Source organism: Danio rerio, chromosome 18, assembly GCF_052040795.2.
Source record: "Danio rerio strain M-AB ecotype USA chromosome 18, GRCz13ab, whole genome shotgun sequence".
Lineage (NCBI taxonomy): Eukaryota > Metazoa > Chordata > Actinopteri > Cypriniformes > Danionidae > Danio > Danio rerio.
The window spans coordinates 42,590,810-42,715,048 of NC_141038.1; the positions used below are offsets into that span (position 1 = coordinate 42,590,810).

At 37.8% G+C, this 124,239-nt stretch overlaps 3 protein-coding genes across 5 annotated transcripts in view; 1 reads left to right on the plus strand and 2 right to left on the minus strand.

The window, feature by feature from the left end:
• The window catches only part of scg3 (secretogranin III), a 39,575-nt gene extending 28,089 nt beyond the window's left edge, over nucleotides 1-11,486 (minus strand). The window contains exons 1-4 of one of the 2 annotated variants that reach the window (XR_015514224.1): nucleotides 11,142-11,486; nucleotides 9,336-9,382; nucleotides 9,146-9,176; nucleotides 8,838-9,062 (exon numbers count right to left, since the gene is read on the minus strand). Coding sequence is in view for 1 of the 2 variants with exons in the window: in NM_200757.1 (NP_957051.1) it covers nucleotides 8,838-9,062; nucleotides 9,146-9,176; nucleotides 9,336-9,382; nucleotides 11,142-11,229 (391 nt within the window). In the remaining variant the exon portion in view is untranslated. The remainder of the gene's footprint in view (nucleotides 1-8,837; nucleotides 9,063-9,145; nucleotides 9,177-9,335; nucleotides 9,383-11,141) is intronic. The other variant, NM_200757.1, reaches the window with a different exon arrangement.
• A 13,828-nt stretch (nucleotides 11,487-25,314) lies between these two features.
• On the plus strand, nucleotides 25,315-42,637 carry acadl (acyl-CoA dehydrogenase long chain). The gene is given in 11 exon segments (NM_201181.2): nucleotides 25,315-25,481; nucleotides 26,125-26,301; nucleotides 28,023-28,160; nucleotides 28,975-29,139; nucleotides 29,886-29,952; nucleotides 31,932-32,096; nucleotides 32,811-32,912; nucleotides 33,688-33,801; nucleotides 36,389-36,516; nucleotides 39,763-39,849; nucleotides 42,218-42,637. Coding segments are annotated over 11 exon segments (1,329 nt in total). The 5' UTR covers nucleotides 25,315-25,389; the 3' UTR covers nucleotides 42,312-42,637.
• A 17,764-nt stretch (nucleotides 42,638-60,401) lies between these two features.
• tnfaip8l3 (tumor necrosis factor, alpha-induced protein 8-like 3) lies at nucleotides 60,402-121,690 on the minus strand. 2 transcript variants are annotated; one of them, NM_200351.2, is given in 2 exon segments: nucleotides 60,402-62,046; nucleotides 121,424-121,690. In NM_200351.2, coding segments are annotated over 2 exon segments (609 nt in total). In that variant the 5' UTR covers nucleotides 121,470-121,690; the 3' UTR covers nucleotides 60,402-61,483.
• Nucleotides 121,691-124,239: the final 2,549 nt, after the last annotated feature.

A 124,239-nucleotide genomic window follows, 5' to 3' on the forward strand; every position in this document is an offset into this window, starting at 1 on the left:
TCTGCTTGACTAGTGTATTCAGCAATGAACTTCACTGTTATGAATGTGATTGTTTTTCTTACATTTTATTGCAAGTTATGATTCAAATAAAATCCACATTAGGTAATATTATTCAAAGTAATATTTTCTATTTATTTATAAATATTTTGAAATGAATTAGGAAATTACTTATTGCAACTTCAGTGTAAAATAGTTTGGTATATTTAGCTCAGTGAAATTAGGTTTTTGGCCCATCATACGAAAAAATTTGGCCACCACTGGTCAAGATGATTTGAAGTACCCTGATGAACGTGTTATTAGTTTTACTGGTTGGTATCAAAGAATAACATGCTTTAAAATGCCATGATTGACCAATCAGAATCAAGTATTCCAGAGAGCTATCTAATAACTAGCAATAAAGGTTACTTTTGGTTATTCATTCATTCATTTGTTTTCTTTTCGGCTTAGTCCCTTTATTAATCAGGGATTGCCACAGCAGATTGAGCCGTCAACTTATCTAGCATATGTTTTATGCAGCTGATGCCCTTCCAGCTGCAACCCAACATTGGGAAACTCTTGCACTACAGCGAATTTAGTTTATTTAATTCACCTATACCGCATGTCTTTGGACTGTGGGGGAAACCAGAGCACCCAGATACAAACGCAGGGAGAACATGCAAACTCCACACAGAAATACCAACTGACCCAGCTGGGCCTCGAACCAGCGACCTTTATGCTGTGAGGCGATTGTGCTACCATCTGTGACGCCCTACTTTTGGTTAATTTTAACAAATGTTAACAAATATGACCCTTTGTAATGTGTTATCAAAGCAGTGCCCCAAATGAAAGAAAATTTACCAATGAACACTTTATTTTATAAATCCACTCAGCATCACTAATACCACAGTCTCTCTTCTTTCATTTTGTAAAGTGAGATTGTTAATTTTAGATGACAAATAGATAATATCCATTAATACTGTTTCTGGCAATAGAGTGCATTAGTGCCTGAACAATGGTTCTGTCAGTGTTTTTCCATTCGTTTTTCCCACAGGGATGTTAAAGTCTTAGTAAAAAGCCACACACAAAGCAAACCATGTAGTGAATCACTTTAGAAACTTTTATTTTGAAGTTAATCAGCCAAAAAGGCTATATTAAAATACTGTATTAACACCTGTGTGCCTTTGGGGATGTTTTACTCTGGGATGATTTTGAGTATTAATTTGTCCACAACTTTCAGCAAATGGAATGGTGGTTGATAGGCCGATGGGAGGTGTAGCGATCAGCTAGTGAAGAGGGAGCTGGTGCTGTTGGTTTTAGGCGGCAGGCCAGAGTCACGGAGGCTGGCCAGTTTGACCGTCTGGCAACCGGGAAATGTCCCCGTGCACCCTATGGCCAGTCCGCTTCTAATTGTAACCACAAGGGAGTCGAGTGACAACGGAGTGATCCTTATGCAGGTTTTGTTAAGAAACGTAGTCAGATAGGCAATGATCATAAACAGTTACTAACGGGTACAAACAAGGCAATCTAGAGGCGATGTCGGGTAACAGGCAGGTGGTCAGTTCAGGCAGCAGACAAAGCAGACAAACAACAAAAGTAAATGACAAAACAAAGGTAAATGACAAAACAAAGCAAGGGTCGGAACATTATACAAGGAAACGCTTTGTAATGTTACAGCGTTTTAACCAAACAAAACTCAGCAATGAGCAGCTTCAGCTCAAAGGAGACTTGGAGCAGGTGTGTGCATGTGTGTGGTGCATGACAGGGCTTTACAGTCCAACAGTATATGGACACGGGTTTGTGGTCCGTGTGAATGTAAATTCTCCAGCGATCTATGAGGGTTGATCATGGTGGTCATGACAGCTATGTTGGTGGCTTTTTCCCCATTGATACCCATTATAATGGTATTTTTGGATTGCAAAGTCATGACACCTTATTATCATGCATTCTTGATTGTTGCTTGTTTTACTTCATAGACATCCATATAAAAGCCAGAAACGCTTGTGCACAGGCCTGTCTAAAGGGCTAATGATGCCAACTGATGATCAACAGTAAAAATGACACATTTTACCTCTTCCCAACAGGGAAAACCAACAACAATCAAGAATGATGTGTGATCATATGGTGTCATGGCTTTGCAATCAAAAATTTGCATTAAAATGGAAGTCAACGGGGCAAAAACAGCCACAAACAGAACAAAAGGGCAGCACATTTGAACAGCACACAAGGGTTAAATGTTTCTAAATTCTAATAAAAAACGAAGAACATTAACTGAAATGATTAAGCTCAAAGCTTTTAAAAAGCCAGACAAAGCATGAGCAGAATGTGTGAAAAAGAGAACTGAACATTTGAGCTGGGATTTGCCAGAAACTCTTGTTTGTCTGTTGTAATTCCAGTTAAAAGTGAAATAACACAAAAACACCTCCCACCATGCTATCTGCTATTATCTACCACAGAGATCCACTTACACTGCCTTGATCGCTTCCAGTAACTCACCATCTGCCTGAAATGTGAGACTGATCAAACATCTGATGCTTATTCTGTCACAAAAAAAGTCAGTGGTCTTACATGGTTTAGGCATATTTATAAAATGACAGTAATAAGGCTAAAAATAAGACCCAAAGGAGGCATACTATGTGTTAATTGTTAATGGGATACTTCACCTGAAAATGAACATTTACTCTCACTCAAGTGGTTTTAAACTTTTATAAATTTCTTTCTTCTGTTTGAACACAAACCAAAACCTTATCAAGAATGTTGGAAAAAAACTGCCATTTACATCCATGTAGGAACAAAAATACTATGCAAGTCAATGGCACTTTTTTTTTTAAACATTCTTCAATATATTTCCATTTGTGCACAACAGAAGAAAGAAACTCAAAAAGGTCTGGAATGAGTAAATGATGAAAGAATTTACGTTTTTGAGTGAATTATCCCTTTACATTTTTGAAATTGAGCTGTGAAAGCAGCTTGTGCTTAAGATTTCTGACATCAGATGAATAAATTTACACATGCCATGTTGACATGTTGCATGTCAGCAACATTCATTCAGCATTCAGAAATATGGTCCAGTGTCAGTGAGGTGTTGTGGAGGATTTGCTATTCTTAACACCAGAAGAGCTAACCAATAATATTTGATAAGGTTTATCAGAGTTAGTAACAAGCAGCTGAAGTTTGTTTCGACGTAAAATATAAAGTAAAAGTATGTATTTTTTTGTTTTTTGCTTTCTTTCATATTTGCAGATGCACTAGAAGGATTTCTATGTTTGTTTGGGCAGCTGAAGTTTACTTTCAGAGTAAAATCTTCTGCTTTGTAGAACATAAAACTCTACAAATCCTTTGGAACAATCCCAATGTAAAAAAAATTAAGCAGCTTAAAGAGATAGCTACCAAAAAATGTTCATTCTTGTCATTCTTTACTTACCCCTGATTTATTTATTTATTTTTTTGTTCTGTTGAACACAAAATAAGAAGTTTATTAACATTTATTAAATGTTGGAAACTGGTAAGCATTGATATCCATAGTAAAAAAATATATATATACTATGAAAGTCAATGGTTCCTAGTTTCCAACATTCTTTAAAATATCTTCTTTTGCGTTACAAAAAACTCAAACTGGTTTGGAACAAGTCGAAAATGAGTAAACAAAGAATATTCATTTCTGGCTGAACTAACCTGTTTCCTTTATACTTAAAATACCTGAAATTCTTTTAAGCAAAAGCATATTTTGCAATGTGTAGCACCTACAACTGAACAGATACATTAAAAGTATCCCAATTTGAAATTTGAAAATTAATTCTAAGGTAAAATTTGGTAAAGGGGCGACATAGTGGCTCAGTGGTTAGCACTGTTGGCTCACAGCAAAAAGGTTGCTGGTTTAAATCCTGGCTTAGCCAGTTGGCATTTCTGTGGGGAGTTTGCATGTTCTCCCAGTGTTCGCGTGGGTTTTCTCCAGGTGCTCTGGTTTCCCCCAAAGTTCAAAGACATACACTATCAGTGAATTGGATGAACTAAATTGGCTGTAGTGTACGCTTCCGTCGCACCAACCCGTTCGCAAAAAAATACAAACAGCCCCGTTTACACTAATACCTCTTAAGAAGGTCAACTACCAGTAGCACCTCTTGGTGGCTTGCCGCATAACGCCACACAGCGCCATGCATTTCAGAATTCTAAACATGGGTTTCTATCAGGGTACACACACCAGGGCAGCAAGTCGGCGGCTGTCCGCAGCACCCAGCCACGACTAAGGACACTGTTCATATTTCTGCCACTCCACAGAGCGCCATCTGAATAGTTATTAATACCATGCGAATGTGCGTGTCTGGTGTGCGATACTTTCAACTGTCATGTGCGCACCGTGTCGCGGCGCTGAGTGGCGCATCCGGTGTGTGACCCCCTTTATTTTTAAAATGACATTTCAGAACAAAAAGGTTCCACGTCCACACTGTCGTCTTATCTACCACTTCTGAAAAGCCCTCCTTCCACTCTATACCGCTGAAAACACACATCACGTGACCACACACACACACACACACACACACAGTCATGGGCTGCAGCATACAGTACACGTGTGTCTGAGCTCCTGCAGTCAGCGGGCCTGCTGAGCACAAAACCCCAGAGAGCAGTACACATCGGAGTTTATCAAGGATGTACCACTGGATTGCGTCTCACTATAGTTGTTAAACATGATATTTAACGACTCTTCTGTCTTTTAAATCTATCAGGTAACATGTCACAGCATCAGTACACTGCTTCAATCTTTCGGTTCCATGCTTGTACTTAGTAATTTTAATGAAAACCTTAGATACTGTTGGTTGGTTGCTGTTGGTTGTGCACCTTTTAAACTAACCAAGTTTGTCGACGCCATTATAACGACACAGATCACTCTACCTATTCATACCAGAGTCCTGCGGAAAAAGTGATTGACAGGTGATGATTTGTCTGTAACTTTATTTATTTATGATTTGATAATGGGTAAAACAAAGACCATGTAGGTCAGGTAGTTGAAACGGTAGGCTACAAATAATTAGTTCATTATAAATAATAAATTATTTATAAGCCGCCTACGACAAAGATACCATCGTCCATCGCAATGTTTCACATTAGACATCGCACGGTGCCAAATTGATCGACATCGCCCAACCTTAATTTGAATAAAGTCTATATTTATATGTCATAAAAATATTAACTGTAAAATACCAATATTTATTCATTCATTCATTATCTTGTCGGCTTAGGCCCTTTATCGCCACAGCGGAATGAACCATCAACTTATCGAGCACGTTTTTAAGCAGCGGATGCCCTTCCAGCCGCAACTCATCTCTGGGAAACATCCACACACACATTCACAAACACACACTCATACACTACGGACAATTAAGCCGACCAATTCACCAGTAGCGCATGTGTTTGGACTGTAAGTGAAACCGGAGCACCCGGAGGAAACCCACGTGAACGCATGGAGAATATGCAAACTCCACACAGAAATGCATACCCATATTTAATTGTCATAAAAATAAATCATTGATGTTTTTGCTCCACTAAACTTAGAGTGTTCTCAGGGAGAGATGAAATGTTAAAAGTGATTATAGCATGACCTCTCTGAGCTATTATTAGATTTAGAAGGATTTTTTAATGTGGGTGAATGTTTAGTCTGTCTGTCATGTTGTAGGAGACTGTGAGGGTTTAATGCTATAAAACATCCAGTGCAGCAGCTCGTGGAGGGATAATCCTCCGCCTCTCTCTCTCTCTCTCTACAAAATACCTCCTGATTGACCTATGCTGTCTGCCACCTGTTCCTGTATTTAGGATCACATACAGTCACTGAGGGGGATTACCACTTTCCAAGTGGATGAAAACATGGCCTTTGATAGGTCAAATTAAAATCTTAAAACTAAAACTCTTCGTGGATATTTTTTCTGGTTATAAGTTGCTTATTATGCCATTTAGAATACAACATCTCCTCAGAGCAAACAATTAAATGTAGAATTATTCAGTTTTTCTTACAATGGAGTGCCCTGGAGGGATGTGTTTGACCATTGTGCTGATGTGTTGTGTCTTTTGCTGTTTCTCAAAAATGAGACAATGTTATAAATGTTCAAGTTCAAGATAAGAGTGGTTCAATCGCATCTCTTGCCCTTGGATTTTCCCCTTCCACTTACATTGTCTCTTGTTCTGTTAAAATCTGCATACTGTCTAGATATTAAGCAACATATTAGGTAGTATGCAAATATAAACAGACATACAGTTGAAGGCCAAATTAAGAATTACTTTAAAATATTTCCAAAGTGATGTTAATGGAGAGAATATATACAAAACATAGCTGGGTTCATTTTTAAAATGAAATTTTGTAGCACAAATGTAACCCTTTTTTTGGATTGGTCCATGTTTTGTCCAATTTTGGATTTAAATAGCATAGCATTTTTTAGAGTGAACTTATTATAGTGATTTCACATTCATAAATGTTATATATGTTACAAATGTTAAATAACTAAGGATATATGAATTAGGGTTGGGTTGATAGACGATGGCATCGTACATAGCCGATGGCAGATAGACATCATGATGCTGAGCTGAAATCGCGACCCCTCAACTAATACCCCGCCCTCATCGCAGCAACCAGTAAAATACACACAGCCACGTTTACACAAATACATCTTAGTTTTAAAATGGCATTTTAGAATGAAAACGATCTACACTGGCATTTCATCTAGCATTTCAGATTTCTAGCCTTCCACACTATACCACTGAAAACGATATGAAAATCACATGACCACACACAAGCACACACACACGCACAGTCATGCAACAGGCCTGCTGAGCACAAAACCCCAAAGAGCAGTGCATGTTGGACAGTTTATCAAGGACATACAGTTTAAATGCAAAACTATCAATTATTTTAAAATATTTCCAAAGTGCTGTTAATGGAGAGAAAAATGTATTTCACACATTTTCAATAACTGATTTCTAATAACTTATTACTTTTTTCTTTACCATTTTTATTGGTACCATGTCTCTTTTTTCTATACCTACTGTCATAGATATTATTTCACTAGTTATTTTGCAACATTCTAATATTCAGCTTAAATACTAATATTCTAAGCTTTTCACTCATCATAGCACACGTGCTGCTGATGATGTGACAATAAAAGTCATTTGATTGATTTGATTAAAGTGCAATTTAAAGAATCAGCTAGGTTTGTTTAAGTTAACTAGGCAAGCATTAATTATGCAAATCATTGGACAACAGTGGTTTGCTCTGTAGCTAAATAATAGTAAAAATATTAAGGGGCTAATAATAATAATATTAATTATTCCAGCCAAACTTTAAGAAACATGACTTTCTCCGAAATAATAAAATATAGGAAATACTAAAGGTATGAACCTACAAAGGTCTCACGGTTTGGTTCGGTTACGATTATCATGCCATCGATTCGGTTCAAATTGATGTCTTGGTGCTTCACGGTGCATTGACGATACTTTCCATATATACACAGTTTTATATATTTTTTTCACTGCACAGCAAATTTTGTATTAAAATGTATCAATATATTTATATTTATATATTAATACAAACAGTCAGATATATAAACTGTACCTTTAAACAACACAAACATTTAGAGCAAATCAACAAATATAAATATCCCGCTCGCTTTCTGAGCCTTGTCTAGCAAGTTCTTTCGTACACCCCTTTGATTGGTCACGCGCTCAACAGAAAGGGCTGCTATTGGCTCTTAGGCGCTGGCGCTCTTCACAGATGAGTGACACTGACAAACGGCAGCAGTGATCACAGCTGATCCATGATAGATACGGTGGAGAAAACTCTGCAGACATGCGCTCGTGTGTGTATCCAGAAGTATCGCTGTAAAAGCCGAAAGGAGAGGAAAAATCACGCCAGCATGTCAAATGGGCCACCGTGACAGTGAGAGAGAGAGAAATGGAGTTTACATTCATTCTCTCAATCGCAGAGAAATAGGGGCTTCTGCTGTAAGTGTCAGTAAAAAGACTGTCTAGCAAACACACACGCAGTGAAATTGTGCACAGTTTCTGCGTTTTTAAGTAGTTGGAGCTTTGTAAATACTCGCGTTCGCCTCCCTCGCCATAGTAAGCTACCACAACATAGAGCATATGAGATAAATGACATCAGTACATAATAACTGGTTAGAATTATTACTGAACCAATACCGGTGTCCGCGTCTGCAATGCGGTGCACCGAAGAAACAATTAATTTTGACACTTCTAGGAAATACTGTGGAAAACTCTATTTATTAACAATATTTGAGAAAACGACTAAAATTTCACAGGAGAGCTAATAATTTTTGCTTGTATATATTGAGTATATAGTTGTTTTTATATAGTTTAATGTTATTTATTTTAGTTAAATATATTTAGTTTTTTTTAACTTATTTGACGTACTATATTATTGTTTGGAAATAAAATGCAGATTCTAAAAATAATGACTAATTAACATCTGGTACATTCAGTACACTGGAAAGACCAAGCACATTTCATTGTGGGCCAGTTTTACACTCGGTGCACACGGTGCTCTTTGGCAGAGTAAGAAGGTCATCCGATGAATTCATGCATATTTAAATATGTGTGCGGAGAACATACAGAGAGAAGTATGTGATTCCAAATAACTGTTTTAAATATGGTAATTGTAGTTCTTACACTCATAACATGATGTTTGCTGTTTATTTAAACTACTTATTTAAATTGAGCTAAAAAAAACACAATTTTGAGGACAACTTAATTGTATTTTCTTCAATCCACTTCAAATTTATAAAAAACTAATGTAAACCTCATTCATGTTGTCGCAACAAAAATCAATTGTGTGGAACCCAGCATTTTTTACAGTGTACCTTGATATTTGTAGTCCATCCCATTCTTCGTGGAGTCATAGTCATCAGCCAGTCTTCTGTTCTTGGTAGAGTCGGCGTCATCAGCTCCTAAACGCTCATTTGCAGAATCTGAAATGGGAGTTTCGTTGTTCGACTCTTTGGATTTCTCTGCCAGAGCTTTGAGGAAAGTGATGTCATCGTCCTCTGAGTTTGTTTCCTCCTCAGCTGGCGGTGTTGGCTTAGATTCTGCAAGGATGAACGGTAAACTGAGCTACTGAGCTTCTATTGATCACTGTGAAGCACTTTGTCTGCGAAAGATTGTTTCTCACCTGTCTTCCTGATACTGTCAGCTTCTGCAATCTGTTAAAAGACATTAAATATGCATATTTAAATGCTTTGTTTGAACCTTATGCATAAAATGTCAGCTGTATTCTTATTTCCAAGAAAATGCTGGGTTTTTCTGATGCTAAACTGAGATTTCTGTGTTTTATGACAAAGTTAAGATTAGCAAAATCACACCTGCTGTTCTAAAGGCTTCTCTTCAGTCAGCTCACGGTTGTACTTGTCTAGATAAGGAGAAAAATTAGACACGCATTAAATAAAAGCAAAGATTACTGAACATACTTCGGTCAATGCTGAGTCAATGCAAATGATATTCAAATTTCAAAAAGAAAGAAAGAAAGAAAGAAAGAAAGAAAGAAAGAAAGAAAGAAAGAAAGAAAGAAAGAAAGAAAGAAAGAAAGTGGATGACGTGGGGTAAGTTATCATTACAGAATTTCCATTTTTAGGTGAACTACCCCTTTTATACGGTATACTGCACCACTGAATAATAAAAACACTGCAGTATCACTACAGTATCAGGCTCAGATTACAATTGATTGGTTATTACTTTGTAACTACAATGTAAAGATACTGTAATAATGTTTTTGTTGTTGTTGTATTGTTTAAAAAACAAAATGTTTACCTTTATTTTACATTGCTCTTGTTACAGAGTAGCTGTACATTATGCTTTGGATTAGAGCTTACAGACACTGCATGCAACTATTTTTAATTTACCTTAATGATTTCAATACGTTTAACATGTAAAGACTTAAAAATATATTATATAAATATAATTTTTTGCAAAAAAATAAAAATAAATAAAAATCTGTCAACTCATTTTCTATTAAATGAGTGTTTTGATTTTGACGGAATGGAGATGATTGATACATTATTAACTTTTGCTGTGTTATTATTATGCGTTTTCTTTCACACTGTGAAAACACAATCGATATGTAATGGGACAACATGAAGGAATTAACTTGTATTTTTTATTTAAGTGGATTTAACTTAAAACAATTAAGTTGTCTCCCAAAATCTCAAGAATTGTGTTGTTTCAGTGTATTTTCTATAAGTAGTTTGAACAAACAGCAAATGTCTATGGCTGTTGAGATATTCGATTTATTCTATTGCAGTCCAAACTGTCCGAGAAAAAGCTGCCACCAAATAATCAGATTACAGAGCAAATGTTCAAATGTTTACAGACACTGTATGCAACTATGTTTAATTTACTTGAACTATTTTAGTCAGTTTAACATGTAAAGATTTAAAAAATTAAGTTTTACCCCCTGAAGCAACAATTCTGCCAACTGATTTTCTATGTTAAATGGATATTTTATTTTTAAAGGAATTAAGGTAATGCATACTATATTAATCTTTGATGTGCTATTATTGTGCATTTTCATCATTTCTGTATGGTTGTTGAGATCTTTGATATATTCAGTTGCAATCCAAACTGTCTGATGAAAAGCTGCCACAGAATAATCAGATTACAGGACAAAAGATTAAAGACATTTGAAAACACACAGTCTAAAGCTTCCTATGCAATAAAATTGTAAAAACAACAACAAAACAAACCATTCAATTTACCCCCCTTTATCTCTCAAGTGAAAAATTTAAGTTTTTTTTTTTTAATTTCTTTTTGTCAACAAATAATACAAAAGGTGCTGTAATTACATAAAACAGAAAGTAACACACAGAATAAACTTCAAATTGAACGATTTCTTTGCTATATTTGTTAATCGGTCACGTGTACACTTTTTACGTATCAAAAAAATGATGTTTTATATTAAAATAACAAATTATTAAACCTATATCTATATATATTTATCATACATTAGAATAAAATTATAGTTCTATTATGATTTAGGCTATATAATTCAAGCAGAACACCCGTCAAATTTAAATATGGCATATTTTAAAATATACATTACATGCTTAATATGTTACAACATATATTAGACCGATATTTTGAACCAAAGGCTCTTTAGTTTTTCAGTAACTCACCGTCGGGTCCGGCAGGTGTGGGAAACGCGCTGATATCCTGACAAACTAAAGCAAGGACCACCACAAACCCTAAGCGTTTTGACGCCATCCTCCAGCTTATGTCGGAAACGTGTAGTTTTGCGATGTTTTTATCCCTCTGTTGTCCTCCGTAAACACGAACGCGCTGCTGGTTTGGTTTCGTGAGCGCGCTGCTGTTGGCTGGATGCCGCGCTCGAAGGCTTTAGATGCGCGGGAGCTGTTGAGTCCCTGCAGTGCTGAAACCAGGTCGCTGGCTATAATTAACAGAGGATAAGCTGATGGAGCTCCTCGTGTATAACGGGGCCCTGACTCCAGTAGCTCATGGATGGAGGAGGTGGAGATGGAGGGCGTCACGGTCACATCCGCCCATGTGCGTCAGTTCGAAGCACCTGCGTCACGCGCATCTCGCATTCATTCATCCTGCGGGGCGGTAAACGACCGACCGATGAGCGCCATGGGGAGCAGATAAGTGACCAGACAACACTCTGAAAACTGCAGATTTATGACAGCGCAGATTGAAATGCAAATTACAGACATGACCTGCTTTGTGAAGCCTAATCCACTATTAGAACCGTGCTGTGCTTGTGTTTGCAGATAATTCTAGGCTACATAACCTATATAGATGAATACTTGTTAACATATATAATATGTTATATAATATATATAATAACATAATAGATTATATAAACTTTTTACTTCACTGAATATTTTTAAGTATTTTCTATTGCATTTGCTGCAATAATTCTATAGAAAACATGTTGCCCAGGAAATAAAGGTAGCTACAGTTTATTGGACACAGTGACCTTTTTATGACAGGAAATGGTCTAAAATGTCACCTTGGCAACCTACCATAAATAGCTTTTCACCCATATAAGCTTTTTAACAACAAGAAACAATTTTGAAATAGTCATAAAACAGTTGAAAGTGCTCATATTAAGTTTATTGTATGTATATATATACCATATATATATCAATGCAATCTCACGGCAATTCGTAACTTTTTGCTTTAGTGGCTAATTCGTATGAATTATGTATCTAATTTGTACAATTTAGTACAATTTGCTTATCACCCAATGAAGGTTGGGGTTAGGGGTGGGGTTGGGTGCCACGCCTCTTTTTTAAAATCGTACATTTTCGCACGACTAAACTCGTACAAATTCGTACTAATTAGCCACTAAACTGACAAAACATAAAATACTTATGTTTCATCGTTAAATCAGGCTGATACACACACACACACACACACACACACACATACACATGTTTGTTTTTGTGAAAAGTGGGGACATTACATAGGTTTCCATTCATTTTATGCAGCCCAAACCGTATATTGTATTGCCCTCACCCCACCCCACCCCTAAACCCTACCATCACAGGAGACTGTGTGCAGCTTTACTCCCTGATTAAACTCATCCTGTAGGATTTATAAGCATTTTGAGAAATGAGGACGTCACCAGTGTCCTCATATTTCACCTCCTTTTTGTAATACCTGTGTCATACCCATGTCATTATACAGATTTGTGTCCTGATATGTCACAAAAACACGTACACACACACACACACACACACACACACACACTGTAAAATAATGTCTGACAATGTCTGACTGTTTTTATGGTACTTAATTTCTTTATTGGTAGCCTAATTGATGTGTTAATCAGGTTTCAACTCCATTTTTTTTAGCTAATGATGTGGAGACGTCTGATAATCAAGTTAAGCAGGAACCGCGAAAAACGCCCATATTGAGCAGGACTTTGAGCAGCTTTCTAGTGTGCACCATCATAGGGGTAAAATGTGCTTCTGGCTTTTATGTGTAATATGTCTTAACGTTATAGCCTTTGTCTTTCGTGCATTATGTTAAAACTTCACATGAATCTGTGTGCTGAGAACGTATGCATTATTTGTGCTTTAAAATATCTGTTATCGTTACATTCTTACAAGTAGGCCTACGTGCAGTGACCAATGTGTTGACTGCATCTAATTAGCAGTTAAATTAGCCCAGGTGCTAATGTTGCATTATTAACGAAATAAAAGTGTTGACAGTGCATATGTTTTGCACTAAAATTGGTCATTGGTAAAGTTGCAATGTTTTTGCAGTGTGTTATGAGCTGTCAAACAGCACATGTAGAGCAGATTGCTGCATGTTGCAAAACATTAGCATCTTGTGAGTTATTGATAATGTGAACAACGATGATGTTGACTCGACTTTGATAACATAAAAGTCGACTTTCAAAATTCTAACCCTAACCCCTAATATACATATATATAATATCCTCACACACACACTTTCTATTCTGTCATTGGATATCAGTTAGTAAAAATGGCATTTTTCTTTTTTTTGTGTGTGTGTTTGCAATTGAGAGGCTGTGAGTTGCACATATCACAATGACTTGTTAATCCAGACTTTCTCAATCTTGTTAGTGGAGGCACACCAACACTGGAGGAACACATTTTCAAAAGCATCCCAATCAAACACACATGATTGAACTATTTACTCAAAATGGGTCTGATAAAGAATATATCCTGAATGTGTCAGTGGCTTCCAGGAATCGCTGTGTAACTCAGTGTTCAGCAGCAGCTCCTGATTCCCTCTGCAGGACACACATGCCTTGTGTCAGTGACATGTGACCTCCAACAGCTTCATCAAATAAACACTTATCACCCTTTCACGTGTCACGCTGACTGAGAGCAATGGATATGATAGATAGGATCTATAGAACACTCAAAATTATCCTATTATCCTCTTTTTTTTAAAAACAATACTATTGACTGATATTTTGAGAATTTGTAAACTTTTGAAGTTATCAGTAGTTCATGAAATAAAACACAAATTAGCATTTTACTAGTTTAACAAGTCTCTATTAAATACACGGTCAGGGATTGTTGGTTGCAACACAGGCTCATTCTGAAAACGTAGTCCCACCGATGTTTCAAGACCGCAAATTATGTAGCCGGAGGTACATACGTATAGCTACATTTCATTTTTTTAAAGGAATGCTACGGGGTGGTATGACTGCGTTCCTTTTTGCTCTTACCGGCTGACCGCTTACCTCTGTGTGGAGTGCTTTCCCGCTGCAACCAGTTTGTCCAGTTAGCTTGTCATGTATGTCAGCGGCCTTCAGACACAGAGAAGAGTTGACCATGACGACAGAGTTTGGGAAAGAGCGGTTCAGGAAATCAGGTAAGAGAAAATCATAATAAAAAAAATAAAGTGAACAAGTTCAGAGCGGGGTGAGAATGTGGTAAAATCTGAACACATGGTAAAAATCAGACGAGGGCTTTTGTTTACTTTCCCGACAGCTTTTGTAAACTGTCGGTTGGGTTTAGGGAAGTAAGCGAGTAGGCGAGTAAATCGATAAAATTTGTTGGGTTAACACCCAATTCACACGGGGCTTCAGCATCGACGCTTGACAGAGGGCGTGTCTGAAGTTGGGGCTGACGTGATCGAAATAGCCGCGTCAGCAAATGAAATTAGTCAGCAATAGGCCACAGTCTGAGCTGGTGTATTTGCATACAGCAATCTTATTGGCTGACGCTTCCTTCGTCGCTTGAAAAGTTGAGAAAGTCCCAACATTCCCGGCGCCGACGGATATACAATGCAGTTTGGCAACGCCTGACTACACCCATTCAAAGTTAATGGGAAGCGTTGATGCTGACGCCCCGTTTGAATGGGGCGTTAAGGAAGGACAAGGGTGGGTCAGTCGATTGGTTTGCCGGCCAGTCATTCATCTACTCATTCAGTCAGTCAGACAGACGGTTGGTCGACAGAGGCCTCTGGTGGGTTTACGCAAGAACAGCGGACGCGAAAGAAATTTGAGATACGAAAAAGCGCACACAGCGCCCACTCGTGGATTCGCGAAAACGAAAACTGCAAAAATACATACATCCTGGGATGTATTTCACAGTCTCCAGATACATCCATGGGACTACGTTTTCAGAAAAAGACTGGGTTGGATTAATTTGTGCTGGAACAATAACTTTGAAATCTGATTCATTGTGCCGGATTTATTACCCTGATCTCTTCTTGGAACTCGCTATTAACAAATTAAGCACTGGTTGCGATATATAATTTAGCAGCTAGAGGGCGCACATTCACAACAAACAAACGTGTATTTTGATGATGCCGTGACTCAGTGTGGAATCATGGGATTTGTAATGAAGAAATCATGTTCAAGGATGGGTTAAAGCAGTGGTTCTCAAAAGTTTTTCATCAAGTATCACCTCAAAAAAAAAAAAAATTAATAAATAAAAAATGTCTCTTCAAGTACCACCATAATGACCAGGCTGATTAATTCCTATTACTAAGAATATTCATTATTGTCAGCCACTTCAAACATTATAAATAGTTTGAACATTAACACTGTACTGTGCTTATAGGTAAAAAATAAAAATAAATAAACAAAAAGTCAACGTTAAAAATTGTGCTTTTAAAATAAAATGGTAGGCTACTGTTTTTGAAGCAAAAAGAAAACTGCTATACGTAAATGTAAAGTGTTAACAAATAGTAACTTACTCATCAAAACCAGGAAACATTCCTTGGACCTCCTAGATAAAGGCTATATGTCATCACATACAAACCATTTTTGAAATATTTTGAAATATAAGTTGCATGTACACATGACATATTTGTATATCTTTGAAATCTAAACATTAACTTGTATTTTAAAAGAAGATCTGCTTACTGCGCATCAAAAGTGAGTGATTTCATCATACGTGATTTATCAATTTATATGCGTGGAATTTCTGTGATTTGAGATCTCATCTTAAGTGGACCATGGAGTTTGCGTCAACCGCACACAGCTATATTCTACCTTTAAGCCTCAAGCATGGTAAAGTTGCTTGAGTCTATGTTCTGTGTCCTGTAGCATTTCAATCACTTCCAGATGAATTAGTCTAAATCTAACGTAACAAATTATAGTTACTTGCAACTAATACAATCGACTCAATTTGTTAAAAGATATTTAAATGATTCATTTAATTAATTCTACATTCAAAATTAAAAGTAATTAATTAAATTTTAATTACTTTATTTAGGAGTGTTAGATATTAAGTACGTTTGACAATGTAAACAAGGTAATTGTGCTCGAATTTAAGATTAGTAAAATGTTGTTGGATTTTTACTTGGCAAGTAAATCTAAAGAGTCATTTTTCTCAGTGTGGTTGACAGTGGATATTTTGTGTGTGGTCTTTGTTTATTCACATGAGGGATTCTCTTTTCACCTGCCATAATCGCATCAGGATCTTACTTTCACACACAACAGCAGATCTTCACAGTTCTCAGAGCAGCTGCATATTTCTTAAAGATGCTTCTAGTCTTCATTTACACTTTTTTTTAACATTATCATTCTTGGTGTGTATTTGTGTGTTGATATATTGTATGTGTATGTTTGGAGCAGACGGTTCAGTGTCTGTAAAAGTGGGACAGAGGTCAGTGGCTCTTCTGAACACAACAGGCTCTTTGTTCAGATTGTTCATTAGCGCTGCTCCACATGTTCTTCTGCACTGCATCAGTCTCTCAGTCTGTTACACTCACATCACTTCCCACAGATCAGGCTTTTCTAATGCAAGCTTTTCTGAGCTCTATCAACATTTTACTCAAACACATAATTAAAAATACATCATATATTCAATTATATTCATCTTTATTTCTATGGCGTTTTTGTGTCAATGTGTCAAAGCACTTTCGGTCCAGTTTTCAGTAGTAGTATATAAAATATAACATTTCATTTTTTTTTTTTTGTCTTAGTCCCTTTGTCAATCTGGGTTCGCCACAGTGGAATGAACCGCCAAAAAAAAATACATATTATCAATATATAATGTTGCACCATAGGACATATTTGGCTATAATTCAGTAAACAATATATAAAAAAACAATAAAAGTATGGATGAAGTTAGTAACCCCTATTTGTCAACTACCCTGATATCTGGATTCATTTTTTAAAGTGATCGTTATGCAACAATGTATTATTTAAAACATTTAAATAAAATAAATATAAACGTGTGTTTATTAATTGTGTCCAGTAGAGGTCGCTGATGTCCTTTCTCTGTAGGATAATGGAGGTTGTTTGGTTCATTCTATTTCAGTCTACATTAAGTAAGCCTATAAGTAAGCCTATAGCTTTGAGGTAGGGGGTTTGCTTGTTATGGAACAATTAGTCTCGGCTGCTTTAACTACACCATTATACTCTCTCCAAAAGGCATCTTTCTCCTTCGAAAGCAATTCAAAGGCATCGAAAGTGGCAAATAAGGCACAATAAACTGTGAGTCCGATTACAAATAATTAATAAATCATTTTAAATGTAATTGAAAGATGTCTCAAAAAGACCTTTGGTGAAATATTGTAACAATTAAATTTCATTTCTATTTTATTGTGTAATTTAGTCATTACTTACTAATTTACGGTCACTTTTTAAAAAATTATTATGTCATGTCAAATTTTTTTACACTTGTACTTAGTTGTTCCATATTGGTTCATCAAAAGTATATGTTACTTTCTAAAATTTTTAAAAGGAACATTTTTGTACTTTTTAGGTACTAATATGTACCCTTGATGTATTAATATATATCAAAAATTTGTACCTTTTGAAAAGGCACCACCACAGTAAAAGCTCGCGTACCTTTATTTCTGAGAGTGTATGAAAGACATTGCACCTTTCTGTATACCATATTGTGATGAAATTTCAACTCATTTGGTTTATTGAGCAACAAGAAAAGAGTGTGGCCTTGACAACAGAGTGGTTTATATTAAAGAAGCAGCAGATTATAATCCAACAATTCTATATAAATTGTTCTTTTTGCACTTTAAAGTTAATTAATGAATGCCTCTAAAGGGGCATCTACCACATATGCTGACAGATGCTGCTCCCCATATGGCTATATAAACATATACAGTGGGGGAAATAAGTATTAAACACGTCATGTTTTTTCCAGGGAATAATATTTCTAAATTGAGCCAGATTTCATTAAAAACTCAAACAACAACAACAACAAAAGAAAAATCGAAAAACTTATTAATGTGTAATAACAATAGAATGACACAAGGAGAAAGTACTACTGAAATGTATTTAATACTTAATATAAAAGGCTTTTTTTGGTGGTGGCAGCTGAGAGACACCTTTTATATGGAGAATAAAGTGCTCACGTGTGATTTTTTTTTTTTTTCAAAAATGACTTCAACATACTAAAAATCTGGATGGTTCTGTGGGTCTCATCAAATCTGATATTTAATTTGTATTTTCTATTGGATTCAAGTTAGGTGATTGGCTGGGTTATTCTCTAGCTTGATTTTCTTTCTATGAATCAACTTGAGAGTTTTCTTTGCTGTGTTTTGGGTCATTGTCTTGAAATGTTCACCCTAGTTTTATCTTCCTCATTCTGCTAATGTAGATGTTGGACTGAGGCAGCTGATATTAATTTACAATGAGAAAGGGCAGAGGATTGCTAAATAACTATTGAGAGATTTCAGCTGCTGTCTGGGCTTTCCATATCTTTCTACAGCTCCCTTACTTCATGTATTCAAAACTTTTCCCCTGTGTCATTTCATTTTATTACATATAACTTAATTGGTAAAGGACTTAGTTTTGGTTTCTTTGCATGTAGGGTATGATTTTTTTATTTTTTTTTGGTTGTTACCAACAACATCTGGTGAAAATTTCAAGTCAACAGCAACTTTAGAAATATGTTTTCTGAGAAAAATGGTGACATGTTCAATATGTATTTCTCCCACTATAGAGGTTTTCCCCCACTGTTTCTGAGGTTAATATAAATTAAGAAAAACAAGAAGGCAACTTCATCCACAACACCTCTTCAACTGCTTGTTAATGCAAATATACAGTGCTCAGCATAATTGAGTACACCCCATTTTGTAAATGAATATATATTTATCTATTTCTTTGTGAATATGGGTAATATATATTGGTGCATTTGAACAAAACAGATTTATTAAACAGATTTATTTATTAAAGTATTATTTTAGTCACCAAACATATTTAGAAAAGGAAAGATAATACATTTAAATTCATGCAAAATATTGCAAAATAAATTACAAACTACAACATTTCAACAGAATTTTATATATATTTTTTTGTTTCTCTTGATTTTTGCTATTTTTGAAAATGTAATTTTATATTTTTATTTAATTTATTTAACATAAATTTGGGCTACTAATTTTTAAACCGTTATTGTAAGTTATTTTGTTAGATAAGCTCCAGATTTGGCTTCAGTGCTGACTAAACTAATGTATATGCATAAATATAATTGTCGCTTTGATCTTGAGAGTCCCTTGCCACAATGATGTAGGGTATAAAACACACAGGATCCCTGTCCTTAAACAGCAATGTAGAAACAAAAAATCTATACATATAAAACAAATATTTATATAATTGTAACTGATATTACAAAGTAGAACAAAACACCACAATATTTTCGATTTACTTTCTCACAAAAAAAGCACTTTTTTTTTTTCATCTACAACTTTCTTTGTCCCTTGAAAATATCTTTTGAGGGATTTATTTTTACATGCACAAACAACGGCAATCTAAACAACAGAAAATCAAGCTATAGAATGGCCCAGCCAATCACCTGATTTGAATCCAATAAAAAATACAAATTAAAGATCAGATTTAATTAGATGAGATCCACAGAACCATCAAGATTTTTACACTCGGCTGCAGTCAATGTTGAAAAAAATCACACCTGAGACAATCTGGTAATTTTATACACAACACCTCTTCAACTGCTTGTCAATGCAAATATACAGTGCTTAGCATAATTGACTACACCCCATTTTGTAAGTGAATACATTTATTCATTGCTCAGTGAATATGGGTAATATTTGTTGGTGCAGTTGAACAAAACAGATTTATTAAACAGATATATTTATTAAAATAATATTTTAGTCACAGAACATCTTTAGAAATAGAAAGATAATACATATAATTCATGCAAAATATTGCAAAGTAACTTACAAACTACAACATTTCAACAGAATTGTATATATATTTTTGTTTCTCTTGATGTTTGCTATTTTTGAAAATGTTATTTAATATTTTTCTCTAACAAAAATTTGGACTATTCATTTTTAAATGATTATCAGAAGTTATTTTGTTAGATAAGCTCCAGATTGGCTTCAGTACTGACTTAACTAATGTATATACATAAATATAATATTGTAAGGCATCCTATAGACAATATTCATTTAAATGAGAGATTTGTGTGGGGGTGTTCTCATACAGTATATGTTGAGCACTGTAACAGCCAATCACGTCCCAGCAACTCAATAAATTTTGACATGCAGACTTGGTCAAGACAATCTGCTGAAATCCAAAACTGAGATATAAGAAAGAAAGCAGATCTAAGTGACTTTACATTTTGCATGGCTGTTGGTGCCTATGGTGATTTGCACAAACTACCATTAGGGAGTACAGAGAATGGTCTGAAAAGAGAAAATTTCCAATTATTTGGGTAAAAATGTCTTGCTGATGCCAGAAGACCAGTCTGGTTTGAGCTTATAGAAATGCCATAGTATCTCAAACATTGTTAATTAAAAACGAGGTCTGCAGAAGAGCATCTCTGAGCATACAACACTTTGAACCTTGAAGCAGATGAGCTACAGCAGAAGAAGAGCACATCAGTGACACTTATGAGAACAACAAACTGGCTACAATTCACTTTGATTCACCAAAACTGGACCATCAACTGGACATGACTGAATGTCTTATCCGAAGAGTCTCCATTTCTGCTGTGAAATATAAATCCCAAGTAAAAATTACTTCAAGAACACGTCAAAATTATAATTGATTTAATTGTCAAAACATTACATAAGGACAAGTCTAAAAACAATTCAAAATTGATTACAGGACAGGGTACATTTCTACAGCATTTTGATGCCAATATTTGACGTCAATTAGATGTCTTTTGATATCAAGGTAGTTTACATCCATTGAATCCAGTGTAATGCGTAACTGAAGCCTTTAAGATGTATAAACTTTCCTCATATTATAATATGTCTTGTCTTCTTAAACTTGGTTGTCGAAAGAGCATGAATGTGTGGATGTCAAATGGATGACAAGTTTTCATATCAAATCGATTTGCAATTGGAATCCATCTGGCCTTGCATCATAGACCAGACTGTTAGTGGTGGTAGGATGTACTTGGGGGACTTTTGGTTTGTATTATATTTGTGTTTACCATTTCTATAATCCCATTTGATAACAGTGTATATCTTGCGATGGCTTCTTCCAGCAGGACGATGTCAATGTCATATCATGTCATGTCACTATGCTCAGATCATCTCTACTCAAATGGCTTCCAGTCACCAGGTCTCAATCCAAAAGACCCCCTTTGGGATGTGGTGGAGTGGGAGATTTGCATAATGGATGTGCAGCTGACAAATCCACAGCAACTGTATTATGGTGTCAAATCTCAAAATGGAGATTTTTTCTACATTGTTAAATCTATAACACATAGAACTAAAGCAGTACTGAAAGGCATAGTTCACTTAACAATGAACATTTACTCATTTACTTGCACTGAAGTGGTTCCAAACCTTTATGAGTTTCTTTATTCCATTAAACAGAAAGAAGATAATTTTGAAGAAAGCTGAATGGTGATCACATAGTCTGTTTGTGTGTCAGGACAGCCCCTGAGGAAGTGTCTTAATCAAACACCCTCTCCTCATCTCTCACATTCACTGCATTGCATTTACACACATCTCCCTTATGATGGCGACAGGGCTGCAGGGATATGTGACAGTTTACGACATACATAGACAAAGCTTAAGGCTAGCCCTAGACTTGTATGTGTGAGCTGTCTTAATGAAAATAACTTGGAGTGGCATATAGTCAAGGCTGAAATGATTCATACCCCTGACAAATTCTGACTGATATCTTTTGTTCAAATGTAAATAAAAGCAGATTTTTTTTTCCCCCACCATGATGCCTCTTGTACATTGTCTTATTATCTTTTGGGAGCCTGTGCCAACTTACTGCTTAAATAAAAGTAACTCTAAAGAGCTCCTATTATGCATTATAAAAGACCATATTTTGGTTTTGGGTGTTTCCAACAACAGCCTGATATGCATGCAAGGTTAAAAAACCCTTTCACTGTCTTATTATATGTGTATTTTCTTATCTAATTAACCCAGTGACTACAGTAAGATTTGTTCAGAGATTCATTTGTTCCCAAACCGATCCTTTGTGTAAGGCTAATTATATTCTACTTTTAAATCTAACCCCAAGTAATAACAATAGCTATGTTTCCATCCAAAAATGTGAATGAACTTTATGCGCAAAACTGGATAATTGCATAAAAGATGTGCGAATATGCAATGAGTCAAATCAAACAAAATCGTCCCTTCCTGATTAATTGGCGCCAACTATCAACTGTAAAAACTGAATTTGCTGTGGTAGGAGAAGCTGCGTCAATCTTTTCTTCATTTAATAAATCACTTGCGCCTCAGAAAGCAATCCTTACATGCAGTGAACCTGCGATGGTGTTTGAAGGTGTCAGACGCAGAGCACAGACGCTCTTGATTCTGGAGGTCATTAATAACATAATAACACTAATACTAAAACGGTAAGGCGTTTTATAATGACCAAAACAACATTACAGATGTTTTACAGTGTGTTCAGCCTGCTGGTTTGTCCATTCACACACATTTTTACCATCACATGATCTCTATTAACAAAATCACATGACCTTTTATAATGCGCTTGCTGGAGTTTGTTTAAAAGTGTTTCCATCACAGTTTATGCGCATCTTTTCCTATCAAATAAAAAGTTTATCCTACTACATATGTTTTTTATGCACATTTCCAAATTTATGCGCATCATGGCTTTACATCACCGTTTTTTTATGCGCATATGCAAAATGCACTTAAAAATAGATGGATGGAAACATAGCTAATGACACACATTCAGTATTAATCCACACAGTTGCAAGAGTTTAACTATTTTGAAAATTGACCGCGCCACGCGTTTGTAGGAATAGCTGATGGTGGCCATTGCAGAGACTAACGGAAGCGGATCGCAAGTTTAGAAATGCATTTAAATTGGTAAAGGAAGAAGCAAGCTTCACGTTTTTAACATGGTTTTGGACGCAATATGTGAATAGCCCCATACAGGTTTAACCTGAGATATACAGTACAAGCACTGATCTATTATAGATACGTGATTACAAACAGTGTGGAGCGATTACAACTTATAACACACAATTAAATGGATATTTTGCAAACTATAGAAAGTGAGGGAACAATTTTAATTACACTTACGTTGTGATTCAGAGAAATAAGCAATTGGTCCATATGAACTGTAACGGTTACTGACAAAATGCCTTTCAAAGTTTGACAGTCACATACAGTCTCTGCTGCTCCTTGCTTTATTAGCAAACGGTTGACGAATCCCACGCTGCAGCGTAGGTTATCGTAACAGAAAAATAACAGGAACAAACACAGCACTAGGCTGGCTACTGTATACTATGGTGTTGTTGTGAAAATGAATTTTAATCCTTTATTCCCCGCAGCCGAATCTCTATCTGTCAGTCATTGTCATCTTCATGCCATGATCATGATCCTGCGGGCTCCGCTAGTGTCTGAAGTGAAAGGCGCATTCCTGTTTTACCACATCCGGCAGTACATTTGGTGATGTACCGTATTGACATTGATGCGTTCAAGCAAAAGATCCGAACCCAACTCGATTTATTCTTTTGACTTGGAGTCGACTATTTCATTAAAAGTTCAATACGGCAAACTTTCAGATTTAAACCTCAGCTGGATGTTTTAATTCACTGAAAGCTGTGCTACACACTGCATGCAAGCTCATTTTCAAAAAAAAAAAAAAAAAAACTATAGGGGCTCTTTAAATCACAATTTGTAAGAGGTAGCCTACTTATGATATTGGATTTGACTATATTTTATAGAATGTCAGTATCATTGATTTGTTTCAAGACACACATTAGCCATGTGTTTTTGAGTAAGTCATTTTTATAAAAGCTGCTTGCACCCCAATATAACTAAGGCCTAGCCTTGAAGCTAAAGCCTGTTTGTAAAATGAGGCCATAATGCCAATCAGTAAAAATAATTTACTATCATAATGGGAATAGCTTCCAAGCCAACACACATTGTCATAAAACATTAATATTAGGTTAGATTTAGGCCACCAGCATCTAAGGACAATGTTATTTTGATGTCCAATAAAAATGTGAAAAGACATTGACATTTGGTTGAGTTTATGTTGTCTTGGAAAGTGACTAAAATCCAACGTTGAGCCAACATCTTAAACCAATGTCTTACTTACGTAAAATGCTGACATTTATTCATCAGGTAAGACAACCAAAATCCAACGTCTGGTAACGTTCACAATGTCAAGCTGTAACATCATTGGACATTGATATTTTGTTGTTTTCAGGTTATGTTGGAAAGAAATCAAAATGCAATGTCTGTCCAATGTTGGACATTGATGTTGGCCTGACGTTGGGTTCTGACGTCAGCCTGATTCAACTTCACACAATGTTAGGTCATTGGTTGGAGTACAATGTCAATCTGACATCATGTTGAAGTCCTGTGCCGAGTGAGGTCTGGCTGCAGACCTGGTGCAATGCAATCTGGGCTGCATCCAATGCTTTTTAATGGGCTCACCTAACCCCACCCCTAACCCTACCCGTCACAGTGACGTCACTAGCTTCATTTGAGTGCATTGTGTCTGACATTGCATCGCTGAATGATGCAGTCTCAGCTTGCATCATAAAGGTTGCATTCAGATACTGTTGCCTGTGCCTGCTGGGTTTCCAAGTGAAATGGCTAATTAATTAAACTGGAAAAAAATGTATGTGGTTTTAAAGCAGCAGGATTTTTTTTTACAATACATAATGCAAGGATGATACAAAAAATTATAAATCAAGTTACACTGCAGAACTGTTTGAATGTCAGAATGCTGGAATTTGTTTTAAATGATGTTTCAGTGACATTAACCAACAAACAACTGAGGCCCGTTTACTTAATAGAATTTTATTTACTGTGTGTGTGTGTGTGTGTCTGCTTTTATTATAACTTCGTAAAAATATTGTCAAATCATTAGAGCGGCAACGTCAGAATACCAAGACTCTTATTTTGACATGTCTTGAAGTATTAAAGGCGGAAGTTGTTTTCTGTTTTTAGGGTAAAGTTCACGGGCGATATTCGACCTGTCAAATATTGAGCTTTAGAGTTTGAGTCTATCACGTCCACATCAGCAGCATGTTCGCATTAAAGACATTAAGGAGTTTTTCTCCTGCGGCAAAAAATGTTTATTTGCGGAGTAAACAGGCTATTGCAGTGGCTGTGTCGAGGTGAGAGCCATTTATAGTTTTCTTTGATTTTGCAGTTTCTTAAAAAGGAATCTTTGTTTTAACCTAAATTTTACTATATATTATCTTCACGCAGAATTAGAATACATTAATTAAATAAAAGTAAACAATAACAAAGAAAACAAACATCTTAAAAAAGGTATTGCTCAGTGTAAAAAAAAGCCCAGCTGACGTTATTAGAACTTAATGTAAATATAGAGATTAATATAATTAATTTAGTAATAATTATATTTTATTTTAAGAAATGTAGTTAAGAATAAGTTTGATCAAAGATTTATGTATTTGTAACAGAAAATCAAAAATATCACCTGCCACTTTCATTAGGTATGATGAATTTATGTAATCATAATGACACTAGACAGCTGGTCATCATAGGGTCATCTTAAATGACTTTAGTTAAACTTTTGTTATTGACTCACTGTAAAATGATTTGCTTCAAAAACAGATTTATTCAGGAGCAAAAATGCACAACTTTTATGCTTCATCAGGAACTATTTTTGTTGGGATAACAAAATGCAGACAATGCTTTGTGTAAAATGGAAATCAGTATGATTTTTTAAAATTTATTTATTTATTTATTTATTTTTAAGCCAAGGCTATTTTAAGATATTGATTTGATTCCCAGAATGCAGCATGCGGAGCTCCAGCATGGAGAAACAGCAGCACCATTTCGACCTGAAACATCCATGGCCAAAACTCTGATGGACATCGGTACCAGGCGGATCTTCTCAGAGGAACACGACCTGTTCAGGCAAAACGTGCGGAGGTTCTTTCAAGAGGAAGTTGTTCCTTATCACGCTCAGTAAGTCAGCAGTTAGAAGAAAATGCACACTTCACACAGAAATGCCAACTGACCCAGCCGAGGCTCGATTGAGGCTCGAACCAGCGACCTTCTTGCTGTGAGGCGACAGTGCTACCCGCTGTGCCACCGCACCGCCCTACAGAAGTTATGTTAATGTTAATTAAATCCCTTAACTTCATGTTAATTCTCCCTTATCCCAATTAATTTTATTAGCTCCATTACATTAATCAGTTATGACTTTTGATTTATAGCAGTAATTAAACATTACCTAGGAAAATAGCATCACATAACAAGTAGTTTCTTCTCTTCAGCTCAGTTTAATTGACTAACCTTAACAACTAGAGTCTGATTGTAAAGTGTTAACAAATCATATCCCTTTAAAGGATCAATGTAGACCTAATTAACATAAACCAGTAACATGTGAAGAAGCCTATTGGCATACAACCACAACAGATATACTTTTAAAAATAAAGATTCTTTAATGGTGTCAGACAGTGGTTCCATGAAGAACATTTATTCTAAAGGTTCTTTATAGTGCAAACAGGTTATTTATTATTATTATTATTATTATTATTATTATTATTATTATTATTATTGTTATTTTTATGAAGAACACATTATTTAAAGCAATTAGAAACTTTTATTTTTGAAAGTGCACAAATTTGAGCAAAAGTCAAACCTTTTGAAAGCATCACTGTTTTTCTAAAAGCAACAGATATATGTTGGTTTCCACTTTATGCCAAATGTCAAATTCCTTGTCTTTCACCTACAATAAACTGAAAAACAAGCAGCCGTTGAGCTATACTGTGATTGCTGAAATTAATATTAATTAATTAGGTTACAGGCTCATTCCAAAATGGAATTAATTTGTTTCCTCAAAATTCCACACACAATACCCCATAATGACAATGTGAAAAAGATTCTTTGAAATTGTTGCAAATGTATTTAAAATAAAAAAGCTGAAAATCAAATGTACATAAGTATTCACAGCCTTTGCTCAATACTTTGTTGATAATTACTTTGGCAGCAATTACAGCCTCAAGTCTTTTTGAATATAATGCCACAAGCTTGGCACTCCTGTCTTTGGGAATTTTTGCCCATTCCTCTTTACAGTACCTCTCAAGCTCTATCAGGTTGGAAGGGAAGCGACGGTGTACAGCCATTTTCAGATCTTTCCTGAGATGTACAATAGGATTTAGGTCTGGGCTCTGGTTGGGCCACTATATTTTGGCTGTATTTTGTATTTCATCATCTTTGGATCAAATTACAAAAAGGTTAATGCTTGTGTAAGATGTTTCTGATGCAGCATCTAAGTGTGGGACAGTAAATTTGAAACTTCTGGCTGCCATTATCAGTCTAACACATGTTTTTTCCCCCTCATTTTGGAAGTTGTGAAAGCACTATCATGAAGTTTTCTTTTATTTGAGCAAATTGGAAAGCAAAAAAGAGGTATTTAAGGTTTACAGATCTTTAAGTTTGACAAACTATGATGACTTCCACTGCTGAGAATCCCAAAATGTGAAAGGGTCTCAGAACATTTTAAAACACTTTTAAGAAGATTATTTAATAATAAATTGTTTATTCAGTGTATATTGAAGAAATGTATGTTCATCATTAAAATAAAAAGTATTATTGAATATCTGCATGTCGAGATGTGACAAGATACAGAATAAAAATATGAAGGTAAATGGTTTTAAATGAATGAATCTGTGTGTGTGTAGGTGGGAGAAGGCCGGTGAGGTCAGCAGAGAGGTTTGGGAGAAGGCTGGAGAACATGGTTTACTGGGAGTTTACACACCTGAGGAACATGGAGGAATCGGAGGAGATCTGCTGTCTGCTGCTATAGTGTGGGAGGAGCAGTGAGTAGCCCCGCCCCTTTACTGTGTGTTACAATAGTTCCTTCCTTAACTGTCTGCTGCAATAGTGTGGGAGGAGCAGTGAGTAGCCCCTCCCCTTACTGTGTGTACAGTAGTTCCTTAACTGTCTGCTACCATAGTGTGGGAGGAGCAGTGAGTAGCCAGCTGGCATTTTCGTGTGGAGTTTGCATGTTCTCCCCATGTTCACATGAGTTTTCTCTGGTTGCTCTGGTTTCCCCCACAGTCCAAAGACATGCGGTACAGGTGAATTGAATAAACTTAATTGGCCGTAGTGTATGTGTGTGGATGTGTGTATGGATGTGTCCCAGTAATGGGTTGCAGCATTTGTACTATGGAAATTGAAAACATTATTTTTGAAATGAACATTTTCTGAAGATAAAACTGAATCTCACAAATTTGTAACTTTATTACTGACTTATTCATATGAATCTGTATGATCTCATTCGTACATTTTAGTAAGATTTGCTAATCCTCTAATGATGGTTGGGTTTAGGCGTGGGGTTTGGTGCCATGCCTCCTTTTAAAAATTGTACATTTTCAAATGGGCAGTTTTTGGGTAGTTATTAAAAATTAAAATAAAGTACTTTGATACTTGGTTTAAGTTTCTACTTCCTTGAACTCTAATTTGAAGTGCGATTTGGTCTTTATTGTTTAATTTAAAATTCACTAAGTGAACTGGAAATTAAAATCCACTTAAATTCTTAATGTTGCACATATCTGTTGGCACAGTTTTTTCCCACCTTTGCTTTGTCCTTTTTTGTGTTGTGATGTATTGTGTGTTCTGTTTGTGTTGTAGAATGTACAGTAACTGCAGTGGTCCTGGCTTCTCTCTCCACTCTGAGATTGTAATGCCTTATATCAGTCACTATGGCTCTAAAGCTCAGATTGAGCGCTATATTCCACAGATGGCTGCTGGGAAATGCATCGGGGCCATCGCTATGACAGAACCTGGCGCTGGCAGGTAAACTGCATTATAGGCATTACATTAAAGGGGATCTATTGTGCAAAAATAACTTTTTTATGAGGGGTTTAAACAGCTGTGTGGCAGCAGTGGGTGAATATATCCAGCCTCTTATTGTAAAAATGAATGTGATACACTTGATAAAAACTGTCTGCAGAAATGATTTGATTGACATTCTACCTGTTGTACGTGTCATCAGAGGGAGAAAGCCCTGCCTATAAATCACAATCTCTCCCTCATTTGCAAAAACAGCTCTAAGTGAGAAGCAGCCGTCCGTCGTTAAAGTTTTAGAATGCCCAAATGAACACCATTGTCTCCACAGACTGCCTTCTCCTGAGACACTTCTTTTTAGATTTTCACATAGATAGCATTTGTCCTGTTTTGAATCTGCCACTATGCTGACACAAAGGCGCTTGTTGTAAAGAGCATTTCATTGAGTTAAAAAAATGGCACCACTATTTGGATCAAAGCCTAAAAGGGGCAGTTACAAAGAGCTAAAAAAATATTTGTGTGGTATTTTTAGCTGAAACTTCACTTACAAACACTGTAGACATCAGCGACTTATTTGACATCTTGTAAAAAGGCGCATAATTGGTCCCCCTTAAAGAATAAATGACACTTTAGGCCCTTGGATGGTTTTAAACAAATAAACCTCACCGTTGATCATATTTTAATGCTCAAAGTGTCATATTTGGATCTATTTTTTGTCACCGCTTCACTTCAATTAGTCTGTTTTGTGTCTGAAGTGACCTTCAAGGAGTGAAGACGTTTGCGAAGAAGGATGGAACTGACTGGATTCTTAATGGAAGCAAGGTATTAATACTGGCATGCAATGCAAAATGTATTGTTATTTAGTCATATCATCAGTTTTTATGTATTTACTGTGGTCTCATTTTAATGCAAGTGTACCGCAAAATACGAAAATACAAGAAATGAAAACAGCAGAAATAGTTTGAAAATATACTTTAAAATGTAAAGTTTTATAATAAATTAAGAATAATCTACAGTGAAATGATGAGAATAAAAAAAAAAAACAAACAAAAAAAACAATATTGATGACAAATAAAACTCGCATAAACTAGAATCATAAAACGGTGCATGCACATTGAAGGTAATAGTAATGTAAAAGTGTTGATTGTTTATTCTTTGTTGATTTGTATTGTAATTTGCACATTTTAATTTATTATTTATTGATAAAAACAAAACTTATTTAAAGGTCCAATGTATTGACACACACATACACACACACACACACACACACATGCATATATATGCATACATACAGTTGAAGTCAGAATTATTAGCCCCCCTGAATTATTCGCCCATAATTTCCCCCAATTTCTCTTTAATGGTGAGCAGATTTTTTTACACTATCTAAACATAATAGTTTTAATAACTCATCTCTAATAACTGATTTATTTTATCTTTGCCATGATGACAGTAATTAATATTTGACTAGATATTTTTCAAGACACTATACAGTTTAAAGTGACATTTAAAGGCTTAATTAAGTTAATTAGGGTAACTAGGCAGGTTAGAGTAATTAGGCAAGTTATTGTATAATGATGGCTTGTTCTGTAGACTATCGGGAAAAAAAATAGCTTAAAGGTGCTAATAATTTTGACTAAAACTACTTTTATTCTAGCCGAAATAAAACAAATAAGACTTTCTCCAGAAGAAAAAACATTTTCAGACTTGCTATGAAAATATCCTTGCTCTGGTAAACATCATTTAGGAAATATAAAAAAAATTCAAAGAGTGGGCTAATAATTCTGACTTCAACTGTATATATTAATTCAATAATAATATGTGCTGCAGCATTGTGTTGGCGTCTTTCTTCATGTCCAATGCGATAAATATTATATTCCTTTATGCTTCTGATTTTGACCAATTTTTTTCTGAATTGTTCAATAATAACAAGTGCCAGTAAATGGCTTTAGGCAGTGATGATGAAGTAGAAACTAATCTCTTGATGTCTGTCAGTTTTACTCTGGTGTATTCATCTCTATCATCACATTAAAACAGGAATAAGCACAAAAATGAGTTTTTGGATGGTCTACTGCTTTTAGGCTAGAGGGTTTAGACCATTTACCACTTTTACCAGGGTGTCAGTGGGGTCTTAAAAAATCTTAACTTACAAAAACTAAATTCTAGGGCTTAAAAAGTCTTAAATTCACTAAAATGGGTTGTAGGTCTTTTAAACAGGTGTTGTTATTTTTTTTTATGTTCATCTAAAGCTACCTAATTGGACTTATGTGCACCCAATCACCAACAGTCTATCTCAATAAAGCTTGTAACAAAGGTTTAATTTAATAGTTTTGTTTACTTGTATGGTTTAATTATCTTTCTTGCATTCAAACTTGGTTAAAAGTTCTTAATGTATTTTTAGCTACCTGATGAAGACACTGACCTGGACAGACAATGGATTGTATTGTGCATACATTTTTTTTTTTTTAAAGAAAAGTTACGTTGGAAAAAAAGTCTACATAGCAATTAGTTGCTTGTTGAGACACATTATTTAAAATATGTGGATAATATTTTTAATGAATAACCAAGTTATTTTTTTTAATGGAGCAAGTAAAAATCTTTTCCACTGGCCTTTTCCACCGGACCATTATAAAAAACCCTTAGCATCTAGCCAAGTATTATCTAAAATTTAGTTCATAATGGACTTAAAAAGTCCTAAATTTGATTGGTGTAACCTTTTCTCCAAGTTTATTGGTTGTTTTGAGATGTCTGAAATTTAAAATTGGGTTTTGTTAAACAGAGGCTTTTTAATTTTTTTTTTTCAGGTGTTCATCACTAATGGCTGGATGAGTGATGTTGTGATTGTAGTTGCCGTCACTGATCGCGAAGCGAAGACAGCCGCTCATGGAATCAGTCTGTTTCTGGTTGACCGTGGCACTAAGGGCTACCAAAAAGGCCGCAAGCTGGAGAAACTTGGACTCAAAGCTCAGGTGTCCCTTAAAGCTTTTTATTTATAACATCTGTTTAAAAGGATAGTCACTCGAAAATGAAAATTCTGTTATCATTTAGAGTACTCATCCTTCACTTGCTTTAAACCTGTTTGGATTTCTTTTTGTAGTCAAACACACAGGAAGATACAGTATACTGAGGTCTGATTAAAAAATAAATAAATAAATAAAAAAACAACATTGCCTCCTACAAATGGCTGGTTTTTCCCTTAATATTCTTCAGAAAATCTTGTTTTGTGTTCAACAAATGAGGGAAATAAAAACGTTAAAGGGATAGTTCGTCATTTACTCACCTTCACTTCAGTTTTTGACCTTTCTTTCATTGAACACAAAAAATATATATTTTGAAGAAAGCTAGAAACCTGTAACCATTGACTTCTATAGTATTTGCTTTTCCTACTATGGAAGTAAATGGTTACATGTTTTTAGCTTCCTTCAAAATATCTTCTTTTGTCTTTAATTACAAAAAAGAAAAAAAAAAAAAGAAAAACTGTTGAGGTAATGTAGAGTAAATGTTCATATTTGCTTCAACTATCCTTGTGAGTAATGGTGTAAATTTATATGGTGAGAATTGTAATTTTTGGGTGAACTGTCTCTTTAAATGTACAGTATACAGCCAATGTAAGAGTTAACTTTTTTTTGGTAGACATGCGTGGTTTAATATAGATTAATAAAGAGGTCTTTGTTTCCGTGCAGGACACAGCTGAGCTGTTTTTTGAGGACGTGCGTTTGCCTGCTGAAGCTTTGTTGGGTCAGGTCAATAAAGGATTTTACTATCTGATGAACGAGCTGCCTCAGGTAAAGATTGAGAACTCAGATCTACTGCTGTTTTTTATTGCTTTTAGTATTCTTAGTAAGTCTACAAAAGACGTGACTGAAAACATGATATTTCTTCTGAAAAGTTCAGATTTTTTTTTCAGTTGAAGTCAAAATGATTTTTTTTTCTTTTTCAATTATTTCCCAAATGATGTTCAACAGAGCAAGGAATTGTCACAGTATTTCCTATAATATTTTTTTCTTCTAGAGAAAGTAGTATTTGTTTTATTTTGGCTAGAATAAAAGCAGCTTTTATTTTATTAATAATAAAAAAAAACATTTTTAGCTCAATATTAGTAGCCCCCTTAAGCATTTTTTTTGTTTAATTGGCAACAGAACAGACAGTATACAATGACTTGCCTAGTTAACCTAGTTAAGTCTTTAAATTGAACTTTTAAGTCCAATACTAGCATCTTAAAAAAAATATCCGGTAAAATATTACTTACCTTCATCATGGCAAAGATAAAATAAATAGGTTTTAGAAATGAGTTATTAAAACTACTATGCTGAAAATGAATACATCTTCTTTCTGTTAAACAGAAATTGGGTGAAAAAACTGTGGGGTTAATAATGAAGGAGGCTAGTAATTATAAAGCTAATAGTTCAGACTTTAACTGTATATATGGCTCATAAAGTAGTGTTTCTAGAAATGTACAGAAACTAGTATTATTCTTATTATTAGAGTTGATTTACCCAATTTCTAAAAATGTTAAGCACACAACAAGTTCCCTAAATTTCTTTCTCTGTCATTCTGCAGGAGCGCCTTCTCATAGCAGTCATGGGTCTTGCCAGCTGTGAATTCATGTTTGAAGAGTCAAGGAACTATGTGATGCAGCGGAAGGCGTTTGGAAGGACTATTGCTGACCTTCAGGTGAGGATAAAAAATGTATTTGTTTTATGACAAATGATAAGTCTCCATTTTCTTTCCTAATCTGCTATTGGTTGGGTTTAGGGAAGTGGGCGGGCGCTGGTCAATCTGTGCTTTTTTAAACACTGTCAGTTAGGTTTGGGGAGAGGGTGGGTAAGTTGATCAGTTGGTTGGTTGCCAGTCAGTCAGTCAGTCGACAACAGCCTCTGGTGGATTACGGAAGAAGAGCAGGTGTGAATAGCACTTGCAAGAAAAATTTGACACCTCAAAAAGCATACACAGCGGCCTCGGGTGGATTCTCTAAAATAAAAGCTGCAAAAAAACGTAGCTCCTGGGACGTATTTGGCGCTCTCCATAAATTTATATAGGGGTACATTATCAGAATGAGCCTATCTAATATTTTACTAGATATTTCTCAATATACTAGTGTTCAGCTTAAAGCACAATTTAAGGGCTTAACTAGTTAGGTTTAATCAGGTTTAATTAGGCGAGTCATTGCATAACGATGGTTTGTTCGAAAAAAAAATATTGATTAAGGGGGCTTATAATATTGACCACAAAACGTTTTTTGAAAAATTAAAAACTGTTTTTATTATAGCCAAAATAAAAACAAGACTAAAATAAGAATAAGACTTTCTCCAGAAGACAAAATGTTGTAGGATATCCAGTAAAAATTTCTCTGCTCTGTTAAACCTCAATTGGGAAAGATTTGAAAAAGAAAAAAAAAATCATACGAGGGCTTATAATTTTGACTTCAATTGTATTTTTCTCTCAATTGTGTTGTTTCAATAAGTTACATACTTTTATAATAGCCTCATTGACTCATTTACAAAATGACCTGCAATTAAATACCGCATGGAAGCTATTGCATTTAGACTGAAATGAGCAGGAAGTAAACTCCAGCTAAAATTTATTGAGGTCTGCTGACAATCAGCTAAAGCAAAACACCCGGTGAACTTGGATACATTTTACTGTTATCAATCATTCTGTCCGACTTTCATTTTATTACCTCATTATGATCGGGCAGAGCAGGTTTCTGAACCCTATAAATAGTCACTGTTGACATATTTTAGAGGCCTGTTGCACAAAGCCAGTTTAACTTAAGATTCATAAGAAGATGGGTTGATTTTGATCAGGTTTCATCACCATTGTGACTTGGTTAGTTAGAACTTTATTTGTTCCCTAGTGGCAATTCATGGAGCATACAAGTAGCCTATAGTGAAATTTACAAATACACATACAAATACATACATATATTTACACACATACAGTTGAAGTAAGAATTGTTAGCCCTCCTGAATTATTAGCCCCCTTGTTTATTTTTTTTCCCATTTTCTGTTAAACTGAGGGCAGATTTTTTTTGAAGCACACTACTAAACATAATAGTTTTAATAACTCATTTCTAGTAACTGATTTATTTTATCTTTGCCATGATGACAGTAAATAATATTTGACTAGATATTTTAAGATACTTCTATACAGCTTAAAGTGACATTTAAAGGCTTAACTGGGTTAATTAGGTTAACTAGGCAGGTTAGGGTAATTAGGCAAGTTATTGTATAACGATGGTTTGTTCTGTAGACTATCTGGAAAAAAAAAAAATGGACAGATTTTTTATTTATTCAATTTCTTGTTGGCTTAGTCCCTTTATTAATCCGGGGTCGCCACAGCGGAATGAACCGCCAACTTATCCAGCAAGTTTTTACGCCGAGGATGCCCTTCCGTCCGCAACCTCTGGGAAACATCCACACACACTCATTCACACACACTCATACACTACAGACAATTTAGCCTACCCAATTCACCTGTACCGTATGTCTTTGGACTGTGGGGGAAACTGGAGCACCCGGAGGAAACCCACGCGATGACAGGGAGAACATGCAAACTCCACACAGACAACTGAGTTGAGGTTCGAACCAGCGACCTTCTTGCTGTGAGGCGACAGCACTACCTACTGTGCCACTGCCTCGTGCCTGAGTGCACTAGTTTGGTTTTGTCAACTCAAAACCTATCCTGTAATCCTGAGTTTGTTCAGCCTGCATCATTGTACAGGCCCCTGATCTTCACCAGTTTGAATTTCTTTGGATTTATCGACCGAAAATATACTCATTTTGTGCAACAGGTCATATATTTTGTGCAACAACATACTCATTTTGAGCAACACGGTCTAAATAAGCAACTTGGTATCAGTAAATGTTTTATTTAGCTTCAAATTAGCTATTTAAAATGAGTTTTAAAAGTTATTACCTGTTTTATCTCAAAGCATATTTGATATTACATGGTATGATCTGCTAAAAACCCCTTGCAGTTGTATTGAGTTTCTGTTCCAGATCCTCACAATTAGTTTCCTCATTTGTTTAGTCTGCTTTTAACCTCTCACGAGGTCAAGGCCACACACTCACTTTGTAACTGTATCCATCCATCCTGTCCGCACTTTGAGACAACTGCTCTGAGAAATTAAATAAGCTCCATTACAAAGTTCATTTGTACATATGGATGAGCGGCGTCGGTGAGGTCTAAATCAGGTTTGCACTAAAAACGCCTCATCATCATCATCAGAACTGCAAGAGATGGTCTGTCTGTGTTTCAGGTGGTCCAGCATAAACTGGCCGAGCTGAAGACTGAAATCTGTGTAGGTCGGGCATTCATTGACAGCTGCCTTCAGCTCCACAGCGAGAAGAAGCTGGACTCCAGCACAGCGTCCATGGCCAAATACTGGTGAGACTCCTCTTCAGTAAAACAACCTTCTTTCAAAGCAGCGGTTTGCAGTTTCAAAGTCAGGGTTCCCACACTTCTTGAAAGTACTTGTATTTCAGACATATGAATTCAAGGCCTGGCAAGTACTTAAAAACAAACATAGGTCATTGAAAGTGCTTGCATTTAAAGATTATGGTGTCATTTTCAACAATTTTACTGTGCAGCTTTCAAAAACTGAATGAAAAAATCAGGAAATTAATGTAAATAATTAATCCAATGTTAGTTGAAATCTTATATAAGAAGTATGACTAATGATGCTCATTTTATCGATATTTCAGAAACCACATTTGAAAATGATCAGTATTGAATTCTGTGCTTTGAACATGACTGTTTAAAATAGTCTAATTTTAAAAATTGCACATTTAAAACATCATTAGTGACATTTTAATGTAAATATTAATTGTAGGTGAAATGTTAAGTACAATAAGGACTTAGATGGCGCTATATATGATGGTGGTGTGAATTACAAAGGAGATTTATTTAAAATAATTTAGTGATTTAAATGCAAAGTACCATGGTGCATGGTCTAACAGGGTTGAGCTTATTCTCTTAATGAGTTATAGCTGTGTTTTGAGAATAAACTAATCAGAGTCTCATCTACCATTCTATTAAAGAGTCAGTTGCATTGCGCCATAGCGCATTTGCTATTTACATGACGGACTTTGTAAGCGGAAAAGCTCAATAGTATCTGCATGCAGCCTTCATGATGCAGCGATGCAATGTCAGACACAATACACTCAATGGTGTGAGTGATGTCACTGTGACGGGTAGGGTTAGGTGAGCACATTAAAAGCCATTGGATGCACCTTAGGTTGCACTGCACCAGGCCTACATTCAGACTCCTCTCGAAAAACTGAGTGTTTCACTAGTAAGAAAACAGTTAAACAGAGCATCTGTAGCACGAGAATGAGCCTCCTCATTCTTTACTTTTACTCTTGTGAATAGGGAAATGTGTTGTACGCACAGACATCAATTAGCCTATAAATTAATTAATTTAGTTTGTTAAGCACAAAGATTTGTTTCAAAACTATTTCTAATTTCAGTTCTAATTTCCAGCAAACGAATAAATGAACAATAATAACAAAGTTTATTCAAAAAACTGAGTTATATCTAAATACACATGCTATGCCCCATAAATGGTCTAAAACCTGACAGGTGGACAAATCTAAGCTTGTTTTTCATAAAGCAAATATAAATATGCAAATAATAAATAATACTGCTAATAATAATAACATTATTAAAAGCAAATTGTTATGAATAAACTGAAAAAGCCTCCAGAAATGAAGAAGGTATGAAAGTAGGGTTTTTATATTTTTTTATTCTAGAAAACAATATTTTTTGTAATATTTTAATCATTTGTAAAGATTTTTTGCGTATTGCTGAACATCCTGGATGTATTAAGCAATGTGTAAGCGAGGCACACAACTAACGCGCTCTGCGCTGGACTATAGACCTGCTTTGATCTGGTCTATTGAACAGTCTATTATAGTTCCTCAAAATAGCAACGTGCCAGCGCTGCACCTCAACAGGCCTCCTCTTTTAGACCAGAACGCCTATGGGCACGCATATGAGCGCAAATGCATTTGCTATTTAAACAGCGTGGTGCAAAATGTTAAAACGACCCTTGTGCCAAGCTGAAACTTGCAAACAACAATTGCGTCGCGCTTTGTGCTGCATTGTGCCGGGTGTATGATAGGGCCCATCATTTTAGCATACTAGGCTTAATTTTGTTATACTGTTTTATTATAGTATTTTGGTTATGGAAATATTTTTAAACCTTTTCAATTTGTGTCTAGATTGATCTGTTAAACCTCTGAATGAGTATTCAATGGTTTTAAATGATTTCCAGTCAGTTTTATAATATTGATTCAGGTTTTAGATATCTGACCCTGGACTATAAAACCAGTCCTAAGTTGGGCATGGGTACGCTGAGTGCTACCCCCGTTTTTTATTTTTTTTATTAATTTTTTTAACAATCCCATCATGTCATCCCAACATAAAATCTGTAAAGTTACCTTTATAGTTTTTACAATGTTAAGTTGATTGAAACAATTAAATTGTGCCCAAAAAACCCTTGTGTTGAGAATTGGGTAGTTTCAGCTCATTTTAAACAAGTAGTTTGAGGGTGCTTTCACACTTGGTTCATTTGCCTGGACCGTACCCAAGTTCAATTGTCTCCCCCTGCCACCTTCTTGGTTGGTTTGTGTTCACACTGTCTTTTTTCTTCTGAATCTCGGTACGCTTGCGTCATCGAGCTGCTGTTACGTTTACGGCCGTTGCTAGGTGACGGTCACAAAAGGAAGCGCCGAAATGGAAAGACTTCCGCACATCGCAGTCATTCTGCTTTAACTGAAGCTTTTGGTTTCGGACATACAGAAAGCGACTCGCGTCCATCTGCCGCAAACATATTATAAACATTCAGAACATCACACAGCGTCTACAGAAGCTGTTTTTGGAGGAGACAAGCAGACATCACTGTGTATCACTGTGTTTTCCCTGGCTCAGTCACCGAGGTACGAAACGTGACACACACACACACAAACACGTACGAATGTTATGAAAACGATAGTTTGTTGTACAGTTGGCAGTTCACTTCCGTGATTTGGTACGGTTGCATTCACATCAGAAGTGAACCGGACCAGAGTTCGCATGAACCGTACCCCAGACCACCTCTTTCAGGCGGACTCGGGTACGGTTCACGGGTGCGCACCCGAGTTCAGAAGACACGTTCACACTAGCTAAACGTAGCGTACTATGACGTCAAACAAACCCGGGTGCGGACCAAAAGTGCTAGTGTGAAAGCACCCTTAACAAGCAGCGATATAGGAACAGACAACAGTACACTGTATGGGTCAAAAAGATACATTTTTTTTCTTTTTAAGTCAAAAGTATTTAGACATTAAGTAGACATTTCTGTAAACTATCAACCATAAATATATCAAAACTTAAGTTTAAAGGACACCTATAATAAAATTAATCTTTTGTGAGCTGTTTGGACTGAACTGTGTGTAGGTATAGTGTGTCCACAATCATATTGGGGTCATATAAAGACAATAAGTCTCTCTCTTTTTTTATTTATTTATTTATTTATTTTTTATATTAAAATAGAACCCAAATCCCTCCCATTTTCACGCCCACCACAACATGGCGTATGAGTGCAGCTTTCCCGCCCACCTAATTTCATAACATGTCTTTTTCCTTCCTCAGGGCTACAGATTTGCAGAATAGGGTCGCCACTCAGTGCCTGCAGCTTCACGGTGGATGGGGCTACATGTGGGAGTATCCCATAGCCAAGTGAGTAACAAACACTAAACGTCCTTACTCCTGTATTTTATCAGGGCTTGGACAGCGAAATGATTTGCCCATGTTGATCTGGATAGGCGTTTTACACACGAGCACACACACATACAGTACATAACTTGTACATTCTTGTAATGTAGTCCTCATCAACCCTAGTAACAAATATACCCGTTATATACTGCCGTATACAGTTGAGTTCAGAATTATTAGCCCCCCTGAATTATTACACCCCCTGTTTATTTTCCCCCCAATTTCTGTTTAATGGAGAGCAGCTTTTTTTCCAACACATTTCTAAACACAATAGTTTTATTAACTCATCTCTTATAACTGATTTATTTTATCTTTGCCATGTTGATAGTAAATAATATTTGACTAGATATTTTTCAAGACACTATACAGTTTAAAGTGACATTTAAAGGCTTTATTAAGTTAATTAGGGTAACTAGGCAGGTTGGAGTAATTAGGCAAGTTATTGTATAACGATGGTTTGTTCATTTTGGCATTACAGAAATGGAAGACAAATGAAGTGGGTCTTTTTGAGGACAAAAAATATTTACAAGCAAATTTTTAAACGTGTTTACTATATACTAAATCTTCAGAAGATTAAAAAAAACAAAAACAACTTGTGACTTGAATCCTATGAATCATATTTCGCTTAGAATTGACAGGTTGGCACACTGAGTTTAGTTATTTTCTGTGTGTGTTCTTGACTGATATTGTGTTGTCCAGCAGAGGGCGTGTTTCTCTCAGCTCTGCACTTTCACACCACGATCTCTCCTTTTTTTCTTAGAGCTAAAACTAACTTCAGTTGAATTGTCATTTATAGAAGTGTTTTTGTGCGATATGAAACATTTATATTTTTTTTCACCCATGGAAGCTACAGTTTGATTATGCAGCTATCTTGTGTGACTAATCAGGAATCAGACTAGTGTATATATGTCTGTTTTGCTGGCAGCAGATTTACTGTAACTTGTGTAGGTGTAAAATACCTATTTCAGAATCTTCCAGAATATTCACACATCCAAAAAATCTTCCTCATGTTTAATGAAGAATTATTTAACCAAACGTTTTTTAAAAATATAATAAAATTCAGCAGCTTTTTTTGCGGGGGATCTAAATTCAAATGTATCCTATCAAATATTTATACATTCAAAACTTTATTATTTTTGGGGGGAGATGATACATGTCTATTTACATAACTATGAAAAAAACTAAAATACTATATATATATATATAAAAATAACCGTGAACCGTTACACCCCTTATATATATATATATATATATATATATATATATATATATATATATATATATATATATATATATATATATATATATATATATATATATATATATATATTAGGGGTGTAACGGTTCACGGTTATTTTTATATATTTATATATTATATATTCTTTTTTTTGTGCGGTGAACCAACTTTCACTGTAAAAAATGCAGAGTTCCACCAAATTTAATCATGTCCCAACACAAATCGATTAAGTGAACATAACAAATAAAGGTGGATTGAACATAAAATAATAAAATTTTCCCTAAAAAGAACTCAAGAATGATCGTTTCAGCTCATTTTAAACGTGTAGTTTGAACAAGCAGAAAAATCATTTTCTTGAGTGTTCTCTCTTGACCTGTAACTATTATGTAGAAAAAGTGTAAGTTTGTGAGGTTGACACCCAGTGGTTGAACTAGGAATTGTACATCTGGTTCAAAACGTATGCAAGCGCAGGTTGCCAGATTTTGGACTACAACATATCAGTGATTCAGCGTGTACAATTAATAATGTTAAAGAGGTTTAATATGTGTTAATTAAATTGTAAACTTAACAATTTCGTTGGAGTGCAGTAAATGTACTATTCTGTGCTTCCGAATGGCTGTCTCTAAATTTCTGTCATGTTTTGTCTGTTGCAAACAGCCAAATTGTGTTGTTAGGACACAGGGTTACAATTTAAACTGCTAATTAATAGCCACTTCAGGTGGAACTCTGAATATGCGTCTCATTTCAGACACTGCTACTGTCCACTGGAGGTCGCATTTCAGTAACGGACTCATATTTTGAGAGCTTTCCTGACTAAATAAATGAAATGCGCTGTTTTCCACCAAGGCAACCTGGAGTGCTGAAATATAATTGGCTAAACTGGCATTGGGCGGGTTAAAAAAAAAAACAAAACAAGGACAGTCATTCCAGCATGTAACTCACATTTTTAAAGCAGAATATCTGACTTTAGCATTGTTTTTCAGATAAGAAGGTACTGTATACATCTGCAAACATATTATGGTATTTTTATGCTTAAGAGGAGTCAAAAACGTACATACAGTACAGCACCTTTAATGTCTGTCTCATTTCTTCCAGGGCGTTTGCAGACGCCAGAGTTCAGCCCATCTACGGAGGAACCAATGAGATCATGAAAGAGCTCATCTCCCGTAACATTGTCAGCAAAAAATAAATACAGGAAAGAAATCAAACGTTGGTGCCTGGACGTTTCAAACGTCTTTAGCTAGCTGGAGCTTCACGGATTGTTGATTTTAAAAACGATCGCAGATGACTCTCTTAATGTATACAAATCATTAAAATCATGTGACATTCTGCTAACATCATATGGTCTACGCCGAGAGAATGTAGCCTCTGTTTCTTAATGTTTTTGCCTTCCATATGATCAGTCTGCAGCACTTCTAAACAACAAAAGTCATTTTTAGTTGTAAAGTTTTTTTGTTGTTTGTTTGATATTGTGAATAGCGACTCTTTGTCCACTAATAAACCTTTATGAAGACATTTCTAAAGATGCCTCCTCTGTTCTAATCACAATGTGATTCTCTTTTAGTAGTTTGTGAATTAATCACGCTCTGTTATGATTGGTGTAAACAAACAGAGTGTGTGTAAGCGGTGTGTTTTCTGACTCGCTGGCTTTCTGCCGTGTTCATGGTGAGTCATGGAGCTGAGGTGGGTGGTCTGTGTGAGTTAGCTGGTGGGTGTTATAAAGAGATTAAAACCAACTCTTTCCAATGCCGCACTCTTTCTGTCATGGGCATAATTATAGAGCCGTTTTCCTTTTATTCAAAGGTATTCAAATATAGAGGCGTGCTGTGGAAGTTCAGAGAAGCTGCAGATTAGATGGGAGATAAAATTGTCTTCAAAAGTCAATTTGACTGTTGGTCAAACGATAAAAAAGTCAAATAAATCATTTTGTTTAGTCTTTTATTTTTCAGGATCTAAACGTGCTAGAGAGTGGTAAATATCCACAGTTGAAGATGTAATATTCATTCATTCTTTCATTTTCCTACAGCTTATTTATTAAGGGCTGCCACGGCAGAATGAAATGTCAACTATTCTGGCATATGTTTTACACAGCGTATGCCCTTCCAGCTGCAACTCAGTACTGGAAAACACCCATACACTCTCTCAATTTAGTTTATTCAATTCACCTATAGCGTGTGTGTTTGGACTGTGAGGGATACTGAAGCACCCGGATAAAACCCAGACGAATACGGGGAGAGCATGCAAACTCCACATAGAAATGCCAACTGACCCAAACGAGACTCGAACCATCAACCTTCTTCTCAGTGGACAATGTTAACCACTGAGCCACAGTGCCACTCTTGAATAAATTTGGGATTTTATATCTCACAGCAATTCGTAACTTTTTGATTTAGTTGCTAATTCATATGATCTAATTCATACAATTCAGTACAATTTTCTCATCACCCAATGATGGTTGGGTTTAGGGGTGGGGTTATTCTCAATTAAGATTATCAATAGCATGAGAAACCAATGATGAAAAGGTCTAATTTCAAATAAACATCCCTTAATCAGTGGCGTAGCGGACGGGCCAGCAGGGCACGCACCGCGGGGGGGGGGCCCGCGTGATTAGGGGGCCCTGCGTCGTCGCGATTTTCAATAATAAAAAAAAAATCCGGAAACCGCAATAATCAAACTCTTGGGAACAACTGTGGTCGGAACCAAAGTTCACACGTCTGTGTTCTCTGAACACCTCTCAAGCGGTGGATTACTTCATTCTGATTGCTTGCCGCCAATGTTGCCAACTTAGCGACTTTGTCACTAGATTTAGCGACTTTTCAGACCCCCCTAGCGACAAATCTAGCGACTTCTTTGTGTGTTATTGGAGATTTTTTTTTTAGACTGTCATTTGTCCATATTGTACCGTCCCTACTCTTTTCAATGAGTTGCGTGTGATGCCGCCGGCCCCTCCCCCGCCTCACAGCACTGACAGGCGGCCAAGTGTGCCGCAAGCCTACGTTTGAGTGAAGGTTTCGGCCGTTAGATCGCCCCCTGGGGGCTGGCTGCAGTACAAGTCATAAAGCCCGCCTCCTCCGTGTTAATGAAGGAGACTTGAGCCCAAATAAAAAAAATATTACACTTGCAATAAAATGTCCCGAAAGATAGTTCTGGTCGATTAAGGCACTGGTTATTGTGCTGAAATAGGTGCAGATCTTCATTTTTGTAAACAGTTTGTTTTTAGCAGTAATTTAATGCTGGGCGTGTCATCGTGATTGATAGCTGTGATTGACAATTTCTCAAAGCGCGGCGTCTGAGCTTCGGCAGGAGACTGAAGTTGACTGAAATGTTATTATTCGATTTCTGTGTTATTTTACCATGACAAAATGAGTTCAGCAGTAAACTATAGTTTCTGACATATATGATCCTGGTGGAACACTGTTTATTCGCTAAGTTCAGGGCTTTTTTCGGGCTTTATTAGTTTGCTGATACACGCCTAGCCACCCAGATAGCAAAACACAGTTCCGGCTAGATTCTCGCCTGCCGGAGACTTATCTCTTAGAGCTCAGACTGACTAATGTTACCTCTGCTGGACCTACTCCGGATGCCTGGACTCACTACCCAATTCCAGCCCGAGTCAATCGAGCCAGATGCGGCGGCCGAGCGAGCAGGCGCTGCCGCATGCGAGCCGGAATCAGCCCGCGACGCCGCGAGTAAGTTATGTGTTGTGGCCTGGAGCTGGCGCGATTGAATATATAAAACCCTCATATTTGTTAACGTTATTACATCCATTTGTGTTGATATGACAGCAAACGCATGCTGAGAAGTTCGGGGGGCGTAGTTGATTTTACATAAAGCGTTTGATTGGAAGCTCGACTCTGCTCATTTTCGCGGCTCCTCCTCTGGCTCCATCAGACAGTCCTTCTGCGCATGTCTGGCTCCAATTTCAGCAGTCTTTTGCGACAGTTTGTGACCGTCAAGCAGGCGTTTTGCCCTCAAGGCGTTCAATGGGAAAAAGAGCTGTCGCGTCGTCCATATTTTTTACAGTCATTGCAGGCGGCCCAGTCAGTCCTCGTACAGCAGCCTCTCCCACCTGCAGCCCGAGAGCAGATCACCCCTCTGCGTACCGACGACAAATGATTTAGCACAGGCAGTGTGAAGGTATTTCCCTTGTACAGTCAAACCGATCTGCTTCTCCTTTATTTTAACAATTTATTTGGACCGTTTATTCTTTTCTTGTTCACAATCACAGATATTTTAGTGACAGTTTCTGAACTTGTCTGAGTTTATTACATATGAGAGATTACTGCACATTAACTAACGTTACACATCTATAATGATATACTGTATTCAAACAGCAATAAATTTAGTTAAATAAACATGCTTACATAAAGCGTAGTGCAATTATAAATACCCCTTTATTAACCATAGGCTGTTAAACAATCAAATGGTAGAACGTTATGACGTCAGTGATATGCAAATTGACGTATGACGTATTCCCCCCCACTTCATCAGGAGGCCCCGTCAGCGATCCCTGCAGGGGGGCCTCTGCATTTTGCGCTACGCCACTGCCCTTAATTTGCAAAAAACGCATGCTTCAGGTTGTTTTAGTCTTGTGTTTAAATGGGTTTTCAAGAGTTCACACTTAGCTGATGATTGATAATAAAGCGTATTTGGCATGCTGTCCTGGGAGAGAGCTCTGAGCTCAGAATGTCATCGAGTCTGGGACTAACTTCACTTGAAGGCTAAGAGGAGAGTTTGAGCTCAGGTAGGTCTCGAGGACTCTCCTGCTTGTAAACGTGCTGAGATATATCTGGCTTAAGGCTGATTTATACTTCTGCGTCAAACGGCGGCGTATGGTACGACGCTGATGCATAGCCCTTCGCCGCGGCCGTCGGCGTCGCTGACGTGCACCTCTCAAAAAAATGTAACTACACGTCGCAACGACGCGTAGCGCAAGCTCTGTGATTGGTCGGCTTGGTAGCGCTGATGAGTCTGGGCGGGACCGAGAGCCGCGCGAATGGCGTGAGCCCAATGTAGCGATTGTTTACAAGTGTTGAGTCCCGTGAAGGAGCTCCGGGTGGAAAGTTTTGTTTTGTGTTTACTTCATAGTTAAAGTTGTTACACGTCCGCCAGTTCCTGCCTCAAAATGAGCGAGCTTGAGCCACTTGTACATCCAGGAAGTGTTCAGGAAAAGCAGAAGAGAAGCGAAGAAACTCGACACAGAGGAACATTAACACCTCACTGCCAACTAGCGTTTCGGAAGTGTTAATGCAGACCAACAGAGACAGCGCGCAGAAGTATAAATGCACGGCTATGTGCGTTGCATGCGCCATGGGTTACGCCGGTCACTTGACACAGAAGTATAAACCAGGCTTTAGAGGAGAGATTGCGCTCAGGTAGGTCTCGAGGACTCTCCTACTTGTAAACGTGCTGAGATATATCTGGCTTAAGGCTGATTTATACTTCTGCGTCAAACGCCGGCGTATGCTACGACCCTGATGCATAGCCCTTCGCCGTGGCCATCGGCGTGGCTGACGTGCACCTCTCAAAAAATGTAACTACACATCGCAACGATGTGTAGCGCAAGCTCTGTGATTGGTCGGCTTGGTAGCGATGACGAGTCTGGGCGGAACCGAGAGCCACACGATTTGCGTGAGCCCAATGTAGCGATTGTTTACAAGTGTTGAGTCCCGTGAAGGAGCTCCGGATGGAAAGTTTTGTTTTGTGTTTACCTCATAGTTAAAGTTGCTGCACGTCCGGCGATTCCTGCCTCAAAATGAACGAGTTTGAGCCACTTGTACATCCAGGAAGTATTCAGGAAAAGCAAAAGAGTGGCGAAGAAACTTGACACTGAGGAACATTTACACCTCACTGCCAACTAGCGTTTCGGAAGTGTTAATGCAGACCAACAGAGACAGCGCGCAGAAGTATAAATGCACAACTACGCGCGTTGCATGCACCGTGGGTTACGCCGGTCACTTGACGCAGAAGTATAAACCAGGCTTTAGAGTTGTCTAAAGATGATATTTTGAAGTAGTTAGTTTACTTATAGTGTTTGTCTTTGGACGGTGGGAAGAACCCATCCGAACATGGGGAGAACCTGCAAATTCCGCAAAAAAAAAAAACACTGACCGGCCCGGTGAGGCGCCAAACCAGCAGTGTTCTTGCTGTGAGGCAACAGTGCTAACCACTGGGTCGCTGTGCTGCCCTATCAGAGAAGAGTTGGAGTAGAAGTGGAAGGGGGGATTCTTCAAGACTAAGATGACTGGAAAGCTCTAGTTATTTATAGTGTGTCAGTAATCATCTGATTGGTGTAATATACGGAGCTAATGCATTAACAGCTGTGTTCAATCATAAGCACGAAATTGTCTCGAAATCAGTTTATAAATAAACCACACAATGTGAAAAATGGTAATTAGACGTAGCAAACATTACACCCACATCACTCCATTATGCTTTTTTTGTTTACTGTTGGCTGCTAGGTTGCCAATACTACAGTCAGCCACTCTAACAATGATGAATACACACCAAAATTGCAATGTGAGATCATGTTGAACATGTTTGATAGAAACTAGCATTTTGAAGTATCGCATGATAAATGAGTGTTGGAAAGGCCGAAATTTAAATAAGCTTCCATTGATCTGCAAAAAACACATGCTTCAGGTGGTTTTAGACTTGTGTTTAAATGGGTAATGTGTATAATGGTAATTATGGAAATACATTTGTCAAATAAACACAGACGTAGCAAACATTACACCTAAGTCACTCCATTATCCTTCTCTTGTTTACTGTTGGTTGCTAGGTTTTCAATACCACAGTCAGCCACTCTAACAATGATGGATACTTACCTAATTTGCATTTTTAGATCATGTTGATCATGTTTGATAGAAATGTTGCTACTATTATTAACATTAGTCAGTGGTATCGCATGATAAATGAGTGATGGAAAGGCCTGAATTCAAATAAACATTCTATAATTCGCTAAATTAAGGGAGAAATTTGAATGAACATCCATTGATTTGCCACGCCTCTTTTTTTAAATCATACTTTTTTTTTAAGGTTAAACTAGAACTATGACTGATTTCGTACGAATTAGCCAATAAACTTAACAAAACTTAAAATACTTATGTTTTCTTGTGAGATCAGGCTGGCTATGCTGCTGAGTGTAATAGCCGATGAGAAGTGTTCAAATTAAGCATCAGCATCCAATCATCCCTCAAAATGCCAGAATTCTATATTTTTTTAGTTGCAAGTTTGTGTTTTGCACATTTGGAGATTCACACATTACAACAGACAAATAAGAACTTCACTGATTATACAACACAATCTCACGGCAATTCGTAACTTTTTCATTTAGTGGCTAATTCGTATGAATTCGTACGATCTAATTTGTACAATTTAGTACGATTTGCTTATCCCCCAATGACGGTTGGGGTTAGGGGTGGGGTCAGGTGCCACGCTTCCTTTTTAAAATCGTGCCATTTCGTACGACTGAACGAATTTGTACGAATTAGCCACTAAACTGGCAAAATGTAAAATACTTACGTTTTCTCGAGAGATCAGGCTGGATTATATCATAACTGTGTGAGATTTTTTAGTGATTCACAGCTTGTTAATGAAAGTAAAGAGAGTGAACTCTCTAACCTTGGTTATTTTCGTAACCAAACATGATTCATTTTCAACTATGATTCACATATACAGTAGTTAAAGAAAACTGTCCAAGCTCTGGGGCCAACTCCCAGCTGCACAAAACAAAGTCACCATTTTAGGATTCTGTGTAGTTCACATGCACTCATAAATATTTTTTTCCCCCTTTTTGGTTAAACTACTTATTTAAAATAATACTTATTTAAATTAACTCTATACATTTTACAGTGTAGAAATGAACATTATGCCATTAACATTCAGTTGTTCCAGACCTATTTGAGTTTCTCTCTTCTGTTGAACACAAAAGTTATTTTGAAAAATGCTGGAAGCAAGCTGGTATACCACAGGTATCATACTCAGTTTCTGGAGGGCCGCAGCTCTGCACAGTTTAGTTCCAACTAATTAAACACACCTGATCAAACTAATTAAAACCTTCGGCTTTGTTTGAAACCTACATGTAAGTGTGCTGAAGCAGGGTTGGAACTAAACAGGGCTGAAGTCCTCCAGGAACAGAGTTTGACACCTCTATACCCTTTGACTTTCATTTTTGTTCCTACCACGGAGGTTGACAGGTGCCATGCAAACTGCATTCTTTTAAATATCTTGAAAGAGAGAGAGTGTGTGTGTTCAACAGAAGAACTTTGAATTGTTTTTAAATAAAAAGTCTATTTATATAAACAAAGCAAAGGCAATCAAAATAGGCAACGTGCACTCATCGGCCACTTTATTAGGTACACCTTACTAGGACCAGGTTGCCTTCAGAATTGCCTTAATCCTTCGTGATATAGATTCAACAAGGTACTGGAAATATACCTCTGAGATTTTAATCCATACTTACATGGGACCACATCCCAGTGGTGCTCTATTGGAATGAGATCTCGTGACTGTGGAGGCCATTTGAACACTGTGAATTTATTGCCATTTTCCACAAACCAGTCTGAGAGGATTCGTGCTTTATGACACGGCACGTTATCCTGCTGGAAGTAGCCATCAGAAGATAGAAACACTGTGGTCATAAAGAGATGGATATGGTCAGCAACAATACTCAGGTAGGCTGTGGCGTTGACCCAATGCTAAATTGGTACTATTGGGCCAAAAGTGTGCTCCACACCATTACACCACCACCAGCAGTCTGAACTGTTGATAAAAGGCAGGATGGATCCATGCTTTCATGCTGTTAATGCCAAATTCTGACCCTACCATCCGAATGTCACAGCAGAAATTAAGACTCATCAGACCAGGCAACATTTTTCCAATCTTCTAATGTACAATATTGGTGAGCCTTTGTGAATTGTAGCCTCAGTTTCCTTTTCTTATCTGGCAGGAGTGGCATCCGGTGTGGTCTTCTGCTGCTGTAGCCCATCCGCCTCAAGATTCGACATGTTGTTCATTCAGAGATGCTCTTCTGATACCTTTATTTTAAGGAGTGGTTATTTGAGTATCAGCTCAAACCAGTCTGGCCATTCTCTTCTGACCTCTGGCATCAACAAGGCATTTGCGCCCACAGAACTGCCGCTCACTGGGCATTTTGTCCTTTTCGGACTATTCTCTGTAAACCCTAGAGATGGTTATGTGTGAAAATCCCAGTAGATCAGCAGTTTCTGAAATACTTAGACCAGCCCATCTGGCACCGACAGCCATGCTCAAAGCCACAGTCAAAGTCACTTAAATCACCTTTTTCCTCATTCTGTTGCTCAGTTTAAACTGCAGCAGATCATCTTGACCATGTCTACATGTCTAAATGCATTGAGTTGCTGCCATGTGATTGGCTAATCAGAAATTTGCGTTAACAAGCAGTTAATAAAGTGCCTGGTAAGCATATAAAGGCAACATTGATTTGTGAAAAAGACCTCAGCAAAAACACTTTTAAGTGAGTAATTTATTTGAAGGATTAAACAAACCGACTCACTAGCTCCCACTAAAAAGCTTCCTTCCCTTGAGCGCAGTGAAACCACAGCTTTGATCCGTGCTCTGTCATTCATCTTACAGACGTTCCCCTGTTAGTGCACACTGTGTGGGGCTGTTTGAGTGCGTGTGCTGATTTGTAGCCTGCTGTCGGTTCACAGCCTGTCATGTCTTTTCGTTCTTTAATACCACAATTATTTCATTTCTGGGTGTCCCAGCCCAGTGTTATATGTCTGTCTGTCTGTCTGTCTGTCTGCTGCTGAAGCTAAATTTGGCCCCTCAGTCACACATTCTCAATCTGTGAAGCCACTGTGTGGGAGATCCTGAGCTGTGTGAAGATTTAGTGTCATTCTTCATTAGCATGCCCAGAGAGAATCTGCTTATGTGTCGTGCTTTTCTGTGCTAATGTTTTTGATAAAGAAATGGAGTAAAAAAAGAAAACATTGAATCATAAAATGGATTACCATATTGGAAAAAAGGTGCATTTGGGAATGAAATATTTGATTGTGATTCACTTTCAAGCACAACATGTGGTACAAACAAACAAACAGTGGTGGGGAGGTTACTTTGGAAATGTAATAGATTACAGATTACAAATTACCCTATTTAAAGAGCCCATATTACACATGAAATAGGGTCATATCTTGGTTGTAAGGGTCTCCAACAACAGTTTAGTATGCATGCAAGGTCAAAAAACACTTTCATGTTCTTATAATCTGCATTTATTTTTACCTAATTATCCCAGCGACTCCCGTATGAATCGTCCAGTGATTCATTTGTTCCCAAACCCCTCCTTAGCGCGAAGCTAATCTGCGCTGATTGGACCAATGACAGTCTGTTGCGATTGGTTGACTGCCTTCAGTGAGAGAGTGAAATGCCCAACAGCTAATCAGCAATAAAAAAGTAATCACAGTTCATACATGCTCGATAGTGTAGGTGTGGATTTTAGCTGCCAGTGGGTCAATGTAAATACAGACTATGGACTTGAAAAAACAGACGTCTATCTGTTTTATTGAGCAAAAACTCCAAAAACAGTTGAGGAGATCTCCTAGCTTCTCACTCTGCTCTATTCACAGACACACACACACAAACACACAAACACTTAATCCTGCTTCGGACGACAACGTGCGCGCGCACACACACACACACACACAAACACACACACCTCCGGACGACAGCGCGTGCACATGCACACACACACGCACACACACACGCACACACAGACACACACTACTCCTCCTCCACGGAGCGCCGTAAACAAAGCAGCACGCGTCACGTTTTAAACGTGGCTTTGCACCCGATATGAGAATAAAGCGAGTTAACCTGATACAGTACACGCGGTTACAAGTAACAAATCACAACTAAATACATTTGCAAGCTAGAGTAAATGAGGCAATTTTAATCGCACATACTTACACTTGAGAAATGGAGGAAGAAACCCATCCTGACATGTCCATCAGTAAGTCACTCTTTACTGATCCTTCCTTTAACAAACGCCGATGAAGTATTCTTTGTAGCATGTAGTTTCCAGAAGTTTTCAGTAGTTTCCAACTGCTTGGCTATAATGCTGAGGTTTCATCTTTGGGTAGAGACTCAATAATATCCATCTGCAGTGTGACTTCAATCGACCGGCATGTTTGTGTGTGTGTGTTTGTGTGTGTGTGTGTGTGTGTGTGTGTCTAGGTATCTGCGTCAGAGAGCGTGGCCGCAGGTTTCAAATCTCCCGGGTTTGCGCGTGCACGTGAATAACTTGGTTTCGTTCGTACGTCATGGCGAAACACCTAATGACTCAGTATCAAGGCGACTCGTTTGAAGCACAATGAGTCGACTCTTTTATAGATGAATCAACAGTTTTAAACACTGTACACTAACAGATTTAAGCCTTTGCTGGATACTTCACTTTACTTAGAGCTGTGTTAAAAACTACATGGAAGGGCATTTTCAAAAACCCATAATATAGGCTCTTTAAAATGTAATAAGTAGTGTACCTTTTCAAAGTTTATATACTCCCTCTGAGCCAAATAATAAAAAAGAACCAAATCTCTTACCACAGCTGATGACACTCAGATCTACTTAGCCTTATTGCCCAATTACTAGAGCCCCACTGACATCCTCTGCCATTGCATTGATGAAATGAACAGTTGGATGTGCCAAAACTTTCTTCAGTTAAACAAAGAGAAAACTGAAGTCATTGCATTTGGGAACAGTGATGAGGTTCTCAAGGTGAATGTGTACCTTGGCACTAAAGGTCAAACAACAAAAAAGTAGGTCAAGAATCTTGGTGTGACTCTGGAGTCAGATCTGAGTTTCAAAGCAGTTAGTAAATTTGCATACTATCATCTCAAAAAGATTGCAAGAATCAGCTGCTTCTTTCCAGCGAAGACTTCGAATTTGTTCATGCTTTTAACAGCAGCAGGGTGGATTACTGTAAGGGCCTCCTCATGGGCATTCCCAAAAAGACAGACAGTCAGACAGTTGCAGCTCATCCAGAACGCTGCGGCCAGGATTCTGACCAGAACCAGGAAATCAAAGCACATCATGCCTGTCCTTAGGTCTTTACACTGGCTGCCAGTTACATTCAGAATTTTAAAGTATTATTGAAGTATTATTACTTGTCTATAAATCACTAAATGGCCTAGGACCTCAATACATTACAGATATTCTCATTGAATACAAACCCAACAGATCATCCAGATCTTTAGGATCATATAAACTTGAAATTCCAGTTCATTAAAAGCTCAGCTTTCAGCTACTGCGCCCCTTACTGCTGGAATCAGCTTCCAGAAATGATCAGATGTGCTCCAACATTAGGCACATTTAAATCGAGACTGAAAACACATCTGTTTAGCTGTGCCTTTACTGAATGAGCACTGTGCTATGTCTGACAGATTGCACTATTATGTTTTTCTCTTCTTTTTCATTATTTTATAACCTATTTTAACACTTTTATCTGTTTTATAATCATTTTTATTATTTGCTTCTATATTCTAATACTTGTCTCTTTTATTCTTGTTTATGTAAAGGACTTTGAATTGCCACTGTGTATGAAATTAGCGGACACGCTTCAGGGGGAACTGGAATTCTAGAAGAGAACAGAATCGACTGCTACAACACCGGTGAGCAATAAAACACTTCAGTCTTCTGCAGCACACCCTCGTGTTGCCTGTATTAGTGTTGTCCCGGTACTGAAGTTTTTAAAAATGACAATTTCCCGCAAACATTCAAGCGCCGCTAAGCACATGTTAAAGTGATGAAGCTGCAGATGGATGGATTGTAGGAATAGTATTAACGTTAGCCTTCAGGCTAGCTGAACTTATCTTCATAACTGCACAGGTACGGAGACGTACAAAACTTGAAACCTTCTCAAGTTTGCTCTGCCGTGTTGTAGTGCACATCTGGACAATCATTTGCGCATTGTTGACCGTAATTCCCGCAAACAGGAAGTAAACTTTGACAACTCGGCCATAATACTGTTTACCTCTGCTTAAAATCGGCCGGACTAGAAGTTGGACCGCAGCCGCAGTTAGAAGTAATGCGTGCATAGAGCCTATTAGTACAAAATTTAGCAGCTAGAAATCTGACCAGGACCAGTGCAAGAGAGCACACAGCCCCTATTTAAAAAAAAAACAAAAAAAAAAAAAACCTGCACTGGCTTCCTATAAAATTTTTAAATCCTCATGCTTAATTACAAGACCTTGAATGGTCTAACACAGAGGTGGGCAATCTCGTTTCTGAAGGGCCGGTGTCCTGCACAGTTTAGCTCCAACCCTATTCAAACAGACCTCCCTATAGAGTTCAAGTTATCTTGAAGACACTGATTAGTTTGTTCAGGTGTGTTTGACTAGTGTTGGAACAAAACTCTGCAGGGACACCGGCCCTCGAGGAACAAGTTTGCCCATCCCTGGTCTAGCACCACCATATTTAGCTTTTAATCCCATGCTCTCCTATGTGCTTTGCGCTCGTCTTATGCTGGTCCTTTAACTGCTCTGTCAAAACGGCTAAAATCTATGGCCATTCTCTTCATTGGCACCTAGATTGTGGAAATCTTTACCCTCTGATATTCCCAATGCAGAATCCCTGAGTATTATCTCTTAAAACTTGCTTTTTAGGGTAGCTTTTATTTGAATTTGTTCGACGTTTATAGGATTTTTAAGTTTACTATTATTATTATTTTATGTGTTTTTAATTATTTTCTATTATGATTTTTTTTTGCATTCATCCTTGTGTCTGTTACTGCTACAGATTTTATGTCTCCATAGTTCGAAACGCGTAGGGAACTAAACTTTGCGAGAGAACGCAAAAACTTAGAAATATATATTTTCTTCCCACCCATTTTTTCTTTCACCCATTCTTTTTTTTTTCACCCAGCCAATTTTTGTCTCCTCCACTACGTCCCTTCCGGGGTTCCATAGTACGGTGCCTTGAGATGCTACTTTTAAAGGCGCTATATAAAATAAATTTGATTATTATTATTTTTATTATTATTATTTCTAACGTCAAAAGTGTGTGTGGACTCTATAATTGAATTTTATGTTATTTATGTTGTTTTATTTGAGCTACTTTTAAATAACTCTCGATACAGAATGAAGTTGTTTATACATATCTGTACTTACAACATCTACTTGACCATGGCATAACCAGCCAAACCATTATGAAAAGGAATTTGGACAGATGAGTGCTTTAGTCACTTTTCAAAGCGAATGAATGGCGCATAATGCAGGAAATGGTTACCAGATGTTTGTCGTAAAAGCTTTTTTGTCTCGCATTCATTGATGCTTTTGTCAGTCAGTTCTCTTCTTTGTGTGTTCAGAAAAGAGGAATTGCAACCTTCCATGGTAATAGAAAAGGAAGTTTTAAATCTCTGACAGACAAGGTTAGTGAACGGTGAGCCATCTTCCCTAATTTAAAAGGATCTTCTGCATATATTCAAGATAGTTTTTGTGCTGTATAGTTTCTGTCTTTAGTCTTTGGTAGAATAGAGGGATATTACTACTTTCACATTACAGAAATCATCTAATCCTATATTCAAGTCACATCAGAATGATTGCATTTACGAGTTGAGTCCTATTTAGTAGCAGTAAACAGGGCTTGTCAATTACAGATTTATAGAGAAAGCAGATTGTTATTGATCATAATGCACTGCTGCACTTATGAGTGTTATTGATGCAGTTTAAGTTAGCATATTGTTTAAAGCTTGCCAGAAAACACTCATTAAAGGAACATTCCACTTTCTTTGGAAATAGGCTCATCTTACAACTCAAAAGTTAAGCAGTTGAGTTTCCAAGTCAAAACAAATGCATCAAAATCTCTGTTCTATTAATACTATCCAAGGTATTCTATTAATATATATTATATATCAAGGCTTCTATTTTAGAATTAATTCTTTCTTTGATGCTGAAAAGAAGCTTGTTTCAGCAACTTTTATGTCTGTATTGGACTATGGCGATGTTATTTATATTTATGCATCTTCTCAAAGTTTGCATGCTTTAGACCCTGTTTACCATGGTGCTCTGAGGTTTATAACGAATCTTAAATCCCTCACTCATCATTGTGTGTCGTACACTCGGGTTGGATGGTCCGCTTTGTTCACTCCTAGGCTCAAGCATTGGCATGTCTTTGTTTATAAATGTATTCTTGGTTTACTCCCCTCATATCTCAAAACTTACATTTGTAAGAAACCTGTCTCTGGCTATAGCCTTCGGTCTCAGAAATGTTATTTATTATCTGTACCAGTGGAGCATACTGAAAGGGGAAAAAAGCAGCCTGATCTCACGAGAAAACGTAAGTATTTTACGTTTTGCTAGTTTAGTGGCTAATTCGTACGAATTCATACGAGTTCAGTCGTACAAAATTGTACGAATTTAAAAAGGAGGCGTGGCACCTAACCCCACCACTAAACCCAACCGTCATTGGGGGATTAGCAAATCGTACTAAATTTTACGAATTAGATTGTACGAATCCATACGAATTAGACACTAAATCAAAAAGTTACGAATTGCTGTGAGATTGAGTTGGTATTTTACGTTTTGACAGTTTATTGGCTAATTTGTACGAATTCGTACAAGTTAAGTAGAATGAAAATGTACGATTTTAAAAAGGAGAAGTGGCACCCAACCCCACCCTTAACCCCAACCATTATGGGTGATAAGCAAATCGTACTAAATTGTACAAATTAGATCGTAAGAATTCAAACAAATCAGCCACTAAATCAAAAGGTTCAGAATTGCTGTGAGGGTGCGTTTTAAATGCAGCACCTTTTGCAAAGACTAACTTCCAAACAAAGTTGCAATTTAAAGAGTTTGTTTCACTACGTGCTTGTAAAAACATTTTAAATGATTTGGAGTTTGAAACTTTGGCCTGTAGATGTGCTGAATCATTTTGAACTGTAATTTTTTGTGTGTTTTGATAAATGAATGATGTTACCTGTTATTTGATTTTTTAATTTATTTTTTGTTGTTTGTTTGTTAAACCTATATGAACTGTATACTGCCTAATTTTGGCCAGGACACTCTTGTAAAATCATTTTTTTAATCTCAGTGTGCTTTTCCTGGTAAAATAAAGGTTATAATAATAATAATAATAATAATAATAATAATAATAATAATAATAAGCAATTTATCTTAGCTTAGCATAAACCATTGAAGTGGATTAGACCATTAGCATTTCGGTTAAATTTAAAGCTTGGGTTTAGCAGGCGTAATGATATCACATAGCACTGTTATCTAGCTGAGGACAAATGCTTCTAATACCATTGCGTCTGCAGCAGCCATGGTTCCTTGATTATTATGGCTGAATGAGAGTATAGTTCCCATACATGTAGATCCATATCGACCTAGAAAATAGCAACTTTGAATTTTATGTTGGTCTTATACACGGTGTACAGTCACCAGAACCCAGCAGGCACAGGACGTAAACATGGCGTCAGTTTGATGTTGTACCCCAAAGTCATGGGGATGTTGCAATTTGTTCGGAAATAAAAATTGGGTTGACGTCAATGACCAACCTAAAATCAACCAAATATCAACGTCTAATGATGTTACAGCTTGACGTTGTGTGGACCTTACTTAGACGTTAGATTTTGGTTGCCATACCTGACGAATAAACGTCAGTATTTGACAACAATATGAATTTTAGTATACTATGTTAGTTTGAAGGTCACTTTCCAACACAACTTAAGATCAACCAAATATCAACAACATTTGATGTTGCTAATGGACGTCAAAATAATGTTGTTTTTAGATGCTGACTAGACAATGAATTTTGGTCCCCTGATGTCACGACCTAAATCTAACCTAATATTAACATCTTATGATGTTGTGTGCCTGCTAGTAAGAGTCATGCTTAAAAGAGATGCTAATGGTCTAATCCAGTTTAATGATTTATGCTAAGCTAAAAGTGCTCCCACCACACTTGGGGTTAGGCTGAATGAATTAAAAACAGATAAAACTCACCTGTTTAATTCTTGCTGACTTGTAAAGTGAGTCTTTTTTCAAAAAAGTGGAGTGTTTCTTTAAGTTGGTTTCCGATAAGACCACATTTCATGGCATTTTCCATAAAATATATACAGACAGAAACAGTTATAAATATAGCAAAAAATATTTTGGTTTTATTAGCATCATGTTGCATTAGCACTAAACATCTTCTCATCTTTGACAGGAAGTAAAGAAACACAGAAATACAAAATTGCAAAAATCCATTTAATTCTGACCAAACTCACTTTAGCAGAAATTATGTTGCGAAATGATTTTTAAACTTGTAAGTATGAAGTCATTAACTTACCCTGCTGCAGTCTTCAAAATCATTTTCCACACCATCACTTGATCTGATGTGCTGTAATTCAAATATGACTACTGTAATTGGCTTTACTGCATGCAAAGAATCTGACTTATCAAGGTTATCAGTGATGTCCTTGCAGAATTGAACATGTTTCTTGAGTAGAATAATGCTGCGTTCTATTGAGCTATGATTTTCTACCTGGTAAATTTTGATATAAAGGTTTTTGAATCGGAACAGAAGGAAGAGATGAATATGCAGCATATGATTTTATATAAAATGCAGCATCCTGGACATTCTATTTTTTATATACACTTAAAAAGATAGTTGTCCCACCAAAATGAAAATTTCTTCACCATTTACTCATACCCAAGTGGTTAAACTTGAGAATTTCCTCTTTCTGTTGAACAAAACAAGATATTCTGAATAATTTTGGAAGAAAACAGCCATTAACATCCATAGTAGTTATATACATACAGTATATACTATGTAAGTCAATGGCTATTTTCCCCCACATTCTTCAGTATATCTTCTTTGTGTTCAACAGAAGAAAGCAACTCAAACATGTTTGCAACAAGTGGAGCACGAGTAAATAATGGCATCATTTTTAAGTAAACTATCCCTTAAAAAGTCATCTTATCTGGTACTAGGCTTGGTTTACTGGTAGTTTGGTAGAACTGAATTATGAAATCTTCACAATGCATACAATCTCAAACTCAATTTCCTGGAGGGCCGCAGCTCTGCACAGTTTTGCTCCAACCCTGATTAAACACAGCTGATCCAACTAATGAAAGTATTCATAACTCTACTGAACACCTCGGTTATTTGGATCAGCTGTGTTTGTAGAAAAACTGCAGAGCTGCGGCCCTCCAGGAATTGAGTTTGAGACCTATGCTTTAAAGGTTTGTATCATAACCCTTTTTCACAAGTCCAAAACCACTTAAAGCGAGCGTAAAAACCTTTGAAAATTTATTTATTCACCCATTTTTTTCCACTTTTCTGTGGCCGGGTCACAGGGGCAGCAGCTTCAGGAGAGATCTCCAGATTTCCCTCTCCCCAGACACTTCCTCCAGCTCCTCAAGGGGGATCCCGAGGCATTCCCAGGCCAGCTAAGAGACATAGTCTCTCCGGCATGTCCTGGGTCTTCCCCGAGGTCTCCTCCCAGTGGGACATGCCTGGAACACTTCCCTAGGTAGGTGCAAAGCAGATGCCTGAGCCGCTTCAGCTGTCTTCTCTTGATGTGGAGGAGCAGCCGCTCTACTCTGAGCTCCTCCCAGGTGACAGAGCTCCTCACCTTATCTATAAGAGTGTGCCCTGCCAACCTGCAGAGCAAATTCATGTTGGTCGCTTATATCTGAGATCTTCTTTTTCAGTCATGACCCAAAGCTCATGACCGTAGGTGAGAGTAGGAACGTAGATTGACCGGTAAATCGAAAGCTTTGCCTCTCAGAGATCTTTACCACAACAGATCGGTACATTGACTGGATTACTGCTGCCGCTGCACCAATCCACCTGTCAAACACATGTTCCATCCTTACCATACGTCCCATCCTTCCCTCCATCCTTTTCTATTTAAATTTGTCATTTGCATCACTTGCAATACTTCAAAATGTGCATTAACACAGGTTGATGGAAACTGATTACTGAATATTTTTCTTTTTCGGATCATTCTGTGTCTGTGAAACATCTCAGTAGAACCTTTGTTTCCGAACTACTAAGGGTAGCCCATCTGGTACTAACAAAAGTTATGGTCCTTCGTCATTATAATGCTTATTTAGAGCTTCAGCAGATCATTTTAATCACGTCTATATGCCTACAGGCATTGTGTTGCTGCCATGTGATTGGCATATTAGATATTTGCATTGAAAATCAGTAGACAATATGTTCCAAATAAGGTGGTCGGTGAGTGTAGTGTGCTGCAATTAAACACAAGAAAACATCACAGTATAGTTTACATTAAAAAAGGACACTAAAAGACGTTCATATGGATCATTTAATGGCAGATAATAGTGCTACACTCTGGGGTTACTGAACAGGCTTGCGGAATAGTCACATTTCTCTCCTGCATGTACTGTATACATATACTTACATGCTCTGAAACACCAGGGTCTGGAAAAAAACCAAGCACAGAATCATAGGAGCTGATTTGACACTGAGTCATCATTACAAAGGCAAAGACAGAAGACCGAAACCCCAAAGTTTATTTACAATCTTTCTGCTGAATTTCAGTTATGTACTTATTTTGGCATATGCTCTGTTCAACAAAGGTTTGTGCCATTTATTTTCTATTAAAGGGATCGTTTCCACCCCTAATCCAAATTCAAATAAAGAAGAATATTCTGCCATCATTTACTCACCCACTTCTTAACACAAAATAAGAATTTCTGAATTATTTTGAGAACCAAACTCTTAACTGTCTTCCAAATGCTATGGGAATCAATGGCTAACATCAACTGTTAGCATTTTATTGTTAAATTTTTTTTCAGATTTAGAACAAGCTGATTACTTTTGATTTAATTTTACATTATATATCACCTTACAATAAAAATCTTGGTTAAGTTCAACTAAAAACTAGGCATTGACTTGGAACATTGGTTTGGGTAAGTAAATGCCAACAGAATGTTCATTTTGGGTTGAACTATATCCCTTTAACTTTCGAGTAGATTAACTGGGCTGATTCTTAAACATACAGAAGAAATCTAGGGTTGCTTTGTTGGATCTTTCTAAAGGATAGGTAGGTCAAATTCCATACAGTGCATATAAAGGAGCTCGTAAATTAAAACGTTCCTGCAATTGCACACAAAAGGACAGGATTTCAGGACACAGATTCTCTCAGGCTTTCCACTTAAATGGATTTTCCCCAAACAATCAACGGTACGTTGACAATACAGACCAGGATTTGACTTTAATCAGCATCTGGGTGACCATCCCTACAGGTGGGTTACAATCACATCATCAAGTTATCATGACGCCCTATATTTCAAACAAAAACCAGAGGACACAAGTTGCGTAAAAGTCCTTCAGTTGGAATCCCGGTAGAGTCTCTGGAGCTGGAGGTTAAAGTGTGCCCTCATCTAGGAGTTTGTTTATCCCATCGCAGATCTTCCTCAGGTTAAGTCTGTAGTCTTCAGATGGGCCGTACAGCTCGGTCAGGAAATCCACATCGGCGAAATGGTTGAAAACGTGGTCAATCCGCCCGTGGGAGCGCATGGTCAAGTGGTGCTCCACCAGCTCGTGGAGAAGGTCTCTACATTCCAACAGCAGCTCTGAAAGAATGCCTCGGTCGAATGTGTACTCCACTTCATAAAAGCTCACCACTGTCATGGCCGCCTGGTTCATCTTCTTTTTGAAGCGCTCCACGGTCTCCATCTCCTCAGGACTGAACTGGTGGTTCCGGTAGAGAATGCCAATCTTCAGAGCGATCTTGATGACATCTTTGATGATCTTGTGGGCTTCCTTCTTGCTCTTGGTGTATTCTCGACTGGCCTTGTAGAGTTCGTCCAGAATCTCGCTGCTGGTGTCGTCTGTTAGGAGGTTCGCCACGGCCATGGTGGCCATTTTACTCAAAATTTTCTTTTGAGCCTGAAGGGCCAAACTTTTGGAATTGAAGCTCTCATGCCCTATAAACAACAGAAACAGAAAGCAACGTTAGCCTCTGCAAGATTTTTTCCCGCACTCTCTCAAATAAATCTGTATAAACGTCAGCAGTTTTTTTGTAAATGGGCTGCAGCATTGTAAGAAATCAACGTCAAGGATGGTCAGATGATAAAATGCCAGGCTGAAAGTCTTAAAAGTATAACATTCAAAACATTCCTCAGTCCTTGAACATATTTTGTTTAAAAAGAAGCATGAATGTTCCATTCAGTGGTTGAATTTCAACCATTTTCAACCAAGAATATTACACTTCTTTGCAGGTTAATTCTGCATCTCATTCCTTCTTTACTCTTTTCATTTCAAATGTGAAAGAAAGAGTATTTGTGACCCTGCACAACAAAACAGTACATTTTTGGCAATAGTATGAGGGCGAAGTAGTGGTGCAGTAGGTAGTGCTGTTGCCTCAAAGCAAGAAGGTCGCTGGGTCAATGGTTCGAGCCTCGGCTTAGTTGGCGTTTCTGTGTGGAGTTTGCATGTTCTTCCTGCATTCGCGTGGGTTTCCTCCGGGTGCTCCGGTTTCCTCCACAGTCCAAAGACATACAGTACAGGTGAATTGGGTAGGCTAAATTGTCCGTAGTGTGTGTGTGTGTGTGTGTGTGTGGATGTTTCCCAGAGATGGGTTGCGGCTGGATGGGCATCGTCTGCGTAAAAACTTGCTGGATAAGTTGGCGGTTTAATCCGCTGTAGTGACCCCGGCTTAATAAAGGGACTAAGCCGACAAGAAAATGAATGAATGAATGAAGATACATATGAGTCATAATTAATGTTTTTTTAAATGCCAAAAGTTATTAGAATATTGAGTAAAGTGCTTTTCCCACGGTAAATATATAAAATGTCAGTTTTTGATTAGCAATGTGCATTGCTAAGAACTTAACTTGAACAACTTTTAAGACAATTTTCAAATATCTTATTCTCATCCCAAAAATGATTGGACATTTACAATAAGCAATAAAAATAATTCTAAATGAAAGAAAAAAATTGTAACAATTTATTTTGCTTGTCCACTTTAGACATTTACATTTTCTAACTGTATCTTTCCTGTAGATGTCAACAATAGCGGTTATTAGAGTATTCTTAGACTATCTGTCTGTGTACTGTCTGTTAACACCTGTCAACCACTAGTAGTACACATACTCTACGGTGGCCGAGAGAGCTTCATTTAAGAAAACACATGCAATTACAAAAAACACCAGCAAATAAAGAAAGATCTCTGGGTGCTCTAGTTTTCTCCGCAGTCCAAAGACAAGTAGGTGAATTGAATTAAACTTAACTGGCCATAGTGTATGAGTGTGTGTGAGTAAGTGTGTAGGTGTTTCCCACGACCAGGTTGCAACTGGAAGGGCAACCACTGCATATGCTGGAATAGCTGTTGGTTCATTCCGGTGTGGCAACCTCTAAAACAGAGACTAAGTCGAAGAAAAAAATGAATGAATGAATAATACTGAGGCCAAATGTGGCATTTTGTAATGGAAGACTGAAGAACTGTAACATGGTTCTGTCATATTTGCTATTGCATTTTGGCCTGATAGCAATTGCTGGACTATCTGATGTTATTCAAGTTCAAATCATGCTCACTTTTGGAATAGGAGCAATGAAAGGACAGATTGCTATCAAAGATTCAGTTCAATTCATTACAAATATCACTGCTGAAGGATGATTCACTGAAGGGCAGCTCCACTGACCCCAAGCAAGCAAGCCAAAACACTCTGAGACTTAAAGTTGTAGCAATGTCTAAAGTGAACTATATGAATACAAAGTTTAACCATGATAATGTCAGTGCCTAAACAAAATATGATGAACTATTATTCATCTTTAATCAAAAAAGGCATAGCATGTGATGCCATCAATGTTTATGTAATGCATTGACGTGTGTGCATTTTTGAAGAGATTTATTTATTGAGCCACTGTAAGTGCGTCACCAGAACCGTATTGTGTGCAAATTGATGCCAGCAAAGCTGTTGATTTACTAATGATTTATACAGTGTCTAATGGACTGTGATAATATTAGCACAAGCTAGAGATACTGTGGGTGTCTTTCTCTGGCTGTGTGTGTGAGCGCACAGTGTGTTCATTCTGCTGAGCTTTGCTGACTGTCTGATCTGCTGGAGTAAAGGTGGAAACTACATGTTCAATAACTCAATAATAAGATTTGGGCCAAAAATAGGAGAAAGAGGAAAAAAAGGATTGTGTTCAAGGAGGGTTGGAGGTTTATGGCCCTGGCAAAGTATGTGCACTATTCTGTGAACTGAGAAACAAATCGATGATCTGGTTTTGGCAAGTTACTTCTCTTAATTTTTATTTGGTGAATGTCATGTCACAACACATGATGCTGAACAGATTGAACAAAACCCTTAAAACATTTGAAATGTATCAGTGTTTACTACTAATTTGCTATAGCCTTTACAACAATATTGATGCATGTTAAAGGGATAGTTCATCCAAAAATTAAAATTTACTCACCATTTACTTATTCTCAAGTGGTTCCATACCTTAATGAGTTTCATTTTCCATTGAACATAAGATTATATTTTGAAAAATGGTAGAAACCTGTAACCATTGACTTCCATAGTAGAAAACACAAATACTACGTCGTCATCAGAGGTTTCCAACCTTTTTTAAAATAATTTTGTGCTCAACAAAAAACCCGAAACTCAAAGAGGTTTGTGATAAATGAAGGGTGAGTAACGGATGACAGAATTTACAGTTTCTGGATGAACAAACCAAAGCTTCTGTTCTGAGTGAAAAAAAAGGTCACACTTTATATTGATGGTCCGTTTGTTGAATTTAAGTTACATTGCATCTACATGCCAACTAATTCTTATTAGATTATAAGTAGACTGTTAGGTTGGTGTTAGGGTTAGTGTAAGTTGACATGTACTTGCAAAGTTTCTTATAGTCAGTTAAATGTCTGTTAAAGGAGCAAAATCATCAGATAATAAGCAGACAGTCTACTAATACTCAAATGGACCATCAAAATGAAGTGTTACCAAAAAAGTGGACCAGAACAATGTGTTGAATTAAATATGATGTACTACAAAGTAACTGTGGTTTTAAACTTAAAGTAGGCTATACATGAGCATCGCATGAGGTTTGCATGTTAAAATAACTTGAAATAACAGCTTAAAACCTCTATTGACTTAATTGAATGACTTGTCGTTAGTCATGTGACAGCTTGGTTTGGGAACAGAGCTACTCTGTGTCGATCATATAGACGAATTACCAGTTTGTAAACATTCAGGATGTGCGTGCAGTGAGATTGCAGAAAAAAGAAACTAGCATTTACAGCGAGGGAATGACATCCGAAGCAGTACAGAGTTTGTTATTGTCTTAGAAATAAGCTATATTGATTACATATTATATATATATATATATATATATATATATATATATATATATATATATATATATATATATATATATATATATATATATATATATTATTTACATAATGGTTTGAGCGTATAAAGCACAGTTATTTGACAAAATTAACATTAAAGTGAGCGGCGTCCATTTGCGATAGCATTTCCCAATGTTTACTGAATAAGACGAAATGGCCAGGCATCCAGCCCCAAATATACATCTCAAATATATATCAAATAAATATATATATATATATATATAAATAAATATATATCTCAAATAAATATATATCTCATTGAAGTGATTTTACAAGAGAGAAGTTAAAGGCCTACAAGTCTTTGGATGCCAACAGTTTTGTTCTTGTTGTCATGTGCAAGAAATAATGTTCCATGATTACCAGATTCAAAACTATGTAGTGCTAAAGTCTGAGGTTCTGCCTAGCTGAAGACAAGAAAAGACGACAGAACTGTAGAACGCCTGGGTAATCATCAACAAGCAAAACAACTGCATTCTGACAGCGAACTGCACCTGTATGGCAGGGTATGTGAACGTACATTTTTACATTTCATTCTAAGCATTCAGTGTCTGCAGTTTAATTAACCATATTTTAAACATATTCATTGATATAAAATAAGAACTGCAGAGTCGAGCATTTATAATTAGATCCTCACTCCATTCAGCTCTTATGATGGCTGTCAGCCAAAGACGTCTGCAATTGGCATTAAAAGCAGTGTGGTGTACGGTAAGGTTTTCTATTTTTGCACTTCGAATTTGGCATCCTACCACACAACATGGCATGTTTGCTATTGCAACCTGTCTTTTTTTTTGCAACTGCTATGCACATCCGTGTAACGTCATGTGTAATGTAGGTTGGTAATTCCCCTACGGAGTTAGCTAAATAATCATATACCAAAGCAAAAACAAGATTGTTTTCCCTACCCTATTGGCAGATTATTTTGCCTGTTTTAAGGACTAGAAATAAGACCAAAACTCAAACAAAATCATGTTTTGGGGGATTGAAACCTTATGAGAGTGAGTAATTAATAAAATAATAACATTTCAGTGTGAACTAACCTTTTAATAGGTGTAAACAGCACATTTTAAAGACAGCAGCAAGTATAAACAATAGATGATATGAAAATGTTGATGCTTTAAGGCCATCGTGATGTGTAATATCTCAGGGTTTTGTGCGATGAGCGTGTGGGTTTATCTTGGGCAGAGACGGCGCAGGAAGGAGGGTATTGTTTTGTCATCTTTATCTGTAGGAGGCGTGGGCAATCTGAGAGCAAATTTTATTTAGATACCTCCCAGTTTAAATTACACACCACAGACGTGATCAACATTACAGAGCCAAATGCAGAGATTCAGTTGTGTTTTCAGACGGCCGCCACTCTCGTTTACTGCCTCGCACAAATCACGATTATATGTCAGCTGGGTGGTCTGGAAAATACGTCATTTGAGAATGCCACTGAATGCCACAGAATGGCACGTGAATGCCACACAAATGCCCAACCACTGCTCTAGTCTCTCTTTTTTCATATGAAGAGAGCCAGAGTGAAGTCCTCTTTTCCACACACAGACACGTACACACAATCTGACCCTGGGTTGACCTTTATCGAGTGTCGCTGACAAGAGTGTTAATGTTCACTATGAATGACAAATTAGTACGAGTACTACGAGCAGTTGTTATATCAGTGACGTCACACCAGGAGTACTGAGGCATGTTGTGAAAAAGAAGTATGCGTTAACATCATTTTAGAATTATTAAAAAACTTAAATTTTTTACAATTATAATACTTAACTGCTAGGGATTCTTACAGTACATCAAAAAAATTATATAATGCACTTATTGTGTTGATATAGTATTACACAGCACTTACTGAGGTGTAAATGGTGGATCAACAGTGTAATAAATGTAATAACAGAAATTTATTACAGATGTAATTATATATATATATATATATATATATATATATATATATATATATATATATATATATATATATATATATATATATATATATATATACAGTGCTTCCCATAGAAAGCACTGTCAGTTTGAAAAATACTTGCGGTGGTGGCTGGACTGAAACACTTTTTGCCCACAGCACATGAATACTTAACTAAATGTGACAAAACAAAACATAAGTTGATTTTTAACAATATTTGTATTAATATCTCTTTTATTTATTTTTTTCCAACGGGATAAGATAAAAAATGACTTAAAAAACAACAGTTTCTCTTTTATGCTAATCAGGAAGAATGTGCTCCCACTGACTGGTCAAATCTGCTTTTCTCTACTCTATCTCTCATTCAAGTTCAGGTTGCTTTATTGGCATGACATTTTGTACAGTGTTGCCAAAGCATTTTAGATTTATAAAATATGTAACACATTGGCATCATCAAATTTATAAAATATACAGAACATGATAAATAAATAGAAAGGAATAAAACAGACAATACAGCACAAAAAAAAATTATATATATATATATATATATATATATATATATATATATATATATATATATATATATATATATATATATATATATATATATAATGTGTGGATTATTTAAATAAAATAAATGAGTTAATAAGCCATTTCTAATGGTGGACAAATATTCTGCAGCCAATTTAGATGTAATTTCATCCTCTCCGAGTGTTTAGTAAAGTTTTTTCAGTAACACTTTACAATAAGGTTCATTAGTTAATGCATTTATTAACATAAACTAATCATGAACAACACATGCGTACAGCATTTATTAATCATAATTGAACATTTACTAATGCATTATTAACATTCAGGTCCATGCTTGTTAACATTAGTTAATGCGCCATGAGTTAACATGAACTAACAATGAAACTACTGTATTTTCATTAACTAACGTTAACTAGCATTAACAAATACAGTAGTAGATGTATTGTTCATTGTTCATCTTAGTAAATGCATTAATTAACATTAACTAATGAATCTTATTGTAAAGTGTGACCAGTTTTTCTTAATATTGATATTATTAATATTAATATATTAATATAATTTCCCACTTAATATTAGCTGTTTCAATCCAACATCTGCATAAGCCAAGGTGGACATTTCAGCAAGACAATGATCCAAAACACAGCCAAGGAAACTCTCAAATGGTTTTAAAGAAAGAAAATCAAGCTGTAGAATGGCCCAGCCAATCACCTGACTTGAATCCAATAGATTTTTTGTTTTGTTTTGTTTTGTATTATTTTTATGTTTTTGTATTGTTTATGTTTTTACCAAAAGCTGGTTCAATTCCATGTCAACAGCTCCTTTATAAATATTATTCCTAGGAAAAAAAACTCAATATTTATTTTCCCCGCTGCAGAACTAAAATGAAAACAAACTATAATAAGATTAATACATTTTAATATACATTAATATATTGAGTATATCTCAATAATATCAAAATAATATTGACTCATATATTTAAACGTTTCCATTATTCAGTCATTTCAAGAGTTCATACTTAGCTCATGATTTATACATAGCTTGTTTGGCATGCTGTCCCGGGAGAGAGCCCTGAGCTCAAGGGATCCTCGAGCCCAGGGCTCCCCCCCTTTTGCAGGGCGAGTGGAGATTGAGCTCAGGTCTATCTCAAACTCCCCCGCTGCTGAGGCCAAGGCGAACTTCCTGAGAGTAAGACAATATAAAAAAGGTTTAGGCCTGTTTTATCTATAATATAGAGCACATTTGGATGGTGGGAGGAAACCGGGGAACCCGGGGGAAACCCACGCGGACACGGGGAGAACATGCAAACTCCACACAGAAATACCAGATGGCTCAGCGAGGACCCAACACCATTGGTATTCTTGCTGTGAGGCAACAGTGCTAGTCACTGGGCCACCGTGCCGCCCATTCTGGATAAAGGAGGAAGAAGGGGAGGAGGGGGGTTTCTTCCAGACGAAGATAGTTGTAGAAAGGAAATGAGGATATATATAGTGATTTGGGATCCTTCGATTGGAGGATCATAATTAGTTAATGTGGACCAGCTGGGTAAATCATGAGCACATGCTCCTCTCGAAATTAGTTTAAAACTAAACTTCACTTAAACACAACTCATTTTAAATAGTTCCACTATTATGTAAAACAAGTTTACTTTGAGTCAGACAACTTGCAGTTTTAGTAAAATATTAATTCAACAACCATTTATACTGATGATAATGTTGTTTGTGTCTGTATAACATGTATAAATTATTAAAGCACTCATTTCATATAAATCATTTACCCGTGATGTTAACTACACTGATATTTGTGCTGCTCCCAACACAAAACGAGAAAGATGTTTCGTCTATGTGCTGTATATTTTCAACAGCTATTATCATAATATTATATTAACCGTTTACTATGAAAGCCCTTTCTGAAAGTGTTAAGAATGGGCTCTGCTGGTTGAGCAGTACACAGGCGTTTTAACTGTCTGCATCTGTGTCAGCGCTGCGGTTTGTTGTTGCTGTGAATTGAGGCTTTGTTCGACATCTCTCTCTGTGATGATGTAAAGTCAGTGAGTGACAGACACGACCTGTGGCATCAACACACACCACAACAACCTGACACTGACCCGCTTTACTAGCCGATCTGTTCTTTTGTCTCCGGGCCATGATGGTTGTCAGGAGATTTAGAGGGTCAAGCAGGTGCAAACAGAAAAAACTAAACAAAAACCTGCCGCCTGAAGTCTAAAGAAATGTGTGCTGAAGATAGTCAACATGTCACAGTTCTCTTCCCATATGATAGCTTTATAAGCAGAAAGTGGGCATTTGTTTTATTTGATGAATGACTGTTGCCCTTGAATTATTGATCATGGCCAAATGTACACAAACATTTCCTTTTTAAAAGAAGTAAAAATCTGTTTACCATATGCTTTTCGTCGACGGTGCAGTATTAATTGGTGTGTGAAATAGAGCTGACTCTAGTGAAAGTGAGAAAATATCTACTTACTATTTTAAGGGCTTTTCACTCTTGAAAAAGTTAACTCTGGGTAACTCTGAACATACTTTTTCCCTCGTATGATTCACTCTGTGCTAATTAGTACTGGAAAAATATGATGAAAAATGTAAGCTTGTAGCTGCACCATTAATCAAACCCTCATGCGCTGATTTTTATCAATATAAATGATTCTGGAAATGAGGTCTGTATGAACCCTAAAACATTGCACTCCAGGTTTTATTTTATTTTATTTACTTACATGCACAGTTTTGTATTCCAGACAAATTTGGAAAAAACAAAATTAGTTTGTAATGTTTACAATGTAATGTTGGGTAACTATTTTGATGATCCATTAGAGTTTTAGTAGACTGTTTGCTTAATATCTGTTGATACTGCTCCTTCAACAAACATTTAACTGACTATAAGAAACTTTGCAAGTACATGCCAAGTTACACCAACCCCAACACCAACCCTAAATCAACTGTCTACTTATAATCTAATGAGAATTAGTTGTAATGTAACCTAAATTCAACAAATGGACCATCAAAATGAAGTATGACCTAACGTTGTAATGCTTGCGGAGCAAAAAAAACATATGCCAGAGTAATTGTCGGTTCGTTCCATTCTGATGACCCCTGATAAATCAGGCACTAAGCTGAAGGAAAGTAACACAACAGGCACACAACATCATAAGACGTTAATATTAAGTTCGGTTTAGATCGGGATGTCGGGTGACCAAAATTCAGTGACTAGCCAGCGTTCAAGTACAGTGTTAATTTGATGTCCAATAATGAGGTTGATATTTGGTTGATTTTAGGTTGTGTTAGAAAGTGACCATAATCCAACGTCTAACCAACATCTTAAACCAACATCATATTGACGTCAAATACTGACATTTATTTGTCAGGTATGGCAACCAAAATCCAACATCTGATAGACGTCATAGTGGTAACGTTCACACAGTGTCAAACTGTAATATCATTAGACGTTGATATTTGGTTGTTTTTAGGTTGTGTTGGAAAGTGACTGAAATACAACGTCTGATAGACGTCATTGTGATAACATCCACAGAATGTCAAGCTGTAACATAATTAGACATTGATATTTGGTTGTTTTTAGGTTGCGTCGGAAAGTGATATCTGTCCGACGTTGGACACTGACATCGATCTGTCAATGGGTTCTGACGTCAACCCAATTCACATTTTCACCCGAAATGCAACATCCCACGACACTGGGATACAACATCAATCTGACGTCTTGTTGACGTCCTGTGCTTGCTAAGAAGCGAGTAAGTGATTACCACAAATAATTGTAGTTTTTGTCTTGACTACTTAATTAAAAGAAAATCAAAAATAACAGGTTGACAGGTTGTATAGTATTTTTAGTAAATAGTATAATAACAGGTTGTAGTATTATAAATTGTGTAAATATGTAAGTCGCTTTGGATAAAAGCGTCTGCTAAATGACTAAATGTAAATGTAAATGTAAATATGTAAATTTATTGAAGTAAAGACAAACTTTTTTATTAATGGGTTGTTGTGGAGACATTTGAGTTTCTGTATACAACAGGGGTGTCTTGCAGATTTTAGCTCCAACTTTTCTCAACACACCTGCATGTATGTTTCTAGAAAGCCTAGTAAGAGCTTGATTAGCTAGCCTAGATGTGTCAGATTGGGGATGGAACTATACCTTGTAGGACAGTGGCCCACCAGGATTGGGTTTAGGCAATGCTGGTATAAAGTTTATAGAGTGTTGGGGAGGTTACTTTGGATATATAATACATTACAGATGATAAATTAACCAATTTAAAGGGAAATGAAGCACTCAGTCCAGTTTACCTTATCTTGCACTGTGGATTCCACTTAAATGAAAATATATTAAACAAACTTAGTTAATGTAAACATTTAGAAGAAAACTGCATGTTTTATTATAGATTTTAGACCTAGGGCGCCGCTATCTTTCAATGTCGCTGTGTCTGACGTCACGGGGTTGGTTCTGTTCACTCAGCTGAACAGATACAATGGAAGTAAAGGACTGAACACGGAGACTGTAAAGCCTAATTTATCCCAATGCGTAAAGTTGTGGACGTGGAGCTGGTGCGAATACAAGCATCAGATGTGTGTCTAATATAAAAGTATATATATTTATTCTATTTATCTTTTTTTTCCCTTTTAATAACCAATTATTTGATCCGCTTTGGTCCACTCTCTTGCTGCTTGACTGTCTGACAAACGCATGAATGAAGCGTGAAAAAACAAAGGAGAAGCCGGAAAAGCAAAGGAGCAAATGATTGTTTCAGTAACCTAAAACATGAACAAACTGCCATGTTTAACTATTATCATCACCTTTGGACTATTATGAACTCGGAATGACGGAATCACTTTCTAACTGAGGTTACATGTGCTGGTAAAGATTAAAGATGCAAATGAGAGGTTTAAACTGACTTTAGGCTATATTCTGTGTTGTTTTTTAACCCAAATTAAGACGTAAAAAATAAAAATGTTTGCTGTGTGTAGTTTTTTGTAAATGGTACATATAGGGGAGACTGTAAGGGTCTGTATGTGTTCATATATGTTGCATTTATTTATTTATCTATATAATTGCAGACGTTACAGTATTCTATTTTGCACTGTCATTGATTTGTAGTTATAATTATATCATGTTCATAGTAACTTCAGTAATGAACATTCATACGCAAGTATTTATAATGTGGAAGGCATCTGTTTTGTGAGAAGTGTTTCTCGTATGATATGTGAACGACCTGTATAGCTTTACGTTTGACATTTCCATCAGACGTCGACTGAAACTTTCTGTCATACACCACGCCTACCACAAGGGTACCATTGATACTCTTTTGGCAGTGGAAACACAAGCCTGATAAAGTTGACCTGCACCATACGGTACTGTACCACTCAGTGGAAACAGGCCATATAAGAATGAGCCACTAAATTGACAAAACGTAAAATAGCTACTTTTCCTCGTGAGATCAGGCTGAAAAATTCTTAAATAAAGAAATATTTTCTAGACAATTAAAATATTTGTTGTTTTAAGAAACAATAAGTCAAAATTAAGTAGGTTTTTACTTAAAACAATCAAAACTGTAACCCAGGATGTGACACTGACAACAGGGGTGCCGATCCAAATGCAGGTTTATTGGTGAGGTCAGGTGATCAATGGTCAACACAGGCAAACAGATGTATACAGGCAATCCAGAGTCGTAGTCAAATACACAGGCAGATGGTCAGAAGGCAGGCAGCAGACAGGAATACATGGATGAACAAGGCGAGGATCAAAACACGGCAAAGCAAGACAAAGGAAACACGTTGTAATGTCACTTAAACAGATAACAAGACTCAGCGACTAGAGTGAAAATCTGTGCCGCTTAAATAGTGTGTGTAATCAGTCCTTGACAATCTTCAGGTGGTGTGTATGCAATCAGTCAGAATCAGGAACATGTGTGTGAGCGGAGTGCAGGTATGAAGATGTAGTCCATGAAATCTCAGCTTTGTAGCCCGTTAGCGATTGTGAATGTTTTCAAGAAATCTATGGTGTATAGATCACTGGTGATTGTGACAAAAACAATCCGCCAATAAGGGGAAGGGAACAAATTTTATTTTAAAGTGAAAACAAGATGATTTTTCTTAGCCCTTTGGCAGATTATTTTGCTTATTTTAAGGGAAAAAAATCACACTTAATTTGACCTATTATTTCTAAAAACAACACATTTTTTGCTTGTCTCGAAAACTCTTCTTGGTTTCAGAATTTGTAGATATTTAACCTAGAAACAAGACAACAACTCTTATTTTTGCAGATCTGAGGTTATGAAGTTCCTTTCTAGAAAGTTGAATGGTAAACCGCTTAGAAACCAGTTACTATTTTCCTAAACACGGGCACCAGCCAACAATAGATGTTCCAGCAACTGAAGATACTATCTCTCACAAAGTAGCCTGTGTATTTTGCTGTCATAATTGTGTGCTGGTTTCATGCTAACCTTATCTTGTGTTTGGAACACGAGCGCACAAGAGGAGGAGAATGAAGACGAGGAACACTAGCAGCCTTCACGACCTCCTCAAACACACCATCACACGCGCTAAACTTCGCCACCGACGTGATTGTGTTTTGTTTTTGGAAAGAAAACACTACTTGTCAGCATCCCACCAATTAAAACTCTGTCTCTCTATTCCTTGTTTTATTCTCCTCTGACTGCATCATGTTTTCCTCTGTCCTCCCTAGACTGCGTTTGTTTGCTTTGTTTCAACTGTTGAGATCAGATGCTACAATGCGGGTTGACAACAGGATGTCAGTGAAGTCACTGATTCTGTGTTTATTGTGATTTGTTTGAAAGTAGCTTTGCAACTGCATGTCAACAAACAGTAGTAGTAAAGTATTGAGTAATTCTAAGATCACAAAGCATGATTTTCTAAGTTGTTGGACTAGCTTGGCTGGCATATACATTTCGATTTTTTTAATTTAGTAGATGCTTTTATCCAAAACAACTTACAAGTTGCCTCATGCGTTCACATTGCAGGATGGATCACACTTCCCAACCAAATGCATTTGAGAAATGATACGAAAATATCAAAAAGGTTACATGTGAGATCCACATTCTCACGCGAGACTGGAAATGGTACCCTGTTGTGGTATAGGCTACAGCTCAGACTCTCTGCAATGAGAGCATTGTTCGATAATACTTTACTTAAAGGGGTGTTCATGAGACTGTCATGCCTTATAGGTTGATTTATACTTGATGCGTCCACTAGTTCGCTTGAGTGCGTGTGTCATCACTGTGTTTGCGGAGGCTTGCTTTGGGTCCGCACAACATGATTTCAGCTGTCGGAGAGCACAATTTTTTTTGAGACTCGAGCGAAAAGTTCGTGTGCCACCGCATTTGATTGGAATATGAGTCACTATGAAGAGATTTTGTCTGAAACAGGTACAGTCTTAATATCAGAAGTCGATGGGTGATCATAAGGATAACCAGATGGCCAATAAGTCTTGGCTAAAAACAGCCGTGGGAAAGAAGGGTTTTTTTTGTTAAAAAGTTTAGAAAAACTTGAGAGATAAGTTTTGTTAAAACAAATGTGTTTTTCCACCATTCATAGGTTTTAAATGGATGCATATATAAAATTTTTTTAAAAACAATTTAATAGTTACAAAACTTAAATGAAGTAACAAATAATTTCTGGAAAAGAATATTTGAACCTATCAGTTTACAATATAGTGATGCCCTTTTTTTCTATAATTTGGTGGTAAAGGTCAGGAATGTTGGACATATTGCCTTTTTTAACATATAAGTAGAAGACTAGCCAGACATTAATGTATAAATTGTGGAGTGGGCTGAAAAAAATATAAATAAATAAAAAAGTCAATATTTTTAGTAAGTACTTTCATTCTTTCCTTAATAAAATATATTTGTCGAGCAACCCATGTTCTGTTGTCATTAATATTTTATTAAACTATAATACTGTAAGTAGAACTGTCCGAGATATGAACAAAAGCAAGTGATGCATCAAAGTTTGATTTAAAGAAATCTTGAATGGTTATAAAAATCTTTAAAATGATTAAAATAATTTATAAAAATAATTAGTTTAAAAATCTTGAGCTTCCTATTTCTATGTTTATCCATCTTTCGGTTGGTTTCTTTTAAAGAATATTACAATAACAAAAGGTTCAAGTATAAAAGCCTTGTCCATTTCGTGAGGTGCGTGCGCAGTCAGCAGAGGTCCGCGACGTGGCGCCAGGTAAAAGTATAAATTAGCCTTAAAGGCTGCTACACATAAGTTTCCAGCCTGATCTCACGAGAAAACATAAGTATTTTACGTTTTGCCAGTTTAGTGGCTAATTTGTACGAATTCGTATGAGTTCAGTCGTACGAAATGGTACGATTTTAAAAAGGAGGCGTGGCACCTGACCCCACCTCTAACCCCAATCGTCATTGGGGGATAAGCAAATCGTACTAAATTGTACGAATTAGATCGTACGAATTCATACGAATTAGCCACTAAATGAAAAAGTTACAAATTGCCGTGAGATTGTGTTGTAAGTTTCTTATACATTATATTTATATTATATATTAATATATAATATATTATTTATATATTATTTATATATACATTTTTATTTATATGTTATATATATATATATATATATATATATATATATATATATATATATATATATATATATATATATATATCATATATATGCCTATATATCATATTATTTATATATATATATATATATCATATACATGCCTATATATCATATTTTATTATATTTCAATACATTTCTTATACATAATAATAATATGTAACATTATTTCAAAGTACAAAAATGTCAATAGTCACTGTGTTAAACTGAGTTGATTTTTCAACATCAAAAGTAGACAAAGCAGAGATCAACAACCCATAATGCAATTCACAACTGTAAATAAACACCTGTGAATCACAAAATATGGAAACTGTGAACTGCTGCATCATGCCCAAGGGTAGCATTATCTACAAATATAAGCATACAGTAACAATATCTTTAAAGAATAATCATGCTACTACAACATACACCAGGTGACCTGTAAATGCAAAGAAAACAAATGTTTCCATTGCAAGGGGATCATCCAAATAAAGCGCTACCATAGATTTTGTTTAAATGGGCAGAGGCGGCAGATGGATTCTTTGTGTTGATGTGTTTGCATATTTACCTGCATTAGCCATCTGTAGGAAATTGAGATGGCATGAATTGAAGTACAGGACACCCCTGGCTTATGTTTCACAGTGATTTAAGTCTTTGTAATTATTTCTGAAATAAACAATACTTGAGCCAAACTCCTAGACAAATAGAGATAAAACAATATTCCCTTCATGGTTTTCCGCTCTGCGCCCTGTCAAATACTTTCATGAAGGTTTTTCAGTTCCAGAGGAGGATTTTATTTCCCACGTACTATTTTTTTTTTTAAGGTCAGGAAACTTACTGGACATTTCAGATGTATCAGTGATGTTTTAGCTATTTGACTTTAGAATTGGGCAAAAAAGAGAAAATCCTCATTTTGTATTTGTTTGTTATTTTTTTATAGATTGTAATCAGTGCTTAATTTGTAAATGATTAGTTCCCAGAACAAAAACAGGATATAAAAGGTATTGTGACCTACGTCCACCAAACAAATTCAGTTTTCCTGGAACATGACGTCATTAAGTGAAGTTTTATTTATAAACTAATTTCGAGAGGATCACGTGCTTACGATTGCTAGCAGCCAGCCCCGCATTATTCAATTTATTATTCTATACATGATTCAAATACCCTAAGTTCCATATGACAGCCATCTTTGTTTTGAAAAATCCCCCCTTCCACCCCTTCTCCTCCTTTCCTAGTTGGGTGGCATGGTGGTCCAGTGGTTAGCAATGTTGCCTCACAGCAAAAATGTCACTGGTTCTAGTCTTTACCAAGCCAGCTAACATTTTTACACGTTCTCCCTGAGCTCACGTGGGTCTCCCCCGGGTTCCCCGGTTTCCTCTCACTGTCCAAAAACATCTAACTTAAGTTAATTGACTAATCTAAATCGCCACCATAGACATGCTCCTAGTCAGTAGATATCTTTTAAGAGCAATCACTATCTGTTCATTAGAAATTACAGCAGCGGAGTTCTCGAGATCTACCTGAGCTCAAACTCCCCTTTCGCCTTGCAAACAGGAGAGAGCCCCGGGCTCGAGGATCTTATGAGCTCAGGGCTCTCTCCTGGGACAGCATGCCAGACAAGCTCTATAATCGATCATCAGCTAAGTGTGAACTCTTGAAAAGATGATAGCGCAAAAAACAGCATCACATTTCTAAACGATCTTTAATTATTTTGAGCCATATAATGTTATGAGTAAGTCACGGTTAATAAAAACATGTAGCTACAAATATAAATCATATGAACAATCACTATGCAGTTCACTATTATGTGCCAAGTGAAAAACAAATCATTAAATGATGTTTTATCTTCAGGAAGAGTCCACAGATACCTCTTCTGTCGTGTTTTTCTGTCTGACTTGAGATCCCTTTGCTTCTGTCTCCTGCTTTCCTGATCCGTTCAGCAGTTGCATCTTCTCAAGATCTCTTTAGATCAGGCTCATTATAAGATTTACTCATGGTTTTAAAATATGAAAATACAAATATTATTTAGGTGGGCCACTATGCCATTATTTATTTTCACTGTTGACTGCGCGAAACAATTATCAAAAACCTGGCCATCACACACGATAGTTGGGTTGGTGTGTTTCGCATGTCGCCTCTTGTTGGGTAAATGTCAGATTAAGTTGGCCCGATTCAGTATGTAGAATCGACATCCGCTCAAAAAGAGAGCTCTGGTTGGTTATTCAGCATGTAATCTATGCGAGAACAAAACTGAAGTGACGTAACCAAGCAAGTCAAGAGGTAACACAAAGAAGCCTGCTGTAAAGAAGTTGCTACTTTTCTCAAATATTTGCAAATGACATGGATTATTAGATTATCAGACATATTTGCATAAGCGAATCGCTCTGTGGTGAGTGACAGTTACTGTGATAACGATACTGAACACATATTTGGTTACACTATAAATGAGCACATTTCAAAGGTTCCTCTTTGTGGAATTTTACATTTAATCGAGATGATAAAATTTCAGTCTGTTTGTCCAAGTAATGCTAGAACCAGTTTGAATCCCCCAATTAGTTTCTTTAGGAAACAAGAGTTACATTTCTAACTAAGATGTTTCTTTTACCTTTGTGATTACTAACAGGGCAGATCGGCAACTATTTTTACATATGCTACTGTCATCATTCGGGCAACAATCTTCTATCACTACTTGGATAGTACTTTTAAAAATAATTTTAGTGTATTGGATTAATTATGGGTCTGATTCTAATTTTATTGATAACCGGAACTTGCAGTTTGTGAGTAAATCTCAGATTCCTCCATCAGCATCAGATTCCTTCATAATAATGTTCTGATACAGTAGGTGCAGCATATATAAATAAAAATCCCTGTGCCGCATACAGTAAGTGATAAATCTTTCAGACAGTTTATTAGTCAGAGTGTTTTCTTGTATTCTTTCCAAACAAAACGCTGCATCAGAATTGATGGAAGGCTAAAGTCCAACATATTTTTTGAGGAATGTTGGTTACCGAGCAGTCTGGATGATTGAGTTCTTGTTAAAATAATAATACACTCTCAGAAATAAAGGTACAACATCTGTCACTGGGGTGATACCTTTTTTAAAGGTACACATTTGCACCATACAGGTGGACATTAGTACATTTAGGGTTAACTTTTGTACCTTAATGGTTCAATTGTACACATTTGTTCTTTTGGGTATTAAAATGGGCTGGTTAAATAAACCTTTTGAAAAGGTACCACCACAGTAACAAATTTTGTACCTTTATTACTGAGAGCAGTGCTTAATTTGTGAATTGCAAGGTCCCAGGAACAAATCTGGTTAACGGATCCGGCATGTTACCCGAGGATGGAGAGGTGTTGCACCCATAAGTGCAGAGCGGGAGGGAGGGGGTTGCTTTGGCGATGTATGGCGGTAAAAGTGTGAACAGCGGACAGGGGAGGAGGGCGGTTGAGAAGGGGGATCGGTAAAATGAGGTGCCGGATCAGATCTGGCTGAGAGTATATTATTATTTTAGGAAGAAAACATAGTGTAATGTAATATGATAATAATAGCCAAGTAAGTATTTTTATTTAGGTTTAAAAGAAGAATAGACATCTAACAGACATCCTACTAGACTGTCTAATAGACAACATGAATGCCTAGGATAAAACATAGCCAAATTTGGCCTGTCAGTGAAAATTGAATAGACATCTAAAAACAATTGAAAAATAAACTAGTTGTCAAAAACACAGATTAGACAGACTTTACAGGCATTATTCAGGGGTTGCTACCATGGAATGAACCGCCAACTTATCCAGCATATGTTTTACGCAGCTGCAACCCACCACTGAGAAACACCCATACAGTTACATCCACGCACATACACTACGGCCAATTCACCTATGGTCAGCGCATGTCTTTGGACTGTGAGGGAAACCAGAGCACCTGGAGGAAACCCATGCAAACACGGAGAGTACATGCAAACTCCACACAGAAATGCCAACTAACCCAACTGGGGCTCGAACCAGTTACCTTCTTGTTGTGAGGCGATCAGGCTACCCACTGCGTCACTGTGACACCTGAATGAGGGTTAGTAAATCATAAAACATTTTTCATAACTCAATGATGAGCTTCCCAAAAAAATATTTCAGATGTCGTTTTTTGCCATTTGCAGGACATTTATTAGTTGTACTCTCACAAATATGTAACTAAACACACAACCCTCAGCACACTCACTCAGCATCATGATTGTTTTGTTATACTAGTGAGGCTAACTGAATTACTTTTACAATACGACCCCCCCCCCCCCTTGGTTTCCTTCATCAGTCATTTAAATGGCTCTGCTGACAATGCTGATTAAATTTACAGTGATTCCAGAACAAGCCCTCGAGAGACACAAACACACCAACAAACACACACCAAATGCGAAACCAAAAATAGCACCTAATAGTGTCTACACACACACACACACTGTGACAAGCTTGTGTCAGTCACAGACACACACACTCTCTTATTCCCCCTCCGGCTGCATGTACCACTTCTCCAATTTGGAGATGCGAGCCTGTCAGGTGAATTTAAGTGTGATGTTGTGACACCACAGCAGTCATTAGCAGTTCTCAGTCTGTGTCGCCGTCATAAATGACTGGTATGACAGGTGGATTATGGGTAGAGAAACGCCCTGGGCTCATTGCTCACCAACTGAGACACACTGCATTCATTATTAGCCAGATTATCGGTCAAAACTCGCACACACTGCACTTGTAGTAAAATATACTGTGGTTTAAGAATACTCACTTGGTACTACAGATGTGTTTAGACATGGATGATAATATCCCTTGTCAAAAAGAACCTTATGGAAATAATGTAATTTAAAATAGTTTTGAGGGCAGCATGGTGACTAAGTACTGTGAGGCACTGTCACCTCACAGCAAGAAGGGTGCTGGATCAAGCCCCAGCTGGGTCAGTTGGCCTTCCTGTGTAGAGTTTGCATGTTCTCTCCATGTTGGCTTGGGTTTCGTTTGGGTGCTCCGATTTCCCCCACAGTCCAAAGACATATGCTGTAGGTAGACCAGGGGAGGCCAAGCTGGAGCACTGACTCTGGTCCTCTGGGCTTTGTGGAGGTTAGGGAAATTCGAAATTGAACCAAAAAACAAATGATTACAATTGGCTTAAAATTGGCAATGAAAATACGGGAATTGCAATCAGCAAAACCTGGGAAGTTATTTTTAAAAAAAATTAGCTGAAGGTGAATTGAATAAGCTAAATTGGCAGCACTGTGTGTGTGTGTGTGTGTGAATGCAAGAGTGTAAAGGTGTTTCCCAGTGATGGGTTGCTGTTGGAAGGGCAACCACAGTGCAAAACATATGCTAGATAAGTTGGTGGTTCATTTCGCTGTGCGACCCCTGATTAATAAAGGGACTAAGCCGAAGGAAAATGAACAAATGAATGAAGGTCACATTTGTATTTGGCAAGACAAGAAACAGTGATTAGGTGAAGCTAATAAGAAAACTAAACAAGAAACAGGTGTGCATAGTTATTAGAAATCGTGACAATACACGAGAAGCAAACAGGAATTAAACAAAGTAAAAAATGGAAAGGGAATTCAAACCAAAGACTACTGCTACTTCTCGGACTCCCATTATGACCTAGATATATCTAGATATATTTGTGTGTTTTGTTTATTTTGGTCTCGGCAGCTGTAGTATCTCTTTTTGAGTGAGTGGAAAGGGTAAAAATGGAATAGGTAAACAAAACTGAACTGAGCTTGTTTATCTTGGCCACACAGCGGACAAACCAAAAGATTTATTCATTAGCAAACTTCCCTGTTCATGAAACTTTTTTTTTTTTTTACCCATGAGACCAAACCCAAATACTTTAATGTCAGAGTACATATGCTGGTTTAGCCCAAACAGTTTTTATTAACATGCTGAATTAGAAAAGTTTGCAAGCTTTGTACCCAGAAGTGAGCTAAACCTGACAAAACCTCAATTTTGGCACATTCTCATTTAAAATATTTAATAAAAAATTTAATTAATTAAGCGTCTTGTCTATGTGAGTGGGTGTGTGTGTGTTTGTGCAGAAAAAGAGTGCATCAGATCAGATGCAGCATCTCGCTGTGTTTAATTTAATCTTGGTGTGGAAAGTATCGTCTGCCAGTGATTAAGTTTATTACAGTTTACATTTGCAAGTGTTTATATCCTCACCCACCACTGCTGAATTCAGTTATAAATAAGCCATTACAAATACTTAACATGATGTTTTACAGCTGTTGGCACGCTTATGTTTGAAATAAAAACAGTCCTGTCATCATTGATCACCCTGTTTTTCTTATTATTAGAAAAACAAACTTTGCAAATGATGTACATAAATGGAGACATGTTTCTTTCTCACTTAAATGCATGTAATTACAAATTTATGAACATTTATGGGGACTGAATTCAATTTTGAACGGCTCTGATCAGCAGGAGAATGGTTCATGTAGTGATTGGATGTAGCATTTGTCACACATTGTAACTGTATTACTGGACTTTACATGTTTACATTCTCTTTTTAGCCTTATATGTCTTTACAGATATAAGGCTACACAAAACAACAACAACAAATGCCTTAATAGTTTTGTCAGCTCATTACAATTTAGACCCCCCCCCCCCCCCAACCCCCACACACAAACAAACCATACCTGTCAACATTGGGATGTGAAAATAAGGGATATGCCCACCATAATAAGGGACCCCTCCTCCTCCATTAATAAAGTCCCAAATTACTAAATATGTTAATTTGGAGCTGTTTCGTTGTAAATAAATAGTTTAATGGTCAGCAATATCTTTTATTATTATTTACAAAAGAAACATAAATATATACATTAGCAGCAAATACTTTAGCAAACCGTTCAGCTTATTAAAATTAATAGCTTTTATAATGGGTTGCGTATAGGGAGGCTCGGCTCTTTAATGTTTCTTGCCACCCGTCAGAGAAAGACTGAAAATATGGGAGAAATATGGGAAAATAACTTTACGGGATGATAGTGGGATAGAACTGTAAAAAACGGGAGAATCCTGGGAAAAATTTAGGGGGTTGACAGGTATGACACAAACACACACACACACACACACACACACGCATGCACACACACAAACACAATCACCACTTGTTGTTTGCTTGTGTTTGTTTGTGTTATTCTAATCCATCATTTGTTGTCATGATAGTTCCTGTTCGTTAATTACATTCATCTTGAACCATATCAAAATGTCAGTATCAAAGTTCAAAGTATAACAATCAATCACAGAATGTTTCTGATGTTTATTGCTTATACTAAACAATCAAGAGACAAGAGAAAAAGATAATGTACACAATTCTATGCAGGTGGAACATAAGTTTACTTGAGTATTAGAGAAGGAGAAATTATAAGTTATGTTTTCGAAATTGCGTATTACAACCCCAAATTGTGGGACACTGTGAAAAAAGTTCGGACAGTATGAGAAATGCAAATAAAAAAAGTATTGATTTTAAAATTGACTTTGACTTGTATTTCAATACAACACACATTATTTATTGCGTTTCTCATAATTTTTATGATGAAGTTTCTGAGCCGTGTGTCGATTCGACTGACACAATGTGAGGTCAAAAATTACAGATGAAAATTTTGGATTCGGTGTGCAATAACCTTAACAATTGCATTTGTCTTTTTATCTGGAATTATAGTTTCCTGGCATGGAATTCTCTCACTGTCGAAGTGTGACAGTGCAGTATTTAACAGCAGTAGTGACAAGGCATCATTACATCCAAATGCACCTTATCACACTCTACCAGTCTTGTCTGTAACCACATCCCTCCTCTCTCAACCACAGTCCTGACCAGAAACTGGCCATAGGGCATCAATCAAAGGGATGTGGTAGCTCTGATAGAACATTAGATAAAAAAAAACACTCCGCCATAATACTTGACTACAACCTCTCAATAACAAATGACTGCATCATAGTACTCAAGAGCTTTGTCTAAGCTCTACCTTAATAAAGGCATACAAAGTGGAGATTTTTGCTGTCGTAGCTTGTATGGGATTTTTCCCTTTGGGAAAAGTTTTATGGAAATTGTTAATGCTTGAAAACGGCCCCCAGAGATATTATAAAGGGCCCGCACCAACCTCAAATCAACACCCCACCCCACACAGTTCATAATACAGATAAAGTCATATAATGACTACTGGGTACACTTAGTCTTATGAGAAAAATTTACAAGCCAAGCTGAGTGACTCCAGATTATGTTTAAGTCTTAAAAGTTCAGAAGTTTTCAGCTTGAAATCATGAAGTGTGTGTGCTTGAATGAGTTGATCTGTAAATCTATCTGAAGTTGACCAATCAGGAGGATAAATTCACTGAAGCAGAAGTTCTGTATGATGTGGCATGCATGACAAGGTTGTCAGAGATGATAGTTTACCATGGACTAGGCTTAATAATTTATACACAACATGCAGGTTTTTCCCGGTGCAGAAAAAAAAACAAAACAAAAAAACGGCATGTGTAGCAAAGATTTACAGCTCATATTATTATTTAGTTCATATAAGAGAGAGTAAACAAGAGTGAGTAGCTCTGAAAGCAGTATCTTCCTCTGTCAATGTTTTGGCTCAGAATTTAATGTGTTGGAATTTGCAGGTCACAGTCGTGCAATTTCACACATGATGTCTGCGTGGACACACAAATTTCTGACCATCAGAATTTGCATGTGAGCCAGGCTTTTAACCACATTCTCTAACAAGTTTAGTAACTTGTGCAATGACAAACAGTAGATTTGGTGGTCTTTAACTAAAAACATACAATGTCTAAATAAAGTATCAAAACAAACCAACCCAGGCTCATTATGGATACGTACCCCAATAATCATTTATTGAGAAAAATATGCGTTTTAAAAATAAAAACATATTAGTTTGGCCTGAATTTAACTGCTTATAAGGCATTTAAATTAGAATACAAAATGGTTGCAATTAACATGGTTGAGTGTCAACATTGTTTGTATATACAAATATGAAACAAATTACTTCCGTCTTCCGAAAAGAGGTATATTTTTCCTCACATTCTGTCTGTTGTATAAGATTTAGCACAGATAAATTAAGTGTGTGATTTCTTCAGCTCTATTTTTTCCCTTCCTGTGTGTTTGTGTGTGTGTGTGTGTGTGTGTGTGTGCGCGTTTGTGAATGTGTGAATCTGTCAGCTGAGATTTTTTTCAAACACTGACGAATTAATTAAAAAGGTGTTGAAAACACATGACTCCAGACACAACACAGACCCCTGCTCTCCTCCGACACCCCTCCACACTCGCTCTCTCGGCTATACCAGCAAAACAAATATGTTATTTCACATAAATAAATGATGCTGAGTTTCTGAGTTAATTTGTTTGGACATGAATTTATAATAAACATGAATATAGAATGTAGCTGAGAAATGAGGAAGACACACATATTTGCCATTAGTCCCTAAGGACAGCTGCTTGAGACGTTGTGGCGATTGTTTATGTATTTTTTATGTTGATTAACAAGACTGACATAGACAAAAAGACAAATATAGAATTGCAGTGTGAATACATTTAACCAAAAATATAATCAATTTAATATGTTACTATTTTTAATAATTAATGTGGTCTTAACTATCAGTTTCTCACTGTAAATTGTTTGCACACAGAACAAGTAGCTTGAACGGTTTATATTCAATAATTATAACTAGATTCTGAAAGACTGGTGAACATGAGATGTAATTACTCATTTCAATAAACAAGCAGTTAGCTTATATTTTGAGCACAACATTGACTGTTAATTTGATAAAAAATTCAATTACATTTCAGGGCCAATATAAAATCTGTTTGAATACATGTTCTTATCCTCGGATGATGTTTAAAACTTATTATTTTTTCAGGCTAGGCCAGTCAGATGCAGGTGCAGAGCACAGGCTAAGCTCAGGTTTCAAGACACCAATCGCATTATGGCTGCATCTGTGGTAGGCTATATAGAGCAGCTGCAGTGATGCTGTCATCATAGAGTTAATGCTGCTGTAAAGATCAAGGAATAACTTGTGTAGCCTATGTAATTGCAATATTGCAATTATTGTTTAAATCAGTGGTTAGCACTGTCGCTAGTTCAAGTCCCGACTGGGCCAGTTGGCATTTCTGTGTGGAGTTTACATGTTCTCGTTGGTGTGGGTTTCCTCCGGGTGGCCCTGTTTCCTCCACAGCCCAAAGACATGCGCTATAGGTAAATTGGATGAACTAGCCAAAGTGTATGAGCTTGTATGTGTGGATGAGTGTGCATGGCTGTACTGCTGGAAGGGCATCCGCTTCACAAAACATATGCTGGAATAGTTGTCGGTTCGTAACGCTGTGGTGAACCCTGATGAATAAGGGACTAAACCAAAGGAACATTAATGTATGAAAATATCCAATAATCAGTTGAAGTAAGAGATTTTGCTTGTTGAAGAACAAAGGGTTGTATTTAAGCATGCTAGAACTCATTCAAAACCTCTATGACTGGATGTTTAATGCAATGTTTAATGTGTTTCTGGCTTGATACCAATTCCTAACCCATTTTAATGATTTTTCTGACTAAATATGTATTATTATGTACACATATCTCAGATTTTAAAGAACACACAGCAACATGAAAACAGCGTATTGAAATTTAGGTCACACTTTACAATAAGGTTCATTAGTTAATGTTAATTAATGCATTTACTAACATGAACAAACAACAAACAATACATCTACTACTGTATATGTTCATGTTAGTTAATGTTAGTTAATGAAAATACAGTTGTTCATTGTTAGTTCATGTTAACTCATGGTGGATTAATTGATGTTAACAAGCATCGACTTGGATGTTAATAATGCATTAGTAAATGTTCAATTATGATGAATAAATGCTGTACATATGTTGTTCATGATTAGTTCATGTTAGTAAATGCATTAACTAATGAACCTTATTGTAAAGTGTTACCCAAATTTATTCCTCAGGAAAGGACAAAAATATAGTCTTGGTGTGGACAGAAGGTCATAAAATCTTAGTAAACATGTTCAATCTTTTTCAGATATATACAGATTTGTTACAGCTGAGCAGGACTCATAAACCATGAAACTCTGACCAATATGACGAGAGTTTACTGGCACATGACTTGTTTTAGCTATTTTGGTCCATTTAGAAACTTTGCTGTGTGAAAGCGAGCCGTACCAAGAACAAAGAGCAACATTGTAACAATTTAATCCCTGTTTCAGAACAGATCAATCGATCTACAGGTGTGAAAGCATCCTAAATTGTTCCTTTTAAAGTGGAATTGATCTCTCTATTAGGAACAACTTCAATATAGGTGTTGCTGAATGCTAAGTTACATCACATCCTTTCCCGATATCCTAACAAAGATATATAAAAGTTATCAGGTTCTTTTTTAACTGGTCATAATAGGCCCACATGAAATCTGTGCATGCACAAATCTGCAGATTTTTTAGCCCATCGAGTCAATTTTTTTACTTCTGTAAATGTGTGTAAATTTATTCAGATCTTAAAGGGTCAAGAAACACCAAAACACATTTTTTTGAGCTGTTGACAGTCGTATATGTGTCCCACACTGCTAAAAACACTATTAGGACACCTATATTTCACTAAAAAGTGTAAATTGGTTGTTTTTGCGTTATTTCAAGCAAATTCGTACTTCCTGTTTGAAACTAATTTTTGAAGCTGCGTCACGGTCATGACATAATAGCGTGTATTCCAGCGTGCAGACTGGGCGTCTGTGCCAGAGTGAGTCTTATTACGTCTTACAGTGTGATGCATTAATGCATGAGTAAGGCTTGGTTCAAACCAATCAGCGCGCTCTATTGTGCAACTTCATTAATATTCATTAGTGTCACCGCGTTTACGCCACAGAGACGCCACGTTGTGTTGGCAAAACAAGCGTGAAGTGTTGCTTTTATAGTTTGCTGCCGTTAAGTTTCGTTTTCATTTTCTCTCTGTGAGAGCTCAGCTGGATCACGTGTGGATTAACAGTGTACGCGACGCTCGACAACAATAACTTATGTGTCTAAGGAGGAACATTGTTTACCTGAGAGCTGTTCTCATCTGCAAACGCTGAAATCCGGATTCGCTTGTAACGTTAGTCTTCTCTTCATAAAGACGCGGCTCTAGTTGCTGGTGATTGTCCTGTCTCTACAGATTTGGTAAGTGAGCGACCAGTGCTCTTTGTTTATTCAGTTTGTTCGTATCGAATTAAGTTAACTATTGCAAACATAGCACCGCATTTTGTGACCGGAATAACACACGCGGCTTTCTGACGCTACCTGCCGTGTGCATCTAAGTTTTCGGGAGATGCAGAGTTTTTTTTTCTATCATTCGCCATGCGGTATCAAACATTGCATGAAAAATACACGCTTAGAGCAGATCCTCGAATCAAATATCTCATGTGTCGCGAGGGGCATGAATGAATTCCCTGAATGAAAGAGCCAAACTGCAGTTAAAGTCCAACATTTAATAATTTGGCAAATAATTCGACTACAGATGTCCATGTAGGTTAAACAACATCATTTTCTCATGTGTGTGTATTTTGACTGAAACTCGCGCGTGCCCAAATAGACACTCCCACACCATCCCACTTTAGTTCCTCTGACACTCCCCCCTAAACAGAGCTGGACACGCCCACTTTTCTGACTTTTTCCAAAGTAGAGGTGTGAAAACACCCTGCTGAAACGAGGGGGTTTCATGGCCCTTTAAGTTAATTTTAGTAATATTATTGACAAATATGAAAAGGTTCATATAATTTATGTGCAATATAGTTTGGAAATTATTAGCTTCGGTCTGTTAGCAGATATAATATTCGAGAGACTTGATTTGTTTACCTGTTAAGTGGACCTAATTGGATTGGCATCGTAAACAAGAAATAAACATTAGGAAGTAATTTTTTCATTTCATATATTAAATTTTTATTTATGATACTCATAAAAACATTCCGCACGAATCAACAGATTTTTTATTTTTTATTTTTTTGACAAAATTCTGCAAAGAAATAGCAAAAAATGTCTGCAGATTCTGTCTGGCCCTGGTCATAAATCAAAACCAACAAGCTAAATATTTGAATTGTTTATTAAACGTGCTGTATGTAAGTTTTTGACTCTTCTAAAGCATTTAAATACCATAATATGTTGACAGATATTTAAAAAAACAAACAAAAAAAAAACATGCTAAGTGAGCATGCTAAGGTTATCTGAAAAACAATGCTAAAGTCAGTCATTCTCAGTATTTAAAATGACGGAATGACTGTCTTTGTTTTGGTCTGTAGGGGAGAGCAGGTCACAAATAATGCATAAAAAAATAACCCCAAAATATTGGGGTTAAACAAACCATTTGATTTTACCAACAAAACACAAGCCTTTACTACAAATAAGCACTGAAAGTATGATCGCCGGACCTATAGTTTCAGTGCAGTGTTGCCAAAAGTGCCATGAGTAAAAAAATTACTATGTACCCCACCTGCAGGGCAAGTTGTAACAGACAGAGGGTTAGATGTTACACATGCTTAGGCAGATTTCACACAATCAGTTTAAATTTAGTTAACTTTAAACAGTAGCTTTATTTCCTCAGTACTTAGCTCAATGTATTTTTTATTCTACATAGCACAGTATGTTTATTTATTTATTGGATAAACACATTTGGATTTATTTAGATCATTATCCATTATTATACCATGCATTTATTTGTAGTATTAGCAATAAAACATTTTTTGTCTATCAAAAAAAAAAAAAAAAAAAAAAAAAAAAATATATATATATATATATATATATATATATATATATATATATATATATATATATATATATATATATATATATATTTTTTTTTTTATTTAAAAAGTTCTCAACATTACACTCAAAATTAAAAAAAAAATGTGTTAGTTTGATTGGTATGCAACAGCATGTGGCTGAATTGTAACACCCTGTTACAACTAACCCCACAGTGTCGTGTTTTCTTCAAAACATGTGTTTTTACATCTTTCAAAATGGTTTCATCTTTTAGCCTAGAAGATGGTGATCACAACAATATAAGATTTTACTAATAATCTTTCAAAGATTTTTTTAAAATAAAAAAATATTGACTAAAATAAAAATACTTTTATGCTGCAAAAATGATTTCTCCTGTGTTTCGCATCCAAATTTCGCCGAACTTTTTTAATAATTGGCAGGAAGACGTCTATCGACACTATGGTGAAAACCTCGGAAGCATGCCACGGTTAACCCTTAGCAAATAGCTTAAAATTCTGTGTTACATTTAACCCCGTGTTACTATGTGCCCTATGCTCCCCTATAACACAGCCCACTGCCAGTTTACCTAATTATATTTAAGCACTACAGATTGTCTTAACTGAAAGCACAGCGTGTTTCATATTTCACAGCAAAGTAGCAGCCTCTGAATTAAATTAATTAGCAAAAAGTGCAATTATTACAAGTGTAAACATTAGCTGAGCAGCTTAAAGTATAAGACATGATCGTCAGGAATGCTCGCTCCTGTTTGTGTCATCAATCTGGCAACCTGTGTATGCGTTGAGTTGCTGCAATATGTAGTTCCACCACTAGGTGCACCTTTAACAGCGCAGCAGGTTTGAAAGGTCTCTCATTTGCTAAACTGCCAGCAGGCCAACAGTTCTAAAAACAGAGTATGCAGTATGTTTTTTATATGTTCAATACACAGCAGTGTCTCTTTATAAACTTCATACACTTAATAAGCCCTAACAGAGGTCTGTTGAATGCGTGAAAGCTATATCTGCGCTTCTGAGAACAGATTTGTACTGAGGGAATTCCTGTTTCTGAGGATAAGAAGACACATCTTTACTTTCCTATCTTAAAGCTAATGTTGCCATGGGCTACATCTCTCCTTCCCACTCGTTTTGTTCTTTTTGTCTCTCTCCATTTCTCTGTCTTCCTCTAAGGAGAACACGCTGATTTCTGAAAGCTTCTCCAGTGAGTCCCCGAGGGAGAGACTCGACACGAAAACAGCAGCTTCTGCTCACGTATCTCTCCTTCTCTGAAGCAGGCATCACCACATAAAGCATAAACGATAAAAACAGACAGCGAGTGATGATCTGACTACAGGAGTCCTTGAAATTCTATAGCTATCATTTTGAAGTCAGATTCAATTTGCAAGGAAACCATAGCAGAAGTGCTTGCAGGGAGTAAAAGAAGTTCGGTTTAATTTGGAAATGAATCTACTGTTTAGAGGTTTGGGGTCAATAAAGGCTGTGTGAACAAAGGTTTTTAAAAAAAATCAATATTGCAATATATTTTTTTAGCTTTCTGTCGCAATAAATAATCAATACACTAACGGCCAATATCGATATTTTATGACTCAAAATTATTAATTTACACATTGTCAGTGTCACTGTCACTACTCAATATCTACCATTCTGTTTGTGGGGGGCGCTGTTCGAGTAAATAGGGGTAAAGTGGCGGAAGCAGCGGCCAGTGAAGAACACGTGTTAACTAACAACAACAGAGAAGAAGCAAACAAGAACAAAAAAGAGTAGCGAGAAGAATTGTGGATATAGTGAAAAACAAATCAAAGACTCACCTGCTAGTTTCCACTCTAAAGTGTGTCTTACGATGAAGTTGAATTTTGGTCACTTGCCAACACAACCGAAAATCAACCAAATATCAACATCTGATAATGTTGCAGCTTGACGGTGTGGATGTTACCACTATGACGTCTATCAGATGTTGGATTTTGGTTGCCATACCTGATGAATAAATGTCAGTATTTGACATCAACATGACGTTGGTTTACGATGTTGGCTCTACGTTGAATTTTGGTCATTTTCCAACACAACCTAAAATCAACCAAATGACGTCATTTGACATTGGACGTCAAAGTAACGTTGTCCTTAGACACTGGCTAAACATAAAATTTTGGCCACCTGACATCATGACTGAAATCTAACCTACTAATTAACGATTTATGACCTTGTGTGCCTTCTGGGTCAAGTATAATTCACCCACCATGTTTTAAAAAATAAATCGTTTTGAAATAATAATTAAAAATACTGACAATTATACTAAAATGTATCCATTTTTGTTTGTCATTTTAGGAAATTTGGTCAACAAACATCCCTTAAAGAGCGCAGTGATTGATACTTGGCTGAATATAAATTTATGGATTCCACAAGGCAGCATGATGGTGCAGTGGGTAGCACAATCGCCTCACAGCAAGAAGGTCACTGGTTCGAGGCATTTCTGTGTGGAGTTTGCATGTACTTCTCGTGTTCGCGTGGGTTTCCTACAGGTGCTCCGGTTTCCCCCACAAGTCCAAAGACATACGCTATAGGGTAAGCTAAACTGGCCATAGTATATGTGTGTGAATGAGAGTGTTGGATGTTTCCCAGTGTTGGGTTGCAGATGGAAGGGCATCCGCTGCGTAAAACATATGCTGATTAAGTTAACGGTTCATTCCGCTGTCGCAACCCCACATAAATAAAGGGACTAAGCCGAAAAGAAAATTAATGAATGAACTTTCATGGAGGCTGTACACATTCTGGGTACTAAGGTTGTCCTACTATTCAGTTTTGACCCACCACCTATAAAAAATATTTTTACACCACAAAAACGACTGGCACACTCCAACACACACACACACACACACTTTCCAACACTGTAAAAAATATTGTGTTCCACACAATTCCTTCATGTCGTCTCAACGCTAATTGATTAAATTAACTTAGTGTTTTTTACAACTTTATTCTGATTGAACATAACACATTTAAGCTGTCCTCAAGAAAAAAAAGAAAAAAAACTCAAGATTTGTGTTGTTTTTAGCTCATTTTAAATAATTAGAACAATCAGCAAAAATATTTTTAAGTGAAACACACACACACACACACAAACACACACACAACGAGAAATTAAGGGTGTTTACAGAATTTTATGACAACTAGAGGAGCCTTAATATGTTTCATAATCAAGCTTAAAACAGAACATCAGCGCACTGCGGTCTTGCAAGCCATGTAATAAAGTTTGTGGTTAGATTAGTTGTGTGTGGTGGCGGCATAGCCGTGGGCCTCCTCGTCTGGGATCCGCACCAACTCTGCAGTGACGCTCACACTCCTGTGAGGAGCTGTCAACTTTCAAAAGATGCTCAGCAGAGATGCTTCAGTCTGAGTGAGAGCTTGGCACGACACTGAGAGGCTTCACTCTTTCCACATTGGAAAAAACACAGAGAGGAAACGCCGATGGAACAAAAATGGGTAAAATGTGAAGAGGAAAAAAGAAATGGAGAGGGAAAGCGTGAGCCATGATGGAGAGCGAAATTCATAGGAAAGACTGATCTAGTCTGCTTGGTTTTTGGTTTGATGTAAAGGTCACAACTTTTTATGTAATACTTAGGGGGAAAAATATTTCACTGGGATTATTTCTCTATAAACATAAAATTGTAATATATAAAGTCACAAGAGAAAGAAAAAGGTAAACAAAGTCTTTGACAGAAATTCTGACAAAAAAAAACATAGAACAAAAAAAGCCCTCAAAATTATGAGATGTAAACTTAGTAAACACATTTTAAAGTTTACATGTAAAAGTGTGGCCTTTGTTTAATCAGACCAGCAAGAAAAAAAGTAAGATACCACAAATACAGTGGGAAAAAGTACTGAACACATCATGTTTTTTTTTTTTTCCTGGAATAATATTTTTTAAAGCAGCTGTTGAAATTTAATAGGGTATATGCCGAAGCATGCTAATAGGACTTTTAATTTGCCAGTAACCTGGGTTAATCGTTTCCGGCAAACTGTACGCCATTGCAAAATCGGCGCGTTTAAGGTCTGTTTTCTTTAAAAATCAGCGATCTCCACTGGCTGAGTGATATCCGATATAAAGTGGGACTCAGATTGTACAAGAAGCACTAAATTAAATTACATTTTCCCTGCCATGTCTTTATAACATGAGCATTTATTTTACCCCAGTATATTCAATGGAGCTTCTGCGCTAACCTGCCAATTCTGACGGGTGACGCGTGCGAGCAAACGGCTTTTTGTCTCGTTATACGCTTGAGCAACTAAATGAATGCCAAAGTCTGTTTAACTGATTGTATTTGAATTACATTACAACATCGATGCTTTAAAAGGAACCATATAAGATGGAAAAAAATCATAATAACAGGTCACCGGAAGTGTGTCAGCATGGGAAACACATTAGCTTGGCATATACCCCATTACACCAGATTTAGGTAAAACCACAAACAATGCAAACATATAACAAAATAAAAACAAATCTGAAAAATTAGGTAATATGAGTAATAACAATGACACAAATGACACAAGTAGAAAGTACTGAGCTACTGAAACTTATTTAATACTTTGCACATTTTTTTTTTTTTGTGATGGCAGGTTAAAGATGCCTCTCATATGGAAACTGAATTCACATGAATTGTTCAGGTGTGAGTTTTTTCACAGACTTTAACAGTGTATAAAAATCTTTTATCAAATCTCTAATTTGTATTTTCTATTAGATTCAAGTAAGGTGATTGGCTGGGTCATTCTGCAGCTCGATTTTCTTTTTCTGAAAGCATTTGTGAGTTTCCTTGGCTGTGTTTTGGATCATCGTGATGCTGAAATGTCCACTTAGGTTTCATCTTTATCATCCTGCTGATTTAGATTTTCGACTGAAGCAGCGAATATTCATTTACAGTGAGGGAGGGCAGAGGGTTGCTAAAGAACGTTCGAGGTTACAGAAGTAACCCTTCGTTCCCCGAGGAGGGGAACGGAAGTGCCATGAATGGGAGGATTCGGATCAGAAGCCGCTTATCTGGAGAGTATTGAACGGGCCAATGAATGAAATTAATTGGCAGCGTAAGCTTGCGCAGGTGTGCGACATCTGCAATTATCTCAGCATATAAGCACACCTGAAGCCAGCAGACGCCATCCTTTTAAGCTGAAGAGACTTTCAAACAGCTAAGGGACAGTCATTATGGCGACGGAATATGGCACTTCCGTTCCCCTCCTCGGGGAACGAAGGGTTACTTCTGTAACCTCGAACGTTCCCCTTCGGTTGGGGAACTTCAGTGCCATGAATGGGAGAATATGGAAAGCGCCATAATGACTGCACCTTACCAACACCCCCGATGAGGAGATAGTCAAGCAAGCGTGACGCACCCACATCATGGGGGGCGCGGTCCTCCAACGTGTCCCTGGCCCTAATTTATCCTACTTCAACAGAAGTTTTACGGATTTAGATATATTTTTTGGGAAGTCGTGAGCATCTAGATAATTCTAGGAAATACGACAGTACGTTGGGAAGCGTGCAATCCCGATAGGGAGGACGCTGCGGAGGCCATCCGTTACCCAAGGGGGGGATAGATGGCAGAATTTACCTATGGACTAGCCCTAAAAAGGGGGAGTACGCATAGCAAAGAGTGGTTAGCGGAGAGGGAAGACACGGGTCCGCCCAGGGGGGGGACTTAACCGTGGCGGAATAAGCATATGGGATCGCCTAGTGGGGATCACGCATAGCAGGCACCTATACCCAAAACGCGGGCTGACCAGCGGGCAGACCTACAACGTAGTGGGCCAGCAAGTGACTCCTCCGCTGAGTCAGTGCTGGGGGCCATGGAGGAATCTGCAGGGCTCACCTGACGGGGAACTTTACTGACAGATAAAAAAGGCGCACGTACCTCCGTGTTAGGGAGAATGGCGCAGCAAGCGTGTTTCAACACCCTACCGAGTTGTCTCCTTAATCACCAAAGGGTTACCTAATACCCTTGAGGAAACCGGCTCCACTCGCAGATTGTAAAACCTTGCAAATGTGTTGGGTGTCGCCCAGCCCGCAGCTCTACAGATGTCTGTTAGAGAGGCGCCGCGTGCACGCGCCCAAGAGGATGCAACGCTCCGAGTGGAGTGTGCACGTACTCCCGGGGGACACGGCTGACCTCGACTCGAATAAGCGAGTGAAATGGCATCCACAATCCAGTGGGATAATCTTTGTTTCGATACGGCACTTCCCTGCTGCCGACCGCCATAACAGACAAAGAGCTGCTCAGATGATCTAAAATTCTGAGTACGGTCCACATAAATGCGCAGAGCGCGAACTGGACAAAGTAAAGAAAGGGCTGGGTCTGCCTCCTCCGGGGGCAGCGCTTGCAGGTTCACTACCTGATCTCTAAAGGGCGTGGTAGGAACCTTGGGCACATAACCGGGGCGGGGTCTCAGGATAACGTGAGAGTAATCCGGCCCGAATTCCAGGCACGAGTCACTGACCGAAAATGCCTCCAGGTCCCCGACCCTCTTGATGGAGGCCAACGCAACCAGCAGAGCTGTCTTCAGGGACAGAAATCTTAGAGATACTGATTCGAGTGGCTCAAAGGGATCGGATCGCAGACTCGTGAGAACGAGGGCGAGATCCCAAGAGGGCATGAGAGGGGGGCGAGATGGATTAATTCGCCTAGCACCCCTAAGGAACTGGATGACCAGGTTATGCTTTCCCACGGTGCCGCCAGCTACCGCGCTATGATAAGCGGAGATGGCGGCCACGTAAACCTTGAGAGTGGAGGGCGACAGCCTGCTGTCCAACTTCTCTTGAAGGAAAGAGAGCACAACACTAATCTGGCAATTTCGGGGGTCTTCTCTGCGAGAGACGCACCATTCAGTGAATAGACTCCACTTCAGGGCGTAGACGCGCCTCGTGGAGGGGGCTCTAGCCTGAGTGATGGTATTAACCACCGCAGTCGGTAGGTTACCTAAGTCTTCCTCGCGTCTAGGGACCACACGTGGAGGTTCCAAAGATCGGGGCGAGGGTGCCAGATGGTGCCCTGTCCCTGAGAGAGTAGGTCCTCTCTCAAAGGGATCCGCCAGGGGAGGGCCGTCGCGAGGAGTGAGAGCTCTGATATCCAGGTCCGGTTGGGCCAAAGGGGCGCAACTAGCAGAACCTGTTCCTCGTCCTCCCTGACCTTGCACAGAAACTGCGCGAGCAGGCTCACTGGGGGAAACGCATACTTGCGCATGCCCCGAGGCCAGCTGTGGGCCAGTGCATCCGTGCCGAGAGAGCCCTCGGTCAGGGAAAAAAACAACTGGCAGTGAGCGTTCTCGGGGGAAGCAAACAGATCGATCTGGGCCTCCCCGAATCGCGCCCATATCAGCTGAACAGACCCGGGGTGGAGTCTCCATTCTCCAGGGCGTAACAGCTGTCGTGAGAGCGCATCGGCTGCACGATTGAGCGTGCCTGGGACGTGAATGGCGCGCAGCGATTTCAGCCGCGGGTGACTCCAGAGGAGCAGACGGCGGGCGAGCTGAGACATGCGGCGAGAGCGCATACCCCCCATGCGGTTGATATACGCCGCCGCCGCCGTACTGTCCGTCCTGACCAGCACGTGTTGCCGCTCCAGCACCGGTAAAAAGCGGTGGAGAGCGAGGAACACTGCCAACAGCTCTAGGCGATTGATATGCCAATGCAGCTGGGCACCCTTCCAGAGGCCCGCAGCCGCATGCCCGCGACACACGGCCCCCCAACCCGTGTTGGAAGCGTCTGTTGAAACAACAACATGGCTGGACGCCTGTCCTAGAGGCACACCGGCCTGTAGGAACGAGGGGTCGTTCCAAGGGCTGAGGGCGCGGCGACACAGCGCAGTAACCGAGACCCGGTGTGTGCCCGCGTGCCATGCGCGTCTGGGGACCCGATCGTGAAGCCAGTGCTGAAGTGGTCTCATATGGAGCAACCCGAGCGGCGTGACGGCGGCTGCGGATGCCATATGCCCCAGGAGCCTCTGAAAGAACTTCAGTGGGACCACTAGTTTGCTGTCGAGCTCCCTCAGACAGTTCAGCAACAGGCGAGCGCGTTCCTCGGAGAGGTGCGCTACCATGGTGATCGAGTCCAGCTCCATCCCGAGAAAAGAAATCCTCTGCACGGGGGCGAGTTTGCTCTTTTCTCGGTTGACCTGAAGCCCCAGTAGGCGGAGATGCCGAAGCACCTCGTCCCTGTGCATAATCAATTGCTCCCGCGAGTGGGCTAAAATCAGCCAGTCGTCGAGATAACTGAGTATGCGAATGCCCGCGAGCCGAAGGGGCGCTAGGGCACCCTCCGCGAGTTTGGTGAAGACCCGCGGAGACAGAGAGAGCCCGAAGGGGAGGACCTTGTACTGCCACGCTCGACCCTCGAACGCAAACCGCAGAAATTGGCGGTGGCGTGGAAGAATGGAGACATGGAAATACGCGTCCTTCAGGTCTATGGCTGCAAACCAATCCCGAGGACGAACGCATTGGAGAATGCGCCTCTGCGTGAGCATTCTGAACGGCAGCTTGTGCAGACAGCGGTTCAAAACGCGCAGATCTAGGATTGGCCGTGACCCACCGCTCTTTTTGGGTACGATGAAGTATGGGCTGTAAAACCCACTCTCCATCTCGGCTGGAGGAACCGGCTCGATTGCACCCTTCGCCAGGAGGGCAGCAATCTCCTCTCGCAAGACAGGGGCGGACAGGGGGTTGACCCTGGAGAAATACACGCCCGTAAACTTGGGGGGCCGTTTCGCAAACTGAATCGCGTAACCGAGTCTGATTGTGCGTATGAGCCACCGCGAGGGGCTGGCCCGCGCTAACCAGGCAGGCAGAGCCCTCGCTAATGGAGTCATCGCTACAATCGCTGACGTACCAGCGGTGGGGCAGCGCGGAGTGGGTGTGCTGATCCGGGAAGCACGAGGGTCCCGCGGAAAAGCTGGAGGAGAGCGATTCGCTCTGGCTCCGCACCCTGACTCCGGAGAGGGGGCTGGAGGGCTGAGGGAAGGGAGACCGTCCCCCCAGCGCTCGTGAGCCACTGGCGAAGCACGTAGAGTCTGCGAGCCGGAAGGCAGCGCGTCCCGGACTGGCAGAACTCGTGCAGTCACATCCGGGGAAGGGAAAAAGTGCTCTTTTACTGATGTTTTGGTGGCACTGAAAAGTACCGTTGTTATCGGGGCCCCGCCCTCCAGCGGGGAAAGAGCAAGTTTCCTCTTCTCCGGATGGCCTGTCTCAGGGACGCTTCGCGGTCCGTTTACCGGACTTAACGGCGCCCTGGGCAGGAGGGGCTGCCTGCTTTCGAGGTGAACGCCGCGCCCGCTTGGCCGGAGGCGCAGGCGGGGGCGGGGCAGCACTCGTTGGCGGGCGCCCTCGGCGAGGAACAGCGGAGGTGGATGGCTCGGCGGGCGGAGCGGGCTTACGGCCACGCCGATAGATGACATTGCCCATCGCATCCGACTGCTCTTTCACCGCCTTGAATTCCTGGGTGAATTCACCGACGGTGTCGCCGAACAGGCCAGCCTGGGATATGGGCGAGTCAAGAAAGCGAACTTTGTCAACGTCGCGCATATCGGCCAGGTTTAGCCAGAGGTGACGTTCCTGAACCACAAGTGTGGACATCGTCCTCCCCAGCGCACACGCGGCGGACTTAGTAGTCCGAAGAGCATAGTCGGTCGCGGTGCGCAGCTCATGTAATAAGCTTGGGTTGGACCCGCCCTCGTGCAGCTCGGCCAGCGCCTGCGCTTGGTAGCGCTGGTAGGTGGCCATCGCGTGCAAAGCAGAAGCAGCCTGGCCCGCAGCCTTATAAGCTCTGGCTCCGAGGGAGGCAGACAACCTACAGGCTTTGGACGGGAGGCGGGGCAAACCCCGCCACGTAGAGGCGCCGCGCGGACAAAGATTGACCGCGATAGCGCGCTCCACTGACGGGATCGCCTCATACCCCCTGGCAGCTCCGCCGTCAAGGGCGGTGAGGGCGGAGGCACTCGCAGCACGGGCAGAGAAAGGTGCCCTCCAGGACTGCGTGAGCCTACTGTGCACTTCCGGGAAGAAGGGGACGAGAGGCTTCGAAGGCTTCGCCTTCTAGTCCTCTACGTAGCACCCATCTAGTCGGTCCGGCCGCGGAGCTGGGGGATAAACCATCTCCAACCCCACGGCCGAAGCAGCCCGGGAAAGCACGGCTAACATGTCCGCTTCAGGATCCGATTTGACAGCGCTCACCTGCCCGGAGGGGGCGAGCGGGTCCGGATCTTCGTCGGACAGTGAAAGCCCACCCTCCGATGCCGCGGAGGACATCTGATCTCCGGTGTCAGCGAGTGTGAGAGCTACCATCTGGTTAGACGGATCACTCTCACCACCCGAAGCTTGGATGGAGCGCCGTGAGGAGCGAGAGGTCCGCGAGCCCGTGGGCGGCGGATTAGCTCCCGCTGAAACCCTCAGATCTGCCCGAGCGCCCGCTGCTTTTTTAGAACAGGAGGCAACTGGGGTGGCTCGCTCTCTTGCGAAAGTTAGCCGCGATCTTAGCTGTGCAACGGTCATGGCATCGCAATGACGACATGAACCGCCCGCGAGCACCGCATTAACATGCTGGACCCCCAAACATGCAATGCAGTGATCGTGTCCATCATCCGGAGCCAGGAAACCCCCGCATCCAGAAACGCACAGTCGGAGCGCCATCCTGAAAAGGACGTGCTGCACGACTGTGTTGCTCTTTTAGGAAAGTTGCAACTATACGCACCGCTCTGGAGGACCGGACCCAAAGAACCGCAGGCAAGGGAGTAACCCAGCTCGACCGTCTGCCACCGCGAAGACCCACTCTGGACCGGGAGACACACTCGTTCGCTCTGAAGTGCTGATCAGCAAGAGGAACCCTCATCGACTCACTCAGAAAGGATCTGAAGCGAAAAGGATGGCGTCTGCTGGCTTCAGGTGTGCTTATATGCTGAGATAATTGCAGATGTCGCACACCTGCGCAAGCTTACGCTGCCAATTAATTTCATTCATTGGCCCGTTCAATACTCTCCAGATAAGCGGCTTCTGATCCGAATCCTCCCATTCATGGCACTGAAGTTCCCCAACCGAAGGGGAACTACTGAGAGATTTCATCTGCTGTCTCACTGTCTTTTCACCCCTCCTTTTCTTCATGTGTTCAATACTTTTTCCTTGAGTCATTTCACATTATTATGCATAACTTAATTTGTAAACATTGGTTTTCTTTGCATATATGAATTTCTTTGGCTGTTACCCATTCAACAGCACCTTTAGAAATATGTTTTCGGAGAAAAACGGTGACGTGTTCAATACTTATTTTACCACTGTATCTCTTTTTTGATTTAATTACTATTTTATGCATTTATTTATTATATTTTTTATGAATTTTAAATTTGGTGGTGTAAACACTCTTTTAAAATGATCTACACACATTTTATGAAGAAAAAGAGGAAGCAAGAAAAAAAAAGTCAATCTACATCATAGGTTTCAAACTCAATTCCTGGAGGGCCGCAGCTCTGCACAGTTTTGCTCCAACCCTGATCAAGCACAGCTGATCTATCTAATGAAGGTGTTCATGACTATTTTGAACACCTCTATTATCTGGATCAGCTGTGTTTGATAGGGTTGGATCAAAACTGTGCAGAGCTGTGGCCCTCCAGGAATTTAGTTTGAGACCTAGGATCTACATAGTAATGGATCTCCTTTAGGGATATGCGATATACAGTCATTATGTTATGTAAGAATATTTATTTATTTACTGTATGCTGTGATGAATGATTACTTTTTCATAAGTAAATAATGAATTAGATTCTAAACTTTTATAGCATTCAATAAAATTCAATGTTTAAATTGCTTTCCATCTTGTGAAAAACCTCACGTGAAATTTTAAACACAAATGCATATAATTCTATCTCTGGGGCCAAACAACTAAGCAGAGCTAGAAACAAAAGTAATCACTCATTTTTTTTGTGTGGGAGATTGGATTGTTTTCATTGTTTCTCATCATCTGAAGCCCAAACAACAGGAAACACGGATTGCAAATCAATACCTGCTTCACAGTTCAAATTTAGCAGCCTGAGTTCATTAGCTGTGCTCCAAACCCTGGTTTTCAGACACACAAAGACTGATCCAAACAACCTGGAAACATATTACAACTTCCCTAAATAAGTGCTCATTTTGGGCCTTCTTGAAGAAGCCCATCAACTGTATTATATATGAATATTTGTTATAAAAAGGATCAGGTACTCATTTTAAATAAAGTACATTAAATGAAGTGCATATAATAGTATTGGGTGTACATTGTAGTGTGCTTCAATGCTTTCAAAAACAGCAAGGAAATAATAAAGGGTCATGATCTGGTCACAAACACTTGTCATCCTCAAACAGAGCTCAAAATGAGTGAAAACAATGAGTACAGTCATGAATGATTAAGTGTAATTAATAATAAAATATTTATGAGACACCTACATGTCACAAAGTGTGACTGTAATGTTAAGTGATGTCGAAATGGGGCAGATCTCAAACCAGCCAGATGAAAATGGCGCAAAATAGTTTAACATTAAACAATTGAAATTTTACAAATAGGTGCCCAAATAGTTTTCAATGGGCCATTAAAATGTTTCAAGAGAGCCCACTTTTTATGATCTGAATGTTGGCAGGTAAGACTTAAGCAATCCCCATAGTGAATGCAGATTGAAAGAAAATAATGAAGTAAAAGTACCAATACTGCAATAGAAATGTATTCAGGGGACAGTAAAAGTACACAATTAAAAAATCTAGTAAATTCCTGAAAAAACTATTCTATTACAGTAATTTGAGGATTTGTAATTTGTTCTTTAACTCCACTGATGATAACAACCCAGGCTCATTCTGAAAATGTATCTCTATATCCATTTCCGGAGAGTGACAAATACGTCCCAGGAGCTATGTTTTTTGCAGTTTTTGTTTTCCCATATCCATCAGAGGCCGATGTGTACGCTTTTTCAGATCTTAAATTTCTCTCACGAGTGCCATTCGCACCTGCTGCTCTCGTGTAAATCCACCAGTGGATGCTGTCGATGGACTGTTTGACTGACTGAATGACTGACCCACCCTCCTCCTTTCCTAAACTCAACCAATTGTATTGTTTGACCTGCCCACCCACTTCCCTAACCCAACAAACAATTTTCAAAAGCAATTTAGAAAAAGAAAAGCATTCGTCTGATTTTTACCACGTTTTCAGATTTTTCGACTCGAACCCTATCGTTGTCCAACTCCTCTCCGCATCTCAAGTCAGGCTACAGGACAAACTGCTTACAGCGGGAAAGCCATACATATGGAGGTCAGTGGTCAGCGGGTAAGCTCAAAAAGAAACATGTTGCTGTTTTCATTTTTTAAACGTACCGATTCCTACATTACATTTTATTCAATTGTCCTCTTTTTTAACCGCGAGAACACTGTTCTGTGTGAACTTCCTTTTAGCAGCCTATTTAGACAGTAGCGAGTGAAGCGGCTCGCTAGGATCTGGAACAGAGCCATTATCAACACCCATCTCACTGTGATCTGATATCAGTCCAGCTCGACTCATACTGACCTTTCGTCTGAAAGAGCAGAAGGTATATGGGTTATTCTCAGTGCGCATATGTGGTTTTCTCTATCCCGTGTGTCTCTAATGTGTGGTTAAACAGAAAGGTCAGCTGTCAGTTCGGGCAAGATGTTGGATTTTGCCCTGTGGTGACTTTTTTGTAAATCAATTTATTGTATGGTAATAGAGATATGGGACTGACTGGCTAAATGTAGGTCATGTTATAACACTGGTATAATTAAAGGGTTTGATGTCAGACTTAATAAAAGTGTTTTGTTTGAGAGAGACTGATGTCCTTTGCTCTTTGAGGTTGTTAATTTGGTTCAGGGTGTTAGACTGTACACAGTCTTGACTTGTGTTATGGTTTTATGAGATTAACTTGGTTAGTTATTGACTGAGGGTTGGCAGGGTTATATGTGCTAAAAGCGTAGCTATTGACTGATATTTTGTGGCTTGAATTTTGTTTCATGCAATTATCTGGGTGCTATATTTTCTCTCACTGACAAAACTAGTGATGCCAGTCATTTGTGGATGAATCTTTATTATGAATCAGTTCTTTCATGTGAGCGAATTGGCCAAAAGATGGTTGTGAAACCATCTGAATCGATTAGCATGCATTCGTACCGCTCTCTAATTGAATCAAATGAAGTGGTTTCTCAGTCAGTAAAACAAACAGACATACTTAGCATTAGAACACAGCAAACAAACTGCATGGAATGAAGTGAACATTCTCTCAAAAACCTCTTTTGAGAGGTAACGTTCAACTCAGCTCGTGAATATATAGCTTTTGATGTTCAATTTTATAATTAAAAATGTTTAAAAACTGATAGATTTAAAAGGTGTTTTTTTTCAATGATTTACTCCAAAGTCTTGTCTTTTCTAGATGTGCGTTACTGCTAGTAAACATATTCAAGAAAACTACACACTCTCTCAGAGACGTCAGTATGAGAAGATACTTAATGTAGAGTTTAAAATCTTTACAGTGCCATGCAGGGGTGCCGCTGTTCGGTACATGCCCTATGACAACACTCTTGAAGAGAGGTGTCATGCACAAAAGTAAAGAATGGAAGGCAAAGGGGGGTTTGGGAGGTGTCACAGACGAAAGTTAAGAGGGGTTGTTGGGGGGCGGGGAAAGTTATGAGTGGAGGTAGGGGTGTTCCAAATTAAAGTTAAGAGCGGGAGGTGTGTTGTTGATGAAATTAAGAGGGGGGGGGGGTAATAATAGTAACTCCGGGGTCCCCAAAACGATCTGGACCATTAGAGTCGTCGTCCTAAATTAATTTAATCCTAATTTAGACCGCCCCCCACCCCCATATCGGCATTAATGATGCCACGTATTATTAAAGTGCTTCTATTAGGCCTTCTTAACCTCAACATGAGCAGGATGTATCTACTGTTGTCTATGCAAATATTTTACAGATGTTCAAACAGTTTGTTTGCATGAACAGTTTGAATGCAAATACTTCTTCTTTTTTTTTTTGAGTTTGCAAGAGTTTGTATTTAGGCTTTGTATTTCTTGGATGTGTGTCCTTGGATTCTTGGATGTGTGGAAGAGTTTTAATTTTCGTGGACGAAAGTTAAGAGTGGGGGAAGGGGTGTTGCAGATTAAATTTAAGAGTGGGAGGGGGGTGTTGGGGTACTAATAGTAACTATGGGGTCCACAAACCCCAAAATGACCTGGGCCATTACAGTCGTCCTAACTAACTTAGATAATTCTGAGAAATAAAGTTGGAATCGCAAGAAAGCTTGTATATTTGAACTCTGCACCCTTTACGAAGTTTTAATTCTGATGTATACAGTTGGAATTGCAAGAAAGCCTGTATATTCACAATTCTGTAATTCTGCCATTTTCACAATTATATTTAGCAATTCCTTGTGTTTTCTCCAGTTTTTAATCAAACAATTCTTAGAATTTATCTTTCGGTTCTCACGTTTTCTTCGAATCGTAATGAAAGTGTCATAATTATAGATATAAACTTGTGTGAAAAATGTCAGATTCGAGTGATTAAAAAGCTTTTTTATGACTTGATGTTTTAGTTCGTTCTGAGACACAAGTGTTCTTTCATAAACCTTTTGTTAAGCTGTTAAAATTCTTTCAAAATTGGATACGGTAGTCAGTGAGGGTGAAAGACTGACTGCATAAAAAGGCACCTTGCTGTTTAATTATTAAATCAAATATATTTTACAGCATATTATTCTCTAATAATTCATCAAAGGATGGTACCATACGCCTCCACAGATGTCTGGATTAAACTCAGAATTTCAACTGACCCTTGAAAACTCCCACTGTGGGGGTGTTCAATCTCATATTTAACATCACAATGGGTTTTTAAAATGAACTTTATAGTTTCTAACTGTTTAATACCTTTAAATCTCAGTTTTCAAACCATTTGGTGCTGGGTCTGCTTAATGACCAGCAACAAGTTTAAAAAAATTGCCTGTTTGACACTTCAGATTTAATAACAGCTCTGAAAATGCTCAAAGCTCCAATGATATACTGTACAAAAAATAATAAAATGAATTAATTTAAAAAAATCCAGAAATTAGCAGTATTTTATATTTTGTGATTCATGTTTTTATTTTCCTAGTTTATTGAATGCATTATGGGACCTCAATCTATTTTTAACATTCAGAAATTAGAAAAAAAAATTATTTTTAATAATTTAAAATGATATATTGTCTGGGTTGGTGCTGTAAATTACGATACAAAAACCTTGCAGTAAGTTTACCGTAGATTTACTGTTATTTTACAGACTTATTTCTCAATATAATTTTTTTATTGCATAATTTCTTAAACATTATATTATTTCAAATGACTTAACTGTCAAAAAAAATCACTTTGCTAAATTGTAGAGTTGAATTTTCAACATCAAAAGTCAGAGCAGTGATCAGCACCCTATAATGCAATTCACAACTGTAAATAACCGGAAAACACTTGTAAATCACAAAATATGGAAACTGTTAATTAACAGATATGTTTTACAGTGTAGAATTAAAGAGTTAAATGTTGATTTGCCATTTGCGAGCAGCCACTCTGTGATTATTCAGACTTTGGTGAGTTTAAAAAAAGGACAACAAAGGAAGAAAAACCATCAGTAGAACGAATACTGGCCAGCAAACATCAAATATAACTGTCCTCCTCCAGAAAAGAAGCCAGAACAGCCCGGAGCGATTATATGGATTTAAAGAAGCCTTTGAGGGCAGAGTTACGTCTGGCACACACGTGCGTTTTCCAGACTCAGCACAAACCGCAAGAGGTTTGCACCCGGCAGCTGATTTTTAAATGGAAGCTAACCGTTTTTACATCCTCCCAGCAGATCTGGAAATGCCAGACTAATGCTGATAGCTTTAAATTCGCCTCTCCTGTATTCGCTGTCACAAGCTACTCAAGCTTCTACTTCTTCTGCTTCATTGCTGATGGACGTGACTGCAAATACCTTGCTTACTTTGGTGAGAAAAGAAAGAGGATGAGTAAACAAAGTTTGCTATAATCTGATGAGCCAGAAATCACATCTCACTGCTGAAATAATTGACAATTTAGGGTCGACGACAGAGTTATCTATTGTCAGACATTCCTTTATTCTGTGGAACACAACAAAAGATGTTTTGAAGGAAGTTTTGACTGCTTTTGTGTATAAAATATGGTCCAATATACGGGCACAGATTTGCTCTTGACAAACTTCTGTAGCGCATGCATACATACGTACTGCACACATTCTCTTTCAAGCTTTTAAAAACATTTAATAATACGAATAACAATTAATGAAACACGCCACATGCTGCAAAAGTCAATTTACATAATTTTACTGTAATATTGCTTTGAAAATAATATGAACATCGAGAAATTTAAAGAGGCAATTTAATCGTTTTACAACCGATTGTTATTTTTCATAATCATGAAAAATCGTCAAAATCGAAACTGAATTTCGAATAATTGCACAGCCTTGGTTAATATTATTATGGTGGACGCCAATTAAACTTGCTACTTATGTCCACGTCTTGTACAGTGAAGGACGACTGGGATAATTCCTTGTTTTGGCCCTTCCCACATTCAAATGTAATTACAGCTTTTATTGACAGCACAAATATGCCCAGACAATCACACTGTCCTTTTGTGTTCTGTGTTTTACCTGAACCTTTTCTGTATGTCTTACTTACAAAGGGTTGACGGAGCATTATTTTATTTTGAAGGCGATTAAATTATTGGTGGGGACATTTTCAGCAATTGCTGGATATTGATGGGGACACATCCCCTCCGTCCATGCCAAATCTATGCCCTCGGTCCAATACAAAATACTGAGAGATTTTGTTTTGGTCACAGATGTTAAAATATTTGGAATGACATGAATAAATTAGGACAACGTATTAAAGGGGTGGTCCACTACGATATCATATTTAAACTTTAGTTGATGTGTAATGTAGCTGTTTCCGGATAATGTTGCATATTCCGGATATGTGTGAAAAATACTGCAATTCTCTCCTAACTCGAGTGTAGCACAAAAAAAAAAAAATTTAAATAAAGGCTCAAACAGGTCTCATCCCACATCTTGTGCTTTATTCTGTCAGCAGCGTCACCACAGAAAATAACTTAATCCGAGCATGAGAGAAGAAAAAAAAAAACATTGGTCCTGCGCACATGCGCTTCTCGTGTTACAGGTATAAACACACACACACACACACACACACATAAACACACACAATCACACACAAACACTCTCTTAAAGGAGCCGCATCCCATTTTCACTCGTTACAGACACTTGTTGACTGACTGTTTACACAAAACGCACGTGCATGATCGGGCGTGACGTGGAGCTGATCCGCGAATCACAGCACATTATGATGATGACCAATCAGAGTCACTTGAGGGCGGGCCTTTCAGAGGAACTACGAAATATGACAGTCGTTTTCATGTTTGCTGAATAGCTGTGTATAATCGAAGTGAGATATATGACAAAAAAATAACATAATTTCCTTCAAGTGAAACATGAGCTCACATTGCTTTGCATCTTATTAACACCACCAAGCCTTAAAATTACTTTCTGGACCACCCCTTTAATATTATTTTATTTATTTATTACAAACTACAGTTTCAAACTTTGCCTGAAAAACAACATAATTTTACAACAAAACTAACAAATAACAATAATAATGATGTTCAATGGTCAGAAAATACACCAAAATTGTTGTGAAAACAGTCCATGTTGGTAATCATGCAAAGCTCCAAAAATTAAACTACATATATATTTTTAAATTTCCTCTCTTCTGCTGTTCCAGGTTGCACTTTGTATACCTTGCAATACAACTTGTGTGTGTTTTGCACTGCTGACTCTAATGGCGATTAGTAAATTCGCCTGTAGAAAACATGCAACCTTTTTTGGGGCACACTAGTGTTCTTGGAGGTATTTATATGATTACAGTTGAACCACTAAAGTCACATATAATGTTTTGACAATGTTGTTAATCCCCTTTCTAGACTTTAAAAAAGAGAGCTCTTAGATGATTTCTGTCTATTAGTAGATATATTATATGAAAAACTTGCTTTATTTTTTCCCCAGAGATGGGTTGCGGCTGGAAGGGGATCCGCTGCGTAAAAATCTGCTGAATAAGTTGGCGGTTCATTCCACTTTGGCGATCCAAAAAAGTGGATCTAGATGGATTTGCATTGTAAACTTTAAATAAAAGTTAAAAAGCTATTATTTTTCATTTCCTATATTAAGTTTTTAGTTATGATACTCCCAAAATAATTCTGCATAAATCAGCCATTTTTTTTTTTTTTTACAAAATTCTCAGCAGAAATAGCTAAATATGTCCGCAGATTTTGTCTAGCCCTAGGTATAACTACATGGGTTAAGGTTAGTCTCATGTTATGTATAATAATAATACCTAGCTTATGAGGTAAATGTGGTTGTATTAATTTAAGCTTACTAGTTTTTCCACTTTATAATGAATTGCTTGTTGTATCGTTCATTTGTATGTTGATTTGGTTAAATGATCTCTTAAATCAATTAATCAAAAAATATGGAAGAGAAGCTATACATTGCACAGCATGTTAGCTTGCTCATTTAGCCTATGTGTCATGTTAAAAACTATGCTTTAGCCTCATTTTATATTAGGTGGCCTTAAATAATATGTACTTACACTGAAATTAATAATTTGTTACAATGTACATATTGTGTAATTACATGTTCTTCACAGTACTGTCTGTAATGAATACTCTAATTACATTCCTTACACCATGGGTTCTTAACCTTTTTCACTTCACTTTTTTTTTTGTTATTTATTTATCTAAAGAAACATACACAGATTCAAAGAGAACCACAGGTCACCAGGGATATCGCAAAGGACTAGCTTCTACTTTAAATGACTGACTGAATATCTACTATTAAATATATCGAAAATAAACAAATGAAAATTACACTTAATCACTCTAAATCTGTTGAAACACGTCGATCTGATGGCGGTAGAATTGGAAGTTGGATAATTTTGGGAGATCACTAACAGGAACAGTGAACAGCTCATATGTAATTTTATTTTACATTCTATGGCAGAAACACAATTACATTATAAAATACTCACAGGATAATAATTTGGACATCTATGCAGATATATGAAATAGTTTGCACAAAAATACACAAAGAGATACTTACATTTACTTCATGCATAGTTTGTGAATGAAGAGACATACGTGGAATAGTTGCAGATGCGATCATGAGGCTGTTTTTGCAGCGAGTTTAAAGTGATTAATCAGAGCACAGGAGAAAGCACATTACTTTGATCACCATTTTAATATAGCACATTATAACAAACTCCAAAACATTATAGTACAATATTGAGAGTTTATTTTAATCTTGTGGCCCACCTGCAGGGTAGCTGAGTCAAACTAGTAGGCCACGGCCCACTGGTTGAGAATCCCTGCCTTACACCTTAACCCACCCTTAAATTTACCCATACCACTAAACATGTTCCTCTATTCCACCTCAAGAGAATCAGAAGTGTTTTGCAATACATCATGAACACGTACGTACGTAGCATTTATTTTTTTCTACAGTATTATTCTAATTACCAACTGATAGTTTTAGTTTTACCATACCACTTTTACCATACATGTTTAGGATTTTTGCAGATATTCATTGGAACGATCAGCAAACTGAGAAACAACTGAATTATGAAACTATTGGCTAAATGATGTTTTTTGAAAACCCATGGCACCCTTTAATCATGACAGCAAGGATGTTAGAACCATTAACCATACCTATACCCCAGTAATTTTAAATCAAGTACTAATTGCAGATAAGCTTTAAGCCAAATCCAAAAACCACTCTTAGAATGGAATAAAGACATCATTCAGTTTCTTCCAATGCCATTTCCCTTTTAAGAATAGCAAAAAAAAAAAAAAGAGGATGTTTTACAAGAGTTAGCTTCTGGGGGCAATTTGCGGATAATAACGTATAGCTGGGTCAGAAGCAAAACAAAACACATGTCTATGTACAGCGGTGTGTGTCAGTAGCGCAGAAGCCACTCTGCCTCCTCCCGACCACAGTCTCAGTGGGTCACTTCCGGTCCAGAAAAGCTCTCAGGCTGAGTCAGTCCTGCCAGCTTCGCCATAACCCTGATGTGTTTGTGTGAGGGCTACTGTCTCGCTCTTGGCTCACACACACTCGCTCCTCTCCAAATGGACGCTTTTATAATTACAGAAGCCATTTATACTATGACTTGTGCATATTCATTTTGAAAATGGAGCTGTGGAGAACAATTCTGTCAGTCACAGTGAAGCAAAGTGTTCGTTCGTCTGCAGTTTTTTTGGGATACATAAAACATCAATTTCCAGAGCTAAGGGACCGACTACACAACCTGAGTATAAACCCACAACACATACACATAAAAAGAAAGAAGAATTCAGCCTACTGCACAACATACATATACTGCATTCAATTCTTTTCTTTTTTCCAGAAATTGTATGTAAAGCAGTCAGTGTTATGCAAGACTAAACAGTAATACGCCACACTTGTCTTGTGATGTGTACTCAGTCACATACATTTGGGAAAGCATGAGACTATCTTCTGATGAACATAAACATAAAAGATGTTTAGAAGAAATACATCTGCATCTACTGTACTGCAGTGTTTCCCAACCCTGTCCCTAAAGGCGCACCAACAGTACACATTTTCATTATTACCTCTTTCCAATCAAACACACCTGAATCAACTCATCAGAATCTTAGAAGAGACTCCTAAACCTGAAATGAATAGGTCAGATAAAGTAGACCTCCAAAATATGTACAAAATTTGTGTGCCTCCAGGAACAGGGTTGGGAAACACTGGTGTACTGGACCTTCAAAGTTGAATATGTATCTGTTGTTTGTTTATGCTAAAGTTTTGTAAAGATACAGTAGTCACTAGTTCTGCTTTCTCAATAACATCACACATGCTGATAAACACATTTTGTTTATCTTCAGAATACAAATTAAGATGTCCAAAAATGTAATCAGACATTTCATTAACAGAATATCCATCATTCAAAACAGTTTTATATGATCATATTTGTGTAATGAATTGTTTTGGGTCTATATGACTTGGGTGACCTCAACTTTACAGCTACTTCCCTCTTGAAATGCTAATGTCATTATTACTGCCATTGTCTGAATACTTTGACCACAGTGTAAACTCAGAGGGTAATAAAACCCTGACAGACCCCGGGCACTTGAATTAACAACGCTTCACTATAGCATTCCTCTGTTTAATAGCGGAGAGCAGTGGGAAATGGTTGTGGTGTGCCTCAGGGAAATTTATAGTCACTCATACTTTGGTCTGTTTTCATTGATGTGATTTTTGTTAAATGTGGAAGAGAAATATTCCCTTATTTCAGCACAATTTCTCTCTCTTTGCTCTTCCTTTCTGTATTTGGCTTAAAATTATGACCGTTTACCCTGTGTGGAATTGAATATAGAGTGCCAGAAAGCTCAGAGAGAGAGAAGAGTGTTTACATGGTTATTTTTTCTCATTTACACACACATCCTTCATGCTGAGGGAGGAAAATGTCTCTCTCATTCTGTCTCACTCTCTTCTATTTCTTTTTATCTTTTTTGGTGGGGCTGATTTTCCTCTGGCAGGACACAGAAGCACAAACAGAAAGAGAGGTCTGCTCCACACGTGGCTTCTCTCTGCAGTGTGGCGGTTGTATAATAACGAACTGCTGGCTGGTCGTGTGGTGCTACAGGTCAGATATCAGTACAAACAGATCAAAAAGAAGCTTGTCCCGTGGATTGAGGTGGTAATTTTAGAACAGCTGGATCTCACGTGGATCGAAGCAGGATGGAACTCAGATAAAGTGAAGCGTATATTTAGGCAAGTCGATTTAGTGCATTTGTTTGGCATGAGCAATTGTGTAAAGAAATATTCCCTTTGAACCACAGGTAAATGCAACGCTGTCTCATGGCAATTTTGAAAGTATTTAGTGACTTATAAATCGCATAATGTCATGCATACAATTTAGTACGGTTTGTTTATCCCCTAATGACGGTTGGGTTTAGGGGTGGGGTTGGGTGCTACGCCACCTTTTAAAAATATGTACTTTTTCATATGACTGAAATTGTACGAATTAGCCACTAAACTGACAATTACATTTCCTCATGAGATTAGGGTTGCGTTTTCGAAAGCCATTATTAGCCAACTAAGGTTGCAAGTTTTGTCATTACAAACATAGTAAGTTGATTTGGCATTTAAAAAACTTGTTGATCCAACGAACATTCGCAAGCTGCATCGCAAACTTGTAGGCTTGCAACTACGCCTCTAGTTAGGAGCATAGTTCCTGGCTGTGTTCTATTCCCAGTTATCCCCACTATACCCTATTCATTTAGAACATTCTAACATTTAAATTTGGAATGTTTAAAAAAAAAAAAAAAAAAAACATTAAAGTCGTCTCTCTTAAGTTTGGTTTGCTTTCAAAGTATTTTTACAGTTAAATTTTTATGCCATTTTGGCATAACATTTATGCCATTTTGAACACAGCCGTGGCTCATGACAAAAGCTATAGGTCACCTATTATTTAAAAGTAAAGTTTACGTTACGTCCCCAAAGCTTGTGAAAATAAAAATATATAGCATACGTTAATGGTTTTAATTTATAGTAGATATTGGATATTTATTAAGGATATTTATTAAGAAATGTATTTGTATATGACATGGGCCTGTTGGTTAGAAGATTTTTGCAGTGGTTTGAATGTGTCAAATTGTAAAAGTAAACTTAAAAAAATAATAAATAAACGATATCCTACTTAATAATAATAAAATAATAATAATAATAAGTAGGATAGTTTATCTTTTCTTAATAAATAGCTTACTGTAAAATAGGCCTACAACCATTAACGATTTATATGTATTATATATGACATAAAATTGGTGTTAGCTTAGTGATTTATATGGATATTCTCAATAATATTTGTAAAGGAAACATATATACACTGTAAAAAATGCAGGGTTTCACATAATTCTTTCATGTTGAGTCAACACAAATTTATTAAGTTAACAAATCTGTAGTTTGAACAAGCAAATATATATATATATATACTTTTTTCTTTTTTTTTTTGAGTGCAGGTCCCATAAGTGTCGTTTACACATATTTCAATTAATAATTAATAGGGAAAGCGAGTGCATGTTTTTACCAAAACTAATATTGGATATTTTTTAAATGCGTGTGCATGTAAAACAATATAATTTGCACAATAATTATCTGGGTTTTCTCTAAAAAAGTAGTTATGCAACCCCGTTTAGTGCATCATTATGGATGTTTTATGTTATAACTAAAATGGTTCCAACGACAGATCTGCGACAAAGAAACTACATTTTTGGAAAACACTCGTCACTACATCATTCTTTTCCCAAACGATGCATCGTACTATGATCGTACCGGAGGGCCCGGGTACCGCGAGTTATGTCGTTGTTTGGGAAACGCATCCCAGGCTTGTAAATTATGTTATTTAAGTACATTTCTTGCCATTGCATGTAATTCAGATTGGAAGAATTAGATTCAAGAAGTCAATCTGAATGTACACATAATGAAAATTAAGTAATATTATTACACAGCTGTCTGGAATGCTTGATTCTGGTTGATAAGTTCTATCAAAATATAACCTCTGAAACTAATAGCACAATCTCATCAGGGTACTTTGAATCATCTTCACCATCAGTGAACACTACAAATTATAATTATATGCTTTTTTGTAACACCACTGTTTTTGACTGTTTGCCGCCATTTTGACTGAATAATATGTATGTTAGTATATGGTCTATCAGTTTCATTAACTTCATATTCTTCAAGAATCCTATGTTTTTGAGGACCTTAATTGTATGTTGATTAGCCTACAATTCATTATTTTTTTGTGCTTTAAAACTGCATCTTTGTCTGAAACAAATCTGAAATCTCCTTTAAAAGCCATGAACGATCCCATGAGCTGTGCATATCTCGTCTTGAGATGCAGAGTCACATGTGGCTTTGCAGAGTTGCAGTGTCTCTAATCAGCTCTGCAGTTACTCATCATAAGGAGAACACGTGTATGTGAGAAAGAATGTATGTGTGCAGGGTGGGAAGGAAATGTCTGGTTGATCACAGTTCCACGGCTCAACCTTCCTATCCTTCAGTTGGTGTGATGAATCCAAGGATTAGTCTGCAGCAGAGCACTTTACTAGAACTATACAGATTCTAGAGCAGGGATCTCCAATCCTGCACCAGGATGGAGACTGCACAGTTTACCTCAGAAATTGTCAAAAATCAGTGCCACTGCCATGTGTAAAGTTGATATTCAAACCTAATTAAACACTTTAGACTGGCTAGAAACTTGCAGGCAGCTCTGTTTGAGCTGTCTGAAGCTAAACTCTGCAGGATATTGGCCCACCAGGAGTAGGATTGTACACCCCTTGTTTAGCTTCTTAGATGTTTCTAGCAAATCTGAAGAACTTGATTAGCTAGTTCAGGTGTTTTTACTTAGAACTAGAGCTAAACTCTGCTGGAAGTTGGGCTTTCTGGAGCAGGACTGAACCTCTGTGCTCTACAGTACTTCACTAATCTTCGCATTAACCATCAAAGCATAGAAACAGCCTATTAAACATCACTAAACACATACTAACAGCTGTTCAAAGGAACACTCCCCTTTATTAGAAATAGGCTCATTTTAGTCAAGAGTTTACAGGTTTTTTTTAATCCATTCAGCCAATCTCCTGGGGCCTCATGTATCAACGCTGCGTACGCAAAAAACTTTGCGTACACCAGATTTCATGCTTACATTTGAATTTAATATCATTAAAATGAATGTGAGAATGTGCGCTGGGCCACGCCAACTTCATGTTTGGCATACATGCATTTCTTTTGTGTGTTAGCTTTTTTCCATTGGCGACTCCTAGAGGCAATCATGTTAAATTGCACACTACAAAGTATCTTTGAGCCGTGCAATGGCAGCTGTGTAGGACGGGATCATCCGCCTGTCTAACAGGTATATAAGGTTTCCTTACCATGCAGTTGACCAACCAAACTTTAGGGCATAGTTTGCAGCGATCGACAGTTTTCCCAATGTGATCGGAGCGATCGACTGTACACACATTGCTATAAAGGCGCCATCTGAAGACGAATTTGCTTACGTGAATTGGAAACATTTCCAGCCAATAAATGTGGAAATAATATGTGATGCTCAAATGTGCTTAACATAATACACACACTTGTTAATCATTCCTACTTTTCTTCCTCGTGATGAAGAGTAGGCAAAATCTGATATGTAATGGGGAAAAAAGAAAAATGAGTTCATCCGACGCAGGATTCAAACCGGGTTCATGAGTGATGTCAAAACATGTTGTTATACGTTTTAAGAGCTACGCTACTCATGCTGCTGATGTCTGCTCGGCTATCACTTAATTACCTTATTCCAACGAGGCGTCCAACGAGACCCCACTACCAGCGTCAACTCTCCCACTCTATTTTTTTTTCTTTTGTTATTAATTCCGGAGGACAAACTTGCAAATAACACAGTTTTACTCCGGTCTACCTTCGATAAGCGCACCTCCAATTCACATTCTGTTCAAAGTTTCTCCTTTTGCTTGCTTTAGCCATTGCTTCTTTGTTTGGTTTTGCCAAAGTAGAGTCATTAGCATATTCATACTGGAGAGGAAGCAGGGAGAGGATTTTGCGCTCGTTTGCGTGCGCTCGTTCGCGTGTGCTCATTTTCACGTTAATTCGGATGTACAAAGAGACTATGCGTAGGATTCGTGGTACGCAGTATATCATACATCTGAATTTTTTACTGCGTACGCACATTTAAAGCTTTGTGCGTACACAATATTTTAGTATGAATTCAACGCAAGTCTTCTTACATGAGGCCCCTGGTGCGTGGTGTGTGGTCTGGCGCAATATGGCTGCTATCGCGTCATCCAGGTGGATGCTGTACTCTGGATTGCATGAAGAAATTCGCCCAAATGATGTGTAAAGCCCTCCTAAAGTGTCCAGAAAAGTGCTATATAAACGTAAGGAATTATTATTATTACTATATTAGGTGTCTTGCACCACATAATCTACAGGAAACCTGCAGGTAAGTATGTTAAAGCAGGGTTAGAACAAAATTTTACAGCACTCAAATCTTTATTTATGTCTCCTCTATCTTAGACAGTCAGCCATATTTACTTAATAATCTGTTTATTCATCCATCCATATTCTTGTAAAGATGTTTTTTTACAAAATTCTATCTTGCTCATTTCCTCATGGAGCTCATAAATATAGCTTAGAAACTAAGAATCCTCTTGGAGCTTGACTTGAACTAAGTGACCACAGTCCCACCTGACTGCTATTAATTAATATAGATGCTATGTTTGGACATACTGTTGCTATAGAAATGCATAATTCTGAGTAATGTGGACGTGAACTGCTCTAAGAGCACTATTGGATGTTGTCATCTTAAAATAGTGATAAATCTGACATGACATGAATAGAGCAATCCTCCAAAGTGCTTGTCCCATGTAGGATTGTGGGGTTACTACAGTACAGCCAGGGCTATAGGAAAGGAAACACCTCGAAGGCATTGTCATTCTATGACATGGATATAAACTTGTTTGACCTTTACAGCTAAAAGTTATAATGGGCTTTATAACTTCTGGAACTGTGATTTAAAATGTCAAAAGAGCAGTTAACTATAATGAATGCTGGGTTATATCAATTTTTTTAATCTTGTAGCAAATTACTGCTGTTCTTTTCCAGTCCACTTTGAAGGTTACCGAAGGTAAATCTAAAACCTGTGTTCCCATTCCCCTAAGTAGTGTAGACTATCGGGCTATAACCGACAAGTTTTTCTGTTTTTTTTGCCAATGGATTTGGGTGGTCTGTGGCCATGCCATCTGAGGTTGAAACTTGAAGAAACACAGAGAGAAAGCATAGAGCAGAAGTTGATCAGCCAATGGAAGAACAGAAATGGGAAAGAGTGTCTCAATCTTCTGCCCACAACTCCAGAAATCTACAGCCAAACCTCACAGTAGTCGAAGACTTTAAACTTTACCTCAGAGAGCCATACAGAGAAGCTCTCAGAGCACAAACATACCAAACTGAGACAGTCTGTCAGACGCCCCACTAATGTAATGACTTACGCACACTGACATTACCACATTTACGCCTCATCAGCAATGGATGGAGGGAGTCCTGCAGTTAAAGGAATAGTTCTGCCAAATCATTTTCTCTGTCTTTTCCAACTTGAATGAATTTCTTTCTCAAACATAAAGGACAAGATTATAAATGAAGTCATTTGATATTTTAAGCCTTTCATAAGGTAATGTAAGTACCTAATTCATTGTTTGAAAAGTGACTAATTCGTTCAAATTCATTTATAAATTCATTTGTGCGAAAATGTATGGATTATGAAAATTAGGCATGGCGCACACCTCAGCCATAAACCCAACCATCATTGGAAAATGAGAAACAAATTAAGATGAATCAGCCACTAAAACAAAAGAGTTATGAACTGCTGTGATATTCTACTGGATATTTTGTTTAGGAAACAGACTGAAGTTTAAAGGTTTAAAAATGCTCTTTTGCGTCAAGCGCATGCATATGCTCCAGTGCAGCTTCGCCGTGGCTGACGCTGGCTTGCACCTTTCAAAAAATGTAACTATATGATGCAAAAACGCGTAGTGCAAGCTCTGTGATTGGTTGGCTTGGATAACTATGACAAATGTGGGTGGTACTGAAAGCTGTGAGCTTGGTGAAGCGAGTATTTATGGGTGTCGAGTCCCATAAAGTGGTGGTTCTTAATTACTGGGCCGTAGATCAATTGGTACAGAGTCGCGCAATAAATCATTAATTATTTCCCTTTTATTTATTATCTGAATCTGAACAATCTTTTATTTTGAAAAATCTTTTATTTTGAAAAATGACTGTATTCTCTCAGATGCATCTCAGTCACTTGAGCACCCAAATTTAACCCACTAGCAGCAAAATGAGTAAGAAACTTCTTTTGAAAATTTCTTTGCTAAGGGAAAAAGGCCCAGTGAAGGACCTGCAAACTGCCAAGGAATGGATCCACAACCTATTTGTAAACAAATCAGGTAAGTCCACAAAGTCTGTGCAAGAAGATCAACTGCCGGAGACAGCAAATGTTCGCTTTTTCAGAGTTTATGCAAGTTCGTTATTCCAGTTGAGGTGCGTGGCTTGCACGCTCATGCAGTGTTATGCATTCGTGCCTTCCAGATGTACTCAGTTAATTGAATGGAATAAGCGAACCGTGAGTCACGTGACAAGAACGGACCAATCAGCCTTAGCTTGTATAAAATATGAACATTTTGGTAGGCTAATTATCCCAGACCTACACAGAACACCCAAGCACTGCAGTGCTTAGTAATTATAAAACTTCTATCAGAGTGACAGCAATGCTCTGTCAGCATGTCATCCTCTGAGAAAACGGTTAATGGTCGCTAAGCAGCATACAAACCAACCCCCTTCACCCCTCATGCCCCCATCCCCTCGGCGGTCCACAGTAAAATTGTCAACCGTGGTGATAAAAAGGTTGAGGACACCTGCCATAAAGGAGTTCCAGATGCAAACTTTTAATTTGTGTTTTACTTATGATTAAAGTTGTTGCATGTCCGTGGGTTCCTTCCTCTGAATGAGCAAGTTTAAGCTTCTTGTACATTAAGGAAGTGTTAAAAAAAAAAAAAAAACTAAATATCAGTCAGGGGACTGCCAGCTAGCATTACAGAAGTGTTATTGCAGAGCAACACAAACAGCACGCAGAAATATAATTGCAAGGCTACACACAAGGCAGTCACCGTGGGTCATTTTGATCACTCAACACAAAAGTATAAACCTGCCTTAGGCTGTCATTCGCGAATAATCTTCCCTCAGCTCTCATATTCATAGTTGGTGTGTTGTGATTTGTTACAAATCATGAGAGTTAATTGAGATACTCAAGTAAACAATGAAAAAATTTTCACAAAAAAAGCATATAACTTCAAACGATTTGTAATAAAGTGTACAGGTTTTATAGAAGACATTTGCAATTACTTATTGGACAGACCCTGTTTAATCAATACTCACGTCCTTTTGTGTTTCCCACACACACTTCATGTCTGGACTTACATAAGGTTAGTAAATGATGACTTTTAGCCTGAAGAATTTAGTTAGCTATTCTTTCTAGGATTTAATTGGTCAACTATGATTCCAAGTAAAGGTAACCAAGGTCAATCAATGAGACTATTATATTACTCTATAACTCCATAAACTCTAGAACAGTCCTTGAAGCAGATTTAATGAACACTTGTTGTTTGTGAAAAAATATTTGAATGGAAATAAAAATCTAGTGTTTCTTTAGTTAAAACTTTTTCAGCTCAAGATGTTTGTGGGATTTTGTGTGAGAGGACTTTTCACTAAATACAAATAAATTGAAAAATGGTAGCTGATCATAACACCATAAGTACTGTACCTACCTTACTTTATGAACCTATAATTCATGACACAGTAAGAGTACTTTTTTTAAAGCTTAGATCATTTGGTCTAGGATAAATTTGATGTAAATATGAAGTTGAGATTGTATTTGGCATTATTCTGTGCAGAGTTTGTTGAAATTACTTCTGCAACTCTACAAGAGACACTTTATAGTGTCTATAAGAAAGAAAGGAGCAGATTCTGTCTAGATTAAACATCTGAGACATTAAAGAGACCTCATTTGTCTCAAGTCTTTTCCATGTCTCCCTTAACAACTCTTTACCAACAGTGAGATCTGTACACATTCTTTGTCGTAACCACAAGATTGTTTTAGGCTTGTCTGTCAGCTTGTTTCTTAAGTCGGTGAACCTTGCTAGTCATAAATCAAAGTGCCGTGGTTCAGTTTTCCACTGCCCTTGCATTCAGACAGCTCAGATATCACAGGTTAACTTTTCCTCAGAGAGAAGAAGCACAAATACAAAGCTCTTGAAGAGACAACATGTGAACCTGATGGACGGACTCCCTGTCAGAGACAACCCTCGAAGATGAGCATGATGATGAATGTTAAATGTGTTAATGAGAAAAGTAGCCACACGTGCCTGTGCTCGCCTGCGCCGCCAACAGCTGAAAACAGAGTTTGAGGAACAGAGTATGAGAAAGACTGATAGCTTACCTGGAGAGAGCTCTCCTTCACTCTGTTCCCCAGAATCTGAGTCCATCTCTCCACGAAGAACCTCTCCTCTTTTCTTTTCACTCCACTTCCTCTTTTTTTTTGCCTGTCTCTGTGCTGTTTCTCAGCACTGAAAACTGTTTTCTTGGGCTCAAATGCACCAGCTGTCCGTGTTCAGAATATAACTGACTCAATGAGTGCGCGCTGTTTGCCGAGCGCCTTTTCAGTGCAGTCAGACTGCCTTCTTTCACTGACACTCTCTTGCTTCCACTTTCTCCTCTCATTTGCTTCTTTCCCCTCCCTCTCCCTCTCTCTCTCTCTCTCTCTCTCTCTCTCTGTCTGTCTCTCCTCCCCCTTCTCCCCTCAGCTCGACATTGTGATGCCTACAAAAACATTAAGAGGAGGAAAACTCTGTCTCTCTCTCTGAGCTGATCTTTTGCCCGTGAGAAATGTTTTGTATGCTGGAGGGTTTTTTTTCATTCAGATACTGTATTTGTGTGGAAAGTTTGTCTTTAATGTTAAAATTGCTTATTGGATGTTCAAGTCAGTTGAATTAGATTGTTTTCCTGTGCAATTTAGTTCTAAAACGAATAGAGTAGGACAGTGACTGGATGCCATCAACAGGTCAAGGTTTGCCTGGTTAGTGTGGTTCAGTTAGCCCCTGCTGGTGGATGATGTAACTACACCATTATGAGGGCAAAAAGCATATCTCCTTTGATGGTTGTTTGAAGTTGCTGTGTATTGTGATGAAAGAACCCCTCTTCAGTTTGTAAAGTAGATGTTGTATTTTTTTTCCCTCCATCCCCTGCCTTTGACATATACAACTCTATATATTACCAGATAATAGTATTGAGCTTTGAGCATTCTTAGGCCTTCAGTAGTGTTGGCAGTATTTACTACATTTACTTTTTTCCCTCCATCTTCTGCCTTTGACATTTACATAAGCAATATCACAAGAGTCAGTGCGATATGACTGTGTCGGCACTGGTAGGAGCCAAGCGTTGTGATGACATACAGCCATATCACACTGCTACGAGTGTGATATTACATTTATACAACAGTTCGACAGCATAATCACACATATAAAAAAGAAAATCAAACACAGAGAGTCTAAAAACCCTTTTTATATGAGGAACTACTTTCTTCCCCCATTCATTCACATCTGCAGCTGAGGTCAAAATGGCAGAAACCATTGCTACCTCAACCAAAGTCACTTTAGAGCTAGTGTTTGAATGAGAACGTCAACCATCTTTGCTCTGCTCAGTATGACAGGCTGATGGCCGCCGACATGCTGTATCTTTGAAATTATAAATATTTGTAATAGGCACTGTACTTATAAATAAACTGCATAGTTGCAATCTAAACAACTGCATTCTCACCTATAAAAAGCCTCAAAAGCATGTTATTTTGTCCAACAGCTGCAATATTTGTCAAAGTGTGTTGAGTCTATTGATCTGTGATTAATACTGATGTGTGTGGAGTAATACAGAAGGGTTAGGAGGCTGTACGAGTGCTGTTATTATGGGAATATTGCACGGCTATCAGCCAATCGGAATCTAGAACCAGACAGTACTGTTGTATAAACTCTACATATCACCAGATAATGAATCAGCTGTTTCTGAATTCTTGGGCTTTCAGTAGTGTTGGTAGTATTTACTACCTATTACCTTTTGCTGTAACACTAATAAACCACATGCTAATGTTTTTTTGTATACCTTTTACAATCACAATAACACAAGTTACAATGTATTTTATTGAATGTAGTTAAAGGTATTCCAAAGATATATATAAAAAAGAATTTTCTACTCACCGTTGCTGGTATTTAATGCATTGTCAGATTTTTGAAAGCTATATGGTTAATATACACTGTATTATAGATTAAGTCATGCCTGTGCTCTTATAGGTGTAACTTACCACTTTTTGCCACTGAAAAAAATAGCACATGCAAAGTATTAAAACATCTCCAATCATCATAGCTCTTGTACGTCATAACTTATTCCTGTAACAAAATGTTTGTGCTTGTGTTGGAATTTCGAATTAATTCCATGCATGTTCAATACAAACTCAGGAGGCGGAGCTCAATTTAAAAATATTAGTAATTTATTAAATACAAATGAATAATTCGATTAGGGTCCTGGGTGGCACAAATGTGTCCTATTGGTTATACAATGCTATCCAAAAGAACACACCAGGCGCTTTGCGAGTGTTTTCTTAAGACTAAAGACCCAGTTTATATATACAGAAGATGGAGAAGGCGGGTTGTCTCTGTCAGCTTTTCTGCACCATCTCTAGTTCCTCCAGTCCTCTTTTCTGCACAGAAAAACTGGACCAGTTAAATGCACATGCTTAGAGATCTCCATAGGCTCCAATATGTTTTCATAAACGGTTACACAGGAAATCAGAGGCGAGAGATGCATGTTATTTTTATTCTTTCTGCTGCATAGTTCTTGTCCAAGATAGCTCTTTCTGCAAACTGCCTCATTAGTATGCAAATACATCTCCTCAAAGGCCAGTTTCGGTTAGCATATAATTTGACATAGCATACAAAATATAGTATATAATATTAAAATATATATAGTAAAGAACGACTGTAAGGTAAATGATTAAACATCTCTTTAGGCAAAGCATACACAACATACTACTAGAGAATCAAGGATAACTCTGTTTTCTACACTTGTTAGACTCATCAGAAGTCCAAAATGTTCAATCGGCATGAGATTAACGTAGACTCAAATAGTTCCAGAAAGTGCCTCGCAATTACTTCAAATAATTGATAACGTTAAAACATGCACTCCAGACATTTTCAGCTGTAACTCGGC

Bases quoted from the DNA above. Each gene is read 5' to 3' on its own strand.
- tnfaip8l3 (XM_087291684.1), bottom strand. From the start codon at position 61,984: ATGGCCACCATGGCCGTGGCGAACCTCCTAACAGACGACACCAGCAGC.